The 142,642-nt window shown below is 45.5% G+C and overlaps 3 protein-coding genes across 5 annotated transcripts in view; all 3 read right to left on the bottom strand.

Moving 5' to 3' along the window:
• Positions 1-370: 370 nt before the first annotated feature.
• Positions 371-77,183, bottom strand: GAS7 (growth arrest specific 7). Of its 3 annotated transcripts, none has more exons than XM_058852110.1 (14): positions 76,847-77,183; positions 45,303-45,423; positions 32,516-32,587; positions 30,859-30,944; positions 27,585-27,638; positions 19,722-19,811; positions 17,110-17,225; positions 11,670-11,744; positions 9,002-9,080; positions 7,765-7,893; positions 5,805-5,928; positions 3,391-3,470; positions 2,032-2,130; positions 371-1,313 (listed from the first exon to the last, which is right to left on the bottom strand). In XM_058852110.1, the coding sequence occupies exons 1-14, from the start codon at positions 77,027-77,029 to the stop codon at positions 1,200-1,202; spliced, it is 1,422 nt and encodes a 473-aa protein (XP_058708093.1). In that variant the 5' UTR covers positions 77,030-77,183; the 3' UTR covers positions 371-1,199. The 3 variants fall into 3 exon arrangements, with proteins under 3 accessions (XP_058708093.1, XP_058708094.1, XP_058708092.1); XM_058852111.1 differs by having other exon boundaries at positions 371-1,309; positions 45,303-45,426; XM_058852109.1 differs by having other exon boundaries at positions 45,303-45,426.
• An 11,202-nt stretch (positions 77,184-88,385) lies between these two features.
• LOC131585978 (myosin-13) lies at positions 88,386-116,048 on the bottom strand. The gene is made up of 38 exons (XM_058852672.1): positions 115,845-116,048; positions 115,601-115,744; positions 115,353-115,509; positions 114,785-114,812; positions 114,590-114,701; positions 111,785-111,877; positions 111,625-111,688; positions 111,437-111,535; positions 111,237-111,340; positions 110,812-110,950; positions 110,279-110,397; positions 110,035-110,184; positions 109,785-109,955; positions 109,150-109,459; positions 108,086-108,165; positions 107,464-107,551; positions 106,668-106,785; positions 105,127-105,250; positions 104,176-104,312; positions 102,641-102,896; positions 101,794-102,036; positions 100,971-101,147; positions 100,207-100,352; positions 100,030-100,120; positions 98,874-99,263; positions 98,658-98,784; positions 98,124-98,242; positions 97,352-97,548; positions 96,661-96,844; positions 95,611-95,776; positions 94,706-94,830; positions 92,479-92,787; positions 92,183-92,386; positions 91,794-91,919; positions 90,503-90,673; positions 89,279-89,383; positions 89,104-89,199; positions 88,386-88,712 (listed from the first exon to the last, which is right to left on the bottom strand). Exons 1-38 carry the CDS (start codon positions 116,046-116,048, stop codon positions 88,386-88,388), a joined length of 6,000 nt encoding a protein of 1,999 aa, XP_058708655.1.
• Positions 116,049-127,775: 11,727 nt separating this feature from the next.
• Positions 127,776-142,642, bottom strand: part of LOC131585721 (myosin-1B) — a 17,076-nt gene continuing 2,209 nt past the window's right edge. The window contains exons 8-38 of the mRNA XM_058852122.1: positions 142,466-142,564; positions 142,262-142,365; positions 142,037-142,175; positions 140,678-140,796; positions 140,428-140,577; positions 139,650-139,820; positions 138,926-139,235; positions 138,209-138,285; positions 137,826-137,913; positions 137,622-137,739; positions 136,658-136,781; positions 136,442-136,578; positions 135,617-135,872; positions 134,564-134,806; positions 134,290-134,466; positions 134,059-134,204; positions 133,880-133,970; positions 133,402-133,791; positions 132,562-132,688; positions 132,274-132,392; positions 131,779-131,975; positions 131,206-131,389; positions 130,954-131,119; positions 130,656-130,780; positions 130,158-130,466; positions 129,853-130,056; positions 128,966-129,091; positions 128,701-128,871; positions 128,509-128,613; positions 128,153-128,248; positions 127,776-127,943 (exon numbers count right to left, since the gene is read on the bottom strand). Of these exons, the coding sequence (XP_058708105.1) occupies positions 127,791-127,943; positions 128,153-128,248; positions 128,509-128,613; positions 128,701-128,871; positions 128,966-129,091; positions 129,853-130,056; positions 130,158-130,466; positions 130,656-130,780; positions 130,954-131,119; positions 131,206-131,389; positions 131,779-131,975; positions 132,274-132,392; positions 132,562-132,688; positions 133,402-133,791; positions 133,880-133,970; positions 134,059-134,204; positions 134,290-134,466; positions 134,564-134,806; positions 135,617-135,872; positions 136,442-136,578; positions 136,658-136,781; positions 137,622-137,739; positions 137,826-137,913; positions 138,209-138,285; positions 138,926-139,235; positions 139,650-139,820; positions 140,428-140,577; positions 140,678-140,796; positions 142,037-142,175; positions 142,262-142,365; positions 142,466-142,564 (5,021 nt within the window). The 3' untranslated portion in view covers positions 127,776-127,790. The remainder of the gene's footprint in view (positions 127,944-128,152; positions 128,249-128,508; positions 128,614-128,700; positions 128,872-128,965; positions 129,092-129,852; positions 130,057-130,157; positions 130,467-130,655; positions 130,781-130,953; positions 131,120-131,205; positions 131,390-131,778; positions 131,976-132,273; positions 132,393-132,561; positions 132,689-133,401; positions 133,792-133,879; positions 133,971-134,058; positions 134,205-134,289; positions 134,467-134,563; positions 134,807-135,616; positions 135,873-136,441; positions 136,579-136,657; positions 136,782-137,621; positions 137,740-137,825; positions 137,914-138,208; positions 138,286-138,925; positions 139,236-139,649; positions 139,821-140,427; positions 140,578-140,677; positions 140,797-142,036; positions 142,176-142,261; positions 142,366-142,465; positions 142,565-142,642) is intronic.

Genomic DNA, 142,642 nt, shown 5'->3' on the forward strand with positions numbered 1-142,642 from the left:
CCTTTTCAAAACCAGCCTCCAAACTACATAACACTATTTTCTAAGAGCAGTGTTGAATTTTTGGTGGTTTGCAGTAAGGGTAACATAGAAAAAAACCTCAGGTTAAGACTCTGATGGTACAGAAGTGCTGGGCACCTACATCTACACTGAATGCAATCTAGCATCACATATTCATCACCTTTGAAAATCAGGCTCCAAAAAGATAAAAGCCAAAATTTAGCGGGACAAACCCGGTAATTAAAAATACCTAAAGTCTGTGATATTCACCTGAAGAAACCAACAAAGGAAATTTTAACCTGAATCCCAAGTAAACTATTAGAGGACTACTTTTAAGGAGATTCTGTGGAAAAACACCTTGCATGAGCAGGAGAGATTTTAAACATCTCATTTATTCCTTGGAATATGACCTCCTTCTGTCATTGAGGGCACTCTGACAGCTAATGAGGTAGGTATAGTACAACCAAGTCTTTCCTGATAAAAAATTGTGATGGTAACACTTTCAAACTTATCGACTGGCCGACAACAGAAATCATGAAAATGGGTTTATGTATCCCTGAGAGGGAGTATAAAACAGGAAGAACAGGAATCTTCTCCATGGATTTTGGGAGAAGGGCCATCACTTCACTGCCGTGGTGAAAGACAGTGTTATATGAAAAGCAATGTATTCACACAGCAGTGCTGCAAGATACACAGATTTTATAAATGGGGGAGCCAGGAAAGTTAATTGACTTGCCTATGGCCATGAGGGCAGTCAGTGATAGACCTGGGATTCATGATCAGGCCTTTCTTGCCTCCTGCATCATATTCAGTTATCTCCTTGCTGGCCAGAGGCTCTCTGCGTGGTTGTTCTAACATACCCTATAGAGATAGTCATGCAAGGGGTGGAGCACAAAGTCACTGAAGAACAGAGCACTTTCTGTGCCAGGAAGCAGATTTCTCCTGGAAGCTGCGTGCAATTGGGAACCTCTGGTGGGAAGCACACATCTGGTTTTTTCACCCTGGAATGTCTGGTGCTTAAGGCTTAGCACAACGAGGACCATTGTAATGACTAAATGGAACAGAGAGAGCCCATACAGGCATGAATTACAAGGTGTCTGTCTGGTAGTGAAACAACCTTTTCCCTATGCTCTTTTGACCCTTAAAGACAAACGTTTGCCTGCTTAATTCAGTGGACTCAGCACATCCAACTATAGATCAGTCTATATTTCCATGTCCACAGGTCGGATATCTCCAGTTTTGTGTTCTTTTACCCACAGTTCCCTGTCTTTGGCAGGATCCACTTTCCGAAGCAACTGATCCACAAGTTCTACTGTCTGAAACGAAGAAAACAAGAATTCAAATGTCAAGGGCACACTTCAAGCAGGGAGTCATTGCTCTGACATGCAGAGCAGCTGTGGGCATGCCTACACTGCATCTGCAGACAAACAAGAGCTGCCTGTGCATGAGACTGGATGGACAAGACAGGTCTGAACGTGCAGCCCTGTGTAAGCAGAGAGGAGGGAGACTTAACATGAAGAAGCAGGGACAGGTTTCCTGTGCCAGGCAGCAGCCAGGCAGCCTCTGACTCCTGTCCTGCAATCTGCACTTTACACCAAACACAACTGTACTGAGTCAGCATGCATCCCCCCATGTTTTAGTATTTGATAAATGGCCAGTTTTTAATAAGGAACAAATATATATATATTCCATTTTCCAACAGTCAAACAATTCAGCATCTTCCTTGCACAAACAGAAGACTTCAAGGAGTAGTGCATCATGCTGGGACAGCTAATAATGCTGGCCAAATGTCCTTCAGTTGGTTTGTCTCCCCCAGGAAAGAGCTGTGATCCAGCAGTATGAAATGTGATCAGAGAGTCCTGGAGGAGCAGGGCTGCAGGGAGGCACCACAGCACTGCTGCAGACTAACAAGCTGCCTGCAGACACTTCTCCCACATCCTTTGACAAAAGCCAGTCAGACCAGGTCAGGAGGGAGCATTCTGCTCAGCTGGAGGGCAGTGAAGACCACAGAGACCAAACAAAAAGCACACTTACACTTTGGTTGAACATGTCTGTCTCGTGCCGCAGCTGTGTGTACTGGCACAGATGCTGCCGAATCATCTCCACCCTTTCAACTTCTAGTCTCTCAAGCTCCTGGACATGAAGAAAAACAAGTCCATATTTTTACTGGAACCTGAGCTTGGAGGCCCAGAGAAAGGATGATACACAAAAGGCTGCCAGTAGGTGCGATACTGCCCCAGGGTCATGCTTTGGAGCTGGACTCTGTGGTTGCACATTCCTCTGCTCTGCAAAGAATAAGAAACAGCAAGCAACAGCAGTCATCTCAGCCTGAGCCTAGCAACAGTAAAAAAGGTCAAACCTTTCCAAAAGGTTCCAAAATGGAGACAACCATTGAGTGGCAAAGAGTGGAGCCACTGCCTTCAGAGATGCTGCAAGCAAGAGGGAATCTGTTTCCTGCAAGAAGTTTTGTGTACTTTATTGCTGTCTACAGAAATTACAGTGATTCCCTGGGGCAGCAAAAGTACATTGGGGTGGATGGCTCAGAGCACCCCCCATTCCAACCAGATCCCTGTCAGAGCACAGTTCACCAGATGATGAGCTGGGAAGAGCTTCCACCTTGCTCAGCTGGCAGTAAGCAGAACCCAGCAACACTTTAGTTGGAAAGGCAGGTGATTTCTATCTTTCCTCCTGATGTTTTCTGCCTCCCTCTTCTTCTGGTTTCTGGTATTATACCCCAAAATCTGCATTTAGTCCTTCTGGACTGAATACACTGAGAACTGTGTGCACTTTTGGACACCACAATATAAAAAAAGACATTAAGCTGTTAAGAGTGTCCAAAGTGGGGTCACAAAGATAGTGAAGGGTCTGGAGGAGAAGCCTTAGGGGAAGCTCTGGTGAGATCCTATGTGGAGCACTGCAGCCAGATCTGAGGTTGGCAGCACAACAAGGATGTGCAGCTTCTGGATTAAGTCCAGAGGAGGCCACAGCAGCTTGTAGCAAAGCAGGCTGAGACAACTGGGGCTGCTAAATCTGCAGGAGAGATGGCTCTGGGGAGACTTCAAAGAAAATTGTGAAATCGTGGAATAGAAAAATTCATTAATGTATAAATGGATTTGGTGATTTCTCATGTGTTTTTCTTGTGCATTACTTCATCCTTCCTAAGGACAATTCAAGTGTTCTCGCCCCTAGGCAGCCCTGAACTGGTTTAATGACTTCTGCAAACAATTATTTCTTCTTTCCCCTAACGATGAGTTTTCCTTGGGTCTGAGAATGGGCAACACAATGTGAGATTTATCACCCAATTTTCCCCACTGCTTTGCACTGAAGTAGCTGTGAATGATGAATACTGTAGGCTATTACAATTCTGCAAGGGTAGTTTTAGATGTCACATACCAGAGTGGTGGTCACCATCTCCTCAAACCACTTGGACTGGGCTTGATTGTAAAGATCCACACAGCGCATCAGGTCATCCCCTGAACGAGTCAAGAGAGCAACACATCAGTCTTTTCTAGCCAGAACTCACAAGGAAAGTGCAGGTCAGGTTTTGTAGACCCCAAGGATTTGAAGATGAACCCTGGTGGAGCTCAGAGGAGTTCTGCTACATGGTATTTGTTACATGGACCAACATTTCAACCAAATGCATACACTTGATGTATAGCAAAAAAAAAGCAGCTGATTGGGGTGAGTATGAATAGGGGCAAAGACAAGATTTTGAAAGAAAATTAAAAGCATTAAGAGCAGTATTTTACCAAATGCCCAGAAATATAAAAAGACAAGTTACTTCAGTTAAACAAAAAAAGGCATAGAGGGCAAAATATATATTTATATTTGAAAAATAAAGTAATTAAAATGGGAAATCAACAATGGTGAGTTATGGAACTGCACTCTGGAGGTGAGACTGCAGTCTAAGAGGTCTCTGTCTCTAAGGGGAGCGATGCATCAGGACCAGCTGTTGGATGAAGGGATGCTGACTTGCAGCTTCATGCCTTCTCCAGCCTCTGGAGATGTCAGATTCCAGCTGAGCTCCAGCTTCCTTCTGGGATCAGGGCAGCAACACAAGAAGCTGCAGTTCTTTCCATCTTTTTCTTTGTTGCAGTACTCTGCACTGACAGAGGGGGTGGAAAATTTGGAAAACAATTCTCAGAGATTGTTGCTTTCCAGCTGGGAAATTCTCTTTGTTCTTTAAATGATGCCAAATTTCTCTTTCCCTCTCTGATCTCCAGCTCTTCCTTGCTTGTTCAATAAAAATCGATTATAAACAATTTCTAAGAACCCAAGGAACAAAGACAGACTGTGAATTTTCAGGTCAATAAAGAACATCTCTCATTGAGCCTCCTGTTGGTAAATCAGAACTTTTCTTTCTCCTGAAATGATTGCCTGTACACATGCTCACACTGCCAGTGACTCTCCCAGTCTCCTTAAAACCCAGACACCTGTCCTGAAGTTTTAAAAACCTCAGAACTCTGAAGGAGCACTCTGACAAGGAGCAGCCCTTGTTGAAGGGATGAAACATGGAAGCCCTAGCTAAAACTTATTTTCAGCAAAGTTCAGCTGTATGTATCAGCTCTGTATCTCAAAGAAGCTCCTGATGGATCCTGCAGATGTGGCTAGAGCCTCTGCAAAACATGCACAGCTCACAGCAAGTGGCTGCATCCTCAGCACAGTACAGTACACACTACAATATTCCTAGAAGAGAAATGATTTTAGTCACTGAGTAGCAGTAGAAAAAAAAAGCAAAAAAATCACTTTCAAGGAAAAAGACAGTAATAGTAAGTGTAATAGGCACCCACAAAGTTGTGGGTGAGTGTGATTTAGGAAAGAACCAAGGAAGGAACTATGATTTATGGAAGAAACACCCTCAGCTAAGCTTTTCTGAATCTGACTTTGGAAGTTCCACAAACATTCAATAATCTAAGGACACTTTCATGAAACAGCAAGATAACTCACCCTACTTTTCTTGTTCTCACCTCAGCTATCAATAATTGGTGACATCTGAGCTGGAAAAACTAGGCTTGTTTCTTCTGAGGATTTAGCATCACACAGATTTGTAGCTACAATATTACAAACAAGAGCCACGTGGATAGATGGATGGATGGATGGATGGATGGATGGATGGAGGATGGATGATGGATGGATGGATGGATGGATGGATGGATGGATGGATGGATGATGGATGATGGATGGATGGATGGATGATGGATGGATGGATGATGGATGGATGGATGGATGATGGATGGATGATGGATGGATGATGGATGGATGGATGGATGATGGATGGATGGATGGATGGAAGAATGGATGGATGGATGATGGATGGATGATGGATGGATGATGGATGGATGGATGGATGATGGATGGATGGATGGATGGAAGAATGGATGGATGGATGGATGGATGGATGATGGATGGATGATGGATGATGGATGATGGATGATGGATGGATGATGGATGGATGGATGATGGATGATGGATGGATGATGGATGGATGGATGATGGATGGATGGATGATGGATGGATGGATGATGGATGGATGGATGATGGATGATGGATGGATGATGGATGGATGATGGATGGATGATGGATGGATGATGGATGATGGATGATGGATGGATGGATGGATGGATGGATGATGGATGATGGATGGATGATGGATGGACAGATGATGGATGGACGGATGGATGATGGATGGATGGATGGATGATGGATGGATGGATGATGGATGGATGATGGATGGATGGATGGATGGATGGATGGATGGATGGCAGGTGCATTCCACCTTGCTCTCGCCATGTGCTGAGGGTACTCACCTGCCTGGGTGGACTTCCGTCTGGCCTTCTTGATTTCCTCTTCTGTCTTGTTGCTGAGTTTCACCTCTAGCTGCTGTGTTTTCATTTCCAGATCCTTCTGCCTCTCTGTCAAGGCTTTCCGGGCCTTGGAGTAATTAAAGAAGATTCGGTAGTTACAGAGAAGAAGAAGGTAGTTACAGGCAGCTGCTTTCAGCCGTCTAGGACTCCTTCACACAAGCATTTCTCAGCAAGAAGTCAGCAGCTTTGCATGAAACTGGGTCCTAACAGGGATTCAGGTTCTTACAACATCATGTGCAGTTCACAAAAGTGTCTTATGATCACAGAGGAGTCACCACCACCAAATCACAAATGCATCTGAACTCTTCACAGAGTTAGAAAGGCAAAGGACTAATGGCATCACTGCTCCTTAACAGCTTTCTCATTATCTCTGGAAGAAAAAAGAGCAGCAGCCTCTTTCAAATGCCTTAAGCAGAATCATTACCAAGACACCTCTTCCATTCACTTTTCTTAGAATCTGAATCATTGAAGTAATTTCAAGGATCTTACAAAATTTGTCTTTAAGTATGTTCAATGTACACCTATCACAAACTAATAACAGGAACTTAATTCAGAAAAACTTATTCAGGTTCATGCCAACAGAAATCAAGAACCTGAGGTCTGGTTACAACTGATGACTTAAACTACTTTACACAGAAGTTCTTCAAGCTGCTAAAACCTGTTTTATCAGTACAAATATATATTATACAGCTAAATTAGTAAAGTACCTTAACAAATAAACATCATTACATGCAGGCTGATAAATACATAAAAATCACTTGTTGTGCATCCATTTGTTATAAAACCTGCCATGTATGTTCTTTATACTGTACTAGTGTTCCAAACTAAACTGCCATGACTGTATTTTCTTAGCACCTTGCAGTTTTCTACAGTCACACCAGCCTAAATGTTACAGCACTGTTGAAGCATTCCAGGATTTTTTTCCATGTTCTGAGGCCCTGGCTGGGTCCTGCAGGTTTGGAGAGGAAGCTGCAGGAGAGCAATCCATGAGAGGCCGAGTGTTCCACAGGCACTGCAGCCACAGCTCTTCCTGCTCTCACTCCTTCTTCCCAAGGTTATTCCTAATTCACCTTCCCAATATTGCTACTGAGCTGCTTTGCAGATAGGAGCGTGAAGAACTTTGTGCTTTGTGGAAAAATGCCTCCCTTGCCTACACTCAGCCTAACGACCTTGTGTATCCTGCAACAGTTCTGTCCCCCAGGGAACTCCTGCTGAGCTTTAATGAAAGCACAAACAGCTTTGGGGATGACTGGGAATGCTATTTTCCTTCACAATTTGCATCCAAAAGCAAATCTCATGAGGATACAGTTCAGCAGCTGAGGCACAAGCATCCCCATTTCTGCCAGCTGCTGGGGGATCATATTTTGTGGGTGTAACTCCCTGCACCACAACCTCAGCTACCTCCTGCTTCGTGTTTCATCAGCCCATTACTGGCTGCTGCTGCTGTTTGGATTTTTTCAGTGAGGATGCTTCTTGTGAAGGGTTTGTGATTTGGCAGACCAGGGTCCAGCTGCCCTCCTCAGCCATCTGCTCTTGGCCACAGAGCCAGGTGAGCCTTTGACCTGACCCTGCTGCAAGGTGTTTTAAATTTTGAGGACAATAGATGCACAAGAGTAAGAAGTATTTGCATCAAATGTATTAGAAATGTATTGCCCCAAGTTGGGAAGGGGAGGATGAAGCAAAAAGCCACCTCAGCAGTGAAGATGTTTGCCCCCCACTTCCCAGATCTCAGCTAAAGACCAAACTATGCCTGGGGCTGGGCAGAGCACAGCTAACAGTGAAAGCCCTCAGCAGGAACAGCTGTGGTCCTTTGGGACAGAACAGAAACTCTTCATGGGGCAGCTGCTCTTCTGCTCAAACCAGCAGCATCTCAGAAAGCCTCCAGGCTGTTCCCTGCTCCCACCTTTTCCACGGCTGTGTAGCGGCTGGCCAGGTGCTTCCGTAAGTCTGCGATGTGGTGGTCACACTTCTTCATGTCCTTCTTGAAGTTCTCTCTGAAGTTGAGCAGGGGTTTCTCCACCTCACTCTGAAGCTGCCAATGAAAACAAAGGAAGAAATGGCAGTAATGAGCAGCCAGGCTCCTCACTCCTCACACAACCACACAATTGTTAAGCTGGAAAAAACCTCCAAGATCATCAAGTCCCATCGTTAACGCAGGGCTGCCAGGTCCACCACTAAACCCTGCCCCTGCAGTGCCACAGCCACGTGTTTCCTGCACACAAACAGTGGGAACAATTTAGAGGATGCTACAAGAGTTCCTGTGCACTGTTTAAGGAGAAGTAAAACAATGGAAAAGCCCCTCTCTACCTGGCCTGCCTACACACACACATCACTCCAGGCTACACATTTTCCTTTTGGAAAACAATACAGGAGGACAAAGGGGAGCAAAAAGTATTTCACTAATTACAGCCCTGATGTCGAAGTTTAAGACAGAGCAGTGGGTTACCAAGGCAGCAGCTGGTTGCCTGAGTAACCTCTGCTGAATTACTTACAAATGGTGCAGAGCTATAATTTTCCTCCAGAACATGGCTGTTGTGCTATCTGCCACTGTATTGAACTTGAACACCCACAGAGGTTAAGAGAATGTAACAGGATTCAAGAGCATGTCACATGTGGTGGAAAAAACCCAGATAAATACCGTAATTTGTAAAGGAAATCTCCTTGGGCATCACTAGAGATAAAACCCAAATATAACATGATGTTCCCAGCACACTTTTGAGAAAGGCTAATGATACAAAAAAAAAGCGTTCTGGTTCTCTTCCTTCCAGACAGGTAGAGTAGATTCTTGCTGAGAAGCCAAATACTACCTTTCATTTCTTCCTTTGCAGAAGTAAAGTGTACAAGCACTAGTTAAATTTACTGGCTGGAACACAGAGCCCAGATGAACAACATCTAGAATCAGTTTTACTTCTTTTTTATGAAAAATTAAGGCTAGATGTGTTTCAATTTACTCATCAGGTAGACTAAATAAACTGATTTGGGGAGGAAGATTTGGACAGAGTTTCAGTATATTTGTTCACCAACTTACTAATTCTTCTAAATTTGTACCACATGCATGTGTATTTCCCCCAGTAACATGCACTGAAGGGAGAGGCCCAGAAATTCAGGGCAAAAATCTTTGGAAAGAAAGAACCATTTACCTTAGAAGAAAATTTGAGATGAACCTCTGCTTCATCAGCTAAACTCTTCTTGAGCTGAGCCCAAGCTTCTCCCAGTGTGCTGAAGGAAGAGAAGGACAATGATCAGTCTCTCCCCCACCCATCCTCTTGGGATCTGTCAGATAAATCTGGCACAACACTTCGTACCATATCCTGATCAGCAAAATCATGGAAAAGGGTAACAGAAATCTGAGAAAACAACCAACCTTTGTGACCAGGGCAGAATTCTGTTGGCACAGTTTGCAGCAGATCTTTGGATTGCGTTTGAAAACACAATTCATGACAATCTCCACTTACAGAGCATCCACAAGGAAGATCCTTCAGTATCTTACCCTTACCATAACAAAGTTTCCAGCAATGCAGTTTTGCCACTACCTCTTCTACTTTGCACCCTACCTCAGAGAAAGGACTTTCACTTCAGGTGAAAAGTCTTGGAGAAGCCTTTTAGCACTTGAAAATTTCTCCATTGTCTTTTTCTTTCAGATTATTTTCTTTCAGATTATTTCCAAGATAGTGGCAGCTGAGGCACACTCCTCCAGACCCTCTATGACAACCTAGACTCCTCTTGAAGCATCATAACCAAAACTACACTGCCCCTAGTACAGTAAACTCCAGTGGCTAAACTGGTAACAGTTTATTTTGTATCAGACACTCTTTTTTCTACGTATTTCAATATGATTGCCTTTTTAGATAACAGCATGAAGTTGTTGATGAATAAGCTTGTGATTCACTATAGCCAGATCCTTCTCCCACAAACTGTTATGTAACTGTATCTTTCACATCCTTTGAAAGTATAAAACCCGCTGCTTTGTCCTCATTAAAATGCATCTTTTTTTTCCCAGTTAATTTCTCCATTTTAACACAAGAATTCTGAATTGCAACCTTTTCTTCAAATTACACATACCAACCCTCCTAGCTCTGTCATATCTCTGATTACAGTAAATCCATCATTTCTTCGATCCTAGGTTGTTCATTACAAAATCATTTTAAAACCCTCAGAACTTAGGACAAACCCTTTGGGATCTCATTCCACAGCTACTTTCTGCAGCTTAGTTTCTGTAAGCAGTGGGTTTTTTTCCTACCTAGTTTTTTGCACTTTTATTTAGGCCACCATTTCTCTTGTCTGCCTACGAGAATCTCCCATCACAAAAAGCAATACTAAATTAAGAGCTGTGATGCTTGACCTACTCTCTTACTCCATCACTGAAGGAGTTTAGGTTGACTTGGCATTGTTCTCTATGCATACACAACAATTGCTCATCACCTTCGTTTTCCCCAAGTGAAACTTTGATGGTTTATTTTACCTCTTTGCAAAGGTTTAATAAAGCAGAACAATCTACAATTCCTGGCTCCTTCTATCCTTTCCCTTTTCAAGGATAATGGGATTTGACTGTTCCTGATAGCCTGAAAAATCACCTGTCATCTGCAATCTCAAACTAATGATCTGTCACCTCTCGTGCTGCTGCAAGGACTTGAGTCCTCAAATACAGTGTTCACCAGCTAAACAACTTAGATACACCTACAGAAGTGTTCCAAATATTTCTCCTTCCCCGAGGTCCTCTCCACTGGCCAGTTCTCACTGCCTCTAACCCTGGTATCTGATCCAGGAAGAGCACAGTGCCTTCAGCTCCACACACCCTGCACCAGGTCCTTTCCAGTTCCCTATTTCAATGTTTCTTAGGCTTGAGGGCTCATTCCCTCCCTTTTCACCTGCTCTGCCCTAGTTTCCTTCCCCTTCATTTTTCCAGTCATTCCCTCCCTCTCCCATTGGGGGTAGGAGAAAGTGGAAGGGAGATGTGGAAGAAAGTGGGTTTAGCTGTGCTAGGATCAGGTGAGCATCCACCCCTAAAGAGAAAGGAGGACAGAAACCATTGCCAGTGTAGGTGCTCAGGGCAGTAACAGCCCAGTTATCCCCTTGCAATTTCTGTCCCTGCCTCCTGGAAGCTGAACAGAACATCTCATGCAGCTCCAGTGCTGGCAGAAACACACTGTGTCAAAGTTGTGGTGAGGACAGTCATTTCCAACTTTGGCTTTCAGTGCCAGGGTGAAACACACAGAGCTACCAAGTTCTGATCCTTCAGGAGTGGTGTCTTTGCATTATTACTGGAGAACTGTAATTCAGTCTGAATTGCACTGCCTAATGCCTTCTTAACAACTTCCAAGTGTGAAAATGTTGGAAATAAGAAGCAGTCTGCTGCTTTTCTTGAAGGGCCATAACCCTGATGAGAAGACTTCTTTATCCTCCCTCTTGTCTGTGCTGCTCTGATTGTACCAGCATTGATCTTACACATCTACTCTCAGTAGTATATATTTATATATTCTATATATTCTTCCATTTTCTAAGTAATTTAGTACACATACATGCTAATCCTGGAAGGAACTAGTCCTGGCTACAACAAGGACAGCATATAAACCTGATTGGAAAGGCAACATTTTAGACACATATTCCTAAAAACTTCTCATTGACAACTTAAAAAAAACAAACCCAAACAACTCTGAAGTTGCATCTTCCCCAACATGCCCAGGGTGCTAATCTAAATAAACCTCTTCTCTATGGGAAAGAGCTGGAGAAAATTACATGTACCTGCGTGGGAGAAATGCCTTTTGTATTAAAATTCGTCTTCTGTGAAAGTCACAGAGACACACTTACCCTTCTTCCTGAGCAGCCAAGGAATTCTGAGACAGTTTGGACAGGTTCTTAGCATATTCCTCCTCAATCTTTATCCTACACTCACATACACACAAAGAGAAAATAAAAAGACAGCAGTAAGTAAGCTTTAAGGCAGAAACCCACACACGTAATTTGAAGAAAATTCTCTGCATTTTAACAGATTTTGCCACAGGAATTTTCCTTTCAGTCTCAGGGCTTGGCAGCACCAGTTTGATGAGCCGTCTTCTCCCCCCATATGCTAAAAATGCAGAGGCAAGAGCAGGGCTATATGCAGGACGGCATGTGAGACAAAATTAGCTGAAGAAGCTACAGTTCTGGAGAGCAAATAACAAGGACAGAGTGTTTCTGCTGTGCAACACGGGCTGTCTGCAAAACCAGAAGCACGTGGTTAAGTCTGCTGTGAAATGTGAGGCTGCACATCCTTGAGGCAAAAATGAAGGAATGCGGCGACCCAGGAAAAATCCAAATGAGATTTGAGGGGTTGGAGTGCACCTTTCTTAGGGACACCAAACACTCCCTGCTCTGTGTTAGGGGTGGCAAAGCATGGCAGAGAGCTTCTGGCAGCAGCACGAGGCCGGTGCATCCCATTCCTCTCATCCAGCCCACTCACTGTCCTTGTCTTCACTCACTGGGAGGCACCAGGAACAGGAGCTGAGCTCGCCAGTGGTGAGGGCACAGAGGAGGGGAGGTGTTGGCACACAACTGCTGTGGGAATGAGTGCAGGGAGGAGAAGGAATGCAGCTGTGGAGCGAGGGGACATGGGTATGTGCTGACAGCCCAGCAGGGAGGAATGAGCAGCTGCTGGAGCAGAGGTGATGGGCATCATGCCTGAAACCACCTTCCCTGAGTTCTGCTGCCACTGAAACAACTGCAAGGTGCACAGCAAACAGCTGTCAGCTCGTTCAATGGAACATTTCTGAGAGAGCTGTGTGGCTCCCAGGTAGAAAACCTCCTGATTCTGTGCAAAACCTGCTCTGAAGTGTCTGTCCACAAAGACTCAAGGTGGGGTATTTCTGGCATGCCCATTTGCAGGAGCTAGTTGAGCAAGTGCACTTCTGAGCTAAAAGGAGTCCCCTGAGCTAGCTGAGAGGGATCTGATGCTCTGGGCTGCTGAAAATATCCTGGTGGATGGTGTGGGAGGGGAAATGCCACACTGTTGTCACGCTCACAGTTCAGGGGAGGGAGCAGATCTGGGTGCCACAGCTGACAGCTCCACAGCAAAGCCATTGATTGGGATGTCCCTTCCAGCAATTGACAGGGATGAAGTTGGCTGAGACCCAAAATGACACCCAGCTTGGTGTGACACAATATTGCAGACCTTACCCAGGAGCTGGGGGTCCTCTTCTTCCCCCTCCCATGAGGACAAAACCAGCCAGCTCCCCACGCCTGCTCTAAAACAAGACCAACACAGGCATCAAAGGCTCAGCTGCGTTAGGAGCTCACTGTGAAAAGGGCCTTATCCAGGCACATTTCACCTAATGTACTTTAAAGACCTTCCTCAGGATGAGACTAATCTTGTCTGAGAAGTGACAATTTCTATGGACTGGAAAGACAGAACAGGTCAAAAGTAATAAAGGTGCAAATGTCTCTCCCCAGAGCCAAGGCTCACTGCTTTGGGCTCAATTCTCAGCCAAACTTCTAGTCTACAGCCTTCATCCTGCTGAAATTTGTCTTTAGGATGCCTTTGAGTGATTTTCTGTGGATGTTGGGTATCCAAAGGTGCAACAGTCTGCTGACTGTTCTGAGTTGCCCATGCAGACCCTCACAGAACCTGTGTCTCATGAACCGAGGAGTAGCTGACCATCTTCCATCAAAAGGTCTGCTGTGAAAACACTGAATTTAAAATCCTGTCAAGTTCTTCCCTGCTACTGCTGAAGCTGGGGAATTGTTGAATGTAGCAGGACAGAAGCAAGCCTGATGTCTTCAGAAGGGAAGAGAGCAGGTTTAGGTTAGATATTAGGAATAAACTCTTCCCTGGCAGGGTGGGGAGGCCCTGGCACAGGGTGCCCAGAGCAGCTGTGGCTGACCCTGGATCCCTGGCAGTGCCCAAGGCCAGGCTGGACACTGGGGCTTGGATCAATCTGGTCTAGTGGAAAGAGTCCCTGCCCATGGCACTGGGAAGGGTGAAACTGGATGAGCTTTAAGGTCCTTTCCAACCCAAACCACTCTGTGGTTCTCATGATTTCACAAGCACACACAAGGCACCCTATGCCTGGTGCCATCAGTGCCTGCCCTAAATGTGGCACCAGGAAAGCAAAGCCACTGGCTTTGATGGAAGAGCTCCTCACTGGTTCCAGCTCTGGCCTAGGCTCCAGGGTTGTTTCAGGCATTTGAAGTGTTACATGTACTGCAAATGGATGGCACTACTAAAAGAGCAGACTGCCTGGTAAGGAGGATCATCTATAAAAGATAAAAATAGAAAGGTAAAATGTCTATAGTCACAAACCCCAAATGTAAGAAATAAATTATTCTACCCCAGCCTGGTTTCCTGTCACCACCTGTAGCCAAAAGGGGCTAAAAACCAAGATAAACCTCAAAGAAGGGAAGAAAAATCTGCCTCTTGACCCTGCCTGATATAAACACACTGCAAACTCTGGATTGTGGTGACTGTGAAACACAAACACGCCAGAACTCCTGAGTCCATTGTCAGACATCCACGTGGCTGTTTGGCAGTAATTCCACCTTCCTAACAAAAAAAGCTACAAGTTCTTGTTTCCACTCATTTGTTTGAAAACTTTCAGGATTTCACTCCCTATATAGTCAGAAGCATTACAGATTTTAAGTGCATTTTGACTGTCCTAACTTTACTAGTTCTAGTTGATTTTTGATGTTTATTTCCTGTTCCCTTTTACATTTTTCTTTATTTTGAAAAAACGTACTTTGTGAGCCCACACTCAAATAATTTCAGTCATGACATATTATGGAGGATGAAGAAAACCCAGAGAGCTGCAAAAGGAGGCAAAGATGATCTGATGTGACTGGCACGCAAGAAGAAGCTAAATAGGTTAAGACAACAGGGGGAACAGGGAGAAAAGGTGGTAGAGGATATCTGACAGACAGCTCCACAGCTGCCACTGAGGAAGACTGTGACTGGGAGACTTTTTACACTGTTCCTCCAGATTAGGAGGGAACAATGAAATTATCAGACAACAGAAGCATAATTACTTTTCCTGTAGTGCAGAGGCTGCAGAAGTCTTCCACAAATGGCTGCAGACAAACAGTGAAAGGTGCACACCTGGATCTGCTCAACATGGCAGAAATAACCTGCTATTTAACTTAGATTTTCTAAACATAGCACTGCTTAATTAAAAAATGAATAAGACACTGTTCCTTTGCTAATGGAAACACTGCTTCTTATACCTGGTGCTTTACAGGGCAGCCTGCAGATTTTTTTGGCTGTTTTGGAGTCCTTCCCTGAATGCAAATCCTGGACCTTACTTCCACTTGATTGAAAGTAATTCCTTCGTGCCACCAACACTCTGGATTTTTCAGTTCAGTGTATTTATTAATTAATTTCCTCCTTTTCTTGAGGTCTGTCTTCCTAAAAGTCAAAATCTGTGGCTATTTGACTTTTATAACCCTACCTCTGTCAACAACAACTGAATGAACATTCAGTTGCTCAGTCAGAGCAATATACAAGAAGCTCCTGTAAAAGTATCTACTTGATAAACCAAATTTCAGTCAGCTTCCCTCTTGTTGGATATCTGATGAAGAAATCTGGTTATGTGGTTATACCAACTTCCTACTGAAGGGCTGTTTTTAACAGCTGCCTGAATCTCACCTCCAGCAGGCTGATCACACAAAGAGCATTTTACTGGACATGAAAATTCCCAGTTAAATGTGGTCTGGTGTTCCCCAAGGCACCTGATGGTCATCATGAAAATGTGATCAGTATTTCCTCTCAGCTGGGAACACAGAGGTTCCCCTGATGGCCTGAGCTGTTTCCATGAATAACTCCTCCTGCTCAACACCACCCTCCTCCTTTTCCACACAGAACAATCCTGTTCCTTTGTTACAAACAGATGAAAAATGTATTAATCTTCCTGGAACTCCCATCCAGACCCTCTTCACACTCAATTCCCAACCTTTTTTTGTTTCTAGCACACAGTGGATCTTTTCTTTCCTCTCCAGCATGCCAGCTTCTTCTGCTGCTGATAGACACACCTCCCCACAGTGTCAGAGCTGCTCTCCTTGCTCTCTCTTATTTCACACCAACTTTCCCTTCCTCTTGAATGCGTCCTGCTTTCATTTCTGTCAAATTTCATTATATATTGCTTCCTTTGAAGCAGCTTCCCCCTCTTCTCCCTGGCTATCATAATTCTGCTTGCCTTCCCATCCTCTCCCTTAGCAGACCTGTTTCTCAATTGTATTTTTAATGTGCCAGGTGGTCCTTTCTTCTACCTCTGGTCACATTAATTGTCTCTTGGACTGTCTTATGTCAAAGGCTACAGAAACCTCGTGTGAATGCTGGGCCCTGTATCTGATCACCATTATTGTCTGTGGCACTTTGCATTCTCCCACTGCTGCCACATCCCCAGAATAAACAGAAAAGGTGAGAGGGAGAAACAAAACAAACTATAAATGAAGCAACTATCTGCATGTTCTGCCCAACTGAACTGCACCCTGAGAACAGAAAGATCCAGGGAGATCTCAAAGCCCCTCCAGGGCCTAAAGGGGCTCCAGGAGAGCTGGAAAGGGACTTGGGATGTGGGATGGAGGGACAGAACACAGGGATTGCCTTCCCACTGCCAGAGGGCAGAGTTAGACAGGATAATGGGAAGAAATTCTTCCCTGGCAGGGTGGGCAGGCCCTGGCACAGGGTGCCAGAGAAGCTGTGGCTGCCCCTGGATCCCTGGAAGTGCCCAAGGCCAGGCTGGATGAGGGCTGGGAGCAGCCTGGGACAGGGGAAGGTGTCCTTAGACACATAGATGGCAAGGGGCTGGAATGAGATGATCTTTAATGTCCCTTCCATCCCAAACCATTCTGTGGTTCCATAGCCAAGCTCAAGTCCAAAGTGATGTCTTTTTACATCTTCCTCTAGGAAACTGTACCTATGCTCCATATGAACAAATTGCTTCTGTACTTCCCAGACAAAAATTTCAGACAAAATACTTCCCTTCTAAGTATCACCCCCACTCTCCTTCTCTCCTGTTTATGCTTTCTCCTTGAATCTGCAGCTTAAAACGTCCTGGGTTCCCTCTAAACAGCCTTTGTGCAATACAACTCAGAGCATGAGACACAAGTGAGAGCCAGAGAAGCCTGAAAAGTGTTTATGAACATTAAAGAGATATTAAATGTTCATTAAGAATTTGCAGCATACCTTTTATGCAGTTTAAGCCTTCACATATTTAATGAATATCTAAATTGGGAAAAAAACAATTGCAATAAATACTTAATTTAATAACCAAGTGCTAGTTACCTTTCTCGAACAAACTCTGCCATTTCTTTCTGCATTTGTTTCCCTTTAAGTTGCTTTTGAAGAAGAATTTCAAATCCCGACACTGTATTGTTCCCTTGTGAGTCCTTCTTATCTGCCTGAAAGAAATAAAAGGAAGTTCAACAGAAAGCTTTGGAGGCCAAACCCACAGAGATGTGGCTCCAGCAGCAGCTGCCCAGCAGTGGTGCCTGAGGAAGCCTCCCCTGAGAGCAGCTGATGGCCACAGCACCTCAGCCCCTCTCAAAGAAATAGCCCAACACTCTCCTGCTCCTCTTGCTCCTTTCTTTGGATTTAAAAAAGGAAGTTTTACAATTATCTTTAGCCAGCAAAGGATGTGGGGCCAAAAGCAACAGCCCTGCTCTCATTTCTGCCCATGACCCTTCACAGCTGGGTGTCAGCCCCAAGGGCTCAGCCTGCCAAAAGCAGGAATCCTGGAGGCAGCAAAGGGAACTCTCCTGGGGCAGGGGGGAGGACAGTGCTGCTCCTTCCAGCCCTGAAAGACCTTTAACAGACTGCAAAGTTCAGCTGTGGTTTGTACTAAGGAGAACAGAGCCAGTCTGCAGGGATCTGCTGTAAAACAAGGCAAACCAGCAACCTGTCCCACAATTTCCACCACACACCCCATTCCTCATTGTCTGCTTCCTCCACAGCCCCTTGCTCCACTGGCTTCAGTGCTGCTGCAAGAACCAACACAGTTTTCTCTCTGCTGCCTCTTTTCTCTCTGCTTCCCTATTTCATTTCCTACCCTCTTCCAACAAACAAATTCTCAGAGCACATTTCCCTCAGCGCTCTGCGTTTGCTCTGATCCCCCGCGTGCTGCACAACTAGCCAGAGGAAAATGCCAGATTAATCAAAGCAGGAGACTGGCAGGACGCCCTGCCAGGCACCAGCAGGATGAGACAGTGGGAGAAGTGCAGATGATGGAAGAAGGAGAGCGGGCTGTGGGCAGACCATGACAAGGCCAAAGAGGAAATTCCTGCCAGCAGAGTTATGGGAGGATAGAAGTCTGCAAGAAGTAAGGAGTTTAACTAGAATTTCGCTGAAATTGAGATGTGACCAACCCACGGAACCAAGCATTGGCTGAGCCTGAACAGGGAGGACCAAGCAGAGCAGGAACATTTGTAAGACACATGCAAAAAAATCAGTCTGTACACCATTAATGATTTAGGGTCCACTGGGATCAGAAGACTGGAAGAAATAGAAAAAAATTTGTGATAACGTGCCCATTGTCAGTGTAAGCCAGCAATGCCCTGTAATCAGCACTGAGCAAGCACAAGGGGAAATGCTGCTGGGTCTCCCAACACTTATTTTTAAAAAGGGAAACACTTGTAACTGAAAACACACATGAGATTCCTAAAAGCTTCACTGTTGATTCTTTTTGTAGTATTTGTTGATTCCATTGTGGTTTTCCTCTCACTGCCCAGAAAAATCTTCTGGTGGAAGAAAAGTTTCCCACTGGAAGACCATTTTCTATCAGCTTCACACTCCAAGGACTACTGCATCATTTTAATGTGATTCAGGAAGCTGAAAACAGACCTGAGCACAAGGGGGCACACACAGAACCAGCCACTGAAGACTTCGGATGCTCCTGGCTCAACATAAGCTACAAATGGGCCTGTCCTTCACAAACCTCACCCTACAAATAACCCTTTTATTATCTGACTTCTGGATTATCTTATGGGGGAGCTGAACAACTTTAAAAAGTTTTTAACTATCTGTTTGTTCTAGAAGGGGCAGCCCCTGCTTCCTTGTGTAGCCCTGGGTCTCGTGCTCTGGGAAACACTGAAATCATTCCCTGCCAGCCACCTCGCTATCCTTTGGACCTGTGCATCTTTGGAGTGAGTCCAGAGGCCACTAAGCTGGAACACATCTGCTCTGGAGGTAGGCTGAGAAAGTTGGGGCTGTCCAGCCTGGAGAAGAGAATGCTCTGGAGAGACCTCAGAGCCCCTTGCAGGGCCTAAAGGGGCTCCAGGAGAGCTGAAGAGGGATTTGGGACAAGGGACGGAGGGACAGGACACAAGGAATGGCTCCCAGTGCCAGAGGACAGGGATGGTTGGGATATTGGGAAGGAATTGTTCTCTGGGAGGGTGGGGAGGGCTGGCACAGGTGCCCAGAGCAGCTGGGGCTGCCCCTGGATCCCTGGAAGTGCCCAAGGCCAGGCTGGACAGGGCTGGGAGCAGCCTGGGCCAGGGGAAGGTGTCCCTGCCATGGCAGGGATGGGACAGGGAAGATCCCTTCCAACCCAAACCATCCTGGGATTCTGGGATTCTATCCCCTTCCCGCTGCACTGCCCTTTTGCCTGTGGTATTTTGAGATGTGTGGCTTGTCCTACATCCTCCCTATTTCCTGAGCAAATCCATCTCCTGAGAACTGTCCTTGCCTATCTGGACACTCCTCTGATGATCAGCCACATCTCAGACTGGTCAGATGTTTCCAGGAGATCTCCACTGGCATCCCAGTCTCCTTGGTACTCCCTGAACACATTGTATGTCAGCCCAAATTCTCCCTTACCTTGTAGCACAAATCAAGCTGTTTATTCCACATTCTTGGAAGCTCTGGAGCTGCATGTGGCATGTGGCTGGCTGCCTACTTACCCAGAAATAATCACAGTAGCTCCACTCTGAAGGTTTCAGCAACTGCTGCTCTGGCATTACGTCAGGGTGGGGGAAAGTCACACAGTTGATCTGTTCAAAAAAAAAAAAACAAAAAAAAAACAGAAAAAAAGAGTTAGACAGTAATGAAATTTAGCTTTTAATGAGAAATATGTAAATAAAAAGTTATATCCACATGCTTTCCATCAGAAAATCCGCAGTGAATGCATGCCAGTGAAGAAAAATTGGTTGTTGCATGGAAACAGCAGCTAAGTATTCCCAGAATGCTACTCTCTGCAAGCAGCAGTGTTGGCTCAGGGGGAAATAAACTACCCATCTCACATAAGGAAAACCTACTGGATTTGGAAAGCACCACGCAGGGAGTTCTCCCAGATCCCTGAAAACTGTGGTAGAAAGCCTGATGTGAAACACCCTGAGCACAGAAACACAGTGAGCACCAGAGAGCACTGCAGGCACTATCAGTGCAAAACACCCTTGGCTATGCCAGTCTCCTACAGGATGCCAAAAAAACTCATTATTTTTTCAGTGCACAGCCCTTCAATCTCTCTCTAAGCCCTTTTCAGATGGAAGTGATGTTCTGTGTAGAAAGGAGCAGGGGCTGTCTGGAGTCAGTGAACCTTCAGTGAGCAGCAGCCACAGCGGTCTGTCAGACAGGACTCATCACACGCTCATTAAACAACAGCAGAAAAAAGTCCAAGCACTCATTAAGTTCTCCCAGCCTGATAACAGCACAGTGAAGGCAATGAGCAGCACAGCTACTGCAGAACATGCTGCAGAACAACCCTGGACACAGCCAAGCCTTTCACAGGAAGCACCAGCAGGAGTCAGAGCTCACTGCCGGTTTGTAATGCTCACCCCAAATCCCTGCTGGGCAGGTACCCTAAAATCACTCCCTCTCAGGGTCATGGGAACACTGAGAGCACTTGAGAATTAATCAAGGGATCAAGAGATATGGGGATGGGAGACTCCCAGATGTAACCATCCGGGGGTGAGGGTTTGTTTTGGATCAGTTAACGCTCACAGGAATTCCACACACAAATCTGTGGCCCGGGCAGACCCAAAGGCAGGGCTTACACCCAGTGCATCTGCCTTAGGGCTATTCAGAGAGGATCAGAAAGGATGTGGGTGCTGACAGTGCAAACCCACCACGCCAGAGCAGACAAAACCTTTGGCTGATACAAGGCTGCTCCTACAAACCCACACTGGTTCTGCTGCCTCTGCCCAGGCTGGAGCTTCAGCAGCTGTCCTGTAACAGTGCAAGAGCTTGCTCCACATAAATCACACTGCCCCAGAGCCTGCCAAGTCCATCCCAAAGCAGGCTGAGGACCCTGTACCTGTGGTGTCTTCGGCTGTCACCACAGCTAGATCTAAACCATGTGTCCTCCTTTCCAGCTCCCATCAGGCTTCAAACTGAGCTGCAGGTCAGAGATCTGGGCTTTGCAGGCAGTGGCCATGCACTGGTGACCCTGCACCTCCAACCAGGAGCCAGCCTCCAGCCAGAGGCAGAATGTCCAGCCAGAGCCAGCACCTCCAGCCAGTGCCAGCACCTCCAGACAGTGCCAGCACCTCCAGCCAGTGCCAGAACCTCCAGCCAGTGCCAGCACCTCCAGACAGTGCCAGCCTCCACTGGCCACAGGGTCCCAACCACAGACAGCACTCCCTGTTCCCTTGTGTCCCCCATCAGGAGAGTCATGCACCAGGAGTTACAGAACATCAGCTCAGTTGAGAGCACCATGGCCATGCTCTAACCAACTGCACCTCCTGAGTGTATTCTGCAGCCTTGAACAGAAGTCTGGGCATCACAGAATCACAGAAAAATAGAATATCTTGAGTTGGATCATTGCATCGTGGCACTGCACACCAGGACAGGGAGGTGATCTGCAGTGGAGGGCACAGGAGCTGTATCAGCAGCTTAAAAATCTTCAGAGAGAAACAGCATGGGAAATTCCCATTCCTTGCTAAAGGCAATGCCTGTTCCACAAAAACTGAATCTGTGTCAGCTGGAAGCTGCTGATTAGAGACGCGACAGCGAGTCTCAGTGTCCTGAAGCAACAAGCACAGACTCACTGCAAATGCCAAGGCTGGACTGATGACAGTGTCCCACTGCAGTGGACAGAACTCCAGGAATGCAGCAAGAAGCGGAACAGTGAGCATGCACATCAGCAGGTGATAAAAGTAGGGTTAATTCAAGTGTTTCTCAAAGTTTCAGGAATAAATCAAAATATTCTTCAATTCTCCGAAGACTGAATTGTCTGGAAATGATGCTGAATTGTCTGGAAAGAGTCATGAGGTCATTTGGGTCTAGTATCACTTTTAGAAGGGAATTGGTGCCAGAATTAAAAAATCAAAAATGCATAAGCTTTTACAGTCTCAAAAAAAAAAAAAAAAAAAGTATTATGGTAAACTAAACTTTACAGAACTTACAGCTTTATTTTACACTAAGTCCCACCAGGGGGCACGGAAATTTTCAAAACTCTAGAAATATAACTAAAAATTACATTTGAATACATAGATAATCCTGTGATCTTTCTTTCCTTTCCTTACCCCAGATTTTTTATACTTAAACAAGAGCTCTTGGATTGCTATTCCCCAGTATTTCTAAAACCTCTCAGGATTTCCCAGCAGGAGGGAACACCAGGCTGGCACCGAGCAGCAGTGGCGTGACGGTGTGGCATTCCCCCCTCCCAATCCTCTCTCTGAAATGCTCCTTTTCTTTCCTCTAAAAGCAAAGAAAGCTGAAAAAAAGCACTCTGCTTCACCAGCTTAGTCCCACTGATGAGCTGAGTGATGCTAAGGGCAGCCAAAGCACCTCGTGATGATGTCCCCATGTGTGACAGCATTAAACAGCTCCATCAGTCCCATGGACAATGACACAAACACACTGCCCTCACTAATCTGGAGAGATCCCACTTTGCTCACGTCCCTGAGACCTGTCTAAGCTCCATGCAAGCTCCAAATCCAAACCTGTGGCGGTGTGGATATCTTAACAATGCTGACTTGCCAGCAAGGCCTAACAGAAGCTTGCAGAAGGTGACTATTACAGCTGTAATTGCCAGTAAGAAACAAAACAAATTAAAACACGTCTCTCAGATAATGATGGAATCACAGAACATGAAGAGAAAACAAGGTGTGATGATCTGCATTGCATTCCCACAAGCTCCACTGGGACAGCCGAGGTGATTATCAGCCTCACCATGATATTAAGCTCTTATGCAGCCTCTTTGTCAAAATAATGGCTGTTGTCAGCTTGCAACAAAGCAAAATTAATAACAGGACACAAGCAGGGCAAAACCCCAAGGAAGAGCTGAGCAAACCTGCCAGAGGACAGCAGCTTGTCTTTCCTGGGGCCACGAGTGGCACCAGAAAACCTGTCTGAGAGCCACTGGATCACACAGGACAGAAGGTACAGAGTCAGTGAAGGAAAAAAACATGGTGACAAACAAACCTGATGGAGGACACACACAGAGGGGATCCGAGAAGCAGCACAGATTGATGCATTTCTCCTGACAGGCTGTGTGCCAAAATCAGTGGATTAAAATACTTTTGCCTGTGTACTGATCAGAAGCAAATGTGATGATACTCTGAACAGCTGAAAATTCCAGCTCCTATTTCCCATGAGTACGTTGGCAGTCATGGTAAAATGAGCTGTTTATGTTGTAGGTGACTCTTAATTATGTCTGAGACACAAAAGGGTGAGAGAAGATGAACAGACACAGGGAGCCAGGTGAATGCACAGGATTTGCACAGGAACAACAAACTTTGTTGGCTTGGACGTGCACATTAATCTCCTGGATTTCAGAGTCTCTACAGGCTTTGAAGTCACTGCCACCACTTACCAGTAAAGGAGACATTGCCAAGCAACACGAATAAAACAAGAATAATTTGATCAAAGCTTAGATTATCAACTACATGTTTGTTACATCAGACACAGCATAAATAAATGAGCAGAGAGCAGGCGAATTTACTGTGCCAGGCTAAAGTGACTAAAGCAGGCCAACATTTTTGCTTATCTCTTCAACTAAAAAATGCACATTTATTTTTTTGCTTTCTACACATTCTCAGCACCTTAAACACAGAAGAGATGTGCCAGATTGCCTCACTTCAGTATCTTCTTTACAATTTCAGCTGAGGCGCAGAAAGTACAACATCCAACTCCACTAAGTGAGTTCATGTGGAAAATTGAACTATTTGGGTAAAAAAGCCAAATGCAAAGGCTGGAGGAGATCTCAGAAGAGCTTGGGCACAGCCACAGGCTTGGGCAGCTTCAACTCCATGAATTTGCCCTGGGTTTCAGATCTGGTAGAGCGATGCTGCAGCTATGGTACCACAGAAGGGAAGAACAGACAATTCAAGTCCTCACTATTAACAAATCCATTGATTCATTCCTATTTCAAAGGGAAAATTCTGCCAAAAGTGTGAAGGGGCACTCTTTACTTGGTCTACCTGTAGAAAGGTTCAGAGATTATTCAGGGCCCTGCCAAACCAGGGCTTTTCTGACAGTACCTACCATGGGGTCAGCCCCAGGGCAGAGGGGGGACTGTGCTGAACATGCAGCCTCATGCTGTGTTCATCACAACCCTGTGTGTGTCACACTGTGTCAGACAGAGCACAGCAGCAGGAAATCCCAAGTTCCTGTGACAGGCTGCCCATCTTCCCATCTGCAGCACGTGCTCATTGACGTGTCCAGCACAAGCAATCCAAACACCAGCATTTTCCAAGTCCTGCACTATCCTAATAAGGCACTAGAGAATATTTAAAAAGAAACCCACACTCAGAAATAGCTTATAATCAGGCAGCTTTCCTGCTCTTCCAAGTAAGACACAGCTCTGATCCTCAGGTGACATCCCCTGGTATATTCTCCATTTAACTCTCCCTCACCTATTGTAAATGATCTCCAGCTCCCACAGACAACTCATGGCCAGAGGCTTCAGGAATCAGCCAGCAAACCATCCAGCCTTAAACCTATGAGTGCACCTTAAAACTCATTATAAAACCAGCACAGACCACACACCTGAAGTTTCATAACAGCCTCTGTTATACCCAGCTGGAGTTTCTATTCCAAAGAAGATGGAAGACAATGTCAGTAACATTCACTGGCCAAAGAGAAAACACCAGATTATTCTTGTTGGTTGCACACAGATGGGAAATACTCCAGCTCCACCTGCCTTCAGGGTTTCCAGAAGCTGTGCTACTTAATGCCACTTGGATGCAGAGGAGGCAGATGCATCCTGAGGAAGATACTCCCACTCCTCTGCTGAAGGCGATGACGCAGCAACAGCTTGGCTGGACATCACCTGATGTCTGCAGCTTGTGTGCCACAGCATTTCAGTTTGAAGGGAGGTTTCCTGGACCAAAAGCCTCAAAGTAAATCACAAAATTCCCTTCTGCAAGATGTTCTGCCTGAGCACAGCTACAGACCAAAGAAAAGCATCTGACAGCAAACTAAGGACATGCCCTGCAGCTCTGCTAACCAGAACATCCCCACGTCAGCTTGAGTGGCACTGAGCAAACAGAACCTCCTAGGAGACACTGAAAACACTTACACTGTTTTACAGTTTACACTCCATATAAGATTTATTTTCACAATGCTGCCCTGATGGAAGCAATGGCTTGGAGCAAACAGCTGTTAAAATTAGCTTATTTTTGTCTATCTGATTCATCCTACTTGAAAGCTTTGGGTTTCTGCTGGAGAAACGCACACCCAGTGACCCTGACATAAAACACAGTTCCTTGCTTTGCAGATGTTACCTGATGGCACATGGGCCAGCAAATGTGGGAAACCACCCTCAGAGAACAGCCTGAGTCCTCAGCCCTGTAAGCAGCAGGGACTGCAAGAAAAAAAAGCTCATGTTTGTGCTCATGCAGCCCAGTGCAAGCCACCCTGTGTGACCATGTCTAGTCCCTCTGGACATGATGTGCAGCCCATGATTTACCCCAAACCCCCAATGTGAGCAGGCAGGGGCTGCATTCAAGGGCTGGGACATCTCTCCTGTCCCAGCCACAGCAGCCCTGGAACAGCTGATTCTCCTGAACATCTGCAAAAATGTCTGAATGTACAGAGTTATACTTGCTTCAAAGCACACCACACTCCCAATACACCAATTAACATTACTAACATTGGTAACAACCAATTTCAGTAACTAAAAACACTGATTTAAGTGGGTTTTTTTCAAAACTGCTGAAAATTTTCCTCTCCTGCCCCAGAACACTGTACCTGCATGGCAGTGGCTGACCCACATCTCAGTCAGGGACACCTCTATGTGCTTCTTTTGAACCCTGGTCTTTGTCACCAGCAACCCAGCCCACTAACAAATTAATCTGCAGGCTGCATGTGACAATGCAGACCACAATCTCCTCCTCACAGTAACATGAAGAATGTATAATATTAAATTATTCCTTTTGTTCTCATGGACTTGATACCCTGCCAATACTTGAAGCTGCAAGCATGGTTATTGCCTCTCCTTTATTGCTGAAAATTAATTTATCAGTTCATTTCTTCTGATTTCCATTTAAATAAAAGTTTCTATTACTAGCCACTTTCATTCATCTATTTTGATGTCCTTTCTGTTTTTAATCATCTGTCTTGCACTGAAGAGCCTGTAAGTGTTAATTGTGTTCCAGATGAGGTCACCAAGCACACAAAAGATATTAATGTCTGTAAGCGAAGACACATCATACAATTGAGAAGATTTCCATTCATAACACAGAATCATAGAATAGCTTAGGCTGGAAGGAACATTAAAGCCCATCTTGTTCCACCCCCCTGCCATGGCAGGGACACCTTCCACTGTCCCAGGCTGCTCTGAGCCCCATCCAGCCTGGCCTTGGACACTTCAGGGATCCAGAGGCTGCCACAGCTGCTCTGGACACCCTGTGCCAAGGCCTCACCAACCTCACAGAGAACAGTTTCTTCCTACTATCTAATCTAAATCTCCTTTCTTTCAATTTAAAACCACTGTTCCCTGTCCTGTCACTACATGTTCTTGTAAAAAGTCTCTTCATTGAGTCAGTTATACTTAATTATAAAGACTAAATGTAAGATTAACTTCACACTGAAATGTAAAACCTCTGCCTATACTTTCCACCAAAAACCTTACTTGGACACTCTGACACAAGAAACCTTCTTAACACCTCAAATACAGATCGGGAAAAAAGGATCCCGCTCTGTCTGTCTTCCTCTAACTCTTCAGCACCTCTCCCAGCACAGACGCTGCTGTGGAGGGGAGATATCAGATGATGAAGTTTTTTCAGGACACCTGGCTCCGAGGCACCCCTTAAAGCACCGCGTTCCCTCCTGCTCATCCTGGAACCACCATTATTCCACGGAAAACCGCGCCCGGACTCCAGCGCAGGGCAGAGATCCCAAACCCTCCGTGGGTTTACCGGCGTCTGAACAGCAAAACGCCGCGCGGGGCAGGATGCTCCGGGCACGGGGTGCCCAGCCCGGCATCCCCGCGTTCCCCGGTGCCCATCCCGGCATCCCCGCGTTCCCCGGTGCCCAGCCCGGCATCCCCGCGTTCCCCGGTGCCCAGCCCGGCATCCCCGCGTTCCTCAGTGCCCATCCCGGCATCCCCGCGTTCCCCGGTACCCAGCCCGGCATCCCCGCGTTCCCCGGTGCCCAGCCCGGCATCCCCGCGTTCCCCGGTGCCCAGCCCGGCATCCCCGCGTTCCCCGGTGCCCAGCCCGGCATCCCCGCGTTCCCCGGTGCCCAGCCCGGCATCCCCGCGTTCCCCGGTGCCCATCCCGGCATCCCCGCGTTCCTCGGTGCCCATCCCGGCATCCCCGCGTTCCCCGGTGCCCAGCCCGGCATCCCCGCGTTGCCCAGCCCCGGAGCCCCGCACTCACCGTCAGGCTGCTCTCCTTGCTCTGCCGCCGCGGCGCCGCCGGGGAGCCCGGGCTCTGCGGAGGGAAGCGGAGCGCATCATCGCGGCCGCTCTCGGAGCCCAGCATGGCTGCACGGGGCGGGGAGAGGCGGGTCCCATGGCACGGCTCGGCTCGGCTCGGCTCGGGAGGCAGGGATGGAGGGAGGGGGAGCTGCGGGAGGCCCCGGCTCGCTGCTCCGCCTCTCTCGCCTCCGCCGAGCTTCGCTGCGCCGCGGGACGGAGGCACCCGCTGGCGGGGCTGGGAACAGTGCCCTGCCATGGGATGGTGCCGGCACACCCCCCTGAGGATGGGGACAGGAGTCTTGGTGTCCCATGGGGTGGCACTTTGCTCTGCTGGGTACGAGAACGGGACGGCGATGGTGGCAGTGTCCTGCCGTCAGGCAGTTCCTACCTGTCTGTGGAATAGTGGCATGGCATCCCCCTGGGGACAGCGACACAAACGTGTCCCTGTCACAGCTGAATCGTTCCTGGCATCATCGCTGGGCTGTGCCAGGGACTCCCACCCCAAATCCCACTGCCCCGGCACCCGGTGCTCGTCCTGGGCCCCGGCACCCAGCAGCAGCATCATGCCTAGCACCACACACGTGCAGCTCCGTGGCTGTTGTGCTGTCCCCTTGGTGGCAGCTGTGACAACTCCAACGGGCAGCATTTAGCTGCTCTCTAGGAAGCCATAAACAAGGTCTGGCCCTGTGCCCAGCACAGCATAACTCCGCGTTGTTCTCAGATGTGGCTTTTCCCCCCACCCCCTGACCTGTTTCCAAGAAATGTGGCTGAGCTTGCTGGAGGGATCTTGCCAGCGTTTGTTTGTGTGGTGGCTGCTTCCCAGGTCTAAGAAAGCATCCTGGCCAAAGCCTAGGAGCTGCTCCACAGTGGGAGACAGCCCGTGCCAGGAACAGACAAGGAGGCAGTCAAAGCAGAGCAGCTTAGGATGGCCCAAGACACACAAGGAGAGAGAGAGAGACAGGCAAAAAAAAACTTTGAGGGTATGCAGAACAGCTTCTTGCAACCACAAGTTATGATCAGATGCTTTCCTTACTAAGGACTCTTCTGCAAAAGCTGCCACAGCTCCCAGGAAAAGCAGCTTCCCAAGCAGGCGTAGACACAAGCTGTTCTGAAAATTAATGCCACCAGCAGCCAGTTAGAGATTCAGAACTAATTCAAAGCAGGTTCAAAGCAGGGATGAAGCCAGGACTTCAATTTGGTAAAACCTGTAATAAAGGAGCAGTGGAAAGAGAGTATGGAGGCGATGAAGGGAATGAGAAAAGTCATGAAAGGGATTTCTGACAGGCTGATGGCTGAGTCAGCTGAGCAAAGCAGTGCCTAACACTGAAAGGCTGAGAGAGCCTGGACAAGAGAAGGCTCCAGGAAGGCTTAGTGGAAATTTTCAGTACCTGAAGTTGGCCTACAAAAAGCTGGGCAGAGATTTTGGACAAAGGTCTGGAGTGATAGAAAAAGGGGAAATGGCTTCCTATTGCCAGAGGGCAGGGTTAGGTGGCATAGGAGGAAGAAACTGTTCTCTGAGGTTGGTGAGGCCCTGGCACAGGGTGCCCAGAGAAGCTGTGGCTGCCCCTGGATCCCTGGCAGTGCCCAAGGCCAGGCTGGATGGGGCTTGGAGCAGCCTGGGACAGTGGAAGGTGTCCCTGCCCATGGCAGGGGTGGCACTGGATAGGCTTTAGTCTCTTTGAGCTGAAGCCATTCTGTGACTCTATGACTTCTCAGGTATCTCAGATGTGAATTTGAGTAAATAAGTATCTGTAAATTTGAGTAAGACTGAGCACTGGAAACAGAAGGTGGCAAATGTTGCTACAAAGGAAGTTCTGCAGAAGTTAGTTAATCTGACTGTGTTCCATGCTAATACAAAACACGGGAGTCAGATACCTTGAGAAATTATGTATTTTTTTGGCACAAGGACTCACAAGGGACTTTTTCAAGGAAGTCACAGCCTACAAGTTTATTTGGGTTCTCTGAGGGAGTCTCAGTAGATGTGTGGACACGGGTGTCTGGTACTGCACTACATAAGATTCTAAAATGCTTTTGACCCAGTTTAGGTGCTCACTGTCTCCAGCCTGGGCAAATTGCTCAGAGAGACAGCAGCACAGGGAGTTAGTACAAGATGTTTGATGTGCAAGAAACAGGGTATCTGAAGAGCTGGACTGAGAACTTTCATCATGAGAAATGCTGTGAATCTAAACCAGGACTAGTGACCTAGGTGAAAGGCTGAAGGGAACTACTTAAGAGGGCCAAGGCGAAGCGGGACAGTTGTCAGACAACACAAAACTTACACCAAGAAACTGAGAATGCCAGAGGGACACTGAGAGCATCAGACAGGCCAGGTCCACATGGCAGCAGCACACCAATCAAATACACATTTCCCCAGGGGTATTTAGCACTGCAAAAGGACTCACCACTTTCATAGAGAAATGAAAACATAAAACTCAGGTCTGAGACCACTGGGGGAAACTCCAGAGGGTGGGGAAGCACAGCCCAACTGGAGTGTGATCCACCAGCTGTGGCAGTCACATGGTCATATGGTGATAGTTTGGCAGGGAGCAAAGAGTTTCATGGGAGGAGCTGGAAGAGGGCCCTGTGCTGCATCTGCAGACCTGTGGGGAGGATTTTCCCAGGGATATGACGCGTTGCAAGCAAAAGTGAAGAGGTATTTATTGGAAATCTGGACAAAAGGCGGGGGAGGCCAACTGTCCACAGGTCAGCATGCTGTAGGTTAACTTGGGGTGATGTGTTGGGTGAGGCACTGAGGAGGGGCTGTGAAAGGACAGGCCAGAGTGGATGAAGTCATTGAGAAAAAAGCTTTGGATGAATTCTTTGTGAATACTGTATTTGGGAGGGAAAGCTGGAGCTGCAGGAAAATACAATGAGATACAGACATGGGCGGATGTGTGAGTGTAAAGAGAGGACTGTGCTGGACACAGGCCCAGGGTTCAGGCTGGAGTGGCAGGAAAATTCATAGGGTTGTTAATAGTGACTGAAGTGGCCTGGTGGATTTTTCAGAAAGGAGCGATAGGACAAAAAAATCCAAAGGACCTTGGCATTTTTTACTGTTTTACCAGCTGGACACAAAGACTAACTGTGCTACATGCAACAAATCTGTCTGATCTGAGAGTTTCTAAAAGAAAATGACCTCCTGACTTCCTGCTCTGGGTGGATTCCTGAACTACTTCAGTAAAAACCCATTTATTCTTGAATCCTGCTGTTTTTTCTTTCCCCCAAACACTTACCTGGGGGTCCCCACTGGCTTTTCGGAGGCTCATATGACCTGAGTCGAGCTGGTGTACTGGGGAGCCAGAGATGTAGTAGCCATTCACTGTAATAAGAGATGGAGAGTTAGCAGGCTTGCTGCTGATAGCAAATGAAAAACAGCACAAATTTAACAACCAATCCCGTAACTGAATATGCAGATACAGATCAGTGTTTTAAGACTTAGTTGTATTTCTCATTACCCTTCTGTGATTTGATTGGTAATAGATTAAACATCTTCCTGAGTGGAGTCTGTTTTGCCCATGACCATAATGAGTGATCTCTCCCTGCCCTTATCCCAACCCAAGAGCATTTTGTTGTAGTTTTCACCCCCATTCAGCTGAGGAGGAGAGTGGCAGCATGGCTTGTTGGGTACCTGTCATCCATTAAAAGTACTGGTCCAAGGGAGTTGAGTTTTAATGTCAAGAAATGTGCAAGCCTTGCAAGATGTTTATGGTTCCTGCATAGAACTATAAATTGCCTTTTTTTTTTCTTTTTTTTTTTTTTTAATATACTGAGCAAGGAATAATGCTCAAAGTAGTGTTAAAACAAGATACTCAACTACATTATAAATCCTTTGGTCACAATGAAATGCAAAATCTTTGCACAGACCACCCACCCAGTTCTGCCAATAAACTGCCAATAAAGATTTGTTTTCTAAGGAAAACATCCTCTAGCCTGCTTTATTTACAGTCAGCTGGCAGCAATGGCCTTCACATTTAACACTTTTTATTCTAGAGTAATTTTTGCTTTACTTTGTCACTCTGCAGTACCCAAGAGCTTTTCAGTACAGTTACACATCTGACTCTGTTACTTGCTTCCCTGCAACCTCAAGTCAAGACAGAGATTTTATATATATGATCACCCCTGTAGCCATCACATGCTAAAACTCTTTGCTGTGCTTATGCTCTGCATGGAAAAGCATCAGCCAGCCCATGTGTGTCTGCAGCTCTTTAATTTCCCTGCCCTGTCAGAAAGCAGAACTGAGGAAGTGCTTGTTGGGCCCCTCTTTGCCTCTGTGCTCCCAGGAGGAGCCACCCCAGCTCCTGAGTGGACGCTTTAGACACCCAGACAGAAGATGGATGGACTGGCAGGGAAGAAACAGTCCAGAAGATGTGTCAGGAGGGAAAGCCCCACCATGTTTGCTCTGCTACACTCTCATGACCGTGTAGCCTGGAGAAGAGAAGGGTCTGGGGTGACCTTAGAGCCCCTCCCAGTGTCTAACAGGGATACAGGAGAGATAGAAAGGGACATTAGGCAAGAGTCTGGAGTGACAGGACAAGGGGCAATGGGTTTAGGCTGTGGGAGGGTAGACTGAGATCAGAGGTTAAGAGAAAATCTGTGAGGGTGGTGAGCCCTGGCACAGGGTGCCCAGAGCAGCTGTGGCTGCCCCTGGATCCCTGGAAGTGTCCAAGGACAGGGCTTGGAGTATATTCCATAACCTGGGATAGTAGAAGTGTTCCCACCCATGGCAGGCAGGTGGAACGAGATGATCTTTAAGGTCCCCTCCAACCTGAACCATTCTGTGATTCTATGTGTACATCAAGTCTCTGTCATATGACAGCACATTCCTTTGCTTTGCTGAATGCTGGAGAAGCAGATTCAGGCAGTGCAGCCAGGCACAGCATCAAACAGTACCTGCAGAACTCTTCTGTGACACAGGGCTCTTTGGAGTGCCAGGCACGCTGCTCGGCCGCTCCCACGTCGTTTCTGTTGAAGGGAAACACCAGTGTGAGGGTGATGGAGGCTTTTGCACACATAGCAGAGTTATGGCTAGTACACATAAACCAGGCTCTGACCCTCACTGGCCTCTGAACCAGGCTCTCACCCTGTGAGGAAGATGCCTGCACCTGCTTGCACTTCCTCTCTCCCCTCACATCTTCCTGCTACAGCCGCCAGCTGGGATGGGTGGAGACAGCAGGCTGGAAGCTGCATCACTGGTTCTTCCAGATCAGTGCCTGGGAGCACTCAGCTGGCCTGCAGTGAGTGCCTTTCCAGGTGCACTGAAACCCTTGCCAGCCGTGCTCCTCAGCCTGGGGACAGGCACCAAGCAGTGGCAGTGCCTCTGTCCCTGCTCTGTCCACGAAAGGCAGCTGTGAGTGCCTCACAGATGTGGTTCCAGACACATATGCACAAGCTCTAGCACCTTTTTTCCCAAAAAAAATTATTTCCCTGGAAAATTTCCTTTTTTTCCACTCAGGTCACTTAGCAGCTGGAATCTGCAAATGTTTGTCACAGCAGTTGTGACACTCCAAAGACTGATTCTGCTTCCCTCGCTTCAGCTGCCTCTGTAGTTTAACCATTCTGCTCATTTTCTCAGCAAATGGAAAATTGTTTTTGACCACATGCTGAAGACAGAAGATTTAAGTGCAAAACTTTTAAAAAGTTGTAAACAGAAGACAGTGGAGTGAGAGCAGCAGCTTCCACAGAAGTCCAGCTAGAAAGCCCAAGGAACCATTCCTTTTGAATGCACATGTCAGTTCCAAATCAACTAAACAGCACCGATTGCCAGATGGTATCAAATAAGAAAATAAACAAATAAACTTTCATCAAATCTAAGGACTACTTGGCTGCTTCATTTGAAACTGCTGTTTCCCAAATCCCAACCAACAACCATCCAATTCTGCCAAAGCCTGAAATCCTGCATCTGTGTCAGTATTCTGGATGACCATGGTCAAATGGTGATGGAGGAGAGCCCTTGAGGATTAACAGTTTAGGTTTGGCAATGAACACCTCCCTCAGGGCACATAAGGCCTCCTGTCCTTGGTCAGTGCTTATTTAGGCATCAAACCCAAGAGATTAACATGCTTAAGAACCATAAAATGCCTATTTATATATATATATATATATATACACATGCACATATGTATATGCATACATGTGTCTAATGTCTATGTATATATTCATATATATGCACAGAGATGTCCTCAAGGGTTGTGTTAGGTTCCTTATTTCAGGAAAGGACTCAGGATTACAGATCCCAAATGGAAGCAGGTGCCACCTCCCACAGCTGTAATGTCCCAGAGATTACAGAATGTCCCTGCTCCTCCCAACCTTCCCCTCTCACCCCCTCCCTGAAACACAGCGTGCTTTTGCTTCCAAAGAAAAATACTTTGAGTTTTTTCTTCCTTTAAAAGTGCAAAACCTGATGAACTACAAGCTTTGCTGAGTCACAGGGGAATATTTAAATTTTAGCCTGTTTTTGTGAACTGGGCAGTAAGTAAATAAATTCCACGCTAGGTCAATAAAGAAGCACTGAGAAGTGTCTTGACTAAACAGAAGTCAAATCAAATGCAAAGAGTTGTCTTTTATGAGTCAGCTTGGCTTGGCTTACAGTCCACAAGTGCGTGGTTAAATAAAGACAAATTCTAATTTACATTTACTGTAAGGCAAAGATAAACAATACAGTACCCACGTGTCTTGTAGATTTTTTTTTTAATTTTTAAATTGTTGATTAATTAATAATGTGAGTTGAGATCTGCGAGAAGGGAATTTGATGCCCACTGATGCTGAGCCCCAGTGCAGTGATGTTTTTTTTTGCCAGCACTGACTTTAATGTTAGCAGTAAAGCAAATTACCTTCATGTTTGGCTTGGGGGTTTCACACAAGCCTATCTACCTCCAGCATTTTTGAGACCCTATAGAGGAATGCACCTAAAAACCTACCAAATATATGTATGAAATGTAATGAATTGGTTAAAGAGATGTAGCTCAGTTGGCCACAGCATGATGCTAACATGAGGGTTTGATCCCTCTATGGGCCATTCACTCAAGAGTTGGACTCAACCCTTGCAGGCCCCTTCCAGCTCAGAATTTTGTGTGATTCTGTGAAAATTACCAGCTGCTTCTTGTAACTGGTCTCTGCTTTGCCTCCTGGCTGTTGTGGAGCTGCTGTGCAGTGCCTCATTCTTCCCCTCTGCCACACAGAGCACCCAGACACATAACTTGAGGGCAGAAAATTCACACATGAAAGAGCAGTGCCCAGTGGTAAGCAGATTTGTGAATCCAATTCAAAACATTCAGTGTCTTGACAAATTTTCCAAAATAAAATGACTTTGGAGTTAAGCACATTGAAAAATAATAAAAAAAAAACAAACAAAAAACAATGCTATAAAATGCATTAAATAAAAAAAAATATTTAATTGGTTAGGAAATGAACAAGAATGTTTTAATTCCATTTATTTTGAGCATTAGGAGAAAAAAAAGTCCACTTCTGTGCAGGGATTATTCTGGCAGCTCAGTAGGGATAGGGACTAATCTGGATCAGAACTGCACTGCTGGAATGCCATCTACTGGAAGCAACTACATTTACAAAGGTAAAACTGTGACATAAATTTCTCTGCAGCTTAGTCATGATTAGAAATGAGAGTGGGGATTAGAAGTGAGTGGGGGGATGACTTTTTTTTACAGAGACACAGAGAAGGCTTGTTGAGAGATAATGCACTGTCTGATCCAGCAAAGGCAGAGTCTTGTCTGGGAGTACCACACAGAGCCTTCAATCCTGCTGCTTGGAAAATCAGAAGGCCACTTGTAACTCTGTGGTAAAAGAGTGATCATGGATTTTAGGAATAGATTCCATATTGGCCTGGATTTTATATCCCACACACTTTTCCCCAGAGGATGTTCCAGTCAAGTTAAAGCCTCGTACTCCGGGTGCAATTTAGCACTGGCAGACCAACACCAACAAGTTCTGTCCTCCCTTACCAGCCACACGTTAATTACACCAATTAGGCAGTGTGGGAAGGAATAAGCAGTAGTTTCTTTGAGAGAGATGACCCAGCAGACAATTGCAGACAATTTTTGACTGTGAAGGAGGATTGTGAACAAAAAGAAGTGCTGCAGCCTTGGGAGATACCCAAGGCCAAGGCTAGGAGCCATCTGGTCTGGTGGAACATGTCTGCCCCCAGCAGGAGCTGGAACAAGATCCCTTCCAATCCAAACCATTCCGTGGTTCTGTGGAATTTAGTTAGTGAACAGCAAGGCAGGAGAAAACCACTTGTTAAAACTGAAATGACGTAGTAAAAGGAAAAACAGTTCAAAGATCCGAGCTCTACTGGCCAACGGAACCAGAGAGGGTTTTCACAGAAGTGGTGAAACATTTCCTACCAGAGGAAAAGTGGAAACCTGTGGTGTTTGGGGGAAGCAAGTTCACTTCTGTTTGGCAGAATGAGAAATGACATGATGTGTCAGAGCCACACACTCTGGGATGTTGTGTTAGTCAAGAAACACAGCTTCTGAGAATATCCTGAAGTGGATGATTTTTGTGATCACGCTGTGGCAGCTGAAGAATTAATTGTTGGTCCCTCTTCCATGAATTCAGTAACACTCTAAGGTCAAAGGAGCTGCTCTCCAGCTTGAACATACATCAGCCTAAAGTCAGGGCTTTATGTACCAGCACAATCCCTCACAAATGTGCTCATATTCCTTTCAGGAATGCATTTAGTACCTCAGCATGGTGTCATGTGTAATTCTATTTTTGGAACTAAGTGCTCCAAAGTTTCATTCTCTCATCTACAAGAATGGGGCAGATCAAGCCAGTGGACTCTGGGTCTGCTTTCTGTGCAGAAACCTCTCCTGTTCTTAAAGATCTGTAGCACCTGCCCTTTGTCACCCAGCTACTGGTGCTAACTCACATCTTTATAAATAGGTTTGGAGTTTATTTTGGCTTTAACAGCAATAAGCCTGTGATGCTGAGCAGCTCCAAACCCAGTTTCTGCCCTGAATAACCTGAAGCTGTGCAGGCTGCACAGGCCAAGGATGAAGACGCACAGACAGGGAGGAAGAACAGCAACAGAACATGTCCCCCCTCAATGCCACAAGAAGAAACCCTGAAAACTTCTCCTAAACTGCTCATGAAAACAAGCAGGACTAGAATTCACATCTGCAAAAGGCTAGAACAGGCCCACACAGTTTTAACTCCTCCCTTGCAGACACTTTGCAAACCCTCCATAACCTTTCTGTGCTTCTCCACTGCATCTCCACAGGCTCTCAGCAAGGTTTGTGGCAGGTCCATGGCTCCCCAAAGGGTAAAGATTGGTTGGCCCTGTGACTCAGAGGGAGGGCAATCAGCCCTGCTTAGGAAACAGGTTTTCTTTAATAGCACAGCACTCCCAGCCAAAACCTCCTCTGCCTGGAGCCACCACGCTCTGAGCCTTGCCTCACCAGCCAGGAGCAGAGAACTGTCAGGGCTGTCACACCTCATGTCCCCTTTCTGGCTAAGATCTTCCCCCCATTTGTGATGAATTGGCAAAGTTTTCATAGCACTTCATTTCTTGATACTGTGTGGGGTAGAAAAAAGCCCAAAGGAATGGCCAAGGGACTGTGGGGGTTTGTGCATGCAAGGAGGGAACACCACTCACAATGCCCTGGGACTGGTGTGAACCATCAGAACTTTTGAAGAAGAAGGAGTGGATGAATAAGAGTGCAAGGAAAATATTTTTCCCTTCTGTTCCACAAAGGATGTGCAGCACAAGATTGTGTTTCATTGGAATGAGGAGGTCTCACCTCTGCATCAGTTCACAGAACTCAGACCAGCCCTGGCCTCCTGCAGACCAAAGGCTGTGGTCTCTCCTGAGCACTTTCTTCATCTTTGTGCTCCCACATTTTGGTCCACTGAGCCCTGCAGTACTGAATCCTGTATGGGTCACCTGTTCCAGTACCAGCTCAAAATGCCCAAACCACCAGCCCGTGCATGAGCCTCTGAACTGCAACACAGTGACCTCACACTCCTCCATGGGCCTCCCAGGACTGTGGCCTTTACCTCCCTCCTCATACCTAATAAAAAGAGACAAAAAAGCAGGCAGAACTGACCAATGCAAATCTCTGCATCAAACGTGAGAGTCAAGCACACAAGTGCTGAAAGCAGAATACCAGGCAGCACATGAACTTGTTCAGCAGGACTTGCGGTATCAGAACTGAAATCCACTTCCATCCCACAGGCAGCTCAATAAAAGAGAGACCGAGGCTGCCAAACAGCTTTTGACCTCAGTCTTGAAAGACACACCACGGAGTCAGGCAGCATCCAGGAGTTCCTGAATTGCTCTGTCCATGTGAGAGAGGTGCTTGCAGCCACCTCCACAGCACGGGAAAAGCTGCTGACAAGAGCTCTCACTTGATCTTTCAAAATGATTACTGCGACATCTACCATGCCCCTCCTTTTTGCAAACATGTGACAAAAGCAAGCCCTTCACTGCAGGCTTAGCAGTGATAATAATGCCATTTCCAGCACTTTCCTAGACAGGCTTTGTTGTTCTGGGTTTTAGGCCACTTTACCAAGGCAGGTTCCTACACCACCCTTTAGCTAGGGCATCCTGTATCAGAGGGAAATGCTCACTGAAACCATTTAAGTGTATGAGAAAATGTGTAATAAAAATGTTTGACACCTCTTTGGTGTCTCCATAAATGACTTACTCTTTGAGCTGCAGTTCACAAGTTTAGTTGGAGTAGGAATTGACTGTAGATGCTGAGGGATGAATAAAACCCCTCAACTCAGAGACCTTTCAAGGAAATGACCACTTTCAGCCACACATTTCAGGACTACCCCAGAACTCACTGGTGCAGGTGGCATTTTACTAATGATGTTTATGATGATAAGAATATATGGACCTTAATTAGCATCAAGATAACACAAAAGCAGAAGTCCTGCTTTCCAGGAGATAAAATGCTGTTTAGTAAATGGGAAGGAGCTTACATAAAAGACAAGAAAAGGCTGGAAATAAGAACACACCACATAAGGTTGGCCTCAGCTGTGAAAGCAAGGTGACTGTAAGCCACACAAACACTGGTGTCACAAGTACATAAGTCATCTTTAATGTGATGGGCAAGGTAGCTGGAGTGCTGTTGTTTGACTAATGCAAGAGGTATTGCAGCTGCAGCCCATCAGACAATTTCTTCAGCATAATGAAATATTTTCCTGCTGAATCTACCACCCACACACAATTGTAAACCCCTCCTACAGACACTGAGTAACTCTTTAACCACGTAGTGGCTGTGCATTCTGGGCACTCTTTCTTGTGTTTTGGCATGGCAAGCGTGGATGTCTCTAGATGTTGCACAAGGCAGATGCCAGGCACCCAGCTCTAATGTCACTGGACTCAACCTTCCTGTAGCAAGGCCATGCTCAGAAAACCTTGGGTACACTGAAATTGTCTTGGGCTTCATTGTGCAGATTGTGTACAACTCAGAGGCCTTTACAACGGTTTCAGGATTGAACCTGCTTCAAAGGATGATAAATGTGGAGTGTTTATCTGAGATATCAAGTGGAGACAGACAGAAACGTGCTGTTTGTCACCTCTGCACAGCTGTTTGTTCCAGGGTAACCCAAATTCCTTCATTACCGATTTTCCTAACATTTTTCTTCCACATAAGAACACTGTCTTATATATTCTATTTCTTTCTACTTAAGAACCAATTCCTTGTTTTTTCCTGTAAAGACAATGAAAATTAGACCACACAACAACACATGGTGGAAATACTGTTACAGTCAGATAAGATCACAAAATCACGAAATAGTCCGAGTTGGAACCCAGAAGGGTTGTGGAGTCAGACTCTTAGGTGAATGGCCCATATGGGGACCAAACCCACAATCCTGGCATTATTAGCACCCTGCTCTGACCAACTGAGCTCATCTCAGGGTCAAGATACATAACAAAGGCAAATATTCCCAGTGTGGAAGGACATTAACCACTGGAAACAATGGTGACAGTAATGACTCACAAGAAGGGAGGCATCTGCTGCATTTTGAAGGCTCAGAAGAGTCAAGATGTTACTTGCCCCTAAACTCCCATTTCTCCTCCCCAGGAATGTGAGTTACCACTTCTGAATTGTTCAAGCACTAAGAGCAATAAAACAATTTAACCCCCAAAAAAAAGGCTTCTGCACTGAGGCAGAGAAGATGCACCACCAGGCATGACGAGCTGTGGAACAGACAGGTCACCCAACACCTCTTCTCTTTAGAAGGAGGGCACAGAACTACACACAGAGCTCATCTGGGGAGCAGCACAGAGCTCCACCATATCAAATCTTGTACAGCTTTAGCTTGCTGACCTTCTTCAAAGGCTGTGTCCACCCCCTGCTCCCTGCCATGCACCCATCCCAGCACCTGGTGACACTCCTGGCTGATCCTGCCTTTCCCTGGAGAGCTCCAGGGCAGGACAGACAGTCCACAGAGGAGCAGGACCTGCCCCAAAACACAGTGCACAAAACACAAAGCACAGCTGCAAAAGAAAAGCACAAATGAAATGTTCCTCTAAACTCATATTAAGATTCTTTGACTCAGACAACCAGAAAAAGCAAGCCAGCAGATGAGTGACAAGAGCCAGGTTAGATGTGATGATTGTAAAAGCTGGGGAAATACAAAGACACCAAATAAAGAACAACTGTCATTGAGTCCCCAGGCATTTGTCACTTTCCACACTGATAAATATTTTTCATGTAGTTTAGGTTTTACAGACTGAAAAAACAGGCCTGACAGGGATTTCAGGAAGTTTTACTGTCCCTGCTCTACCCCAGAGTGAGGCCAAAGTGAATTTTCATGCTTTTACATAACCTGCTCTGGTGATACAGACTCCCAGGCTGTACTGTACTCCCACACTTCACTTCCAAGAGAGCTTGGAAGGGTTAGCTGTCCTGGTTGCAACTGAAATGTGTTCTAGTGATGAAAATTGAAATTGATATTGAAATCTTCTAGTGATGACAGGCATTGCAAACAGTCTTCTCCCTAATGGCATTTTATGCACTTTAAGCCTACTTTCATGACCCTGCCCATATCTTTGCTTTCTAAGGGCAGACACCCCCAATCTCCCAGCATTTACCCACAGGCTAGGTTTTCCACATCTTCCATCATTTTTCCTACTCTCTTCTGGGCTTTATCCAACTGACTCACATATTTCCTGAAGTGTAGCGTCCAAACAAGATAAAATATTCCAGCTGAGACTTTATAATTTCCTTGTAAAGTTGGACGCTTACTTCATGCCTCACAGACAACACTCCTATTTATACAATGGAAAATGCTGGCTGGTTTGTTCTAGCACAACACTGCTGGCTCTCACTCAACTTCAGATCCTCCAGAGCCCCAATGTCTTCATCTGTAAACTGTTCCATTGCCTGTCTTTTGCCATTTAATTATATCTGATGAGATCTCTGATCTTAAATGCATCTTTACTGAACAGAACAGCATCCTCCTATTCCAGGGTGATTGTGAATTCTGAGCCTGTTCTGTGCAGGAGGGAACACCGTGTTCTCTTCCAGCTCCAATTAAAAGTTATTGTTTGAATAAGTGCTCTCAATGTCAACATGCCATTCATCACTGGAAATACTGCCTAGAATGGATTCTTGGGCAGATCACTGCAGGATTCCCTTCAGTACAAACTTCCCTTTGACAAGGGACCATTGATTACCATGCTCTGAGGATGAGCTGGAAAACAGTTTTGCAGCAGCTTATTGTAATTTAATCATGGTCCCCGCCTTGTTTTCCCTGTAGTCAGCTTTCAAACTGCCTTTGTTGCTTTTAAGACCTGTTTTCCCATCAATGAACTGCCTTCCTTCACACAGGTCCCCTACCCACAGACCCTGCCTAGATGCTGGGTAAATGTTCAGCCACAGTCCCACACCTCCTCTCGATGGAGCTTTTCAGCTATGGAAGTGCTAAAAGTGCCACAGACTTGCCAAGAAAGGCTGCTGTTGATAGCATTCCCCCTCAGAAAGGCAGTGGGTGCCCCAGAGTGGGGCAGAAGGATGCTCTGTACCTGACCCAGGGCTCAGTCACAGCCCTGAGCTGGATGAATCCCCTCTCTCTGCCCTGGGATTGGCAAGGCAACTGGTGGACACCCAGCACAGCTGGAGTGCTGCAGTGAGGGACATGCCACTCTGAGACTGCCCAAATACAACATTTACACGAACAGACAGTGAACTCAATGCCTGGAGCTCCCACAGCATGCTCACCATGCTGCTGTGTGACTCTCTTCCACCTCATGCATGAGAGACCTGCGATGGGAAGGGCAACCAAAGAGAGGCTGCATGACAACAATGCTTCAGGGACATGTGCAAAAAGAAAGGAGCATAGATCTGTGTGCCCCAGGCTCCAAAAGAGCTCAGAGGGAGCTGTTCAACATAAAATGCAGTGCTACATTTGCTGCCTAACACCAGCCCTGAAGGAAAAGCCAGAGTGGAGCACTCCAACAATTAACTGCATTTAGTGGCAGGTCAAGACTGTATCCTCTGGCCCCTGGAAAAGTGGGATCAGAGGTGCCCTGCAGCAGGATGCTGTCATCAGGGACTCAGCAGCTGCATCCATGGATGGAGCACCCTTGGATGGAAACAGCTGGACATGATTCCCTGGGTGCACACAGCACATGGGCAAGGCAGAGCTGCAAGGAACTGCTGTGAGGGCTCCAGCTGAGGATCCTGCTGGATGCCATGGAGAGGAGTCCTCCCTCCTTCCCTCCCTCCCTCCCTCCCTCCCTCCTGCCTGCCTGCCTCCCAAAAAGAGATTCCTGGTGCCTGTGATATCTGAGAAGTGGCTGTGATGTTACACACCAAGAGTTCTGCATCAGCTGCTGTTGGTGGGTAACAATGATTAGCAGACCTTTAATCACATAGTTCACTGAAGGCTGGAGTGGTCTGTGAAGGCACTGAAGGTCAGCCAGCTGTCTTCCACTGACCTCTGAGCTCCCATGTGCATGCATTAAACACTGATACCTCTCTCCAATGCTTCAGGGTACTTTCATCATCTGGTGAATGGTAAATGAGAGCAGCCTAGAGGTACATGTGCACCTTGATGGAGAAGAGACCTGGCTCCTGCTGCTGAAACAATGGTGCTAAGGAGGCCAAGAGGGACAGAGGCCCACAAAGCCCTGTGACAGAGATGTGTGCCAGCACCATGTCCTCATGACAAACATTGCCAGTGTTTATCTTGGTACTACCAGCAGCAGCTGTAGCAGTGACAGGACAAATAAGCAGTTCAGACAAGTCAGCAGTGAGCTGTCCAGTCTGTGAGACTGGCCATAAACATCACCCATGCCAATGCAGCCCTGCCACAGGAAAGATGGGTGCTGCAGGTTTAAGGCTTCTAGCATATTGTCTTTGACTTATCCTATGGCTGAAACCCAGAGAATACATTCTAAGTGTCAAAATGCAGTCCCACTGTTAGGAGCAAGTCTCACATGCCAAATGTGACTTTATGGTGACTGCATGGCTCAGCAGGTCCAGCAGTCAAAGAAGAAAGTGTAGCAACACAAAATTTGACCATCATGAGCCTATGGATAGTCCTGAACCACAGGTTTTTGTGGGATCAGAGGTCAAAGCTAATTAGTCAGATTAAATCAAAACAGTGTCCAGACAGCTGCTCATGCCAGGACTGGGAAAGGCTTCACCACACACTTCAGCCAAAAGGCCTGGAGGTTGCATTCTGCATTGTCTGAAGCCGAGATGACACCACAGGTGACACTTTTGTGGCACATAATCCACTCTGAGGAAGCACAGGCATTTGAGGTCTGAGTCTGATCATGCAGTATAGCCCAACCAGAGCAAAAACACTCTCAAGCAGTATCACCCAGCTGCAGTCTCTATGCAGCTGGAACACTTTGAGGCAGCAGCATATTCTAACTGAGCAGGTTAGCTAAGCTGAGCTTGCCAGGAACACCAACTAAGCTGGAGGGTAGTCAGTGCCCCTGCACATGCTGCAGGAGATTCCTGCTGTCCCACAGCCTTTCTGGAACAATGGGAGGCTCAGAAATGCAGGGTTCTTGAGTCCAGCATAGGAAAAAGAGCAAGCCTGACTTCAAAGCCAACAGGGCTTAGGATGGTGAAAACATTCTTATCTAAACAGAACTTGAATAAGTGATCCCTAAAGCAAGGCTCAGAACACAGAAACCCCACTTCTATCCTCTCTTACATAAACACCATAGGTGGTTTGGACTAGACTGGTTGGAAGTGACCTCTGGAAGTCCTCAGCCCAGCTATTCTGAGCAGGATCATTGCTAACAACAGATCAGCCACAGCTCTGTCCAGCCAGTTTCTGACATTTTCCAAGGACGGAGATTCCCCCGCCTCCCTGGTCAGCCTGTGCCAAAGTTATCCTCCCTTCCTAGAGGAATCAGAAATCTCTGATTTCTGGCCTGAGCTCCCAAGCAGGATATGGCAATTGGCCCTTGTTATATTACTTGTAATTTTTGTGAGGGAAGTACAAAACTGCCTGACATTATGGAGAAATTTAGTCGCCGTCCCCCATGTTTCTGAGGCAGAGTCCCTCTGACAAGAGCTCTTATCACAAAAGAAACAGGCTCTGCCTTTTACCTGGCCTCAGCCCAGTGAGTAGGGGTCCATCACAGTGATGGCTCACAACTGAGCATAATCACCTCTTCCCCCACATCTGAGCAGCAGTGGGGATGGGGTATCTAACTCCTGCTGATCTCCCCAGCTGTGCAGGGGATGCTGCCCATCAGCCAGAGCAAACTGTGCTTGAAAATGGAGGCAGGCTTAAATGGAAATGCACCTTCTGGAGGGAACATCCTGTAAGATGTGAGTGCATCAAACTCCAGTAAATAATGACTTGGCAAAGCTGTGGGCCAAAAGCTTCTGAAATAAAACACATCAGCCCCTGAACAGACCATGAGGTGCCCATGGCTCTCCTTTGTGAGTGTAATAAAGGAATGCCAGGGGTCACTCCTGATGGCTGCAACTTCCCTGTGAACAAGGTTAGTTCCACTTGTCCTCTCCTTCAAGTCACTCTGGCATTCCTTTTTGCTACAGAAATGTGGATTTTCTGGTCACAAGACCCTGTTTTGCAATGCTGCTGTGAGCTCACGATGAGAAGAGCAGGCTGACACAGAGTCTCAGGTAAACTGGAGGTGGTACAAGTTTGACAGGTCTTGAGCAGGTGATAAGATCATGAGTTAAGTCTGCTTCTCAACATGACAGTGAATAGAGCACACAAATACAGACTGAAAGCTTTGTCTGTGTTGTCCCATTACATGTGTTTTTCTTTCCTTTTGTCTCCAAGGCAAGCTGAGTCTGACCAATTCACTGTTTGTTTTCCCCAAAGGTGTTTTACTGATATCTGATGTTCTATCAAACTATTTACAGGTATGTGTATATCTAGACATAAATATCTCCAGGTAAAGGAAATAAGGAATGTGATAAAAATTGTATCTTTAACAGTGTTTCAGATTCTAAAACATTAATGACAGGGACATTTCTGCTTTACATTCTCTGTCTTTTGTCAACATCTCAGATGTCTTCTGATGGTCAGAATTAAGATGACAGAGAATAATAATCTTCTTGTATTTTCTTTCATATGGTGTAAGGATCATGTTAATTACTTTGGCTCTGCAGACACTTTTGTTATCCAAATCAACTAGCAAGATGATTTCTCAAACAGATCTCTGCTGGTATGGTGAAACATTTATTGGAAAGCCACCCCCACTTACCATTTGTGAAGGTGTTCACGTAGTACCTGCGACCCTGGGGAGACATGTAGCTCTGCCAGCCGGGGGGAAGGTGGCCATTCATGGTGTCTTCTCCTGGCTGAGGAGTTGCCTTTCGGGGTTTCTGCTGAGAAAAGAAAAAAAAAAACAAAAAAAACCAACCTGTTAAGTCAATATCTAGATAATCTAAAGTCTAACCAGACACATAGCTGGAAAGAAATGATGTGGTTTAGCTTTCTAGAAATTCCAGTATAACCAAAAAATTTCACTCCATTTCTCCCTTCATATGTGCTAGTTTCATCCAGAGCATGAAGCAACATTGCCTTGAAGAAATCACCCTTTGGGACAAAAATCAACCCCTTTGTATTTAATGTCCCAAGAGCATGAGGAGCTGTCCAAGAAAATGACTCTGGCTGAGGAGTAAAATGGAAAGCATGAAATCATCAAGTGTCTGAGAAAGACAGGCAAGCATCTGGCCCTCCTTTACCTTCCCATGGATATACCAGTGGGTCAAAGCACTGATCATGGAGGTGCTGTCACAATTTATTTTACAGGGGCACCATCACCCAACCCACAAAACCAGCCTCTCTCCCTGTAAGCTCCAGATAGCACAGAGTACTGGAACAAATCCTGGGACAGCTCCTCCTCCATGGGATTAATGGTGCTCTGTTATTGTTTGCAAAAGGACGCTGAAGAAGAGTAAACTCTGCAGTGTGGGAGTGAACCAGCTCTCGAAGAATGCAGCAGCAAGTTGGTTCCCTCATATTCCCTTCACTGATATCTGGCCTTGAAAATAAGAAAAGATACACCAGACTTTCTCTGCTGTGCATAGGAACCTCCTAAAGAGGAATCTGGGGTAACCCAGCCCTGGCTTCTGTCTCAGAAGGTCCAGATTTCACACGTTTTTGCTGCACGCTCGCCGTTTCTGTACCTAACACCTTCTTTCCCTCCTGGAACTGAATTCCCTCCATTCCCACTACCCCTACTTCTTAATACAATCCTACAGTGATTCCACATGCCAAGCAGGTCGCTGTTAAGCTCAGATCACTTTAGGGGCCCATGGTATTCCTCCACTTTGCACAGTCAGCACCAGTGCCCTGCATGAACAGACGTTACCAGTTTCCTTAAGGGAAGCTCTGAATTGCCCCAACATTCTTTCAGTCACATTTTCAGTGTTGCTTCATGTCTCTTTGCTGGACTGCAGGTGAGTGGACTTTCACAGGTGAGTGCCATGGCTGCATTCTTAAACAAAGGTTATGCCCAGTGACAGACCTGGATGCTATACAGTAAACACCAGCAAATGTTGGATGGAAACAGTATAAAAAGCAAAATTAACCCAGTGTTTCATCTGTAGTCCGTGCCAAAATGTGTATCACTTCAAAAAGCATACAAGCATTATGATTTGCAGTTGCCAATTCTATTTTGTGGTCACTAATATTTCTAACTTTGCATCTGATTTTGCCAGTAAAGAAGTGCTTTGAGCACAGTGGTCTCTATCCATGACAGTCAAGAGGAAATATCAGCACTGCCAATGCAAATGGCAATGCAATGCAATGCCAAATGCTGAAGTTCTTGGAAACAATGGGGAAACAGTCTGCTTTTATGTGAGTGTACTGTGGGTTAACTCCATCCAGCAACTCAGCACCACACAGCCACCCACTCCCTGCCTCCCACCCCTGAGATAGGGAGGAGAATCAGAAAAAAAAAGTGAAATTCATGAGAGAAGAACAGTTTAATCACTGAAATAAAGTAAAAGATAATGATAATAATAATGATAATGATGATAATAACAAAGAAACAGGAGGAAACAAAAAGAGAGAGGAATAAAACCCAAGAAAGACAAGCACAGTACAATTGAACACCCATACCCAGCCCTTCCCTGAGCAGCATTTGGCCCCTCCTAGACAACTCCCCCAGTTTATACACCGGCATGAGAGGAATATCTGTGGTGTGGAATATCCTTTTGGACAGTGTGGGTCAGCTGCCCTGGCCTTGCTCCCTCCTGGCTCCTTCTGCAGCTCCTTGCTGGCACAGCACAGGACACAGGTGAGTCCTCCATTTAGAGTGAGCACTGCTGAGCACCAGCTAAGACATCAGGGTGTTCATCAATATCCAGTATTCTCATACTGAACCCAAACTTGGCACTGTACCAGCTACTAGGAAGAAAACTAACTGTATCTCAGCTGAAACCAAGACAGCATGGAGTATGTGTGGATCTCTTCCCTTTGTTTAAGACAGGAATGTGTCTCAGCTCACTGTTAGACAGGATATATCCCCCCATGGAGACTGCAGAGGAAGATCCACTGAATGCTGGCACCACTTCTGTGTTAGAGCCCCTAACCAGTCCCAGTGCAATCCCCTCCCAACAACACTTGGACTCCTACAGCAGCTTTAGGGGAAAAGAGGAATGAAAATGGCGTAGGGGAGGAACAGAAGAAGAAACAAAACTTGACTTCATACAGGTTTCCTCAGCATCTGCCCTCACAGAATCACAGAATCACCAACTGGTTTGGGTTGGAAGGGACCTCAAAGCTCATCTCATTCATTCCTCCTGCCACGGACAGGGACACCTCCCACTATCCCAGGTTGCTCCAAGCCCCATTCAGCCTGGCATCACTTCCAGGGATCCAGGGGCAGCCACAGCTCCTCTGGGAAGCCTGTGCCAGGGCCTCACCAGCCCCACATTAAGAAGAATTTCTTCTTAATGTCTTAATCTCAACCTACTCTCTCTCAGTTTGAAGCCATTCCTCCTTGCCATATCACTACTAGCCCTGTTCTCATCATGTAGAAGCCCAGGACACTCTGGCATAGATAGAGTGGGATGATGAGCTCTGGGATAGAGGCACATGGGCCTGGGCATTATAATGCACCACAGATGAAGTACCTCATAGCTTAGGCACATTCAGCAAGCCATCCTTTCAGAAATGAGAGTACCAGAGAGGCCATCGTGGGCAGCACATTGTCCCTTTTCTGCCAAAACAGGAGATCTGAGGAAAAGGAGAGATTTTCATCCTCAGTTTTCCTCAGCAGACACAACCCTGTCCCAGCCAGGCCATCTGCAGTCCCTTCTTCTTGCACCAGCACAGTTAAACCGGGACCATGTTTGCACACCTATGTGGGAGAGGTTTTGGTTACTGTGGTATGTGATGACAGGCAATCCTGCTGCTGGGACACAGCAAGGACAGGGCACAGGGAGCAGAAGCCACTGGCAGATAGGGTTCCAAGAGGGCACAGCTCCACATTTGGCACAGCACCCACAGACAGGCTTCAGAGCTCTCCCAAACCCACCTCCCAGCAGGGCACTTTCTCTGCTCCCAGACACATGGAACAAGGAAAGTGCTTGTAACCAGGAGAGGTATCCATGTGTAGATGCACCCTTTCCTTAGATCAGCAAGACTGGACTGTTACTTTGATTTCTTGTTCCTGTTTTAGGAGAATTATTGCCAGCATAATTTCTGAGAACAGTAAATCACAACAGAGGACATCTGCATGGAGAGGAGGTTTCCTATCAGCAGAGAGCATTGCAAACCAGCAAAGAGAGAGCACCAGACAGGGACTGGAAGTTGAAGAAAAGCTCAGCTTGAAAAGAACCTGCCAATCATGAGAATAAGTATCAAGGCTTACCAGGGAGCTGTGCACTTCTTGTGGTCCCTCCATCAAGATTAAATGCCTCTTTCTAGAAGTTCTTCTCTATTCCAATAAAGAGAAAAAGCCAGGACCCTGACACCCCTGCCCCAGCTCAGGCTGGGTGGGCTTGCAGTCCCTTCCACTTTCTAAACCTTCTGACTCCCACAGTGCCTTCAAGCTCAGAAATGTTCAGGCCACTCCCCTGACTGTCACTGCTGGAAGTGTCACCAGCTGCTGTCACCGTGGTGGTGGACAGGCAAATCTGGACCCAGAAAGGATGTGTGCAACACATGGTCGAGGAAACAGGAAACCTGAACAATGTGAGCAGCGAATGTGTGACCCCAGTGAAATCCTCCTCCATCTGTATTTGATGCCTGGAAAAGGGATCAAAGTGTCTCACAAAACATTAAAATCCAACAGCGCAAGAACTTCTCTCCCACGAGATTTCCTAGGATCAGAATTTAATGTAGCAGGGGAACATACAAAAGCCAGCCACCCAACAGGTCTTGTTCTATGTGACAAGTGATGGTTTTTGTCTGCTGCCTGCAGGAACACAGGGATGGAATTCTCCTGATAAATGCACAGAAGAGAGAAAACAGAAATGAGCAGCAAATGCAGAAAGGGCACTGGAGCTCTTCAGCACCAAACCACGTGATAGAGAGATGGCAAAAGCAAACATGTGGAATAAGAACAGATCTATGGGGTTAACTCCTCTAATCCAGGACAGCAGCACTACCAAGAGGCAGAGGGATTTGCTGTTTAGGTCAGAGCACACAAACCTGACCATTTTCTCTGCTTCTTCCCCTGCATTCAGGGGCAGTGGGACAGGAATATCAAGAAGAAGACAACCTGTGTGGGCCAGAGAGCCACCCCACAGCACCACAACCCTGACCAGGAAATACTGTTTCATCTGTGTGCTGCTATACACTGCTGGTCTGGAAGCTCGTCTGACGAGGACAACTGGGTCAGGCATCCTGGATGCTTCACATGAAGAGGAGCAGCAGCCAGGGCCTGCCTGTTGGAGCCCTGACACTTTCTGGCTGGCTGGGCCAGCTCAGAACAGGGCAGCACAGCCAGCACGGAGGTGGTGGGTGCCTCTCCCATTCCACCTCTTCTGACTTTCTGACTGTTTTTCGTTCCTTTCTTGGTCTTCTTCATCAAGTTAGCAGCAGCCCAACTCATTCTGTTCCTTTGGAATAGCCCTTGGCATTGTGATGCCCTCCCAGTGGTGGAAAAAAAGAGCCAAAAAGGGTTTTATGAAGCAAAGTGAGGCAACAGGGAATGACACACATCAGTTCAATCCATGATGACTTGACCCTGAGGCAAGTTCTGCCTTGCTCAATAGAGGAAAATGACTTCCCATTTTCAAACTGCAGGAAATCCCCATTCTCCTTCAAAGAGGGATCCTGGGGAGGAAACATCTGTGTGTTGACAAGCCTGAGCTCCCTGAAGATGTGTGGGCTTGCACAGTGTTCCAGCAGAGCTCAGACCAGGGGCAATTCCCAACACACAACCCCAGGGAAAAGAAAGCAAAACAATCGCAAACCCATAAGTTCAGGCCTTGAGCAACCTGATCTAACTCTGAACAAGGAGCTGGACCAGAGACCTTCAAAAATCCCTTCCAACTTAAATTCTTCTGTGATTTTATGACCCTATTTCAGCAGAGCATGCAGTCTTGGAGCAAATGAAGAGGAGTCTCTGGCTGTGGGAAAGGGCTGGAGGGCAGCTTCAGCACACTCACCTCCTGCTGCCACCTGTCCAGTCACACTTGCAGACCCAGCAGCACAAGGAAAGGCCATGGTGCCCAAACAAGCAACTGCCCTGCAGTGCTGGAGGATCACTGGTGACAGAAAGATGGGAAAATTATAGAGGGGAAACTCTCTGCAAGGAGCAATGCAAGGAAACAGCATTAATCTGCCCCAGAACAGCCTCTGTCCTGTGGGGAATGGCTTGTTCCGCACTGACAATACTGAGCTTATCTTTCTGTCCAGCTGCAGTGTGTGTGACCACTGAGCTTGGAAAAGGAGTGTGTCAGTCCTAGGGAATGGCACAGAAAAGGCAGAACTACAGAAGCATAGAATGGTTTGGGCTGGAAAGGACCCCAAAGCTCATCTCATTCCATCCCCCAGTGCCATGGGCAGAGACACCTTCCACTAGCCCAGGTTGCTCCAAGCCCTGTCCAACCTGGCCTTGGACTCTTCCAGGGATCCAGGGGCAGCCACAGCTGTTCTGGGCGCCCTGTGCCAGGTCTCAACATCCTCAGAGTGAAGAATTTCTCCCTAAAAACTTATCAAAACCTGCTCTCTGTCACTCCAGGCCCTTGTGCAAAGTCCCTCTCTTGCTGTCCTGGAGCCCCTTTAGGTACAGGAAGGTGCTGTATGGTGCAGTTAAAGAAGTGGGGTCTGTGTTTGACTTCAGCTGATGCCTGTACCAGCCTGTGCCCTGGCTCAGGAGGAGGCCTGGGGCACCCACAAACCCCTCAGCCCTACCCACAGCCTCTCTCTGCCTCGTACTTTGAGTCATTCTGCATTTTGTTCATTTTTATGCAATCTTTCTTGCTCAACATTTGGTTTCCATGGAGTCACATACACTGTGTGAAACAGATTTATATATAGAAAGTGGAACGGGTCATATGATCTGTCCTGGTTGTCATGGCAACCAGCACAGCTCCCCTCGGGCTGAATAGGATGGCACATTCTGCTGGGGACAAGTCACCCTCCCTGGGTGGCCCTGCCTGTGCCACTGCCCTGCAGCCCTGCTGTGCCATTCCTCTGCTCTGGGCACTGCCTGTGGCCCTGTGCCACCAGCCCTGGTCCCCTCCCGTGCTGAGTTAGAGCAGCTCAGAGCGCTGAGGTTGAAGCTGTGGGCTGAACTACACCCAGCACTTACCCACATTCCAGTTTAATGGGCAGCTCTCATTTTTCCCAGTTTTAAAAGTCTCCTTGTGCTAATAAGTTTCCTCTGTGCCATGCCACTGCTTCATTCCTTCTTCCTAAATAACTCCTGCATCTCCATGCAGCTGCTGTTTCCTTGGATGCCATCTCTGCCACCTTCCCACCAGCTGATGGTGGCTGTGAGCAGAAGGAATGGGTGGCCAGCTCTCCTGTATCTCTGCACTCCTCTCTGTCTTGTTTGGCTCTGGAACACAGTGTGCATGCTTCCCACCCAGCTCTGCCTGCTCTCCAGCCAGATCCACAGCTGCCAAAAGCCTCCCTCCTCGCCCACCCAGGTCCCTGGCTGTGGCACAGCCATGTGCCCAGGACTTGTCTTTAATGTAACATACACGAAAAGCACAGTGTTAGCAGAGAATGTGCCTTCTGGGACTAGTATATTTTTCTCCATCAGTACCATAAATGAGGAAAAAACAAACTGTTTCTGAAGGATACATGACCCAGGGAGACAGACTGGGTGATGTTTTCTGCCTCGGCGCTGTGTGAGAGACCAAAATGTGTGGGAAGAGAAATGCTCTGACCTGTGAATCCCATCCTGACCCCTTCAAATTAGGGGCTGTCAAACCAGAAGTGAAAAATCCAAGTAACTCCAGTGCAGCTCAGTCCTCTCCTTTCGTTCCCAACATGTGCCTGGTGCACAGAGCCATGTGCCAGACTGGGAGAAGTCACAGCACTGAGCTGCAGCTGAGCCTGGCCCCTGTGGTGGGTGATGTGGGACTCCTGGCACCACGTCTGGTCCAGATCCTACCACAGACGATGCTCACCCCCTGGCAAAGCAACAGCTCAGGGAATGCTTGGCAATAGCAATCAGTGGGTTTTGGCTGAGGAGGGAAGCTAGGCAGGTGTAAGAACTGGGAAGCATAAAAAAGATGGAAGGGTTGAGATTCAGTGTGGAGAAAGAGCATTGGGAGTGGGGCCCTGATTTGAAGAGGGTGGTTAGCAAAAAGACAATAAAAAGCCTTTGACAGCCAGGATTTGGGGAGTGGCAAGTGAGCAGGAGGGTGAGAGCATGCAAAGAACAGCCCAGCTGTCAGCCTTCTCCAGCCTTCTCACCACTTGCTCTGCCTGAGCTCTGCTCCCTTTCCTGTGCTCCTTTCTCTGGGTGCTCTCAGGGGGTGACAGCATTCAGCACGTTGTGACAAGGGTGCAGAGATCTGGCACTGAAAGAGCAACCAAGGGGGAAATGAAGGACCACTCTCTCACCAGGTGCCAAGGACCATGGACAGCCAGATGGGAGTAGTGTCTGTTCTGAGAAAGCCCACCTAAAACACAGTGACACCCACAGGGAGCTCAGGAATCACCCCCAGGAAAACACACGATTGTTTTTCCCTTCTGTGCTAACAGACAAGTCACTTAATGGACACATCTGTCCAATTCCCTTTGAGCAGCCCCTCTCCTGTACCCAACTGAGCCATGCACGGACAGGTGATGGCCAGACTGACACTGAGCAGGAAAAAAGCTGTGGGTGGTCACATCAGGCAGCCACAAGGAGTTGGCACTGCTGGATGCAGCTTCTACATCACACCCTTGGAAGGCCAATGAGGGGTCATGTAGACAGACTTCTGTGATATTAGAAAAAATTTCTTCACCAAAAGGGTGGTCAGGCATTAGGAGGCATTGTCAGGGCAAGTCATAGAATCACTGTGGCTGGAAGTGCTCAGACAATGTGCAGATGTGGTGTTTAGGGGTTCAGTGCTGGACTTGGCAGTGCTGGGTTAATGGCTGGACTTGATGATCTCAGAGGGCTTTTCCATCCTTAGGGAATCTGTGATTCTATGAAGGGCCCAACTCCACACACAACAGAGCAGAGAGGAACAGGAACAGAACACAGAGGGACAATGATAGGAGCAGAGATAACCTAATCCCACAAAGACAGCACTCTGTGCAGTCACCCTTGTGGTGAGAGCCATCAGGCCCTTGGTCTGGGGTGAAAACCAGCACAGTGAGACACGGGAAAGGCTCTCTACACCACACACTGATAGAGAGATGCAGGGAAAGAGGTATTATTCACCTCTTTCCTCATCTGACATGGGATGATTAGGGGAAGGGATGGTTAGAGGAAGAAACAAAGGTGGGGCAAGGGATGAAACCAGTGAAGGGTAAGAGGATTCAAGGAACCAGTTAAATAGGCAGCTGGTGATGACATTTATCTGTCCATGCCCTGACTGATGACTACATTCTGTCCTAATTCTGTCTAAAAAACAGGTACTGAAGAGAAAAAGGGCAGATCTTGGCATCAACACATGGCCTTGGATACCCCTGTGGGAAGTCAGCATATGAACCATCCAGAAGGTAAAAGTCCAGTGAATGAATGCCAGGAAGGACTGGGCTGATACCTCTTACCCATCCCCAAGCATATCTGTGACCAGCTGTCTCCCTGGAACATGGAGCAAACCCTCCCAGCAGCCAGTTTCCCTGTAGGAATCAAGGAGTTTTTCTGAATTAGCTGTAGTCTTTTTCCTTCTTCCTCAAAAGAAATACAGAAGTTAGCACTCTCCCGTTCCTCTGGTTTCCTCTCAGCACCAATGTTTCTTGCTGTTCAGAGAGTTAACATTTGGAATCCCATCTGAAACTAGCAGAGTGGCTATAGGCTCTGGAGGTCTAGGCATGGCTCACCTGCCAGGACACAGCCAGCACACTGAGTGCCCTGCTCTGCTACCTTTCTGTCATCAGAAGATCAAGCCATGCTGTCTCCCTATCACAATGTCTCAAAATAACAGGATGTGGCCGGTTGGGACAAAGCTGATTTCCCAAGAAATCCAGAGCTGCCATGAGACAATTTCATGTTTCTATGCAAAAGCTCTGCATGCTGCTGTGTAAACTCAGCCCACTCTGATGTGACAGGGTTTGACAAGAACTACTTGAGTTCCAGCCCCATCCCCTCAATGGGAATGGAGACCCAGAGCTCTGCCACAGGCTGTCATGTGCTGGCTCTCTTGGATACTAAGGCTTCCCCAAGCAGGAGTTATCACAGCATGGCTTGGTAGGGTAGGAATGGCCAGAAGGAGATGAAAGACTGGGGATGAGGCAAATGCCAGCCCTCCAAAACCCTGGGCTGGATGTGTCCTGTGCCAGGGCAGCCCAGGAGCAGGCAGGAGCTCTCCTCCCTTCACTGTGGAGCCCCCAATGCTCCAGGGGGAGCTGAGGTGGGAGCTGCAGGTTGTGCCAGGAGTGGGGGAATGGCCAGAGCCCCTGGCAAGCAGCTGGGAAAGGACATTGATCCTTTGCCTGACCAAGGGCTCAGGGCCCCGCAGGGCTGAGTAGGGGATGTTTGGTCACCTGGGGACTCTGTAGGAGCCAGAGAGCAGCAAGAGACCCCAAATCACCACTGCAATGGGTAAGTGGATTGTAGGGCAGCACAAGCCCAGAGATTCCTTTGTTGGAGGTCTCTCCCCAGGGCTGTTTCTAGCACTGTACCACTCAATTTTAAAGTTATTTTCTTCCCAAAATTGGATGCCTGAGACTGTTGTGTGAAACCTGGAGCAGAGAAGTTTTTTTACAAGCCCCACCCTTCTCAGGAGGCATGTGCCACTCTGTCTCTGACACCAGCATCTGGTACGAGGCAGAGCACCAGGGCCAAGTACTCTGAAAGGCCGTGTTGTTCTGGGCATCTGGGGACAACAGGGCCATTGTTGAGCAAACCTTGTACTGTCAGAGTCACCCCCAGAAGCACAGGGAGTCACAAGTCCAGAGCAAGCCAGCTGCAGCATTACTGCTTGTCTCCAGTTTGAAATGACCTGCCATGGGGACAAATCCCTCCCTGAGTGGCTGCAGAGCGTGGCACACCAGCTCAGATGGTCAGAGGCCCGAGAGGCAGCCAAAATCAGTGGGCACACAGATTGCTCCAGGTGCTCTGCCCTGGAAGGGTGGCTGGAAGCAGTTATAAAAAGAAACTTCCCACAGACTTAAATTCGCTGTCTGACCCCTCTCCCTGGGCTGTGGCATGAAAAAGGGGGTAGAAGAGTCACCCTCAGCAGGCTTGAGGGCAAACAAAGAGCTAGGCAGCATGGCTGCCTTCTGGAATTCTTGTGCCTGTGAGTGCAGCTGGGTTTGGAGGAATGGAACATCTGGGAAAAATGCCAAAGGTTTTAATGTGGGGCCTTCAGCCTGTGCACTGCAGGAAACTCAGAGCACTCTTCTCTCTACCTGTGCTGCTATCTTCCTGCAGCATCCTCTGCAATTCCAGCAGCTGGATGCAATTCCAAACAATGCAATTCCAACATCCTCTCTCCCATCTGTACTGGGGCATGCCTTCATGTGCTTCACTTCTCATACATCACTAAGGTTTTAACAAGCCCCATTCTACTGCTGGGTTCTGCAGTTTCCCAGACACAATAAAATCACTTGGTAACAACTAATAATTAGTGTCCTTTCAGAAAAGAAGGGATTCTCTCTTAAAATACACAGGCTCCCTCCCACATGCACACACAAGCATGCATAGCAGAGCTAAGGCACAGCAACCACAAACCATGCTGCAGTCATCTGCCAAAAACATGCATTTACAGAAACAGTTTGGAGCAATATCTGGAGCGTATCTGTAAGTTAGAAAAGCAAGTAACAGCATCGTAGATAAGTTTCTGGGGATCTTGTCAGGTAGTGTATTCTCCTAGCAGCTAGTGTATTCTCCTTTTCATGAGAAGTTAATAAAAGAACATTGTGAGAGTGTCCAAAAAACAATCCAAATTAGTTTGTAGTAATTAGTCTCTATTTATCATAGAATCACAGAATGCTTTGGGTTGGAAGGGACATTAAAGCTCATCCCATTCCAACTCACTGCCATGGGCAGGGAAACCTTCCACCAGACCAGACTGCTCCAAGCCCTGTCCAACCTGGCCTTGGACACTTCCAGGGATGGGGCATTAATTTATTTTTAACTACTTTTAAAAAGACTTTAACTAATCTTGTCTCTTTTAGGAAGAATGTTGGACAAGGTGACTGAGAACCTTACATTTAATGATCTGCATTTCTGATAATTTTATTACAAGTATTATCTCAAAACCCATGAAATTAAAACAAAATTGCAATACTTTGCTCAGATTCTGTTCCTGGCCCCAAGCCCTAAGCAATCTTTTGGCATATTATAACTACACTTTTCTCTACTTTAAAATGAAATGCGCTTCCTCCTGTTGCTGTGGTCGGGCAGATCCCCACATAATGCGCCTTACTACTTTTTCAACAGCAACCTTTTATTTACAAACACCCTCAATTTTTCTTGAATGGTGTTTTCCTGCAGATGAAATCTGTTCTTGGATTAAATGGCCTTCCACGACCAAAACTTTGGGAACCTCAGATGCAGAGCAAGCAGTGAAATGGCCAAGATACAAAGTGCTGCCAGATGCACATTCCTGCGCCCTCCCTTGTAATCTCTCTCAGGCGTGGGGAATGTGACTGTTGTGCCTGTAACCCCGCAGCACAATGCGCTCACACAGACACACCACCTCCATTTCTTTCTTTTTGTTGCTGCTACAAATCTTAACGAACGAGCAAACAAACAAACAACAAAATAAGGCACGGGAGGAAGGCATTCTGACTGCCTGGCACGCCTGAAGGAGGCTGCAGGAGCCCCACACAGAGCCGTAGCTCACCCTGCCTGCTGCTGTGGCCAGACAGACAGACAGACAGACAAACAGGCAGATGGACAGGCAGCCACTGCTGCTCTGAGAGCAGGGCTGTGTGCCCGTGCCTGCTGGCAGGACAGGGTGACACAGGAAGGCTCTGGGGGCAGTGTGGAATGCTTGGTGCCCCTCGCAGCTGGGACAGACTCCTGCCAGGCTCAGCAGGAAGGGAGAGCCCCACTGACACCAATTACCGCATCTGCAGCATTTTTCCAGGGGCTCCCTCTCTAAGTATCCCAATGTGGGTCTGCCTTTGTACCCTGACAGAAGACTGAGATGTGTCTCAGGAAAATCCTCCCTCCCCAGCAGGCTCAGGGACTCTGGAGGTTGCCTGGCCATGACCACACGTATCTCTGCCTGGCTGCCTCAATCCTCACCCACAGCCAGGTCTGCACAGCCACATCAAAGCTGTTTGCTGGGCTGACATCAAGGGCAGCCAGTGTGTGACATCCAGGTAAGGCTGCACCCTGAATCAGCCCTTGGTGGGCAGAGCAGCGTCTCCAGGGCTCTGCAGGAGCTGAGCTTCCCTGTTCCCCGTGCTCCTGGAAAGGCCAGAGCTGGTTCTCATCCATCCATCGGCACCAGTGGCTCTCTGCAGCTGCTGTCCCCTCTCCAGCATTCCTGCACAGTGGCTCTGCTCCTTCTTCTGGCCTTTCTGATTTGGAGGAGCACACAAGCAGAGGACACCTGTGTGTTTCCCCCATGTGCAACCTTCCCAGGGCTGTAATGTCAGCAGCCATTTCACCAGGCCAGGCAGTGAATTTCAGCCTCTTATCTCTGGCTGAAATTAAAGGGTTTTTCACGTTTACCTTCTAATTAGTGGCCTACCTCTAAGGTAAGAAACCTGTTCCTTGTCCTCACAGCTGCTGCTCCTGGCTCTCTACACGCTGAAGAGAGCTCAGATCTCATTTTCCTGGTTTAGCTCTTTTTAATGAAACTCCACCATACAAACATTTCATCTGAGAAGAATAATATCCAGGACACCACATTTGTGCAGTGAAATCCACTCAGTCCTGATCCATATGCAATAATAACATTTACAGCAGCAGACTGCCAGTGGTGGGGAGGACTGCAGAAATGAGGGATGGCAAAGTAAAGTGCTGGGAGACAGCAGTGGCAGCTGAGCAGGAGACCTGCTGGTGGGACATGACCATGACCATGACCATGACCCAACTGCATCTGGCTCAGACATCAGCAGAAAAAAATAGAGCAGCCAGAAACATCCAAGAAATATCAATTCAATATTCAACTTGGAAAAAGTGTAAGTAGGAGAAAACAGCCCCCCCAAAAAAGCCAGCACAGGGAAAATCTCTGGAAAGGGTTATTGATGAATTTGAATTTGCACTGTGCAGTAACTGAGCATTCTCAGAACACAATGAGTGCCACTGGGTCCCCTCCACCCTCTCTCTTTTCCCAGTCAGTCTCCAATCCCACTAACCCTGGTTGAAAGAAGATGATGAATAAATTGGCCATTTTAAAACTGCCTGGCACCTCAGTCCCTGTGATTTTCCTGCCAAGAGGATGCATTTCCAACGTGGTCCAGACACTGTGACCTCCTGCATACTCCAGATTCTTCAAACCACACTCTCAAAGCAGGTAAAGAAAATATATTGGTTTGATTGCTCTACACCCAGCAAGTTAATCTTGTTTATGGAATTGGGCATTTCAATATCTGTCTTCCTCCTATGTCCATTACAGCATATAATCACCAGTTACTGCATCAGTGAATTTGAATAATTGTAATATGGAAACATCAGAAGTCATTGGGACTGGGGAGCCTTTGTGCTTGGTACTAGGCATGTAAGAGAATGAACCTTTTAGACTGCTTTTAAATTAAAAAAAAGCTGCTAGTTATTCCTATGACAAGTATAGAAGTGTAGGCGCAAAAGTAGATAAAATCAGCAGAAAAGCATTAACAGTAACAGGAAATACTTTGTAAATGTATATTAAGAGGAAGGCTAAATAAAAGAACAAGTTGAAGCTCGGCAGAGGAGAGCTACCCATGAATGACCATGTTCAGGATATTTAACAAAATGTCATTTATTAATAAAGCCCTCTGTCATCAAGTGGCTCTCACAGTTAATACCAACAACAAATATTTCAGCCTCAACAGGGAAAGAATAAGTTGGAGAGCCCTGACATTGATAGAATTTTGAAGAACTGGCTCATAAATCTCAGAGCATTTGCTAATCTTCTCTGAGAATCCATGGAAAATCTGGTCCAAAAGAAAGTAAGAACCAAAGATCTATAAAAAAATGACCTGAACTGAAAGAGAAGAAAGTAGTTTAATGCAGCCAGAAATAATGAATGAAATGGGAGTGTCTTGGATATGCCATCTATCTGCGGAAAAGAAAAAAGGGTGGTTCATTCTCCCATCCCGCACAGGAGGGAGAAAAATGAATTTAACTTGTACAAGGGAAGGTTCAGGATGGAGGTGGTATTGAAGCCACAGTAAAAGTTGAACTTCTTTAAGGAAATATCAAATAACTATTTATAAGAAATGATGTAGGTATTATTCAGCCTTTCTGAAGCAAAGGAGTGAGCCTGTGACTCGAGTATGAGGTACAGATACGTGTCCTCAGCAGCTGTTTCCAAAGATTACACCATGCTGAAACTCCACTGGGAGATGGCTTGGAATGGACACATTTGATACGAAAATAGAAATATTATTTAAAGTATGACATCATGTATTAGAAAGAAAATAAAATCTAATAGAAATAATCTCATAATCTAAGAGGAAAATGCTACTTAGGAAAGATCAACACTTGGAGCTGGAAGTTAAGAATTGGGAGGGAGTATGATACAATCTTTCTGAAATGAAATGAAATAAAACCTTTAATAACACTATCACAGGGAAGGTGCTGTCTGCCCACCCTGTGCCACCTGGACATCATCACCTCAGAGAGGCATAAATAAATCACTCCTAGCCTATAAACCCTCTCCACATGAACCTCTGCAAGCTTTTGCATGTGAATTATGGTAGTATTTGTAGCTGAGGTGTTTTGAAGCCTGCAACTGCAAAAAAAAAAAAAAATATTACGCCTAGGGAAAACAAGAAAGTTCTGTTGAGTCTGCCGATTATATTCCACAACTTTAGATGGGATTTTTAAGCCCATGGGGTTTTAAAGTCATATGCTTTTGTGAAAAAGGTAGAATTCAATTTTTAATCTAGACTTAAAAATAAATGGTCATAAATTTCCAGATCACAAGCTGCTACCCTGTGAAGAGCAGGAAAAAACAAGTATTGCAGCACAGCTTTTGGCCCAGGTAATCCAGGAGTCATGGAAACACTCTGTTGATATTACCCAGAGCACCAAGCTCCTACAGGGTCCTTTATGTCAGGAGCTTGTCCTGCTCAGGGCACCTCACTGTGCTACTTCCCTTCTGAGATTTCCAGGGAAGTCCTGGGGAAGCTCTCTGTGATACCTCCAGTTCTGCACCCAGCTGCCTGAACACTTGTGCTGGCCTCAGACAGATGCAAGGTGGGGGAAAAAACAGTTCTGGGAAAATTTAATTCAAACTCAAGAGCTGCTTTCTGGGCTGTAAAAATGGTATTTGCACCTTCCTGCTCTGCCACAGCAGCTTTGTTTGTGGAGGAGGGAGTGGGGAGGTTGAGCACAGCCCTGCATTCACAGGCGGGTCCCACCTCCTGGACACCAAACCTTGGCCTCGTGCCCGGGAAAGAAGCAGGACGATGCAGAACAGATGCTGAATTCAAACTCCAGATTGATAACAACACCCTCAGGCTCCTGCTCTCTGACTTAGCAAGGGAAGAACAGCTTGGCAAGACACAAAAACTACATCTTAGTGCGGGTCCTTGTGGGGATTGCCATACAGCCTCTTTGAGCATTTCCACAGGCAGAGCTGCTCCATCCTCTTGCCTCAGGACTGCAGACCTCAGCTAAGCAGGTGCTCACAGCTCTGATCACCAGGGAGAAAAAGACAGCCTGAACATCTGAAAAAGCACTGTGAGAGACTGACCTCAGGAGTTTCTCTCCCTCAGTTGGCTGTAAAGAAATCAAAGTGTTTTGTGGTTTTGAAATAAGGATGAACTTGTTCTTCACTGTCTGCATGACTGAGAAGTTCCTGCCCCAAGGCTTCTCACCTGTCCACACCGGAACACCACAGCACAAAGAATCCTCAAAGCTTATGAGAAACCTGCCATCTCCCTGGACACCCTGTACTGGCACTTCTGATGGTGCCCTGGGGCAGCAGGATGGTCACAGCACAGCACATCAGTACCCTGAGGAAGTATGTGGTGCTTCACTTCATGCAGAGAAGAAACTGCAGCCATATCTATCAGTTTCTGCCCTTGAGCTGCTCACCTGGCACAGGAGGTTGGTTAATCCTCCTCTCCTGGAGGCTAGAAATGAGCCAGTGGACACCAAACACACACAGCTCCCACTGGGCATGGAGGCTGCCAGGAGGAGCCCTCCTGGCATCCAGAAGTTTTCTACTGGTGAGCTCTGGGCAGCTCCTGCCAGGTGTAAACCAACACTCATCCCCTCTGGAGAAATCAGCATCTCTTGCATCATCTGAGCAGAAGGGCTGGACAGCTCTGTCAGGAGGTGGAGATAACCTGCTTGAGTAGCACACCCACATGGCAGTGACCCAGCTGAGGTCTGGCTCTGGTGCCATCTCTAACACCTTCCCAGCTGTGTGCTCAAACTGCTCCAGCCCCATCCAGAGAAGCACGGGACACATTCAGCACTCCTGGAGACCAGGCTGCTGCAGCCACAGGGGAACAGGGCACTGAGGTGGCTGACAACAGGGTCTGGCCCCTCTGTTCTCTCCCAATGCCCACTCTGAACAGGTTCTGCTGCTTGGTGGCCTCGTGAGCTCACAGCACACAGAAGGTACCCCAGAAAAACACCAGCGCTGAGAGCTGGACCAGTGCAGCAGGGAGGTTCAAGAGGGCTTCTGCTGAGTGCAGATGGGGTTAAGGAGGCACCAGAGGGTTTCAGGGGAGCCCAGAACAGCTCAGGTGTCCAGTGTTGCCCTGTCTTCACCTGCACAGCCCAAACATCCTTCACACAACTCTAAATATTTCTGTGCCTGCTGCTGAATTGGAACAGTCAGAGCTTTCCAACAGCCTGGGATGTGCAGGATGGCTGTGCCTGTGGCTTCTGGACACACACTGCCCTCCTGTGCAGCCCCCCCACAGCAGTGCCTGCCTCCCCCAGCCTCACTGGCACTTCAGAGGGGTCAGCAGTGCAGTGCTGCTCTTGCTGCAGCAGCTCTGTGCTGCTCACTCCAAGTTCCTGTAATTGACTGGATTAAGGGGAAAAAGTTGGTGGGATTACAGGAGGAATTTTTTGGTGAATTTTGCACAGCTGCAGGATCTCACCGTGTGAAGAAAAATAAAACCTGTTTTATTTGAGGGAAATCTGAGAGGTTATCTTGGTTTTGACCTCACTCTAGTAGTTGTCTTGTACGCTTAAACATATTGAATCCAGTGCTTAATTAATCACACTCTGCTACACAATGGCAGCACACTTCAGTGTATTATTTTCTTAAGAATAATATTGTTTAACAATATAGAGAAGTGAAAGTACACTGAAACGTGTGGTTGTTGTTCCTAAGGCTGGGCTCCTGAGAGAGGGAACCTCTGGAGCTGAAAGATATTTTCTCAGCATGCTCTGAGAAAAAATAATATATGTAACATTTCATGATCTCCACTGAAAGAGAAAAGTCTTTAGACAGGAAACAGGGCTGAGATCAAAATTACTGTTACAAGAATAGCTTTCAGATCTGGCCTGCACTTTTCTGGGGTGGTATATTTAACTCCTTCAGCTGAAGACATTGCTTTACTACTGCTGGAGCTGCAGCCTAGCAGAGAGAGGGGAAAATGAACAACAGTAAAGAATTTATAAATTTATAAATGCATATATTTTATTTGGTTATAAATAAATTTCTCGCCTTGAGAAGAAAACGTTGAAGTTGTCAAGGAAGGCAACATCATAAATAAAAGAAAACGTTTACAAGAGAGGGAAAAATTGTGTCCTACATTGTGATGAACAGTAAATCAATTGTACTCCTTAGGAACATTCTGGTAAGGCAACTGAGGTAGTTACACATTATGTGATAAAGAGGGACAATTGTTGCTCTCCACAGAGCAGAATGAGACATCTTAGGTGTACAGGCTAGCAAAAGCCAAGCTGTAACCTTATTTATTAAAAGCAGTAAGTACAAGGAAGAAGCATTTTGAAGGATTTTAGCTGCACTGCATTTCAAACCGTACGAAGCTGGTGGGCATCTGCCCTTTGAGCTGTGTGTCACCCAAAGAGAGAGACAATGACAAACCATGACCTCAAAACAGAGTGGTGCCAGTCCTGGCAGGCAGAACCCTTTGTGGCATCTGCCTGATGGTGCTAATTCAGATTTCTGTGGGGGTTACAGGTGTGCACCCCAAGCAGGTACCACCCAGAGATGCTGAAAGGAACAGCCCCAAGACCTCCCTCACACAGAGCTCAGTACACAAAGCTCAGTAGCCACAATCATTGCTATCTGCAAGTAAAGACTGTATGAGGCTCTTTCTTGGTGGTGAGGAGCAAACATCCCACCTCAGCACAGGGAGGGGAAGGCCTGTGCAAGTCACATCAACCTCCCCAGAACACTTCTGCCATGGGGAAGGAGTAAAAGGTTTTCAAACTCACTTTCCTCTAACCACAAGCAAACATTGGATCCTCCAGCACTGAAAGCAAAAGCAAATTCCCTACCACCAAAGTGAATGTTGGGATTTGTTCATTCCAGGGCCTGACTCTGGGCTGGAAATAGGCTGTAGCTTCTGAGGGGCTCTTCACAGGCTGCCAGGACACAGCTCTGACCCCAGCCAGGGCACTGCAGGAAGCAGCAGAAGGGAGGAGGAGGTTCAGCCCTGCAGCTCTAACACCACTGCATACATACATCAGGGACACTTACACAGAGCACTAACCAGTGCTAACAAAGGGACTACAGCCATTCCTGCTCATGTATTTCTGATTCTAGAATCATAAAAGAGGCATTTCCAGAGATTCACATCTTGCCCAGCAAAAAGCTGCTTTGCTCAGTGTAGCCAGTTTCATTCCATGTGTCACCAAAATCACTGTGTGCAAGCTTCTAAGACTGTGATATAAAGACCTTGCTGAGCATCACTGGGTGGTGATCAAGTTCTCTGACCTGAGTAAAAAATGCAGCCAGAGTTGAAGCATTCAGCAGTTCTCAGCTCCTTTCCCCTTTCATGTGCTACTTGTGGTCTCCATCTGTGGGTTCCCTGTCTTCCATGTGGGGCTCCAGCAGACCTGCTCTCCTACTCCAGCAGTCCCACCCCTGAGATGTGGCAGTCCCACGCCCAAAGTGACAACATTCCCGAGGAGGGCATCAGGGGCATGCTGGAAGATGCCCTGCTCATGGCCACAGGGATCACAACACGCTGGGAACAGTGATTTGCACCACCAGAATCTCCTCCCCAGCACTGCCAGCAAGCTGCACAGCAGAATTTGCCATGGTCCCATCACAGAGATGAATTATGTTTCTGGCCCATGATTATGTTTCTGGCAAGCACTGAGGGAAAGCTTTGTCCCCCACCAAAGATTCATATTCAGCCTTAGTAAATCTGGTGAAGAGCAGAGGAGGGAGCTGGACTGAGGGAGTCCTCAAACCCTGGGGCAATGCTCAGAGGAACTGTGCACAGGGGTTCACTGACTCAGGTTCGTTGCAAAATTATTTTCCAAAAGAAGATTTAAACATGATTCCTTTTTGAAAATACCTGAAGTTCCGTTCTTCATTCCCTAACAGACTGAGGTTATTCCCAGTCTTCATTTGGTCTCAGTTATCGTGGTGATCATCAGCAGTCTGCAGTGCAATGAGACAAGTCATAGGCTCTCTTCTAAATCTTGCTATTGAGAGTGATTACTTGGCCTTGGGTAATGAATTAGTCCTATTATACAGCAGCTGGCACAGTAGAAGCTAATCTGCTGCTCAGGCAGCTCATTACATGGGCAGGGCTGGAACTGCTCAGCTCTGTGCTGCACACACAGCCTTCAGCAGCATTTTTTAACTGAATTCTGCACACAGTTCTTCAGGACTACAAAACAAACTACATCTATCAAATCAGTTTCTGTCTGTTCCTTTCTGAGTTAAGCGTTTGCTCACCCCTTGGAAATACAATTCCTCTTCTGTGCAATTTCTACATGGCACTTTGCCATATCTGTATCAAATCCAAACTCTGTTAATTCTTCATTCTCTGTCAACCCTTGCAAACTCTGTCACTCCTCATCTCCATTTTTCTTCTCCAAACTCCTCTGTACTAATTATTCCATCTACCCCAGTACCACAAGCTTGCCAGCTCTGCCTCTTCTATAACCAAATTTCACTTCTGCAGCAAGTGGAACTGCTCCTGTACTGCACTAGCTTGTCACTGTAGGTCTTGCTTTGTGGTTTTGTGGCAATGGCTCAAGGAGGAGCATTTCAACACACGGCAACTGCAGGGTTTCATTTTGGAAACATGAACAAAGGGCTAAATAAGTGAATTAGAAAGGATCAGGAAGACAAAGCAGATCCAGGCAGACAATTTAAAAGAATGTTCTCAAAGTGCTTATAGATGACCACAGTCAAACTAAGCAGAATGACAGAAAAAATTCAATAGCAATGTTGTAGCCATGGTGGTACTCTTGGGAGTGCTGGTATCTGCTGTTAGACCAACTATCACAGGTATGCTTGTGAAAGAATAAACTCCTTTCTATGAAAAGAAGCAGACAAGGAGTGAAAAAACTACTGTACAAAATAAGAAACAGATAAATCAGAAGGCAAAGAGCAGAAGCAAAAAGAGTCTTCCTCAAATCAAAGGTCTGAGGAGTGACGATGCCAGTCACTCAGACAATTCAGGAAAGTGAGAAATGTGTTGTAAATATGTTCAGGTTATACATGATTGTTTACATGAGCTTTGGTATGTCTTCAAAGAACAGGCAACAACACAGGAAACAAAACACACTAGGAATAAATGCAAAGTATTACATATGGAGGTAATAACAGAATTCCTGTTGTACTTTTCATGTCTCAAACAATGTCAAGCTCAAAGATCTTTGTTCCTTCCCTCAGACTTCCACAAAAGCTGGTCTTTTAGCAGCCCAGGGAGCTGCTTCACATTAACCCCTCCCATGCTCCCCATTCCACTGCTGAATTTTTCTCAAGCAGTATCAGAGCTGCTTGGCCTGTCCCTGGCACAAGGGCTGTGAGAGGGAGAACAGGAGCCACAAGCCACAAGTGCTGAACCACCAGGAAGGGCACTGCAGGTGCAGTAAACAATGACATTTAACTCTGAGCTAGCAGATTTCAAGGAAGTTTTTATCATGATTCCAAGTAAAACATAGGGGCAAGTTTGGGAAGATCAAATGAATGACTTGAGACCTCTAATTCTGTGCCTCTGCTCCCTCCCCACTCTCACACCTTTCTCCCTTTTACCCACTGCTGCACTTGCTGAGAGTGAGAGGGCATTTCAAAGATGAAAATTCAGTACTTCTGGGACAGCCTGGTTATTCCAGACTTCATTTCCAGCCCAGAGGAGCTCCTGCTTTCTCTCTGTGATGGGCTAGAGTCTTGCAGCTTGCCCCTGCTTTGGCAATGCTGGGCAGGGCAGATCCTCTGCAGCTTTCAAATCTGCTGTGTCCCTTCTTTGCTGAAGATCACAGAATATTCCATTGGAGCATTCCATAGAACATCACACACCTTCCTTATGGACCTTGGTCTGATCCATTTTACAATACAAAACCCCAGATCTTCCCAAGACTTATTACTTCTAATTACCTGTTATTGATGAGTTTTTCCACAGCACAAAGAGAGGCAAAGAACTGATGGACATGGGCACATGAGGTGATGGCCGGAAAAGGAGTTAAAATTGGAAAGATTTTGTTCCTGGAGACTGCAGCAGCAGAGGCCATTCCAAGTGCCACAGAGCTGGGAAAGCCCTGAGAGATCTGTGCAGTAAACAAACTCAGTGCTCAAACAAACACTGGAAGACCACGATGCTTTTGCTGCCAGCATCACAGTGGGAATATCTGTGGCTCAAGAACAGTCTGCACAGTCTACTCTTACCAACCACAAATGTAGGAAAAATGCCAGACAGGTCTCAAACAATGTCAAAGAAAGTTTTTCAACCTTTGCATCTGCACCTGTTGAGGAGCTGAAAGATTAGTGACCAAAGTAATCTGTCAGTCAGCCTAAATTAATCCTGAAGTGCCTCATGCTGATGACTGAGTACTGAGGGGACTGCTCACAAATGCTGACAAAAGTGGATGTTAAAAGACGCTGGCCTGTTCCGCTGCCAGATATACTCTACAAAATGCAGAGTGGCAGCTCCTGAGTAACCCATGGCACCCCTTTCTGGAATGTGCCAGCAAAAAAGCAAACCACAGATGTACTAGGCTAGTACAAAAGCTATTTTGATAGCATGATGTGGAAAACTGGATTACTAGTACAAGCAAAAAGCTTTCTCTGCTGTTCCATATGTCTGTAAAAGGATTGCTCCCCAGGGCAGTCACCACAGCAGGTACAGAGAAGGCACCAGGGCAGGGATGGTGCTGTCAGGGAGTTTGTATGCCAGGAAAATGTACAGCCTGCTCTCCCTCTCAATCACAAGTGCACTTCTGCAGCTATGGCAGGTATGCAAGGGGCTCTCCCATGCCTAACCCTGTGCTACAGAGATTCAGGCTGCTCACCTGCTCTGCAGGTACAGGGCAAACATCTCAACAGCCCTGCCACATACCAGCCCTGCACGGCAGCTCCTCTCAACAGGTAATGTTTTACACAGTGCTGTGACATAAAAAATTCCAATTACTCTAAAATACTTAAAATTTTCAAGACAAACAGTAGTTGAAGCACAAAGTTGAAAAACAGTGGCTGAGCAAGCTGTTGGCCCTGGCTTCACACTGTTCTGCACACTCAAGGGTTCATACAATAAAAGGGAGTGATAGGTAATTAAATATGGCAAATGACATTTTGAAATTACATGAACTGATGACATTGTGCAAAGCACAGCATGGGGACCACCAATTCCATTTTGCTGCTTTCAGGTTTGCCCAGGTCCTCTGTCCTGCCCACAGAAGAGGAGTTGTGCAGGTTCCTGGAAAGGAGCACACAGGGAGCAGCCACTGAAACCCAGCCCCAGCTTTTGGGAGGCTCCAGCAAACCTGCCTTGCACAGGGAACAAGGCATAGTCCGAGAGTGCTGGATGCTGAGAAAGCTGCCCAGAATGAGTGCTCCCTGGGAGTGTGAGGAATCAGAGACAGAAATATCAGTGCCTTATGTCAAACACTCCAGGACATAAGTTAGTAGTGGCTGGCTCCCTTTGCTCGATAGGGGGAACAGGATGAACACCTGCAAAGTGAGAAACTCCTGCTGCCCTGAGTTGCAGTGTGGCCACAATGAAAACAACTGTAACAGACCCAAATATTTTCAAAGAGAGATACTACCTGCTGCTGTTATTGTGGGGTTCTCCAAAACAGACAATGTTCTGTCTTTGGGACAGCACTTGGTGTCAGCAGCCAGCAAAATAACAAAACCAAGTCCTGAGAACACACTCAGACACTTCAGATTCTGATAATGAGCATTGGGGCACATTACTGACAATAATGTGCTTCATGGGCATAAGCAACCATGGAAGATAAGGAATCATGGAGCATAAAACAGGTTTAATCTGCTTAGTTAAATGACCAGTTAATTTTACCTGGTCATTTATTATCCCACAAGTGAAAGTGAAATAAGTAGAAAAAAACAAATCACATCAAAGCTGCCAGAATTTTCCAGTCTTGATTACAGAGACAAGTTTTCCATTTTGGACACCAAAGTAAAGATTTGTGTTTAGAAAATAAGTATTTGGCATCTTCTCATTATTCCTATTGTATGTTTTTAAACTACATTCAGTATAAAGTGTTGTGTGGTTCATTCAGCACCGGTGTTTGTGGCACAACACTCGAGGCACTGAAGGTGCATTTTGCACCCAGGCTGGAAAGTGAGACTTGAGTTCCCCATGTTTACTGGTGCAGAAACCACTCTTGTATTTTCCTACAGGACATGTGCCCCATTCAGAGCACAGAACGAGCCGGAAATTCTTTAGGGAACTAAGCAATCTTCAAGTGAGTCTTTAAATGATCCACATTTTTCATGGTTGCTCTATATCCACCCTTAAATTGCAGGTGCACAGCAACTCATTTGATCTTGCACATCTAGAAGACAGATGTCTGCAGGGAGACTGTTTTTAGACTCTTTTTGTAATCCACAGGCAGAGGTAGTGCAGTTTAAGCCTTCCATGGCACTTTTTCATCTTTTAGCTAAGGGTAAAGGAGAAATATCTTTAGAAATTCTGTCCCATGCAATTTTTCTAAGGTCAACAGTGTGACTGTTCTCACCTGCTCCAGAAGCAGCACCCATGAGCCCAGCTCCTGCAACACCCCAACTTGTGCAGGGGACAGAAGAGCTCACAAAAAATGCCACAACCATCTGTAAGACCCTTCCCTTCACAATTCTTGGCTATTTATGGTACTCTTCAGTTTTTATATTTTATCTGTAACTTCAAGCGCGAGACAATTATCGCTAGATGGATAACAGGGATTGTGAACTGCAGCATCACATCCCCTTCATATTCTCCTGGGGCTTTAAATTCCATCAGAACCTTGATTAAAGAGTGATTTTCTGGCAGCAAAACATAATTTCCTCACTCTTTTATATTTGATTTCATTCACATTTGCCAGAAATATCAGTGGTCAGATGATCACAAGTTTCAACTCTAAAAAATACAGTTACAAAAAGTCAGAGAGAGAAAAAAGACCGTGTGAAACTAAACTTCAAGGCAATACCACAGGATTCTCATTGTCAGTCCTCTCATGAACACCTCACTTTGGACAACAGTTTGCTGTTGAATCACACAGAGCAGACCAGCCTCAGCACCCGTGAGCACTGAACTTTGGAAACTTCTCCTTTTCCCTGAGACAACATCCACATCTACATCCAAGTTCTGTCCATGTTCCATCTACAGCCGAGCAAATCTCTGCCTTCATTAGGGATCCATCCCTGCTTCAAGAGAATGAAAACCAACCTTTTACAACCTTCTACACCAGGGGAAATGCCATCCCCACTTCAGCTGTGGCTGCTGCCCCAGCCCCACCTCCCAGGGGCAGCAGAATGGCCAGAACACTCAGGATGGTGTCACAAGCACCCCTGGGCAGGAGATAGGAATACTAATCCCAGCTTGGCAGTGATGGCATCCACTCTTTGGGTTCAGCACCCACAGCCTTATCACACCAGATTAAAGGGCAGATTCCTTCCCCAGCACCCAGGACTACAGATTGGAGCATTATTTGCTCCACAGATTATCCTCAGAAAAAAGCAGTCTCAGCAATCACATCTATACCTGAGATCATCACACATCCCCTCAGTTCTTGTGGCTCTTCATGAATTTTATGTTAAGCTGATTTTTGAGTGGGGAGGTGGCAGAACAAGAGAGAGCGAGACAACCAACTCCAAGGATGTAGAAGAAGCTTGTGAGAAAGCAAAGCACCATTGCTGCATGCAGGTGATAAGGACACCATGTACAAATAGCTCAGGGCTCAAGTACCCACAGCCATCCAGGAGCACACCCAACTTTATTCTCTTTTGTGCACCAGGAAAAGCTCTGTTGCAACAGATACCAACACACCCTCCCTTTTAATATATATCAGACACATCATACAGCCCCCATGACGGCAGAGAGCACAGAAATCCTCCACACATTCTCTTGTTATTACAAAATAAATAAAAACCATTTTAATTTCTGTGTATTCCTTTCATCCTTTGTCTCTATGACTCCCCAGGCATCACGAAGGAAGCAGTCTGTGCCATGCCATGCTTCCTGCAGCTGGATGTGCAACAACCTCCAGGCTCAGCTGTTTGCACATCTCCAGCTGCCCCAGGTTGGTTTAGGTGAGGTGAGTTACCCGCTGAGTATTACACAGCAGCGGGAGAACTGAACCATCAGTCTGACAGCTTCAGGTGAAGCCTGCACCAGGGAGAAGCATTCCTTCCCTCCTAAGTGCCTCACAGTTCTGGTAAATCAAGCTGTGGAGAGTGCAGATAAGATCAGTGGCAGCTCCAAGTCCTACTCAGTCCAGCCCGCTCAGTCAGATTCCAGAGCCACCTCCATCCATTCTGGAAGCACACGCTGTGCTTCATACAGAGACTTACATCTGTGGGATGACTGAAGCTATAAAAAGTGCTGACAATTTCCAGCAAATTTGCATATGTTGCTGCTGCTGCTGCTGCTTATATAAGTGATTTCTAGTTAACTACAAATACAAAAATCAAGGCCCAAAAATAGGTTTGCAAAGAAGCCACTTGCAAATGTGACTGAATGATACATCTCTCCAACACTCCAAAAATCACTTGTCTAGAAAAAGCAGACGCAACAGAGGTTTCTCCAGAGGGTCCCATACAAAGCACCTCCTGGAATATAGATTACCCCACTTTCTCAACATCTTTGCTGCCCTGCACCGTAAAGTTTGTCACAAACTGGAGCACCTGAGCCTTGTGCCAGGTTGCTCTTATGTCTGGAGCTGTATAGATCTTTCTACACGCATCATCATTCCAAGCTCCCTGATGCAGCTGTGATGAGGAGGCAGCCAGCCTCAGGATAAGAAACATGAGCTGTTGAGAAATCCCTCAGTGTATCACACACCACACTCCACTGGCTCTGTCTATACCATATACCACCTCCTCACCTGCATCTGCACATCCTGCTCCAGCCTGGGAAGGACAATTGCTTAACCTGGGGCTGCAACAGTCTGGTACCGAGGGGACCTGTAGGGCTCTGCTCAATGGCCAAAAGGTCAGGCAAAAATATAAAGCACACAGGAGGGAGGAAAGTCAGAAAATCCCTGACTTTCAGGTCTCACAGCTGCCATAGCTATTAATCACCAAAGGAGGAGTGAGGGTTAAAGCTGATGGTATCTACTCAATAGGATATGGATACCAAGCAACAACATCCTCCTTCCCCAAGCCCTTCAGCTTGCACAAGGGTGCTGCTTGCTCATAGACCAAGCTCAGCCAAAGCAAAACCAAATGAATCTGACAGCAAGTCTTCAGGATTCCTCTAGTGTCCATGGATTCTCATGCTCAGGAAATACTGCTTAGGGACCATTTTTCCATTAACCTACTATCTACAGCAGTGTAAGAAACTGTACTTGGTTTTCCAACATAAGGAAGACAAGGACACACTGGAGAGAGTCCAGCAATGGGCCACGAGGATGATTAAGGGACTGGAGCATCTGTCATACAAAGAAGGGCTGAAAGAACTGGGACTGTTTAGCATCAAGACAAGAAGGTTTGAAAGGGATGTTATCAGTGTGAATAAAAATCTGTGCAGGGGACAGTAAAAAACCATATAGACTGTTCTCAGTGGTATCCAGTGAAAGGATGAGGTGCAATAGGCACAAAAAATCCCTTCAAAGGGACACAAATCCCTTTAAAGGACACAACAAAAAACCGTGAGGGTGGCTAAACACCGGAATACATTGTCCAGAACAGTTGTTGTGTCCGCCCTTGCACACATTAGAAACCTGACAGACATAGCCAGGCAAGCCAGACTAGCTGATCTCCAAAGGTCCTTTCCAACCCAGTGATTCTGTGATTAAAACCACAGCAGCCTCCTCAACTGCTCCCAACCAGCCCAGCCTCAGGGAATCCATCTGGAACCCCATCACGAAGCCGATACCCTCCCTTTCTCCCCTTGCTGTCTGCTTTTGATAGTTTTTTGGTTTGTGCTATCACTTTTGCTCTCTGGCAGCAGTATCCTCTCCAGAGCTCACAGAGACATGCCATTTCTGCCTGTCCCTACCATGAGCCCCTCCAGTCCTCCTCCAGCTCTCACTGTTTCCATCACTGCTTTGAGCAGGATCCTCCAGCCATCACCATTCTCCTCTAACCCTCCACTCCAGGCTTGATGCAGCCACAGGAACCGTAAACAAAAGGATGCAAAATGTCTTTATCTCTTTACCTCTCTGTGTCTCTTGCCCTGCATTTACCATATTTTTGGTCTTTCCCTTGATCTTCTGTGATGAATGAACTGAAAACACAGTTTTGCTAGCAAAAGAACACAGAATGTAGCAAAAGCACAGGGCTGGCTGCCTGTGAGGAGACCCAGGTGCTGTTGGTAGAGCAGGTTCTTCACAAGTCAACGACAGCATCAGGAACAGACACTTCTCCTCCTCCTCCATCCCTCAGGAACCAGCACAGACTGGCTGCTCAACCAGCCAAGGGTGGGAGAGCTTCCCTTCTCCGCTGCTCTTCAGACCTTTCTCACTTCCCTCTTTCAGCTCAGGACCAAAACTCAGCACAGACTTTTGAACCAGTGCTGTCAGAGGACATCCCAAGGCTGGTAAATGTGAAGCCCTGTGAATGAGAAAATGCAGCCTTCCTATCTAAACACAGTGCAGGCTTCAAGTCACAAAGGCTTCAGAAGAAGGCCACCTCGTTCTGGCAGCTCCCAGCCACCGATGGACCTTGCTGAGAGAAGAAAGGGTGTGTGCTGTGGAGGCAGGCAATGCCATGAGGGACATTCAGTCACTGTCGTGACAGAAAATGCAGCCAGCTCTCCTTCAGGCTCCAGAGAAAGCACAAGTAGTTGTTGGGGAAACTGGGCACAGGGAAATGGGGGCAGGACAGAGGGAAACAGTAACATCTTCCTCTTCAAACAACAGTGTGTGATCAAGTTCAGCTGAGGACAGAGCACTGAACCACACTGAGAGCTGCAGGGCCAGGGCCACCCAAAGCCCATGGAAGGGCTGGCTGGTACAGAAAGGAGACTGATGTCCATGGCCCCATCTGGACATGCACTGTGACCACCTCCCTGACGTCAGCTCCGATGTCAATGTGGCTGGGCAGGGACTCGGATCAGAGAACAGAGGAGAGTGTTTTTGTTGTGGTGTCTTTCAGTTCAATCAGGTCTCTGAGCAAGCTGCTTACCTGCACTCAAGGGATGAGCTACCTAGAGATAAGGGAAAGGCTACCTGAACAGAGCCATGAGAAACAGACACACACAGAGCTTCCTTCTCACACACCTACTGTGATGTGTGCCAAGTACCTGTGATCCCATGGATTTGGTTAATTAGCTCTCATTTGATGCATTTTTAAATTCTGGCTCATAGTCTTTATTAGGTACCATCTCTGGAGAAAAGGAAAACATGCCAGAGTGAACACACTCAGCCCTTGCCATTTTTCTTGCCTTCTTTCTGAAGGTTTGCCCAAGAGAAAGGAGGCCAGGCTGTGTGGACAAGTGGTCTCCATCAAAGCTGTCAGTGGTACAGGAGCCAAGGGTCAGAAAGACACATTTGTGGGGCTGTGGGCACTGATCTGAGCATGCTGGAACTTGCTCGGGGAAAGTTCTTAAAGACTTAAGTGGGGAAATCAGAGTTTCTGAGAAGGAGATGACAGAAAAGCAAAGTTATGGTATTTGGAAGCAATAACCCACTGCCTCTGCTGAGCAGTCTTTCACATCTCATGATACATTTTTCCTCAAACAATTCCTAAATTCCTAGGTGTGTAAACATTTAGCAGTTTGTGAAACTACAAACACTCATCTCAATAAATGATCTTGTAGGTGGCAAAACTGACAAACAGCAGGACTCCCACATTCTGAAACTAGCGAGAGAAATCCCAAGTGCGTCAGTTGCACAGGAAAGTCTGTGGCCTCACTCTTGTAGCACTGCATGGGCAACTCCTTCTACTCTCCTGGCTTTCCAGGAAAAATAGTAAGAAACAGGAAGTCAATGGAAACATCATAGATTTTTTTAATTTATTTGGAAAAGAGAAATGAAAAGGCAGTGCCAGATCTGTGGGCAAAATGTCCTTTTGCACAGAATCCTTTGCTCACAGAACACTGCTCTACTTGCAGCTGGTGGGCAGGTTTTGGTCAAGGCTCTGCCTCCTGCCTCTCTGGCTTCCCTGGAAAGTGTGGATGGAAAACCTGGGATGGGTATTGCCCATAGGCCTTACACATTAGCAAAGCAAGCTGGCTGATTCCCCTTGAGAACCTGGAGGACAAACAAAGGCTGACCTAAGAAATGTGCTGTAAATGGCTTCAGCCCAGTCACCACAGGGAGATGCTCCCAGACACCACTGCCATGTCCACAGCCCTCGTGTAAGATCCAAATGACAACAGGACACAGCCAGCAAGGAGAGGACTCATGGGATCGTGGTGAGTTCTTGCTTTAGTACACGAGATGTTTCAGAATTCACATGCAGAGACTGTGAAGGCAGTCTTCATGGACATATTTTTTACCCTCACATTGTGTCTCGTTTGCGTGGACAGAAAGCCATAAACACATTCAGGCACAAGCAGTCCCGAGGTGGGAATCCAACTGTCACCCCAGCTGTCAGGGCCCTGAAAATGACTGAAGCTGACAGAAATTCTCCGTATCCTGACAGAAAGTCCATGGCCTTTGGGTCTCACAAACAACCTTAACCCTGCTGGGGCTGCCTGAGCCATGCCACAGGTGTGGCAGCGAGGTGTCTGCAGCTGGCTGGAGAACTGCTGCAACACAGGCAGAGAAGAGACAGCTCCAGGCAGAACTTAGACAATCTTCCAGTACCTACAGATACAGGGAGGGGACTTTGGACAGGGGCATGGAGTGAAGGGGGAATGGCTTCAAGCTGAAGAAGGGCAGATTTAGATTAGACATTAGGAAGAAATTCTCCTTTGCAAGGGTGGTGAGGCCCTAGCACAGGATGCTCAGAAAACCTGTGGCTTCTCCAACCTTGGAAATGTCCAAAGCCAGGTTGGATGGGACTTGGATCAATGTGATGTAGTGGAAGGTGTCCCTGCTCATGGCAGAGTGGGTGTAACGGGATGATCTTCAAGGTCCCTTCCAACCCAACCCATTCTGTGATTTCATGATTCTATACTGAATTCCCTCTTCCACAACATAAAGCCACATGTTCAGTGAAAGGAAATGAGAAGGAGTGGAAGCAGGTGAGGGAGAGAGGAGGGAGTGGAACTTGCCCAACATCTGACCCTCATGAGCGACGGACAGGGGCTGCACCACCGCAGCCTCTGACTTCTGTTCAGCGACCGTGAAACCCAAGCGTCCGGAGCAAGCCCGCAGCTCGTCACGCACCTGAGCTCTGCCTCTCCATGGCTACAGCTACAAGCACCAAACGCTCTGGCTGCCGGAGCGAGGCCGGGCAAGTGGATTCTTACAGCAGCCGGCAGCCTCAGCCCGGGGTGCCGGAACACCTGCCCGGGGCAGGGGCACAGCGATGCCGAGGGCGTTCCGACAGCAGCCCCGCGATGGTCCCGTGTGCCCCCGCGGGACATTCCCGGCCCCGGCCCCCGTCCCGGTCCCGGTCCTACCTCCAGCAGCTGGACGTAGCTGGCCGGGAACCAGCCTCGCAGCCCGTCTTCCTTCTGCCCTTCCCACCAGCCGCCGTCTGGCACCTGCAGCACCGTGATCAGCTCACCCGCCGCGAAGCGCAGCCCCTGCCGGTGCCGCTCCCCGGAGAAGGGGTACAGCGCCTGGCAGCGGGTCCCCGACATCCCTCCCTTGACCCGGCCCGCAGCCGCCGCCGCCGCTCCGCGCCCGCCCCGCTCGGCTGAGGGGGCCCCGCTCCGGCCCGGCCCAGCGGGCGCCTGGCGCGGGCAGCGCGGGCAGCGGCAGCCGAGCAGCCCCGGCGCCGGGCGCCCACGGGCACCGCCGGCTCGGGGTGGGGCGGGAGAGGCGGGACGGGCAGGGCGAGGGGAGGAGGGCGAGAGAGGGAGGAGGGGTGGTGGGAGGAGGGGGAGAGCGGAGAGGGGGAGGAAGCGGCGGCAGGAGAGGCCGTGATGGTGCGAGGGGCGGGCGGTGCGTGTGGCGCTGGTGGCGGCGGGACAGCGAGAGGGAGCGAGTGTGAGTGACCCTGGGGGGGACAGCGTGTGGGAGAGAGCACGGGGAGCACCGCGCGTGTGGCTGTGTGACTGTGTGACTGTTCCGAGGAACTGTGTGTGTGTGTGTGTGTGTCTGTGACAGACACTGCTCTGAGGGACTCTGTGTGCTCCACACCCCTCTGTGTGTGTGTGTGTGTGTGTGTGTGTGTGTGTGTGTGTGACAGGCACTGTTCTGAGGGACTCGGTGTTCTCCACATCCCTCTGTGTGTGTTTGTGACAGGCACTGTTCCGAGGGACTCTGTGTGTGTGTGTGACAGACACTGTTCTGAGGGATTGTGTGCTCCACACCTCCGTGTGTGTGTGTGACTGTGTGTGACAGGCACTGTTCGTGGGATTCTGTGTGCTCCACACCCCTCTGTGTGTGTGTGACAGGCAGTGTTCCGAGGGACTCTGTGTGTGTGTGTGACAGACACTGTTCTGTGAGATTCTGTGTGCTCCACACCCCTCTGTGTGTGTTTGTGTGTGACAGACACTGTTCTGAGGGACTGTGTGTGCTCCACACCCCTCTGTGTGTGTGACAGACACTGTTCTGAGGGACTCTGCTCCACACCCCCTCTGTGTGTTTGTGTGTGACAGGCAGTGTTCCGAGGGACTCTGTGTGTGCGTTTGTGTGTGACAGGCACTGTTCTGTGTGATTCTATGTGCCCCACATCCCTCTGTGTGTGTTTGTGTGTGACAGACACTGTTCTGAGGGACTCTGTGTGTGTGTTTGTGTGTGACAGGCACTGTTCCGAGGCTCTCTGTGTGGACACTCTATGTGTGGACACCCACTGTGTGTATACGTTTGTTACACACAACCAAGAGCGTGAGATCCATTATCACTGAATGCCTGAAAGACATTATGAGACACACCTAAGCCCATATGAAGTGCGTGTGTGACACATCCTCAGGTGTATGTGTCTCTGCAGCGCTTGTCTGGGTGCACACCTTGCTTCATGCGTGTGTGTGTAGCTCCTGTGTGAATTGTAGGTGTGTGAGGCAGCTCTGTGTGGCACTCAGGTTTGTAGCCTTTCTCCTAGACCTTTCAGAAGGTGACTTTGAGTGTAGCTGTCGTTCACTGAGACAGCACCGATCGGAGCTGAGCTCTTCAGGGTTTTTTATTAGGATTCTTTTAACAAATTTTCAGCCTTTTTTCACAGTTCTATTTTTGATCCTCTGAATTGTGATAAATTGCTTAAAATCACCCCCTTTTGATAAGTATTTAAGCTGATAACTACTGATCTATGATCCATTATGTGCTATTATCACACCAGCTGTGCCTTGCTTGGCAAAACCCCACAGACCTGATATCATGGCACACATCCAGGTACATCTATCAGCAGTATTCTCTAACAATGCCATTTATAGATGGCAAGAACTGAAATTAAAACAAAATCCTATATTTTACTTCAGCATATACAAACCCAGCTTTGCTATTTCGTAACTCAGATCTACATAGTTTAGAGTGCTCACATAAATAATTTTGGTTTAAATATTGCTTTCCTTATGTTTGATGTTGACAGAATGCTTTGATATTTTCTTTGGCTCATTCTCTAATATTTTTTTCCTCTACTTCCAACTTGTTTTTTCTCACTATCTCCCTTTCTAATATTTTTTCAGGCTCCTGTTCTTCTTTGCATGAGCTCTCTTGATGGGAAAACCTCTAGCAGGGTTTCAGTCCTAGGGTTATCTCCTCCCTGAAGTAATTACAAACTTCAGCTTTTTAGCAGGCAAGCCCAAATGTAAGCACTTGCCTAATTTTTATTTTAAATTTTCTTTCTAAACCTGTTACTATGACTTGCCTTTGGCTTGTGTACAAATGTCCAGTCTGTAAGCAGAAGGGCTCTGTTCCAGCCAGAGGATGCCTTTTAGTCACTGGAGGTAAAATATCTCTTGAACAGTTCCATAAATAATCCTCATTTCATTTTGCAGGTAATGACCAGGTTGGTTTCTCAGCTATGTCTAGTCCTGCCCCTCAGCTTGCAGGATGGCTTTGCTTCCTGAACAGTTCAGAGAGCAGCTCTTGCCAAAGGCTTGGTTGGACCTGTGCTTGCTGCTGCATCATGTAATGTCTGTATTGTGAAGGGTGTTAAAGGGGGACAAGCTTGGCGTGTGAGGAAAATTATTTCTGAGCATAGGCATCTTTTTTATCTAGTATATCAGAGCCAGAGTTATGATGAAGTACAGAAGCCATCCCAGTAACATGCAGATTTGCCACTTCAGGGGTACCAGGCACTGGGATGAACTGGTCAGCTTTCAGTCTCAGCCTTTGTTCCTACCATCTGTTCCAGCATCTGAAGCATCTCAGCTGCATGCAGGTGTTCCCTGGGCAGTACACAGCAGGTCTGACTGAATGTTCAAAACAACCCCTCTGGCTGTAAGATCTGCCTGAATTTATTTCCTGAGCCATCACAACTGTCATACTCACTCTACCATCTGTTCTAGCAGGGTATTCCACTTAGCAGTAAGAAACCAATTCTAAATCAGCATCACATGCACATATTCTGTATTAGTGTGAGATCTTGAAAGGACCTTTTTCTTCCTGAATACCTAAGCCTTGGCCAAATAACTGTTTAACACATCTTAGTGTCAAGAAATGCTGTCTGTGAATGAGAAAGAGCCAACTTCATAGAACACTGCAGAAAGCCTCTGTGTGGTCATCCAGTCAGAGAGAGAGCTCATTCCATGATTTCACAGCCTGTTCTTGGGCCTTAAAATGGCACCACTACAAGTCCTGTACAGGTGGGCAGATTCCCTGAGGAGGGACCTAAGAACATCTTGGGAGTACCAGAAGAAGGTTCACATCTGACAGCTGTGGGAGCAGCATAGTCAATAATTTTTTTGTTCAAAGCAGTATTTGACAATCTGTCTGGCCCATAAAAAAGATCTAAGTGACTGCAGCTGTCTTCTCTGAACAGATCCTGCAGAGGTCCAGATGAGAATGGGTTAGCACAGGTGTATGGGAGAGCTTTATAACTGTGATGGATTGGAGATTCAGATGAATAATTGATTGGCCATACCTGTTTTCAAGAGACAGCATCACCACATCTCCTGAGGCCAGGAACCAGGAAAGAAAGAGACTAAAAAGAAACCACATGTAGCACTGGGTCCTTAAATTACCTTTGATATCTAAGTGACAAGTGGAAATTAGGTCCATTTTTGGAGAGTAAATGTTCTGTGTGTGTACACAGAAGATACTTTCAGCTGTTAAAATGCTTAAAAGTTTTTGGTGGAAAGGGCCATTCTCAGTGCTTTAAACAGACAAAATGCCAGAACAGATCCAGGAGCTCAGAACAAAATTTCATCTGGTCTACAGTCTCTTTTTGGTCAGCAACTCACAGAGAATGAATTTCCTAGACCAGATATTCTTCAGCATCACACTTGGATATTTAGGCATCCAGGACTTCAAACATTCCAGGCAGAGGACTCGGATTTATGAGTCATGTTCATCTGATCAAATATGTGATTCGAACATGAATTAAAAAAATAACACCAAAGGATCCAGCTTGGCTTTACCTTTGATTTCTGCTTTTAGAAGTTTTTCAGATGGCTCTGCTGACCTTGGAACTCCCCTTGTACATGATCAACCCCAAAAATGAAGTCAGATGTGCAGTGCCCTGCCTGGCTGTGGTTGTAGTAAAACTTTGTGATGTTCCAGGGCAGGTTTAGTCATCCTTGTCTTAGCAGTGCCCAGAGCTGTATCTACTATTTTAGAGTCAGACATAAACAAACATATTCTCTGTCTATAAATGGACAGTGATATTACATGAACAAACAGCTTGTGGTGATTCACATGAGAATAAACTGGGGTTTTCTGCCAGGATAATTCACCTGGAGAGGTGACTGCTTCCATTCACTTCCATTCTTGGAAGCAGCTGAGAATAACAAACTGTTCCGATAACATCAGCCTGTTTCCAGCCAATATATTTCCTACTGAGAGGCAGGGCAGGCCCCACCCTGTTACATGACAGCAGTAATTGGGCCTAGAAATGTGACTCATAACTCTGACACTTTGCCTCAGAGTTAGGTGTCAGCAGCAGCCAGTTGTCACAAACCCCTGTTTGAAAGAGTGATGCCAAGTCTTCTCTCCAGCAGTTCAGTGTTCATCTCTCACTTCTTGGAGCTCTGAAAAGCCTCAGTCTCAGCCCTGTGCTCCTATTAGATGGCTTCAGAATTTCAAATGAGTTTCCTTCTCTTTGTCTTGCTGCTCTTTCTCTTGCTGCAAACTAAACATTCAGGGCTTCCAGGGCACTTCATGGTGGTCAGTGTGCTCACAAAGGGAGTATAAGTCTCATTTTAGACCACCTCAGTGATTCCTAAGCATTTATATTTGTTGAAGCAGACATTGTTGTAGCCTTATCCTCTCTTCTTCCAGCTCTATAAACACTAGGTCGTTCAATGTTTAATGGTTTTGGGTTTATTGAATGTTTAACTATTTCATGCTAAATGGAAAAGTCATTGAAAGGAAGAAAGGCATTGTCTATAAATCGTATAATTACAGTATTAATAACAATAAACCATGACTACATGGATCTCAGCTTCTAAGTGTTAGAAAATAACATAAGACAAATAGCTGTGAATCTGACTGGCTGGCTTATTATGTTGTCTCCAGCAATATCTTACAGCAGAAGTCTAAGGAAAAGGAGAGGTAGAGAGAGACATTTCTGAAAACACCTTCTTTATTTCCAATGAATGATAGCTCATGTCTTCCCCAGTTAGAGGTGGTATCACAACTTTCCACTTTGATGTCCATTATTGAGGCTAGTTATTTTTTTGAGGCCATGCAAACTCTTGGCATGCCTAGCATTCTGTAGGAAGGGTTTCCAGTGCAGGCATGGCATTTTGGAACCTGTCCCTTGCCTGGTTCATCTGAGGATTGTGCTGGCCCACAGTCATAGGCTGAACCCACCCACAGGGACCTTTATCCCCAAAGAGCTGCACTGGAGTCCAAACCTGAACCATTACTCAGAAATTTACCTGAACATGGAGATATTGGCATGAGCTTACTTTAAGGGTCCTAGGGGACTTGTCCAAGATTACGAGGAGAGGCACTGGAAAAACAGAAAAAAATCACAAGAGGACTCTGATGAAAGCACCCAAACTTTCCTTCAAATGTCCTTCTCTCTGGCTTAGTATCAATCTTAGTGGAATGATTTGGGCTTGCCAGATAATCTACAACAGCTTGCTGGATCCCAGAGTGTCTGATCTTCTCTTTTGAGCCCAAGGAGAACTAGGCTTCTGGCCAGCTAAGGAGAAGAATCCAGCTAGGCAGCCCTCTGGCCAAACTCCCTTTGGGTGTGCAAGCTTGGACATTGATATTTCCCTGACACTAAGCTTTCCTCTTCAGCATGAATTGCCCATTACTTGAATTCCATCAGGGATTTCTTGTGTCATGGAAGAGTGGAGATTCTGCCTGAACACACTGAGCAGGACTGACTGCTTTCTGTGGATGAAGCTGTTGATCTGTGTGTGTGTGTGCCTGTATCTGCAGGACATAGATGTCTCAGTGTTTGCCTCTCAATGGTGCCTCTGTTCTACAACCATCTGTGTATAAAGCTGCTATTCTGCCATGAACAATGACTCATACAGGAAAGTCTCGAAGAATTAGGCAAGAACTATGTTCATCCTGAGGAGTATTGAAGATAAGGATCCAATCCCATAAATTCTTGGAAAAACTCCGCATTAGTTTTCCCTTGACAGCTTTAATCTTTAAAATCTGCTGTTGCTGACACACGTTTACAAACAGCAGGTTGGCAGCAAACTGTCTCTGTCAGTGGGCATATCACACATCCACCACTTGCCTCTGACAGCCCTGCTCACTGTGACCAACTTTTCCTCACTCCATTTTCCACAAGGATTCTAGGAGTTCTCTTCCATCTCTTATATTCTCCTGAGACCTCACAGATTGCTCTCTCCAGTCCCTTTTCTTATATCTCCAGGCTACTCCACTCCTCTGCCAAGAGCAGTGGGTGAGTGGGAGAAAGTAGGGTCACTATTCCTGATGCCCTGCAAGCTTCACCTGCACCTGGAGCTGCCCAAAACTCTGTGCAGGCTGTAGGAGCAGGGATCTATATTGGTATCAAAAAATCACAACAATCTTGTCTTCAAATATCTTTCAGGGTCTGGGTACTCAGGAAAGAGCTGAAAGGAAGGAAATATCCTGAGGATTTTATCAGTCTCCTAGAGCCAGAATGAATGCAGAAGGAAGAGTTTCTGAAGATCAAGTGAGCTTCTCTGACTAGTGGGGAAGGTTCTACTTTGTGGCACCTTGTCTAACACTGTAGAAAGAAAAGATTGCAGGGTTCTTATATTCCAGTGACCCAGAAAGGAAACTGTTGAGGAATGAAGATTAAGATGATCAAGAAAGTTTAAAACATAATATAATCATAAGAAAATTCCAGATATGTAAACCATACATTAAAAAAATACACACCAAAACAAATCAAATTTTTCAATTGGACTAGAATTTAATTAGAAATTTTATTCTCAGATTTTGAAATTTCTATAGGTATCAGGTCTGTGCTTCTTGACCTTTCCAGTGAATATCAGTCTTCAAACTGCAGAATGCAACTTCCTTCCTGCTAGATTAGTGAGTTCAGGTGAGTCAGTGAAAAATGTGCATTGAAATCCCATCTCCTACTCCAAGCAGGGCTAACTTCAAAGCTGGATAAAGTCACTCCAGGATCTTGGTTGCCTGTATCCTGGAAACCCCAAGGATGGAAATTCCACAAGCTCCTTGAGCAGCCTGTCCCAGGCTGCAGCACTCTCGTGGTAAATGAGGTGCTCCCTTTGTTGAGAAAGGATTTTGCTGGTTGGCTACACGAGACCATTGCCTCTTGTCCTTTCACTGTGCACTTGCAGGAAAAGCTTGGGTGTGTTGGAATTCTTATCCCCCCCTTGCAGCAGCATCTCTGCAATGAGATCCCCCAGCCTTCCCTCCTGCAGGCCAAACCAACCTAATTCCCATCTCACCTCCTCACACAGCACACACTCCCACTGATCCTGGGGCTGTGCTGGAGCCCCTCCAGCATGTCAGCATCTCCCATACAATGGGGGGTGTGTGTTTAAAAGCTGCATAGAGGACTGCAGATGCAGCCTCACCAGAGCCAGGCAGAAGGGAATGGCCACATTCCTGCACTTGCTGACCACTTGCTAACGCAATCCCGTGACTGGTGGGTGCTGCTGCTGCAGGGGAGCGCTGCTGACACAGGTCCAGCTTGTTTTCCATGAGAATCCCAAGGCCTTTGCTGCAGGGCTGCACTCTACAGTCAGTCCCCAGTCTGCCCTAATACATGGAGTTGTTTTGTCCCAGGTTGAAAAAAATAAAGTTATATTTTTCATAGAACAAATACATGAGGTGAATTAGACCAAATTTATCATGTGATTGAAAAGGGTCAAACCCTGGGTCCTCTTGTGCTGAGTGTGATGCTAATACAAGTCAAGATATTTGTATTGTATGTACTTGTGCTAATGCAAGTACAGATCAACAGTGGCACATGGGAGCAGCATTTCAACCTGAGAAACCTGAGTTTTCTGCAGAAAGTTCTGATGTCAGTCACAGACTTAAGCAAAGGGGTTGTTAACTCTCAGCACAAATGATCCTTTTCCTACAGGCTTGAAAGAGAATCTTGTAGGCCGCTGGAATGAATCCCACTTCTCTCCATTCCCCCAGGACCTCAAAGGAGGTGCAGGCACCATGCCTAGAGGGGATGAGCTCCGTGTGTGCATGGTGTGGTTTTAAATCAGCATTTTATCCTCCTTTGCAGATAGGCAAACTAGCAAGAATTACCCTTCGGATACCCTGAGATAGGACACAGCTCCATCTCTCTTAATCAGCTACTTTGTTACTGTTCTAAAACAGAGTCTTTTCCTTTTTTTAATTTCCTAATAGATTTATATTTCATGTTACTTCTGGTTTGACTAAATGAAAAACAGAACATTACTTGTTCTTAAAGAAATAAAGTTCATTTTATAAACCTAGCAGTTATCTCATTTCAGCTTCCTTTCAGCTTTCCACACTTTTTTTGAGGGACAAGCAAAGGACTCATAGGGCTCTGTAGATCTCATGACAACTACAAAGCACATCAGGAAGCTTCTGAGAATGCAAAGCATTATTCAGACAAAGGCTTTTCTTTCAGCTTTATAAATATGTTCTCAGCCATCATCATAACAGAGCAAAAAATAGCCCCAAGAACACTCCTGCAGAACTAAACTCCCATGCAAGAGCTGTTTTCTCTTTCTTTCAGTTTTTTCTTCCTTTATGTACAAATAGGTTTGTGTTTAACAAAAGGATAAACCCTGCTAATCTACTGATCTGTCAGCTAGGCCTGTGCTTATCACAGCACTGTTTGTTGGCTGGGGCAGACCCAGTGTGCACAGCTGTGCAATGAGAACTGCACCGTGTCCTGGGAGAGCGTGGGCAGGAGCTGCCACCTCGGGGGCTGGACACAGCCACTGCTGCAGTCACACACTGCTGTGTTTGTCAGCAGGCTGGCCACATCCATCTCTGACAGCACACCGTGCCATCCTGCAGCACAGGACAGCCAGAGCCAGGGATGGCAGGTAGCCATGGAGCTGGGGACTGAAACAGTGAGATGATTTTTGTCAGCTTGACAGACAGACCATTGCTTGATGGCAGAGCACTGTCCAGTGGGGCGTCAGCAAACTACATGCCAGGGAGTTTTGACTGGCACAAAGGACCCTAAATGTGAACAGGAGGATGAATGGCCAGTCAGGAGCATGGGTAAGAGCCAGCTGTGATGACAGGGTGTAAAACACAGGATGAAGATGACAGAAACCTAAATGGAAAACAACGTATGGGAGCAATTTAAGCAGGTAAGAACACAGAAGAGGAGAAAGGAATGACATGGGAGGAAGGGACACAGCGTGCTGGATGTGCATGGGAGGAGGCAGGAGCCTTGGCTGGGGTGACCAGCACGTGTGGGGCGATGGCACTGGTGCCTGGAGACAAAACCAGGAGTGAGGAGAGCAGCCAGAGCCACTGGCTGTCACTTGGGCCAGCAGGTTGAGCACAGCCACGCAGCACAGCCCAGCAGGAGCACGGCCGGGAGCCAGCACTACCTGTGCCTTGCCCTCGGCACAGCAGCGGGGAGGATCCAGTGTGGGATCAATGTCCAGGTGCAGGAGCGCGTCCAGAGACACCACAGTGAGCCCCTGGCGCTGGCAGGGTGATCCCAACACGGCTCCGGGACAACGAGGAGCAGCTCAACAACGGCGTGTCTGGGGCACACCGCACCCCGCACAAACTTTATCCCACATAAACCTTATCCCGTATAAACCATATCTCGCATAAACCTTATCCTGCACATCCCACATCCCACACCCCGCACAAACCTTATCCCGCACAAACCTTATCCCGCACAAACCTTATCCGACATAAACCTTATCCCGCACAAACCTTATCCTGCGTCCCACCCCTCACCCCTCGCACCCCCCGTACCCTCCCGGTACCCCCGGTACCCCCTGCACACCCCCCGTATCCCCGCGGGCCCGCGCTGCCACAGCGCCCCCTCGCGCCGCTCTGCTGCAGCTGCGCCTGGCAGCGCTCCCGCCGCCTCCGCCCGGAGCACGGAGCGGACAGCGGGACACGGACAGACCGACACATGGACACACGGACAGACCGACACACCGACACACGGACAGACCGACACACCGACACACGGACAGACCGACACACGGACAGACCGACACACGGACAGACCGACACACCGACACACGGACAGACCGACACACGGACAGACCGACACACGGACAGAGCGACACACGGACACACCGACACACGGACACACCGACACACGGACACACGGACACACGGACAGACCGACACACGGACAGACCGACACACGGACAGACCGACACACGGACACACGGACAGACCGACACACGGACAGACCGACACACCGACAGACCGACACATGGACACACGGACAGACCGACACACGGACAGACCGACACACCAACACACGGACAGACCGACACACGGAGAGACCGACACACGGACACACCGACACACGGACACACCGACACACGGACAGACGGACAGACCGACACACGGACAGACAGACAGACAGACAGACCGACACACGGACAGACCGACACACGGACACACCGACACACGGACACACCGACACACGGACAGACGGACAGACCGACACACGGACAGAGCGACACACGGACAGACCGACACACGGACAGACCGACACACGGACACACGGACAGACCGACACACGGACAGACCGACACACGGACACACCAACACACGGACAGACGGACACATGGACAGACTGACACACGGACAGACTGACACACGGACACACGGACACACCTACACACGGACACACCGACACAGAGAAACAGGGACACACAGACACACCGACACCGACATATCGACACACGGACAGAGCGACATGGACACAGACACAGGCACGGACAGAAGGACACTTGGACAGAGGGACACGGACAGACAGAGAGACTGAAAGACTGAGACAGACACGGACGGACAGAGACTGAGAGACAGGCATGGACACACAGACAGGAGCAGACACGGACAGACAGACAGACACACACTTGTCAATCTCATAGTGAATCAACAGCCCATATAGTCACTAAAGCATCACCCAGGTTTATTTTTTATATATATATATATATATATAAAAATACATATATATATATTTTCTCAGCTTCACCTCAAGGTTGGCTAAATATATCAGTTGCACACATGCACACTAGAAAAAAGTAATGGATATCTGCTGGATGCACAGAAGTCTTTATCAGGAGGGAGCCTGCTGCAGCTTGGGTCAGGAACCTCATTTCTCTGATTTCTAAATACAGAAAAAGGAAGATAATGTAGAGGGTATTGGAACAAAAGAGTTATTTGTGGTTTTGTTTCAGGTCTGTGGCTATTGCAATTGTTCTGCCATTTTATAATGAAGAAGTAATATCTCCCAATTGTGCTGAAAGACCTGGATTGTTAGAGTTGATTGTATTTGGTCTGACTCCTGTGGGGCACCAGAAGGACGGGTTTTGAGTAAGTGACAATTCCTGGCCTTTCTCTATAAGGACACTCCAGTGGGAGTGGGAGGAATGCAGCTGTGGCTGTTTGGGCAGGGACCTTTGTGACACCACCTGCACAGGAAGGGTCCCTCTGCAGCCCCCGACTCACCTGGCCCTCCATGTCGCGGCTTTTGGCTCTCAGCTTGTTAACCTGTCCTTCGGCAATATCCGCTCGTTCTTTCGCCTCTTCCAGCTCGTGCTGGGCCTTGCGGCACCGCGAGAGATTGATGTTTGCCTGTTCTTCCTGAAATCCGACAGCAGTGGCACAAATGGCATGGCCCTGTCACCTCTGACAGCTGCGGCCGTGCCACAGTGACCTGTGCTGGCCTCGCAGGTACAGCCCTGCATTGCCAGTACTCTGTGAGTTTGTGTTTAGTGCCAGCCACAGCCCTCGGGGGACAGAACGTCACCCCACTCTGCTCCAGGTGGGAAAACTGCCTTGTGTGGCTCCAAAAGTGCACCAGGTCCAGGATAACTACAGCCACGCCCGCTCTGTTGCGAGCCATAATAAAGAATATTCAAAGGCAGTGGTCTTAGCTGCCCTGTCAAACTCAGTATTCAATTATTTTAATGATCTAGGGAGCCCACCTTTCAGAAATCTCCACCCAGGCCCCACTGAAAAGTCCTCCACTCACAGCTTCCTCAGCCTGTTTCTTGTACGCTTTCACTTTTAACTGCAGCTTGTCCACCAGGTCCTGGAGCCGAAGAATATTTTTCTTATCTTCTTCAGACTGTAGGAAGTGAAAATGGAGTCAGCCTTGGCAGATGAGCAGAGGTGATCCACGTGGGAGGGCAGAGGATTTGCAATACCTGGTAAGTGAGCTCCTTCAGCCTCCGTTCGTATTTGCGAGCTCCTTTCAGGGATTCTATTCCCCGTTTCTGCTCAGAATGAAGCTCATTTTCTAACTCATTAATCTGAAACACAGAATCAAGAATGGCTGCTGATCCTGCTGCAGAGAAAGGGCCAGAGCAGGGCAGTGTCCTGAAGCTGCTTCTTGGGTCTAGACCAGCTAAAATATGCTCACCATGTTCTGCTGGTGATAACAGTGTGTGAATCCATAGCTGTTTATAAAAGGAACTCAGCTGTGCATACCTAGAGCATTTGTAGTCAAAATTAGGCTTAAATATGTCAGAGAAGAAGAAACTGAAACAGGGAAGGGAAGGTACTATGAATGCTCACCAGGTAAATGGGAAAAATCAGTTTCATTTTTTTATCTATCATTTTATATCTTTGGGAGTTGGCAGTGGCAAATACTGTTTAGGGACAGCATGGAAACCTGGCTGCTGTCTGTTCCTTTTCCACTTGTCAGCTTCCACAGGCATTGAATTAGAGATGTAAGGTGGCATGTCTATGCCTGTGCTCCTCTGCTCATTTCTGCTCATTTCTGCTCATTTCTGCTCCCTTTTTGAGCCTTTTACCAGCTGCCCCTACAGCCTTCCATGGCAGCATGTTTCCAAATTTCACTGCCCACTCTGTAAAGCATTTATTTTTATTTATTTTAAAGATGAAGATGGGCTGGTCTCTCCAAATGGCAGAGTCCTAGTCTTGTTCAGATAAAGCTTTATCTTGCAGATCCTTCCTGAGTTGCAGAGACCAGAACTGCACTCTAATATAGTGGCAACAATGTGTTGCCATACAACTCTGTCTTGTTCTCAGTGCCTTTCCTAATGAAGCCCAAAATTTTTTCTGTTTTAGGTTTTCACTTCTATTGCACATTCAACAGCTTCTGAAGTCTGTCCATTACCAGTTCAAATTTCCTCCCCAAGTAAATATGACTTAAATTATTCTTCCCTAGACAAAATTACCATCTAGGTCTCCCTGATTTCCATCTGCCCCCATTTTTGCTCACTCAGTTTTTTTGAGGTCACTCTCAAGTTCATCACCACAGTGCAATGTTTGGCTACTCAGCACAGCTCTCATCAAACCTGCTGGGAATACCTGGGGCTCTCCCTGTTTTCACCCTCCCAAGAGGTTCCAGAAACCAAGGGCCCTGTCAGAAACTTCACCTCGGTCTACCCAAGCCTTCATCATACCCTGGCCTCCAGCTTCTGGAGTTGCTTCTTCCCTCCCTTCAGTGCCAGCTGCTCGGCCTCTTCCAGACGGTGCTGCAGGTCCTTCACTGTCTGTTCCAGGTTCTTCTTCATCCTCTCCAGGTGGGCACTGGTGTCCTGCTCCTTCTTCAGCTCTTCTGCCATCATGGCTGCCTGTTTTGGTGCACAGTGATGTTAAAATATCCCCACCCCAGCAGTTCTGGGTGCCTGGGGGCAATGCCCAGCTGCACACTGGTGACTGACTCTGCACACTCCCAGTGCCCAGGGCTGTGCTAAGGCTCTGTCATACAAACACAATCACTCTCTCAAAGTCTGTGTTTCTAAAACTGCTTCACCTCAGAGAACAGAGTTGATATAAAGAAAAAAAAAAAAGGCGTGCAAATGGCTTGCTACCAAACTTTTATTTTTTAAGTCTGTCAAAATTGAAGTATCTTGAAGTATTACCAGCTAGCACTCTGCCTCTCTGGGCTTCCTCATGAATGAGTATCTGGCAATTTAATGCTGCAATTTGCCAAAGTCAGACTTCTAAGCAGTTTTTGCCAGTGAGATGACCTCAAACTGCACTGAAAAGCTTATGTCTGCTGAGGTCCTCAGAAGCTGGGATAGATAGCTGTCACCAATGTGGCAGAGCAGAGATCAGGGATCCTGCAGTGCTGCTGCTGCTGGGCAGTCAGGACCAAACACTGGTGCACCAGGATTTAATGGAATTGTGTCACCATTTTCTGTTTAATTTTTCACCCTTCTTAGATGGTCCCAGGTATTGTTACTTCTGATAATGTGGAACCTGTAGCCTCATTTAAATGAAACCTTTTTATCCTCTTTTTCTTTCTTACATGCTTAGCATTTGCATAGAATTGTGTACGATTTTAGCCTTAATTTTGGCTTTTCTGTGCTTTGTCTAGACACGCCTTTGTTTGAAACTACTCTTTTTCTATTACAGTTTTGCCACCATCTGTTCTTTCCTGCCTATTACATTTACTCTGGAAGCAAAAGTGAATAGGTGTAGAGAAGGGGAGAGAGAATGCCTTTTCAATATAGACACCTAGCAGGACACGAGGACCCTTTCTGAAGGAGTCTTCTGTAACAAGTAGCAGGGCAATGGCTGCATGAGGCCCATGTGGGAGGGATTGTGTGTCTCAGATATTTTCTGTTGAAGAATTGCTTCTCCTCCATCTGATTGCTGCCTTTCTAAACTGTGAAAGTGACTGTGCAAAATGGCACACAAAAAAAGTGACTAGTACAAAATGGAAAGGATGCAAGCAAGAGGACTCACATCTGTGATTGCTTTCTTTGCTTTCTCCTCTGCATTTCTGGCTTCCTGAATACTGTCTTCAACTTCAGTCTGTAAATGAGTTATGTCCACTTCCAGTCTCTTCTTGGTGTTGAGGAGACTTGTGTTCTGTTGGGGACAGACAGGTCGTTCCCACCTCATTTGTACCATTTTCACCTTGTTTGTGCCATTCCCACCCCGTTTGTGCCATTCCCACCTCATTTGTGCCATTCCCACCTCGTTTGTGCCATTCCCACTTCGTTTGTGCCATTCCCACCTCATTTGTGCCATTCCCACCCCGTTTGTGCCATTCCCACCTCGTTTGTGCCACTCCCACCCCATTTGTGCCACTCCCACCTCATTTCTAGTGATCTCCAGGAGATGCCGAGTACCTGTGAGTGCAGCAGCTGCACTCTCTCACTGGCATCCGTCAGCTCCTGCTCGGAAACCCTGCGGGCTCGCTCGGTCTGCTCCATGGCAGCTCGCATCTCCTCCATTTCTGTTGTCATCAGACTGTTCCTGCGCTCTGCTATAGCAAGCTGCTCTTTCAGGTCATCGTTCTCTCTCAAGGCATCATCTAAATGGAGCTGGGAATCCTTAAAAGGTGAAAGCACTTGTTGTGAGACCCAGAAGCAAGGAGAGGGAATGGCAAAGACCCACAGGACCACAAGAGCCTTGTGGTCTCTACCTTGAGCTGCCCCTGCACAGCTTTAAGGTGCTTCTGTGTCTCTGCTGCCTGACAGTTGGCATGGCTCAGCTGTATTTCCATGTCGTTCAGATCTCCTTCCATCTTCTTTTTCAGCCTCAAAGCATCATTTCTGCTTCTGACCTCGGCATCCAGCATGGTTTGCATAGACTCTAACACCCTCTGGTGATTCCTCTTCAGCTGTTGAATTTCCTCATCTTTCTCTGCAGTCCTTCTGTCAACATCTGACTTCACCTGGTTCAGCTCCAGCTGGACACGTAAGATTTTCCCCTCTTCATGCTCTAAAGAGCCCTGTCAGGGTTGAAACATCATAATTTGTCTCTGTAGTGTCCATTGCTGGGAAGCACCCATGCAGAAATGTGACCCTTTGCAGCTGGGAGGGCAGGTGTATTTGCCTCAGGGATTATTAAAAATAATCCTTATTTACTGTGGACCTTTAGAGAAGACCAAGCACTGAAAAAGCTGACTGTTATTCCATACTCATTGTACCCCAGCTAGATATTAAGTTTAGGAATAATATTCCTTGGGAAAATGCCTCAGATACCACAGGGTCTGGGCACTGAAAGCTGTGGTGACACTGGGGACACAACAGATCACGTGGAAATATAAAACAGGACAGCCAAGCCTCCTGCTCAGAAGCAGCCTGCCTTCTCTTGCATCTCCCTGCTGATTTCTGCTTTGTGCCACCCCAGTGACTGTGGGGGAAAGTTGCCCTTTCACACAGCTTTCCTCTGTGGTACTCATTTTGTTCCCTCTGGTGTCATCCAGCTTCAGATGTAGTACCAATGAAAAGCCTGAAGCTGGGTCTTTGCACCCAGTGGACAGAAATAAACACATGCAGAGAATAAAATAGTTGATATACCCCTGGCATCCCTTTTAAAAACATATTTTCCAGAGATGTCTGATTCTGCTTTTGGACTCAAGAATGAGCCTGTGAGACTAATTCAGGATCAGACTGACCATAGAGTAAATGGATTATATGATTACAATAACTCTTGCTCCTACTGCCCACCAATTTAGTGAGATCTAGAGATGTGCCAGTTGTTTTACAATTCTTTTTCAACCTAAGAGGAGTTAAAAAGAAAATAAAGTGAGGCTTTTCTTGGTGGTGGACAACAAAAGACAAAAGGTCTGTCAAAAGTCAATACAGGGAAAATCCTGCATATAAGGATAAAATGTTTTACCCTGAGAACGATGTTGCACTGGAAAAGGTTGTCCAGCAATACTCTGAAATCCCCATCCTTGAAAATTTTAAAAACCAGTTAGACAAGGCTTTGAGCAACCTAATGTAAGTTCAAAATTTGCCCTTCTTTGACTAGGAAGTTGACTAAAGACTTCTAGGGATCCTGTACAAGCTAAGTTAATTATGTGTCTCTGTGTTTGAGAGTATACCATGGGCAGCTCATGAAGTGCTCACAAAGATATTTTGTGGAGAATCATATGTGGTTATACAGAAGTAATAAAATCTTTCCAAGAGGCAGTCAGGGAAGATATAGAACAGAAGGCAGAGCCCAGACAAGAGGGAACTGAAGGAGCTACAGTCTGGCATGGATTGACAAAAAAAGTAAGGTTTAAAGTAATGGAGAGCTGAGGGGTAGCCAAAGAGAGTAAGGAAGACAGGAATCATGGAATTGTGAGACCCAGTATGCAGCCTGTGCCAGCAGTGTGTGACAGTGCACCAGTGTAGTGTGAGATTCAGCAGATCCCCAGCAACCTCTCAATGTTCATCAGAACCTGTGTCCTGTGAACTGGCTCCCCTTTCAACGTGTTACTGACTCCTGTTCATGGAAAGTGGTGGAACTGAAGAAATGTTGCCCCAATTCTCTTCAGCATTCATCTTGCTTTGAGCAGATTGAGAAAACTTTTAAGTTTGGATTTGACCTTCTCTGGAAACATCCTTTCTTAATTTGACTAGAAAACAGAACTGCCTGAGTTGTGAAATGCTGGTGACTTTTTTCAGCCTTCCATGGGAGCAAATTCAAACAGATAGTGCCAAATGAGCTCAATTTTAGACTGGGGCTGAGGGGTTTTTGTGATGATGGCACAGTAAGGTATGGCAGGGGAGCAGTCCCTGTGCTTTTTGGTCTGTCTGTGCTGTCTTTCTGCACTTTTGGGACAGTTTCAGGATAAGCAGGAATATAAAATATATACCCAAATTTTCTCCATTTGTGATTTCTCTGAAAGCAAGCCCCTGACTGAGGACACTTACCTCTGCTTCTTCTAATGCTGCTTGTAGGTCACACTTTTCTTGCTCAATTTGCTTCTTTGCTTTTTCCAGCCCATGATTTGCTTTTCCAGACTCAGCAATCTGTTCAGTCAGATCAGAAATTTCCTCTGCAACCAGAAAACACATACTCAGCTCCTCTCAGACAGTGTGATCAGTGGCACCTGCAATTGCTCTTTGGCAATGGGAGTGACAAAAGAGACTCTGGTGTCATGGGATGTAGCAGTGAGAAGAAATAATACATCTTGTCTTGTGTGCAATCTTTATTTCTGATAACCTGCACATTCCAGTTCAGTGTGCAATTTGAAAATGAGAGGGACCAACTGAAGTGAGCTCAGAAAAAAATGTCAACTTCCTCTGGGTAGTGAAATTACATCTCCAGAGACAGTCATGTTTGATTGATTTCTTTATGCTTAGATAATCCCCAGTGATCATTCAGTTCACAAAAAGGATCTGAATTGTATTTCCTTTCTATAATTAGTTTGCTTATTAAATGCTAATCCATTGTGCCACAGCTGCACAATCCTCCAATAATCAGGAGACAGACAACAGCCCTCCAGATTTTTTCCAGTGGCAGTGACTGAAGCAGTCTGAAAACACTGAGTATCATCATAATTTCTGCCTATTCAGTTAACTTGGTCCTTATCCATGCATAGGATTATGATGGTTTGAAGAAGGGGGAACATCCTGAGGAAGCAGGATGCTGCAGGGATGAAAGTGTGTGCTTGCAGGTGACTTTATAATCAGCTGAACAGGAAAGAAAGTCACCACCTTTGTGGGAAAATCATAAAGAACGAAACCCTGGGAAGAGGCAGAGCTCTGGTAGTCCAGAAATGTGGAAACATCTAAGGGCTGACAGTGAACCTGAGCTGACAGACACGTGAACTTACGCTGGAGGTTCTTGTTCTCCCGTCTGACAGTCTCAGCCTGGTCAAGCATTTCCTCGTAGGCGTTCTTCATCCGGAAGATCTCGGTGCTGAGAGCACGAGACTCCTTCTGGGCAGCCTCCAGCTCAGTCTGACTCTCCTGGTACTTCTGCTTCCATTCAGCCAGGATCTGGAGTGACAGGAGAAGAATGACCCGTTCTGAAACACTCCATCTCTGCACCTTTATGTGACAAGAACCCAAGAGGCCTGGCCTAGCCTAACAGCCTTTTGCTGCTGTACTCTGCCTGTGACAATAACTCCCTGTGATGCGTACTCTGGTTGTTTTGGTGGGATCTACTTAAATTTGCCTCTTCAATCAACACTAGTGCATGCCCCAGGCTGTCAGGAAGGAGCTTGGTTTGACACCAGCCCAAACATAATGTAGTTGGTCTGAATGATATGTCTGGATATAAATGATATGAATGACAGGTCTGGATATGTGAGACTTGATAGTGTTACAGGAGCCAGTGGTCCTGGACTAAGCCCACCAAGAAGGGTCATTCTCTACCAATTCTCTCCTCAGTTTGGTACCACAGACCTGTAAGATCCCTTTTTAGCACAGCCTTTTCACTCACACAAGAGCGGGCCAGAACACAGGGCTGTGCAGCATCACTTGATCCAACAGTGCAGATCCTTCAGTAAGGGCATTGAAGGCTGAAATGACATGAGTCTGAGGCTCTGCCTAACCCCAAGGTTAGACTGGCAGACTAGCACCAGGGCTTGTTAGCTTGCATGTGAGTACTCAGGCTGTTTGAGCAGTCTCCATTGTGAAAACTTCATGCTTTTTAAAATTATCAGAAGGCTGCTTTATTATTTGCTGTGGTCAGCTGGGGTTACTCACACAGTGGCTTTATCATTACCATATTTCCCTCTATGGCATCCTTATCATAACTTTGCTTTGGGTAAGATGCAATTTCTTTTACTGTGAGTGCAGAACTTTGGTCATTTCAGAATTTGTCTTGTCCTATTAAATAGCTAATGATGTTTAGATCTGGCATGGTCCTTTGAACAAACCTTGTCAAAGTTCCTCTGCTTTTTATCGAATGCTGCACAGACTGCATGTGACCTCTCCACATCAATCATGAGGTCGTCCACTTCCCCCTGCAGTTTCTGCTTTGTCTTCTCCAGTGAAGCACACTTTGCATTGACAGCCTCAATCTGCTCCTCTGACTCCTGCAGGCGCTGGGCCAGCTTCTTCCTGCAGGATGGGACATTCAGCACTGAGAAATAGAAAATTTTGACCTTCTCAGGAAATGAACATGAAAGGAGTTTAGAATGGGGAAGATGGGCAGAGAGAGCAATATATAGTGCTGTGGTGCTTGGAGCCTGGGGTGGCACAGCAGTCTGAAGTGATGTGCACAGACTGGGAGAATATGCACCAAGTATGAGCTGTACCAATGTGGAGAGGGACCAAAAATATGCTTTCAATACTGACAGTGTAAAGAATGTGCTCTTTCAACTACTATGATGAACTTAATGTACTGGAATTCTCCTTTATGTAGGAGAATAAGCCTCAACCTGAGCCCCTAAGCTTCCACCTGTACTTCTCTTTTAAATATCTACTCACTCCCCTTTCCACTTCTAATACATTAAAAAGCACACTGCTCTGCATATTACCACTACAAACATATTCTGGTTTCCTTCAGTTCTTCACTCATTACACTTAAATATCCTTCTACTTTCTCCAAGCCATCCCTCCACGTACTTGGCCTCCTCGAGCTCCTCCGTGCGCTGAATGGCGTCTGTCTCGTATTTGGTTCTCCACTGAGCCACCTCGCTGTTGGCCTTGGACAGGGCTCTCTGCAGCTCCCCCTTGGCCTCCTGCTCCTCCTCATATTGTTCCCGGAGCAAGTCACAGTCGTGGCGAGCGGACTGCAGGGCGTGGGCCAGGGCATTCTTGGCCTTGGTAGTTAAAATTAAACAAGTTGTCAGAACACGAATAATTTGTGACTGGTTATTTTTCCTGTAGTCTGATAAAATATTCATATCTGCCTGTCCATGTGCTACAGTTGCTAGAGGAACAGAAGGAACAAAATAAATAACATGAGGGATTCTGGGTTTCAGGCTTGAAGTTGTTAAGCAGGGTCAGGTGCTTGCCCATTTCGTCTGGGATAACAATTCTCAAACACATCTGCACCAGGTGTTTCAGGCAGAGGCAAAATAAATCCACCAACAGACAAAGTGCAAGCACTCCTGCTTTATTTCCTTTTTCTGGCTGCTGCTGTTTGCTTCGCCTATGGGCATAGAGCTGCTTTCCTTCATTTCTCTCATGTTTTTGATCTTTAGAATGCATGATGAGAAGGGCATAAACTGTCTTGCTTATTTAATTTTTAATGCCTCCCCTCTGTCTAGTATTCCTAGGCAAAGTTCAAAATTTTCACTATTCTGATGTCTCTTCTCTGAGGAGAAATCCCATTTATTCTTTTTATCACATTGATTTATTTTAAAATTTGTTGTTCCAAATGAAACCAAGTCACCTTATTTTCTTCCTCCAGTTGTCTCTTCAGCTCTTCAGTCTGCTGAGTGAAAGTATGTTTGCCTCGAGTTAGCTGAGAAATCAAGGACTCCTTCTCCTCCAGTTGCCGAGTAAGTTCACCTAACGAGAAAAAGCTGATTTTCTTAGACAGAGATACAAGACATAAAATAAATGAATGAGAGCAGCTAGCCACGTGGAAAGTGATTACAAGACATAAAGTGGTAAATTGAAGGGAGAGCAGTAATTGCATTCCCACCGATGGGAAAAGCTGTTGAAGAGAAATGCCGTGCTGGCATCAAAGAAAAGAAGACGAACCGACCACAAACTCACATGTTCATTTTGACTGACAGTACTCCTTCTGGTTTGGTTTTGTGTTTCCTTGGGTAGGTTTCTATGATTGCCACCAGGAGGAGATCCTACATTCTGAATTTTGTTCATATCACCGAGTGATGAATATGTTACAAAACACACGGGCATTCAGGCAGCATATTTAAGTACTTGACACTGGAGTAATACATTTCATCAAGGGACATACCATTCTCAGTCTGTAGGCGTGATTTCTGTGTGTTCAGATCATTAATTAGCCTCACATGTTCATCATCTTTGGCTCTGACTTCACTGAACTGGTCTTCAAGAGCTCGGCACATTTTTTCCAGATTGCTCTGTGAAGAGATAGAAAACATCCCTGTGTTCATCGCGTTGTTCAGAAGTGCAATGCTAACATGAGAAATCCTTCTTCCTGTGCAGCAACCTTTGCTTTGGAGACAGACTCCATGTTGCTGGCCAAGTCATCAATCTCCATCTTCAGCTCACTCTTCTCCTTCTCCAGCTTCTGCTTCACACGTTGCAGGTTGTCGATCTGCTCCCCCAGCTCAGCGGTGCTGTCCGCGTGCTTCTTGCGCAGGGCGGCAGCCGTGGCTTCGTGCTGCAGCGTGGCCTCTTCCAGGTCCCGCCGCATCTTCTGGAATTCTGCCTCACGCTTCTTGTTCATCTCCACCTGAGCTGCTGTGGCCCCTCCTGCTTCCTCCAGGCGCTCGCTGATCTCCTCCAGCTCCCTGGACAGGTCGACTCTCTGCTTTTCAGACTTGGCACGGATAGCACGTTCAGCCTCAATTTCCTCCTCCAGTTCCTCTATCCGAGCCTATGAGAGTTAATTGGTTAAAAGAAGACTTTTGAAAGGACAGATTTAAAATTATCACTAAGGAATAAGGAGCAAACTTTCACATCCGTTAATACAAGCATAAAAACAGAAGTACCACCAGAAATTTCACTGTATTGTGCCCTAGGACAGGTAATATTCAGTTTTGGAACAATAGTGAGTGTAAAATCTGATCCTGTATGTTATAGCTCAGAATGGATTTATTATTGTGTGAAAGCTTTAGAATAGCACTTTCCTGAAGAAATAGAGGGGGTGTCACTGGAAAATGTAAAGGAATGTGAATTTCTTAGAAATTTCCTAGAAGTCAGGCCAGAACAAAGCACTGTCCTTTCTCCATCAGCAAACAGGATGGAAAGAACTTCAAAAGGAACAATCATGGCATAATAGCACTGAGGAGAGCTGTCTTCCTGGTTCTGCATTTAGAAGGTGATCTTTGTCCTCATCATGACATATTAAGTCACGTTCTATTGTTTTCTTAGAAAAGTGATTCTCAGTGGCTGCACATCTGTAGCAATTTCAAAGCCTGCCACAATGTTCACATAAGAAATTTCCTACATAGTCATGTAAGATTAGAGGCCAGAGTTTCTGTAAAAGTGCCCTGACATGGGAACAGCACCCAGAGTCCCCTATTAATAATTTTATTTATGTGAGGGAAAATATTTTTGTTGAATGGTCTAAGGATAAATACCAGTTAATTCTAAGAAATTTGTGCTTGCAACTAAAATTATTAATAACTCCTAGATTTTACCTGTATCTCCTTAATTTTCTTTTGATGCTGAGAACTTTGAGCCTGCTCATCCTCAATTTTACTTTGCAACTGGCTAATTTCAAAATCCTTTCTGTTAAAGAAGAAGAAGGCAAATTCAATATGGTTAAGATAAAATATGAATTTCAGAATTTGGAGTATAACAAGTCGGTGTAATACTTTTTTAGCCTTTCATCCATTTGTTGCTTATCATTTTCCAGATCCATGATGGAATCCTGAGACATTTTCAGATCACCCTCTAGTTTTCTCTTTGCTCTCTCAAGGTCCATTCTCAGCTTCTTCTCTTGTTCCAGAGATCCTTCAAGCTAAAACAGATAAAACATACTTTGAAATACATAAATTATACTTTGAAAGTAACTATTCTTGATTTAAAAATCTAACAAAGTTGGAAATTGATTAATAGAGAAAATAATCAGGGCATCTCCACATGTTCTGCACTCTCACTGTGAGACCAGAGCTGCCACGGTGATTTTGTTTCAGACACTGAACTGGCCACAGCTTGGCTGTGCAAAGTTGAAATACCAGTTTTTGGGAAAACAGAAATTAAATTTTTGCAGTATCTGCAGTTCCTAGCATATAGACTGCTAAATATACACAAATTTGCAGTATTTATAACTTCCTGGAGTATATGCACACACAAATAACTCTGCAGCAACCTTCAAATAGTCACAGGTCTCCTGCTTCAGCTAATGGGTTAAATTAGATCACAAAAGTCAATAGTGCTGAAATGTCCCATGACAAACATGAAAGATGTGCTGGATTCCACAATTTCCTGTCAATTAGCAGAGATTTTTTGGCTAAAATTATCAGAGCCAAAAAAAAAAGCTTGTCTGCTTTAGGTGTTGCTTATACTCTGAACTGCAGATTTCCAGTCCACTGCAATCTGTCACAGCCTAGGTATACACAACCCAAAAACTTCTTACATCATCCACTTGCTGCTCCAGCTTGGTCTTGGCTTTGGAGAGGGTGCTGACTTTGTCTTCCTCAACTTGCAAGTCATCCAGTGTCTGCTGGTGGGCTTCCTGTAGGGCCTTTTTCTCCTTTGTGAGTTTAGAAATGTTTTCATCCAGGGCTGCCATCTCTTCGGTGAGATTCTTTACCTGTCAGACAGCCAGCATCCATCCCATGAGGGTGAGAAGTGGCAGACTGAGAACACAGTGGCTGCATCCTTGCAAAACCTTGCATGGATGAAGTCAAAATGCTCTCTGCAGAATATTTGTATTGATTGCAATGAGGGCAGCAGCATATATCATGCCTGAGAGTCTCATCTCTCTGGTCCTGCAATGCTAGGAATTCTTTAGTTGTTTTTGATCCCCACCCCTATCCTACTAAACTTTATAGTGAAACGTGCTAGATCTTCACTTGCCTCTGAAAATTTTTCCCATTGGGATTTACAAAAGCCCTCTGAGTTGCTCTTGCTCAAGGAATGTCTTTCCTGCATATATTTGCTATGAAAACTACTGTAATTTCTCAGCAAGTCAGTTTCTTTAAAAAGAGATGATCAAACGTTAAACATAGCCAAAAATATGCTAAATTTTCCCTAAAAGTGAAACAAACCATGATGGCATGACAAAGAACCTTAACAGAAAAAATTCTATCAGCTGATTGATTAAGTGAAAATACCTCTCTCCTATGCATAGGACACATTTCACTTCTATTTATAGAAGTCATAAGTGGCTACATTATTTTGACAGGTTGTATGGGAGCACTGTCTGGGGAAGAATAATTCCCTGATTCCTCTGTCACCTTATTCTCTGTTGCATGCTTCTCCTTTTCCACTTTGGCCAGAGTCATTTCAAGATCATCAATATCCTTCTTCAGTTCCGAGCACTCATCTTCGAGTTTCCTCTTCTTTGCTGTCAGTTCAGCATTTGTCTCCTCTTCATCCTCCAGTCTTTCATTTAATTCTTTAATTTTAGCTTCTAGCTGGATTTTACTTTTAATGAGTCCTTCACATCTCTCTTCAGCATCAGCTAGATTTTCACTCTCCTATCAGAATACGTTGAAGGCACATTATATTTATCATAAAAATGACAAAAGGCAGTTAAGACCCTTGGTGAGTCAAACAATACAATTTTTTTTTTAAACTAAACTGATTTGAAAGCACATGGCAACAAGTGACAAGTCCACTTGCACTAGACTGCTCTTGGCCATGTAATATTTTATTACCTTTTAGAACCTGGCAGGTGCAATTTCAGTCTCTGGCTGTATTCCAGAGAAAAACAGTTCCCACAGTCTCAGTCCTGCCTCTGACAGAAAAGCACCCCTGCCCTGGCTCTGTATTATAATGACAGCAGATGTGGAAACAGCCTACATTTCATCCAGAATCAGACACCACAGTGAGGAGCACATTATAGACACTGTGAAATGTCTGATTCTTGCACTGGTGACAGCGCTGGAGCTTCCTGCATTCTTACTGGGGTTAATGTTTGGTGTAGGCTTTGCACCTTGCTTAGGTGTAAGGGACAAGACCAGACACAAAGCAGTGGAGGCTTTGTCCCCATTCCATGTTTATAGAGGACATGGAAAAGAGGAGAAAAAGAGCAGCAAAGTAAGAGGAGGCAGGGTGAATCTGAAAATGGAGCTTACTCACAGACTGAACTTGGAGTTGCAGGTCATTTTTCTCCTGCACCAAGGCCACCATTTTCTCCTCCAGCTCCTTCCGCTTTGCCTCAGACTTTGCAAGCTCCTCCTTGGTTTTCTCAAACTCTTCCTTCATGTTGGCCATCTCCTTCTCAGACTCTGCACTCTTCAGCAAGGGCTTGATCTTGAAGTACAGCTTCATCCATGGCCAGTGTTTGACATTCATGAATGCACGAATGTTGTACTGGATGATATAAATAGATTCTCTGAAAAAACAGGAAACCAATTTATGAGAGTGGTAAGAGCTGGAAACATGCTCTGATTATTTGCCACACAGCATCGGCATTTACCCCAAGAACTTTTGCAAGAGACTTCTTTCCCCTCTCCTCCCTCGCTTTTATTAAAGAGTCATTTTGAGGGCCTTACTACAGAAGGGCTGGTTCAGTAGCTTGAATAATATCCATTGTCTGAATATACAAGGGAGAAATATTACAAAACACCAGACTTCTCTGGTGTGTTGACTGGGAATCTCTAAGACTTCCCTCAGTCTCAAGGAAAATGCAAGTGCTCAGGTAAATACCAGAGTGAAAACTGATATTGTTGAAGTACTGCTGCTAAGACTACAAATCTGGCAGTTAATGTCAATTGTGGTAATAGACAAAACCATCTTGATGCTTTTTGAGTCACTCAAATAGCAAATACTATATTAGAAATTATTAAGACAGAAACTGAAAAAATAAGGAAACATTTTTATGGAATTGGATGCAGAAGGATATTGTTAATGCCCATAGTTCAAAGGGACGTTAGACAATTCCTTGCAGAGAAATCCAGGGAGAGTTATTAATTCTTAGAAACTATGTCTGGCTCAGGAAACACCTGAGCTAAATATGTGCTGCAGAGTATTAGAAATAAAACAATTGTTTGGCAGAGTGTCCTGAACATTTATGCAAGTCTTGCTCCCCCTAAAACTTTCACTTGTCAACAACATGCAAGGAAGTTTGCTTGTCTTGTCCAGTGTTGTCACTCCTGAACTCTGAATTTTGAATAATTCATCCCATCTCAAAGGGGATGAATGAAAAGCTGAAGGGGATGTGGAATAGTTGAAAGTATGGAGTACAAGCTAGGATTGTTCATCTTAGATGATGGAGCCAGGGAAGGGAATTAAAGACAGGGAGAGCAGAGAGTGATTATATGTCATTCCTTACAAAATCAATGTGATCCATTTGATGATAACAAAACCTTAGCCCTTGTTCAGCTGGCTGTGTCTGTCACAAGATTCTTTAAAGGCTGAAAACAATGAGTGTATTCTTGGAGAAAAGGTTCCTTGTTAAATACCAATTATCACATTCTGTGTGGTCCCATTGCTATACAGCTGCTGCTAGAATTTGTGAGACTGTCAGGAGGAAGCTGATTGTTTGTACTTGCTCTGCTCCCCAGTAATTTCTAAGGCTCTTTCCCAAGGACAGCTTTTTGTCTGGGACAATATATTACATTGATGCACCTCTGGTCTGACACAGTGCAGTTGCTGGTGTTTTCTTACATTACCTTCTTTCATTCATCTTCTTAAACTCAGTTCTCATGAGGTACCCTCTGCACATAGCTTGTGTACAAGTGATGAGGCTCACAAGCTTCTCATCTCTCATCTCTTCAAGGAGTCCCAGGAGACCTGCCTTGAAGAAGACCTAGAGCATAAAAAAGGTTCAAACAGCTTGAGGCTTAGGCAGAAACATGGCCATTGACAGCTGATGCAGGGTAGTACAAGGTAGTTTAAGAAAAATGCCTGCAGGGGAAAGGTTTAAGATCTAGAAAAAAATTCTGTCAGTATTCAAATCCTCAGTGTTCCTGTGATTCATGACAAGTCTGTGTATGATCTAATCATATTATTGCAGTGTTATTTGATGTCTGCTCCAGTGTAGTTTATGGAAATTTTAGCTCATTTCTAGAAGTGTCCAAGGCCAGGTTGGACAGGGCTTGGAGCAACCTGGGATAGTGGAAGGTGTCCCTGCCATGGCAGGGGGTTGGAACCAGATTATCTTTAAGGTCCCTTCCAACCCAAAGCATTCTGTGTCTGTTCAGTAATGTAGGCAATGGTTTTGTGTGCAGTGATAGCACTCACTGGGTTGTGCTGACCACAGAACAGTCTCTCACCTAACACTGCTTTGGGTATTCCAGACAGACATTGTGTGCTTAAATCCCCTGAATATCAGGACTATCCAAACTTGTCTGAGCCCATCTAACCTGCACTGGTACAAATATGTTCAACTGGCCATGAGAAAGAAGCAGCAGAAAATCTAGTTGCAGTGAGGCTGGGTCATTCAGATACTACGGTGTTCCCAGGGCTGCCCCTCACACAAGAACCACACAAATTGTCTGTACTCCTCCTTTCTAGTGGTGTACTCTGTTTATAATCATCATGAAGGCTGATTTATGCAAGAAATACTTTCAACAAACAAAATATTTTGCTTAATTATACCTACTCTTCCACAAGGACTTTACCTTGGTGTGCCCAAATTTATACTGGTTGTGGTCAACATCAATGGAGGAGAGAAGCTTTTCTGAAGCCTTTTTGCTGTCAATGAATTGGCCTTCTGGAATGGCTGAGGCATTAAGGATCTTGTACCTGTGGTGAGACAGGTGGCAAAAACTGGTTGCAAAGAGGGTGAGGAAAATAGGATCCGTTGTATATCATGAAATACAGGAACACTGAGCTGTTAGAAAGCAGCTGAATATGTCATCTGAACATAGACAGTGTTGTTTGGTTGAACAAAACATGATGAAAAGGGGACACATCCACTCTTTAGAGGAATCTGTTGGTTGTGTAACAACACTGTGCTGTCACATACAAAACTACAGCACATTCTGGAGTCTCTGCAGGTCCAGGAAATAGGAAGAACATAAAACTTGTCAGCCTCTTCTCAGCTTGTTTCATTGATCAGAGGAATGCCACTCAAATTAGAGTTGAAGATTAATTAAAACTTCAATTAAAAAGACAAAGATCAGCTATATTCCAAAGGGAATGCAGATCTTGCACAGCTCAGTCTCTACAAGTTGTACCACTGGATGCTTGAGTGGAGTGAAAATGACCTGGTATTAATGTGGAAGTGCTAACAGCAGTCTTAGCATTTTGCAAGGTAGCTAAATAATTAAGGTAATCCTATGTCATTGGACCATCTAATCCTTCTAAAGGGGTTTCTTCGGATACATCAGTGGGGATGTGTGACTGTACACTGGATCACTTCTTATTCTCAAGTCTACCGTGAAAAAGAATATGTAAAATCACGACAGTGATAATAGTGCAGTGAATTTATTCTCTGTTTTCGGCTTCCATTATCATTCCTAAAGCACTTTGTGGTTCTGGGCCATGGCCATCATGGATGGATTCCTTCAACTGTCACTTCAGATTAAAATTTGACAATTAAGACCAGCTAATCCCTTACTGAACACCAGGTTGCAGGACATTTTCAGAGACATCTTGGGTCTTTTTCACACCAATGCAGCATGGAGGAGGCTACATTTAACTATAACAACTATAACATTTAGCTATAACTATACATTTAACTAGAACAGCAGACAGTTCTGATTTAGCACTCTGTGGCAACTGAGCCCACATGAACCATTTGAGTTGTCTCCATTTGAAAGATGAATAAGAAAAGGCACAGGACACAGGCCAGAGACAGAGTGCTGTGAGGAGGCTCATGTGGATTAACTTTGTATCTGTACACTGGAAGACTTCAAAGAATATTCCTTAATGGCACCTTAGTCATTACACTGCAAGTGTTCTGAATCTCTGAATCATCAGGCATTGGCTTCAGTTTAGAAATTACGCTGGTTCTGATGTATCGAGAAATCTCTGTTCTGGTCAGAGGGGGAAACACTGGAGTGACCTCAGAACAGTATTAATGACTTGGTTCCCTCCACTGCCACTAATCTGGTCTGACTGGGAAAGTGTCTCTCTGTGGTGTCACCAGAATGTCACCTGAGCTCTGTGCTACTGAGACCCTTTCCTAACAGGCAGTGAGTAATAACTGAGGACCTACCGTTGTTTAAAGTCTGCATAAAGGATCCTGCTTGGAAAGCCCTTCCTGCAAATCCGGATGCCTTCTAGAACCCCATTGCACCGCAGCTGATGCATCACCAGGTAATGGTCCATTGCACCTTGAACAAAATACATCCATCATGATTCCATTTTTATCCCAAGGAACCTTCATATGGATTAGCATTTCAGAATTATCTCTTTTTATTCTATTTTTTTTTATTTTTTTATTCAAGCAGCTCTTGATTAAAGATGCAGGAAGTGCTGACAGACCATGCCTTCAGTTCATATAAGTTGTGGAGAGTTTGGAGAGTTGCATCAGTGAGCTTTACTAAGAATGCAGGGGCTAGCAGTGCTTGTGAGAAGGCATTAGGCCACATTTCCCAAAAAATGGCAGGGTGGTACTTTAAGATATCAACTGAAAAATCTTCAACAGCATCAGCCTCCTCACTGGATGTAGGCATAGGTGGCACAGTGTAGTGTAGTGCCATCCAGACAAGGGATTTTCTAATGCTGTTACCCACAATAGACAATTTTATCAGCTGTAATCAAACCCATCTTTATCACCTTCAGTTCTGTACACACATTAAGCAAAGATGGGTAACTGTTGTGGACCATGTAATACTCAAATTTTTTTGGTCACAGTAGACAACACAAAAAAGTTCCCCTTGTTACTGTCTTGCAGGCCAACCCCCAAAAGGACTTCACATGCAGAGGGAGCTATTTGGGAAGTTGATGTGGAAGCTTAACAGGCCAATTCCTGTCAGTCCCATGTCTTCAGAATATAAGGGTGGACTTACCAGGTGTCTTGGTCTCGTTAGGAATCAGGCAACGCACAAAGTGAGGATGGGTGCTTCTCAGGTTAGTCATCAACTTGTTCAGGTTTTCCTGTGGCAGAATGAAACAAGGGTTTCAGCTTCAGGCTACAAAGCTTTTGCATTCTTATTTAAATTCAGGGAAATACAGAATCACAGAATGGTTTGATTTGAAGGAGCCTTTTGAAGGTCATCAAGCCCAGCATCCCTGTCCCACTCCCACTGTCCCAGGCTGCTCCAAGCCCTGTCCAACCTGGCCATGAACACTTCCCAGGAATTGGGCAACCACAGCCAGGCAACCTGTGCCAGGGCCTCCCCACCCTCAGAGTGAAAAATTATTTTTCTTATTTCCAATTTAAATCTACCCTCTTCCAGTTTAAAATCATTGCCTTTTGTTCTGTCACTACAGGCCCTGGTAAAAAGTATTTTTCTGGCTTTCTGATAAGCCCCCTTTTATAGATTGAAAAACCAGAATAAGGCGTGCCTGGAATCTTCTCTTCCTCAGGGTGAGCAACCCTAACTCTCTCAGCTGTTTTTATAGGGTAGGTGTTCCAGCCCTCAGATCATTTCATGGCAGCATGGCTCATGTAAAAAGAAATTCACATACCCTGAACACAGCAGACACTGTCTGGAAAGAGCCCCCCTTCTTCTTAGCACCCTTCTTGCCACCACCACCAGCACTATCACCTTGGGAGAAGTAAATGGGAGGTGAACAGTTAGAATATGCAATACATTTTGTAGGCCTCCTCTTCCTTTGGCCATGGACAAATAAGAGACTTCATTTCAAATACTGACACACTGCCCTCTGAGAGTTAAGTGAACTGCTGCTAGGTAGCTGTTGATCAGTGTGTGGGACATTTGATCTCAAATGCAAGATTTAGGTTGCTGGAATGGAACAGTGTGGTCTGACCTAAGTTTCCTTGCAGTGCACTCTGTGCTACTGGTCACATACTGCTTTCACTATTACACAAAACCCCATTTACATGTTTTTTTTAATCAGGTGAATGACCTCAAAAATGTGACTCAGCACCATGCATCCATTTATCAGTGCAGGGAAGTCTTCTATAGAAAAAGCTCCTAATCCAGTACTCCAGGCGAAGAATACAGTTCTATTCTGAGTTATGGCAGGAAGCAAATTTTAGTCTCAGGAATACAGGTCCAAGCTCAGTGTCTTTCCATAGTTGCTATACCGTGAAGCCAATTAAATCAAGACTTATAGGGGACTTCTAAATTTATTCTCTGTCTCTTTTTCCATCACAACACCAGGACTGCTCAGCTGGATATGAAATTGTTCCATGGTCTCCTTTTAGTTCTTCCAGTTCCCCATAAGAAACAAAACTCTGTCTACAAAGACTAAAATCCTTGCACTTTGCACATTTATTTGGCCCCTGTCTAGTGGCTGAGTAAGCATGCAGATGATTCACAACAGTCAGGAAGTGTGCATCTCCTGTCACTTTGGTTTGGACTTGCTGTGCTTTACTTCTCTGCAGCACATAAATGTGGTGTTTCCAACAGTTCTGCGTGTTGGTGTCTTAGTTTTGGCATATCTGGATGTGCACAAGAGTGAGGTCACCTTAGGGGCTGGTAGCCTTGACTCTACCCTGAGAGGAGAAGCAGAAGGAGGCTTCAGTTGATTTTTGCCCTATTGGCCATCACTGAAAAAGCACTTACCTGCTTCTGCACCAGAATAGTTAGAAAAAAGGAAGGACAGCAGCTTCAAGGATGATTTCTGGTACAACCCCACAACAGTTTCATTCAGAGGGTCCTTGTTCTTGTCAAGCCAGCCAGAGATGTTGTAGTCCACTGTTCCAGCGTAGTGCACCAGGGAGAAGTGGGCTTCAGCCTTGCCTTTGCCGGGCTTGGGCTTCTGGAAGCTGCTGCACTTGCCCAGGTGCTGGTCATAGAGCTTGTTCTTGAAAGAGGTGTCAGTTGCCTTGGGGAACATGCACTCCTCTTCCAGGATGGAGAAGATGCCCATGGGCTGGGAGGAATAAGAATACACAAAGTGAGTGGTGGGGAGGGGAGCCATTACTGCTCCTCACTGTTCACCTCACTGTTTAAAGGCAGTTGTTAAAATCATCAATTTAACATTGTATAGGCATTCTCCCTTCCACCCCAGCCACATTGTTCAGGAAACCATTTGTGCAGAGATAGACTGTTGTTCCAAAAGCTTTGGTTTTATAAGCTGCCTATTTTTATGTGAGAAGGTAATTCAATAGTAATGCATCATTTTATCAAGAATGACTGAACTAAAATAAATGATCATAAAAGAAATGTACTCTCTACAATGTAAAGATTTTTTCCACCTTCTCAATGAGCTCAATGCAGGCAGCCAGGTCCATGCCAAAGTCAATGAACTCCCATTCAATCCCCTCCTTCTTGTACTCCTCCTGCTCCAGCACGAACATGTGGTGGTTGAAGAACTGTTGCAGTTTCTCATTGGTGAAGTTGATGCACAGCTGCTCCAGGCTGTTGAACTGCAAATTCAAAATACGAGAAAAATGCCAGTTAATTTCAGCCAGCCCTCAGTGAGCAAGCATACCTACAATAACTCACATCAAAGATCTCGAAGCCAGCAATGTCCAGGACACCGATGAAATGCTGCCTGGGCTGCTTGGTGTCCAGCTGTTGGTTGATGCGAACAACCATCCACAGGAACATCTTCTCATACACTGATTTAGCCAATGCACCCACAGAATTGTATACCTGTAAGGAGCACAGCCATGGCAGTAACAAATTTTGAGTTAAAGCTGAAAGAACACTCTGAAGAAATTGAAAAGCTGATGAGCTGTTTATGTACCTGTTGGACATTTTGCCCTTTAGTTACATATTCATTCCCAACTTTCACCCTGGGATAGCATAAAGCCTTGAGCAAATCAGCAGAATTCAGACCCATCAGGTAGCCAGCCTTGTCGGCCACTAGGATCAGAAACAGCAAATGAGCACAGTAGAGACAAAGAAAATTGTCCTGGTCCTCTGGGAAGTTTCTGTTACAAGGAGCCTACTTTTAGCACAACTCAAATGCATTTATTATCAAGAGAAGCTCCTCTCCAGTCTCATGGAGAATATTCCCTTGCTCCAAAGGCAATGTCTCAGCTGCTACAGAATCCTGTGTCCGTGTCTGAAGGGCTGCAGCAATGCTTAAGTTTTATATCTTTCTGTTTCCTTGTAGAGCATAAATTAAATCCCTGGCTTTGTGAAATTTGAAACAATCTTTAAAAAAAATAGTTTCTGCAAAGGAAAATAATTCTCAAAGTGTTGGGCACTCTGTGGGGTGTGGTTGCTGACTCTCTGCTGGTGCAGTTCACAAGCAAACTCTGCAAGCAGCCCTACCTTCAGTGCCATCAGGCTCTGCCTGCTCCTCCCGTTGCTTCTGCTTGAATTTCATGTTCCCGTAGTGCATGACAGCTCCTGTCAGCTTGTATATCCCCACCTTCTCATCAGGGCTGAAGCCCAGGATGTCCACAGCATTCTGCAGAGGCAACAGGCAAGTTGGGAGAGCACAAAGGCTGAAGCACAAGAGGCAGGTGGGGTTTCTATCCCTGCCTGTGCTGAGGGTGTCCAGCAGCATCCCAGTTGTGTGGCACCGAGCAGCAGAGCCCAGAGCTGGGCCTGGCTGGCCAGGACCCCTGGCTGCAGCTGGGCTGGCTGCAGGGCTGGCTGCAGGGCTGGCTGCAGGGCTGGCTGCAGGGCTGCTGCAGGGCTGCTGCAGGGCTGCTGCAGGGCTGTTCTGCTCTGCTCTGCTCTGCTCTACTTACATCTGTCGCCAGCAGCTCCTCGCTGTCATCGATGCTGGCAACCGTGACTTCTCCTTGGCTCACATAGAGGAAGTCATAGGGGTTGGTGGAGATAAGGAGCAGATCTGCAGGTATGTGGGTGACCTTTAGTGGCACTGGGGCAGGTCACAGTGGGAGCAGAAAGCACTCACTGAGCCAAGCCCAGCCCTGCAGGCACTCACCAATGAGCTCTGGCTTCTTGTTGGACATTATCTGGTAAAAAATGTGATAGCTCCTTTCACTGGACAGCTGAAAAGTGACTCTGGATTTCTCCAGGAGATCTAACCAAAAGTGAGGTGCTGTTAGTCTCCTGATAAATTTGAGATTGCAAACACATAAATTCTGCTTGCACTGACTTGTTCCAACTCACAGGTTTCGATGTCTGCAGAGGCCAGCTTGCCAGTTGGTCCAAAGTGGATCCGGATGAATTTTCCCTATCAAGCAGTGCAGACCAAACCATTGGTTATGACAATCAATGGATGAGACTTGCATTAAATGTCTTCATCCCAACAAATCTGAAATGAACTCACAAAGCGTGAGGAGTTGTCGTTCCTCACGGTCTTAGCATTGCCAAAGGCCTCCAGCAGTGGGTTGGCCTGGATGATTTGATCCTCCAGAGTTCCCTAGTCACAGGAGAAAATGCTCCTTAATCACTTTGCTTCTTAGTAAATAACAAATACTGCAAAAGGGATATTACAAAGAATTTTTACATATCACACGTGATTGAAACCTAAAAATTAACAGTTCTTAATCACTCATCAGCCAACACTCATGGATATTGCCACTGGATTCAAAGGGAAGAGAGCTGAAAGACACATCTGTGTTTTGCTCGCTTCTTGTTCTTGTTCTTGTTGGGTATCACATACAAAGTCACTGCAGTGGAGTTCAGGGCTTTTGAAACCTCTGTGAGAGGTGTTTCTGCAATCCTGTTCACAAAAGCCTTGACAGCTAAAGAAAATAGGAGAATTCTGGAAACTGTTTTGAAGGTTGCTCAAGCCCACAACAGGTACAGACTTCGGTAGGAAACACCTACCAAGGGAGAATGTAACATTTTGCAGTTGCATTCAAACAATGAATATTCCTGCAGCCTTTCATGATTTTTTTTTCTTTTGGTTTGGTTGTTTGTTTTTTTTTTCTTTTGTTCCTGCTGCATTACTGCAGAAGGAATGTTCAACATATAAAGTTTTGATACTGTGTTATATCTGTCGGTAACTGCAAACATAGGGAAGGAAAAAAGCTTCTGTGACATTATGTCTCTCCTTTTCAGTGCAATACAGTCCAGGAAGCAGAGCCACTGATGTGACTCTAGTAAAGTCATGACTGATCCTACAGAATCAGGGTATGAGAATGTTGCCTGAGATAATTTCCAAGACAGATGGAAAACCGATATTAAGAAAAAGAGAAAGAGAACTTGGTTTATATCAGATGAAAGGCGAGCAGCGCTGTTTTGGTTACTGCATCTCAGTGCGTGCAGTGCTCAGGGCAGCCTTGAGGGGAGAGGCACTGCCGTTCCCAGCGCTGGCTGCAGATGGCACAGCAGGTTTAAATTAGATTTTGTTAGTCCACTGTGAAGAGGGACCTTGAAAATTAAAGCAACGCAGTAGCGTAGGAAGTTCTATATCTTTCTTAAGAATAAAATATCCTAAATCCATAGAATAATGCGAGAGGAGAGGAGAGGAGAGGAGAGGAGAGGAGAGGAGAGGAGAGGAGAGGAGAGGAGAGGAGAGGAGAGGAGAGGAGAGGAGAGGAGAGGAGAGGAGAGGAGAGGAGAGGAGAGGAGAGGAGAGGAGAGGAGAGGAGAGGAGAGGAGAGGAGAGGAGAGGAGAGGAGAGGAGAGGAGAGAGGATTTGTGTCTCAGTGCAGCCAACTACACCAACACCAAACCTCCTTTGAGTGCACAGCTGGAATCAAGGAACTAAAACAGGAGCACTGTACATGGGTAACAGTGTGGAAGAACAGGGGAATTCTTTACACAAGTTCATTCTGGAATCCTATCTACAGGCTGGGTGACAAAGTGCTGGAGGCCAAAACCATATTTGTGGGAAATGCTGTTACACACTTCCCTTATTCCCTTATTCCCGTACCTGCCTGGCATCTGATTTCAGCTTGTATCTGCCACTGGCTACACAGAACCATAACCTACTTTATTTAATGTTCTTATAAAGAGTAACATGCAATTGTCATACAGATAGGAATGCTTAAAAAATAGAGTATTCTGTGAATACTCAGAAGAGGGCAGAACAGATTACTGTCAGTCTGAGAGCCAGGTGATTTTCTTTCTATCACACATGGTCTGTACATGTCTCAGCTGTCTTGAAGCTTTTCTGAGATCAGTCCTGGCATAGTGAGCAGCTGATGAAAGCTGAGCCCAGGAGATTCTAACATGGTGCTGATGAACAGAGTGCCTGTGATGAACTTGCCTTGGCCATGATCACCCATCAATCACAGACACCTGCCTCTGAGGGAAAGAACATTCAGCCTTGGAATCTCCTTAAGCTCCACTATGCCCTTGGGTACTCAAATAACATGCTGACACATGTCACACGCTTTGATGAGCATCTCACGGGCTGTGGTGGCACACACTTGTGCCATCAGGGTGTTTGTTGCTTGCTCTGTGCTGGGGAATGAAGCCTGTGCCTTGCAAATGCACCAGTGGGCTCAGATTGCAACAGCTGTGCTGCTCAGCAAAGGGACATCGGGGAATGCATTTTCTTTTCTGCAAGGATCCTTTCTGAGGTTACTTTCTGGCTGTCAGGCAAGTGGTCCCAGCTGTCCCAAATCCAGCCCTTTTCCTATGCTGTCCCTTTGGGCTGTTCTGTTGACCACAGACAGAAAAACCAGCCAGTGGAAACTACTGTCTGATGCAATTGCAATGATGCTTCAGCACAGCCATTATGCAGTCCAGAGCTCCTGCACTTCCCTGTCAGCAGGAATGAGCCAAGGGCCAGGGATGGCACAGCCTGTGGAGCTGACTGCTCGCTTTTCCCATGCAGCACTCAGGTGCTGTGGATCTCAAAGGACACTGAGGAATAGGTACATAGATGGACAGCCAGCACAGAAAAAGCTGCTAACTTTATCTTCCCCTCCCGCATAAAAATACTCCTGTGTAAATAGAGGCTTTCCAACATTGATAAAATGATTTTGTAAGTAAGAGTTCAGCAGATTTGAGGCTGGGCATCAGGGGTAGATGAGCATAGATGTGCTTGGGTTGTGCATCCTGACTGTCTTAGCTGCACAACGCTTTCTGCCTTTAGATAGTCCTGCAACCCCAAAATACACATTGGTACTTTCCCCTCAGCAGGCACAGCGTGGAGAAGGGGCAGCTGATGTCATACCTGCATTTTGCCGGGCTGTGGATCTTTCTTCTTCTCACCAGTGACTGCAATTGTTGCAAAGTACTGGATGACACGCTTTGTGTTCACAGTCTTCCCTGCACCGGATTCTCCACTGTTGAAACAAAAATATGAATTATTACAGGAAACGTCATCACTTTTCTGTCAGCTTTGTCACTCGTACCAAAACATACTCACGTGATAAGGATTGACTGGTTGTGACGATCTGAAAACAAAATCACAGAAAGAGATGTTCAAATGAGATGTGGAGGGCATCAGACACAACTAACTGACTTCAAGAGAAAGAACTGTATTATATCAGTATTTATCACTTTCTTACAAGAAGAAATAAATTATGTATTAATACATATTAGCGTGCATCTGGACTTTTTTTTTCTGTACAGACAGAGATGAAGTAGCCCAAAATTTAACTTCAAGCAGTGACTCTTTACAAGGTTTCCCACTTACTGTTTTTTTTCTTTTATGTATAGACCTTGGCTTAAATACTGTTTAATTATAATCAGTTATAATAGGCTGTGTTTCTCCTTTACCAATCCTTTAAATTCCTTTCAAAGAAAGGGGGCACAAAGCCTTAGAGCCAGCGACTGCTTTTCCTTCATTATCTGACAACTCAGAGATCATTAAGATGTTCACGGTCTGATCTTGCGTTGTGCTGTATGGGACCACTGAGTAGAACCTAAAATTCCTTGACCAAATAGCCAGCCCTACATATATCAGTGTTTTCCACTCCTGCCAAGTAACTCACCAGTCAGCATGAACTGATAGGCGTTGTCAGAGATGGAGAAGATGTGTGGAGGGGCCTCCTGGCGCTTCTTGCCGCGGTAGCCAGTCACCACCTCGGGGTTGTACACCGGCAGCCACTTGTAGGGGTTGACAGTGACGCAGAAGAGACCCGAGTAGGTCTGTGAGGAAGGGACACAGCACGTTGGCTTCCCCTGAGCCTGGCCCAGCAGTTGCTGAGGCTGCCCAAAGGAAGCTGCTGCTGCCACTTACGTAGATCATCCAGGCTGCGTAACGCTCTTTGAGGTTGTACAGCACGGCGGGTTCGTGGAGGTGGGTCATCATGGCCATGTCCTCGATTTTATCAAATTTGGGAGGGTTCATGGGAAACACTTCATCATCCTTTACAGTCACAGTCTAGCAAAAAAAAAAAAGAGAAGGGAACAACAGGAGAAATCTGAAACAGGGAACTGCCTGAACTGGATGATCACATAGGAGTAACAATGGTATCACTTACTGTGTCATCGTATTTTTTAACGGTGACTTTGCCACCGTCTTTGCTCTGTATGGTACCTTTCACATACATTTGCTTGTCATCTACTACAAAACAGGCTGACTTAGCATCAAATGGGCGATTCTGGGCTTCAATCCTCTCCTTCTCTGGCTTCCGTAAATAGGGAGCAGCTTCTCCAAAGATTGCCATCTCTGCATCTGAACTCATGTCTGCAGTTGCTCTGGAGGAATGCAGAAAAGTTGCAGAAAGTCTTTGCATTTGTAATTTACATTTATCCCAATGTTCAGTCATGTTAAGTGACTAATAGGAAGAGAAGGATTAGTACGGCACTTAACTTCTGCCTCAATTTTAATTATCCACTGAAGAAGTGCTAATAAAGAAAGTTCCTTTTGTAGACAGATTGTCTTTGAAGACATCCCCCTTAAACAGTGCCCAAGTGAGGGCAAAGAGGATATCAAACTAGAAGTCTTCAAAACCTGGTCCTGCTCTATCTTCATCTACTGTTCACAGAGTTGCACATCCTTCTCAAAGCCACATACGCATTGAGATGATGTAATTGGACATCTAAAAATTCAGGCAAAAGTGAGCTCTGTGAGTCATGTAGAGCGGCTCTTATGTGATTTTCAGGTGTAGGTAGGTTTAATACCCTCTGGTTTTGATGTTTTAATAACAAGCAGGGGAATTTCAGCTAATTTCTGTCTATACCAAGCACTGGAACAAATTGTGAATGTTAATCATCACCTATCTTAAGCCAAACCTGTTTGTTGTGTGAAGCAAATTGAAAACATCTTTTCCAATTATGTTGCAAAATTGGCCAATAAAGGAATATCATGTACATTACAGGTAATAATTAAGAACATATTATTAGCTAAATAACATACTATTTAGGTAAATAAGTATGTGACATAACATTTCAAAGAATCTCAATTATAGCTTGAACCTATTATATCTTGAACACATTATATAGACTAATAATAGTTATGAATCATTAAAAGACAATTCATATGTACCAGATATTTTTAAGGATTTAGCTAGTAGAAATATTTCAGAAAACTGATTTATGGTCAGTTTTATTTTGCATTTTTTGAAATATCTAGTAAAAAATCTTCAACACAAATAAATGCTTGCTATGGTTGAAGGAACTGTCATGGGTAATTCATGAGCATCTGGAAATAGCACAAGTAGAAATAATGTAGGCAGGAGTGAGCATAAACAGAATGTTCTTACCCAGGCAGGCTAATATACAGGCTAGAAAAAAAAAATTAAATTTCTAAATTCCTGTTCCTTCATGTGTTGTCTGGATGCACTGTGAAGAGTAAAGAATAGAAAAGGACAGAACTGAAAAACTAAGATTTGTGCATCCAAGGCATCAGAGTACTGAAACAGTCAAAATAGAATGGTTTTATGTGCAAGAAAATGGTGAAAGGAATAAGAAGGCATTTGTAATGCTTCTCTGAACATGTTGTAGAAGTGCTGATCTTTCTCAGCAAAAGCCATCTCCTGTGGGATCTGCACCCTTGCAGGACTTTGAGGGGCTGCCTCACACAAGAGCTTTTAGCAGCCAGGAGTTTCAAAAGCACAAAACCCAGAACCTTTAGCTTACTTTGAAAGTAGTATTCTGCCTATACAGAGCCCAGAGTTTGTGCCTGTGTGATCTCGTGTCTGAGGGGCTCAAGAGAAGCAAAAGGAAAGAAAGGGAGAAGGTGTTTCAGAGTGTCCATGAAAAAGTGAAGCGGAACATCAGAAATGGCATATCAGAAAATTCCTCAAGGGGCACAGTCTGTTAAACTGCTGAGTGTCTTTGATAGGAAATAGTGTAAATTTTAGATCTTTACACATTCCTGAGCAGAGAAGATGGCATCCTCTAGGAGAATAATCTGTTCTTCCATCCCTTTCAGCTCCAGTTTCAGTGAACACTTTTTGGTTTTAGGATCAAAGGCACATGTGTGGAAGGTTCCTTCTGCGCCCTGCTGCACACTAAGTCACTAACCTTCCCCAGGAAACCTAGAAGGGACTGGAGCACACAAGTTCTCTGAAAAGGTTACTCTTTGGGCATGAACAAACCTATCAGGCAGGAGACAAGATCATTCTGAACTTTTTTGAGTTTCAGTGCCTGTGTGATAAACCAAAGTCAGTAAATAATTTTCTAGACTTTGCCCCAGAGGAAACTAATGCTTGAATATTACTTTAAGTCTCCTCTCTGAACACAACCTCAGGCTTCCAGAAGCTGTGCAGATGGCAGGGCATGAATTTTAATAATCTATAAATCCCGGAATTCAAGGTTACACCACAAAAAGCTTTTGCTGTCTCTATCGTGCCCTCTTGACTAAGTTTGAGCATCTGTAACTTTTCTTTCCGCATACATGGAGTATTCCTGCCAAGAGCTGTGACTATTGCTCATGTCAATTAAAATACCATATATCCTTCCCAGTGATCCAGGTTCTACTGTCTTTTGTACCTGCCTTTTCCATTGTCTGTGTGAGGTTTACTTACTGCTCAGGATCAAGTAGCAAAGGTGTTATTTGTTAAACCCCTACCTTCAGAGAGCCCACGAGGAAATCTGTTTTCAGAACCTGTGTGGAATAGTTAAAGAAAGGACAGAGAGGGTTACATCAAAACCAGTCCATTGTCCTGAGCATATGCCATATCAAACATTCCTACACCTTTGTAGCCTCTCCAGATAGCTGAACTGCACACAGTGCCCTAAAACTCCTGATCTAGAGCAAAATTCCACAGAGAACTGCGTTTCTTCCCACATTACTGTGAGCTGCTTGAAACAAATCTAATGTCCAGGAAAAAATTAGCTACTTTACATATATAATCCCAGCCAATTTCAACTCCCTTCAGGGTTAGTCCTCCTGTGCCTTTCACAGGACTTGGAGGTAGCAAAGTTGGTAGAAGGCCCTTCCAAGGACTGTCATGCTGTGACTCTCCTGCTTCTTCTCCACATTGGAGTGGTTTAGGTGGCACAACCTTGACTTTGCATGTAAAGCATGACCTGGAATGTTTGAGGTGGGCAATGAGAAGAAGATGCCCCTTCATATTCCACCTTTTTGGGGAGCTCTGGAGATGCTGTGGTCAGAGCATGAAGCGAGTGGATGGCACTTACCGTGAGATGCTGAGGTAACAAATCACAAAGTTGCCTTCAGCTGCAGCTCTTTATACGTTACCTCCTGCCCACACAGCACTCCAGCGCTCTATTTTTGGTCAATAATAATTTACTCTTTAGTTGTAAACGTGTTGTAGCTCTGATCTCTCTGCTAATTACTCAGAGACAGGATTGGTTTAAGGCTGTATGAAGTCAGCTGCACTGACCTCTCCTTCTCACACTGATATGTGCCAGGATGGAGGAACCCAAAGACAGCTCTGATAAGGCCAAATAAGGCAACACTTGGTTCTGTACTGCAAGGGTTTGCCTTAAGTCAGCAGGATGGGGTTTTTCTAATTGTGCACAATTACTTCTTGAAGGATGTAATATCAATGGATGCCCTCCTATCCTCCCTGTTTGTCTACACATGCTGCTAGATAAGAAGAAATTTTTATTGAGGCGAATTTTTTATACCATTGTGTGGAGTGCTGACAAGCCTGAAGCCAGCCTCAGTCTTTGGACAGAGTGAGACAACTGCCAGCTAATGGACCACAAGAGAGACTTGCATTCCTGGCCTGTGGGTTTGCAAGGCATCCTCGAGGTCTCAGCCTGCAGGAAGGTGCCTGTGCCACTCCACTGTCCTGCAGAGGCTGTCATGGAGCAGGCTGGATGTCAAACCAGAATGAATGTAAGTTGCTGTGTAAAGGAAGGTGGAAGGAGAGCATCTGCTCCTTTAAGATTTGCTGTTTAAGGACTGGTTTTGTCACTGCAAGGGACAGGAAGAAAGGGAGGAATAATTGAGAACATACTGGGACACAAACCTGCCTGACAAATGGTAAGGGAGGAGGTGGTGTGCAGCAAACCTGGTCAGCCAGACTGCTTGGTGAAGGCATTTGAAAGTGTAAAAAGTAACAGTCTTGAGGGTCTCTCACATCTTTGGAAAATACTCTTATCACAAGATAATTTTGTACAGGAGATGCGGTGACAAAGTAGATTTGTCATCGTTACCGCATTTTTCTTTATTTTCAGGCAGAAGAAACTTTCAACAGAAAATTATTCAAACTTCAGAGGTCGTGAAATCTAAACCACCTTTTTGTGGAATGACCCAGCTCCTTCTGTGGGCAGGGATGGATTGTCAGGTGCATTGTCATTGCTTCACATTGGCTCGGTCTGGGGAACATCCTTGGTGCATTTACACAGTTCTCCTTGGCTGTTTGTTTTGGATTACCTTCAGGGTGCCCATGATTTAGTTACTCTAGGAAGCAAAGGCATCTGTACTGGATTCTTCAATAGAAAATGGATTCCTGCAGTGTTGAGAGGAATCCTGTTTAGGCCTTTCCTCTTGTTTTTTTGAGTCCTTTCTAGAATGTTTTTCAATGCTTTTATTTATTTTTTTTAAATCAGAGTCACTGACATCTTTTCCAGTCTGACCTCAAGTGTGAGCACAGGCATTCTCAACAATGACACCATTCAGATGTGGAGATAATATTATTATTGTATTTTTATTCTGTCAATTTCTGCGTATCAAACATTTAAATTTACTTTTAAATTTGGTTGCAACAGCAGAATTGCAGACACTTCTACATTTTAACAGCCTCAAGATCTGGTTTGGGTCCCCCACATCTGTATTAGACTATATTCTTCATTATTTACTATATGCACTTATATTTTCATTTTAATTATCTGCATCTTTAGCCTAAGCTTAACTATAATGCAACCATCATTACTCTTTGTCAGAGACTACCTGGTTTTTCATATTTGACTCACCTAATTCTTTTGTAGGTAAAGGGATTTTACATTTTCCCCTGGGTAAAAACCAGTAAAACAGTATATATTGAAGAACTAATCCTTTACAATGGCACATCCCCTGCATATTCAGAATCATTTTGACATCTGTCAATTCAGAAAATTGTCCTTTTGAGGGATTATGTGGTTTGCAGAGTGTAAGCCGGGTGTTCCAGCATTTCTCAGCATCTCTTGTGGCCCAGGGTCACAGCCATTTGGGTCCTGCAGAAACTCTAATCTGGTGATCCTGAGAGGACGTGGGAAGGGAACTCGTGCTTTGGGGTACCCTCCTTACACAGGATGCCATGGAGCAATGGACAGATTCAGGAGCAATCTGAGGAGGAACATTTTCTAGGTAAGACAGACCCATATTTGCTTCTTCTCTTTGGTTTCTAGAGCATAAATGTCTTTTAAGATGGTTCCCAAGTTCCTGGATGAGTGGACATCAGTGTTGCTCCCAAAGGAGAGTTACCCTCTTTGTAACCATCCAACTGGTCCTTATCTTGTAAGAAAAAGTCCAAAGACAGGGAAAGGCTGCAGGTATGTCCTTGAGCATCCTCTTTTGGGAGCATCTCAGTGAGGCACTGAGAAGCTAAAAAGCTCAGGGGTCTCAATATCTGCCTTGCTTCACATTGTATGAGTGGGGGAATAATGTCTCCTTGGGGAAAGTAAAATACAGAAAACTTCTCTTGTAACCAAGTAAAAATTTTCTCTTTTAGTTAGACGAGCTGAATCTGTAAAGTTTATTTAAGGTGGAAAAATCAATTAACCAAATGTGTTGCTTGTAAAGGCTCAGAAAACATTATGTAACAGGAAGATTTGTGGAAAGCAGATTTTAAGTCAATTCAGGCAAACACACCAGGCAGGTGCCAGGTAAGTTTTAGAGGTAGTGCATATGCAGATACAGATAATATATTGATGTGATTGGTCTATTGTCTATCTTGATTATTATTTTATTGCTCACAATACTTAATGCATATATATATATATATATATATATATACACACACATAGATATGAATTTATCAAAAGCATAAGCATGGAGTTTTTTACAGCAATTTATCTGTCAAGGAAAGGACCACACATTTATTGTGTCAGTCTCTAAACATGTGTTGTACCAGCAGATTCATCTGCATGGTTTCTGTAAATTGATATTCCTGGAATTCTATAAATTCTCCTATTTGCTAATGTTGGTCAATCACAAACACCTTCAGGATTTCTCATAATTCTGGCATTGTCATACTGTAGGATACATAAATGTCAGCCTGTCTTGGGAGCTGAAAGGCTAGATAGCATGCCAAGCACAACCTGACAGATTTGTTCATTTGGTTATCTAACAAATTCTTTGCTCTTTTTGCATGGCAGAGTGTTTGTTTTCTTTATGCTGTGCTTCTGTCAAGACTCAGGGCACACACCACACCTGTTCCAGCACTAAATAGATTTGATCCTATGACAGTTACCCAGCAGCTTTTCCAGTGGATGCTCATGAGGAGATAATTTCCCCAGTACAAGTGGTCAGGGAAGCAAGGCTTCCATACTAGGTGCCCAAACCACTGACAGGCAAGCTGCTGTATCTGCAACTATCTGACACTTTGGGGACAGATGGACATTTTGGTCTAAATTAATATAGCTATTCTCATATTTCATACCCAACCCCCTTTCCCAGGGCTTCAGGGACATACGTGTTTGTTCCTGATACTGTCACCTTTCAGACCTTTTATCACTCCACCTTAACAGGTTATTGTTGTTACCAGATAGACTGAAAGGGGAAGAGGGGTAACTATCTTCTTGTTGTCCCCCATCAATTCAAAAAGCTTCTGAAAATGTAATTCTTTTGTGGATTTAGCCTCCATGTAGGAGCCTTCCATCATATCTGATTCAAAGTTGCCTGGCCTTTAAGATCATTAATCTGCATTAGCAGTTCTGTAAATCTGGATTTTATCCTTTGCTGCTCTGAAAACCACAGAGATACTCTATATTAAGCATTATTAGTACTCATTTACAGGATAAATCCTCTTCCCTGGGATGTAAATGATGTGTTTGCAAAGCTGAAGGGGACTGGTTTTGGAGAAAAGGTGGAGAAGAGATGCCATTCCTAAGGTGCATAACTGTCACATGAGTCACTGAGATTTATTGCCATGGAAACCCCACAGTCTAATTTGGTGGTGTCCTGCTTTATTGAAAGCTTTCTGGTGTTCAGTCTCCTATTCCATGGACAAAGAGCAAGAATTTCTCCTCAGCTCTTCTCAGGTTATGATGGCATGATGAATTTTAGGTTCAAATGATCAGTGTTGCCAGAAAAGCTGGAGAGATGTATACCTTCAAACAAATTTTTGTCCTCAGCAAATGCTCCTGCATTTTATAAAAAAAAAAAAATGTATTGAGGTTTGAAAATATGTACTTTGATCTTTTGAGCCTGTCTTTAAATGATACTCTTTTCTAATGAAAGTACAAATATTAATTTATGTAAAGGGAACAGAAAGCCTAAACTTGTCAAAGTGTATGGTATTTCATGCTGATTTCTGCATCACTGAACATGAGTTTGACACTGTACCAAGGCCAAATAGAATTAATGACAATCTTTGAGAGATTCCTTTCTAAAAATATATTTGCAAGCTTTTTTTTTCACAGCTGTCACTTACCCCCAGCCTAGAAAAGCTTCTGTTATAATACTGAAAAGTGGACATTGAAGATATCTTTCAGCTAACTGTTGAACACTGCAAAATAGTTAATGATATATTCTGTATATTTTAGGGGAAAGGAGATATCTACCCTATATTTATCCTTTTTCCTTCCCCCAGTATAAACCAGTGGCATGATCACATCTTCAGGTTGTTTCAGCAGTTGCAAAGTTGGCAGCAATCCATATTCTGTACAAGCTACTGACAAGAACTATTTATTACCCTTGGGACTACAGGGCTATTTCACTTTAAATGTCAGATCTTCTTCTTTCTTACGCCCTTTTTGAGGCAACCAAACTGAAAACAATTCATTAGCAGGCTATTATTTGTACCTTGCCATTGTGAAGCCAACAAAACCCTTTTTTATTTTTCAATCCAAGCTGTTTTGGTAGCAGAAACAGAAGTAGAGGCAGAAGCAATTGAAATAATACCTATTATTTGCTCCCACTTACAGCTGATCTCATGTCTGTACTGTTGCCTTGCACAAAAGCAAATGATACTGCTTATTTGGGATTTTATCTAGTAGCAGCAGAAAAAAACCTGTGTTGAGATAAAAATGGCTTGCCTTCCATGGCAGATATTTTCAGCTAATTAAATGATGAGGATTATACATCCTGCCCAAATAGCACAAATAGTCAGTTACAAGTGGCCAAGACCAGAGGGTACTTACCAAGGTTTCCCTAAAAGCATGGAGATGTAACATCTGGAATATTTGCTCTGGTGTGTGAGCTCTTACTAAAGCTGCCTTGCTTCTGGAGATCTGGAAGTTGTCTAGTAAAATGCTAATTTTTGAAAAGTATTTCAGTGAATGGTGGCCCAGTAGACCTAGTGCCACTACTAAGAATAAGGAGAAGCTAATAATGATTAGAATTCAAGGACACAGTGATAAATAAACATATTGAGCAAAACAGCATTTGTAAAGGGAAATAGTATTCCACGAACCTAGTGGAGAATCAAAGATATGTGGATAGGTGGATGGTGCTTTCTTAATGAATATCTATAAGCCATGTGAGAAGGTATATCACCTTTCTTAAAGAAGCTAAGTCTGTGTCTGTGATGTTATTTAAAATAGTTTTGAGAAGTGATCCTGGGCAAGGACAGGCTGATAATCCTGCTGCAGACGTATAAGTGTCCCTGGGGGTGGTATCTGAGTGCCCAAAGTGGCTTGATCTGAAGCAAATCCCAGGAGCAACTTGGGGGAAAGCTCAGTCCAGCAGCTCTATTTATGTATATATTGCATTAGGACCCTCCTGGGATTCTCTTTGTCCTTGATGAACCTCACAGCCCTACTCAGTAATGTCCTCTATACCCTTGCTGTCCTTCTGCATCGAGCCTGCTAGCAGGTTATGAAACAGCCCTCGTGTACTCAGCAGGGATTACCAGGGCATCAGGAGTGCCTTGCCTGCTGCTAAGGACTCCTCTGCTTTTTGTGGAATATATTCTGTATCTGGGACATCACCACTGTGCTTTGCTTGAGTTGTTTCAAAGCAGGCAGTAAATGCCGTGTGGAGGAACTTCTGTCACAGCAAGGTTGCTTCTCTCTGTTGTCTTCTGACTGCCCACATCAGCCTCAGCCTTCACCTGCAGTGCTGCCAGCAGCCAGGTGCAGAGCTGGGTCACTGGGCTCTCTCGGGGCTCTGCTCTTGTCATGGCCACTTCCCACTGCCTGAACAATCATCCAGAGCTGCTCTCCAAGGCTGCTCTGTGGAGCCAAGCTAAAGCCAGCTGCTGCAAGGACTGCTATGAAAATACCTGGGAGGATGGGTACAGGAGAGAGTGACGTTTGTGAGATGTGCTGTGCTTCTCTAGTTTTCAAAACAAGCAGGAAACTCTATACTGTCCTTTCCTTCCACATTTAACAGGCAAGACTGCACGTACTCTTTTTAGCTACCTTCCCTGTCTTCCCAACTAAAGTATTTTGAAGGAACTCCTGGATAATTTTGTAACAGCAATTCAGCAAGCTCAGGATTTGGGGGGACAATATAACATGGTGGATCAGTTAACCTGAGGGTGACATGACTGCTGCAGCTCCACACCCTCAGACCCAGCCAGTGCCAGGACAGCAGATGTGTTCCCAGCCAGACATTGACACAGAACATGGGTGTACATCCTCTGGGGGAATTGCACAGCTGTGCTCTGGTTAGAAGTCCACACACTCCCAGAAAGAGAAAGATTATATGCTTGACTCAGAGGCAGGAAAAACCATCATAAAAAGTAGGAAGTGGGACCCCCAAAACCTGAACAGTTCCTTGGCAGATAAGAGGATGTCTGAGCAAGTAGTGATACATTAAAACAGGATCTGTGTGGTAAAAAAGTTGCATGCTGATTTGTCAACTTCTTCTTTCTCCAAAAGAGACTCAGTAGGAATCTTTTTCACAGGTGGCAATCATTCCCACAGACATCTTTTCTCAGGTGTCTGACATGCGACTCTGGGAACATTTTTGGAGATGTCACGACACTCAGCTAGGAATTCAGTCAAGGGAAGCTGTCCTGTAAGGCTGCAAAGTATTTATCAAGGCCTTGAAATCGAATGATAAAAAGAGTGACTACTTTTGACCTTGATTATGTATCAATGATGAAAGAATAATGCAAATTTTCATGTAACTGGATCTCTGCTCAAAAAAAGTAGCTTTGGAAATTATATGAGTGTATGTATGCATATATACATATACAGATATATATAGGTATATATGCATGTATGTATGTGTGTATATGCATATATAAGTATGTATAATATGTATATATGTTTGTGTATGTGTATATACACACATATATCTATATGTATGCTTAAACTGCCTTCCCAGGCACATCTACAGCTACAACAGCAGCCCTGAGGAGAAGTTGCTGGGAGTGTTGGTTGACAAGAAGCCCAAAATGCCCTGGTCGTGTGTATTGGGAGCCAGAGACCCCCTGTGTGTTGGGCTGAGCCCCCAGCAGTGTCCAGCAGGACAAAGGGGGGGACTCTGCCCCTCTGTCCCTGTGCTCAGGTCAGACCCCACCTGCAGAGCTGCCCCAGCCTGGGCCCAGCACAGGCAGGAGCTGGAGCTGCTGGGGAGAGCCCAGGGGAGCCACAGAGATGCTCCAAGGGCTGGAGCCCCTCTGCTCTGGAGCCAGGCTGGGAGAGCTGGGGGTGCTCACCTGGAGAAGGATCCAGGGAGAGCTCAGAGCCCCTTGCAGGGCCTGAAGGGGCTCCAGAAGAGCTGGAGAGGGACTGGGGACAAGGGATGGAGGGACAGGACACAGGGGATGGCTCCCACTGAAAGAGAGTAGGGTTAGATGGGATATTAGGAAGCGCCTGTAAGGGTGGGGAGGCCCTGACACAGGTTGCCCAAAGAAGCTGTGGCTGTCCCATCCCTGGAAGTGTTCAAGGCCAGGTTGGATGAGTCTTGGAGCAACCTGGTCTAGTGGAAGGTGTTCCTGATGGTCTAACCCATCCCAGGAGATGAAAGCAGCCCAGGTTCTTGTTAACAGATCATTTGGGTGCATTAGCATGAAACAGCACTGAATGACCAATGTGATTTTTAAGAGGTGTCCATGGATTTCTCTGATGTTTGCTGATATCCACAAAGAATGATAACCCACATTTTGAGTGAGGCCACGTTGTGCAAAGTTATCAGGATTACACTGGAGATATCATAGGAGGTAGGTGTCTGCCAGACCAGTATAGAAAATTCAGGGTAGTTTTGGAAAAAAAGTGTAGACAATGACCAACTGACTATATGAGGTTACTGGCTATGCTGCCCTGGGAATGTTGGTTTCACATCACTTTCATGAACAAAAGTTGAAAATAGATCTCATTTTAGGTTTAAATGCCCTCTAAATTATGTTCTGAAGTGGCTTGAAGGATTGAAGGAATTTAACTTGAAGTAAGATCTTGCAAAGAAGACACAAGATTTAAAAGAATAATCAAAGATTAAGTGGGAGTAGGAAGGAAGGTGTAATAAGTTCTTATTGTTTGGACAGAACACTTAAGGTAATATCTATTACATTCCAAGCAACAGTTATAAGGGATAATTACATTTTGTTTCAGAGAAAAAAATATTTTCTCAGCAAAGGAAGTATTAGTTTAAATTTCCTGGTGAGAACAAAGCAGGATGTCTGATCAGACCACTTTAAAAGTGGCTGAAAAACTTTGAAAACACCTGAAGCAAGATTTTTAATTGAATAAATAAATTTAAAATAAGCACGAAAAAATGTAATCCTTAAAAGAATTCAGGGTAATGATTAAAATGCAACACTCAACTTCTCATTATTTACATGGCATAAGCTCTACAATTTTATTATGTAGGCATTACTCATCTACAGATTAATGAAGGACAAAGCAGTGATTACAAAATAAAAGTGATAGAATGTCACATTTTGTGCAATTCTCTCACTTTACAGCACTGGAGGGGTTTACTCTTCACTTTCTGCCTTCTTGCTGATTTCCCGGCTCTTGGCTCGGAGCTTGTTGACCTGTGACTCTGCAATGTCAGCCCGCTCCTCGGCTTCCTCCAGCTCGTGCTGGATCTTGCGGAACTTGGAGAGGTTCACATTGGACAGCTCCTCCTGGAGATAGGAAGAAATATAAAATAGGTTTTAAAACAGTTCCACTGTAACACTGCTAGGTGAAAATATGAAAGAAAGAAAGTGAAATGAAGTAGAGACCTACTGCCACAATGTTGACCTGGGCTCAAACAGAGCTACACAGGTGAAAATATCAACACAGAGTCCCACTTCCACCTGGTTAAAGACTGACTGAACACAGTGATACTCACAGCCTCCTCAGCTTGTCTCTTGTAAGCTTTCACCTTAGTTTGCAGTTTGTCCACTAGATCCTGAAGCCTGAGAACATTTTTCCTGTCTTCCTCAGACTAAAGAAAATGACAAGAAAGAGAAGCATCTCTTTTACCCTCCTCTACATAAAACAGAGACTATCATTTTTATTTGACATTGCTGCCCAGTAAGACAGAAGTGATAAACTGGATATTGTAAACATGACTAGAAAGATAGTAAACTCCTGGTGTTTTCATTATTCTCCTTTTTGTGTGTGTGACTCAGGACAGAGGCTCGGGGCTACATTTTGGGTTCCAGGAATAAGAGTGTATCAACACAAACAAGATTCCTGCCTTACCTGGTAGGTCAGTTCCTTCACCCTCCGCTCGTACTTGCGCACGCCCTTCACGGCTTCAGCGCTGCGCTTCTGCTCAGCATCAACCTCCCCTTCCAGCTCCCGCACCTGCAAGGACAAACCCATCCCTGCAGCTTCCCTGCCAATGTCTCTGCAAGGACACGCTCACTCAGGCACAACCCCAGCCCTACACACCCTGGCCTCCAGCTTCTGGATCTGCTTCTTCCCTCCCTTCAGTGCCAGCTGCTCAGCCTCATCCAGACGAAGCTGCAGGTCCTTCACTGTCTGGTCCAGGTTCTTCTTCATCCTCTCCAGGTGGGCACTGGTGTCCTGCTCCTTCTTCAGCTCTTCTGCCATCATGGCCGCCTGATCAGAGCAAAGGGTCAAAGCCATTTAAGGACTGGAGATATTTTGGGGAGACTACATTCATCATCAGCAATGCCAGGAGTGCCCAACTCACATCTGTGATGGCCTTCTTGGCCTTCTCCTCAGCATTGCGGGCTTCCTGGATGGTATCCTCCATTTCACTCTGGATCTGGGCAATGTCCGTTTCCAGCTTCTTCTTGGTGTTGATCAAGCTGGTGTTCTGTTGAAGAGCATGAACATGATTTTTTTTTTTTTTTTTTTTTTTTTTTTTTGTTAGCTTGCCATATCATATGAAGTACAGCATAAGTGTTCTTTTAATATAGATTGTGCCACATGTCATCCACCAAGGCAGGCACAGGAAAGTAACAAAAATAGAGTAAGAGAAAAGTCAATGAAATGCCTCCTCTTCAGCATTGGGGAAGAGTAATCCACTCTCAACAACTGAAAAGAGGAAAAATTTTGAATGTAGATGGGATGAATCCCTTCCCAAAACATTCCATTACTTGAAATTGGGCGCTTTCTGTAGATTTCAGTATTTGATTGCTCAGTGGCTCTTATGACACACAGCTCATGTCAAATTCTGCTTCATAAATGCTAAAACGAGCCAGTGGAGTTCATCCCCAGTTCCCTGCTAGTAAAAAAGTAGATGAGGATTCCTCAGTGCTACATTTCAGCCAGCAAGGAACGAATGTGGCTGTGGTCTCAGGGTTCCATTCCCTGACTGCACAGAGAACTTGCAATGTCACTGTGAATAAAGTGTCTGAGAAGGTAAATGAGGTGGAAGCATGTGTGTCATTGTCAGCCTGGGAGAACCAACAGTGCACACACTTATTTCAGCAAAGATCTCTTTACGTAACATGATGAATACTCCAGACAGGTAGACTGTCTTCCTCCAAGTTGAGTATCCAGTGGTGACTGGAATAAAGCATTAAAGTGTTCTCCCAGTCTCCAGGAGTATTATTCCTCACTAAATGACCTCACCTGGCTATGGAGGAGTTGCACACGCTCACTGGCATCCATTAGTTCCTGCTCAGCCACTTTCCTTGAGCGCTCCGTCTGCTCCAGGGCTGCCCGGAGCTCCTCAACTTCAGCCTGCAGCAGGTTTGCTCTGCGCTCCACCATGGCCACCTGCTCCTTCAGGTCCTCCTGTGACCGGAGAGCATCATCCAAATGGATCTGGGTGTCCTGTAGAGCCATAGAAAGAAATTATAAGAAGATTTAGAGCTCCTGTGGACTGAAAGTATTAACCAAGATATTTCTCTGTAGGCAATTTCTGTTCAAGAGACCTTGAGCACTCCCTGTGTATTTCTCAGGTTCTTCTGTGCCTCTGCAGCCTGGCGGTTGGCATGGCTCAGCTGGATTTCTATTTCATTCAGGTCTCCCTCCATCTTCTTCTTCAGCCTCAGGGCTTCATTCCTGCTCCTGATCTCAGCATCCAAAGTGCTCTGCATGGAGTCCACAACTCGCTGGTGATTTCTCTTCATCTGTTCGATTTCCTCATCTTTCTCTGCTACCTTCCTGTCGATCTCAGACTTCACTTGGTTGAGCTCAAGCTGCAGGCGCAGGATCTTCCCCTCCTCATGTTCCAGGGAGGCCTGCACAAGAAAAAATAAGAACACCTTTCATGTGACAGATATTGAACCTGAAGCACTGAGTGAAAAAGAATGCTATGTTTAGATAATATCTCTACTTCTTTAAGACCTCTTCTCCTCTTCTGTCTGGGAATGGGATAAACAAGAGAGAGATCCAAGAGGCGTAAGAGAGATAGAAATAATGCTGTGTACCTCAGCTTCCTCCAGAGCAGCCTGGATTTCAGATTTCTCCTGCTCAATCTGCTTCTTCACTTTTTCCAGCTCATGAATTGCCTTCCCTCCCTCTGCAATCTGCTCCGTGAGGTCGGAAATCTCCTCTGTGGGAACAAAGATCAATGGCATGGTCAGGCACAGAGCAGAATGGGAAGGATCCTGTCCCACCAGGGTGACAGGCACCTCTGCAGATCTGCAGGCACAGACCCATGAACAATGGTGGTCATGGCTGATGGTGAGAAAGGCCAGTGAGGGGAGCAGAGGGCCAGGGACTTACGCTGCAAGTTCTTGTTCTCCCGCTTCATTGTTTCCAGGTGGTCCAAGGACTCCTCATAGGCATTCTTCATCTTGAACAGCTCCGTGCTCAGAGAGCGCGACTCCTTCTGCGAGGCCTCCAGCTCAGCCTGCGTTTCCTCATACTTCTGCTTCCATTCTGCCAGGATCTGAAGAGAAACGGGGTGTGAGTCGGGCTGTGGCCATCACAGGGGCATGCTGTGGCCAGGAGTGCTGGTGCTGGAGGCCAAAAGACCTTGTCAAAGTTCTTCTGCTTCTTATCCAGAGCAGCACAGGCAGCATTGGATCTCTCCACATCAATCATCAGGTCCTCCACTTCATTCTGCAGCCTCTGCTTTGTCTTTTCCAGGGAGGCACATTTGGCATTGACAGCCTCAACATGTTCCTCTGCATCCTGCAGACGCTGGGCCAGCTTCTTCCTGGGAGGAGAGAAGCACAGTGCCACCTTAGAGCTTGGAAGGACATTACTTCTTTTACTGTCATGGGTTTGTCACTTTGGAGGTTTTGATCCAAATGCTTTCCACAATAATTTTTATTGTCCATGAGTGCATGCAGCCAACAAGATCTATCACTTCTGTGTCTTATCACTTATGGAGGATCAGGCCTGTCTTAGCCCTTCTAGCCCTGAAGCCTATGTTTCCCCCTCCAATCTCTTTTTCTCTCCCTCCATCTCTCCCCATTTTTTACAAAGACAGTATAACCTGGATGCCTCATCTCATTCTTGTCTGAACCCACTCTCAGAGACTCCAATTTCCCTTGACCAGTTTCCATCTTCTCCCATCATTTGCCATCCTGCTTCCCCACGTACTTGGCCTCCTCGAGCTCCTCCGTGCGCTGAATGGCGTCTGTCTCGTATTTGGTTCTCCACTGAGCCACCTCGCTGTTGGCCTTGGACAGGGCTCTCTGCAGCTCCCCCTTGGCCTCCTGCTCCTCCTCATATTGTTCCCGGAGCAAGTCACAGTCGTGGCGAGCGGACTGCAGGGCGTGGGCCAGGGCATTCTTGGCCTTGGGGAAAAAAAAAGCAGTGTAAAAATGAATGGAAATATCCTGGGAAATCTGCCTGAAATGCTGATGGGCGAGCTACTGAATGGCAAGGGAAGGTCTGGGGATTTGCAAAACAATTAACACATAGACTGTGGGGATGGAGGAACAAAACTAGTATGGGAAGGTTTACACTCTATTACCTAAGTGGTTTTTTTTCCTGCCTTTTGTCTTGTTGATTCTGTTATTTCATATGTGTCTAAAGCTTCTCCCAGATAGAAGGAATCCAATGGACAACAAAGAATTTGGAGAACCTTCTTACCTTTATCTCTTCCTCTAGATGCCTTTTGAGTTCCTCAATCTGTTGGGTGAAAGCCTGTTTGCCTCTTGACAGCTGAGAAATCAGAGCATCTTTCTCATCTACCTGGCGTGAATATTCACCTGGGAGTGTTCAGATGTGTAAAAAAACTTATGTAAAAGTGTTCATCTTGATAATAAATGCCCACATGAAAATATTTTGAGTTAGACAAAAGACTCCAGGTGCTTTTTACGTTTTTTTTAAAGGACCCAGGTAATATCCAATATTCTCTTAAGAACACAAATGCCTTACCGGCTTCTGTTTGTAGCCGAGCTCTTTGAGCACTAATGTCATTAATTATGCGCTGCTGTTCCTCCTCCTTTGTCTTAATTTCACTGAGTTGATCTTCAAGGGAACGACACATCTTCTCTAGATTTGCCTGTTTGCATGAGGAATGGAAGGAAAGATGTTTAATGGTTCAGCTCATAATCTGTGAGAATCGGAAGTCTTGTGAAGGAAGAAAGAATGAATGAAAAGCCAGAATTTCTCAGTTAACAGATATATATTTCTATGAAGTTTGTGTCCCCAATTCCAACAGCTGTATATTCCCTGCCCATTGCAGGGCAGATGAAACGAGATGACCTCTAAACTGCCTTCAAACCCAAACCATTCTATGATCTGATAATTTCTAATTTTCACTAATCTATTTTCAATAGATAAAAAGAATGATGGGACACTGTAAAATTAAGAATTCATTTTAAATTCTGTTTGTCTCTCAGAGATTATATCACTGAAGTATTAAAGGAAAGAAAAGAAAATAGGAATAAAAAGGAAATAGCAATTTCTATTGTAGGAATAATTCTTATTTTAGAAGAAACTATAAAGCAATATGGCCAGTGCCTCTCATTTGTAATATTCTGAACCAAGCAATGAGACCCCAGAGTTCCTTAGGTTAGGTGTTACAGGTGAAGTTATTAGCTCTCAACCAAAGCATATAAAAATTATTTAAATAATATTAAAATTTTTAAACACATTTGTGTTTAAATTTGCAAAATGCAATAATTTATTCTAAAACATGACTAACTAAAATTTCTATGTTAAAATATAAATACCTGATTATGTTTCAATTAATGAGAAGAAATATTTGTGTACCTTGGCTTTGGAGACAGATTCCATGTTGCTGGCCAAGTCATCAATCTCCATCTTCAGCTCACTCTTCTCCTTCTCCAGCTTCTGCTTCACACGTTGCAGGTTGTCGATCTGCTCCCCCAGCTCAGCGGTGCTGTCCGCGTGCTTCTTGCGCAGGGCGGCAGCCGTGGCTTCGTGCTGCAGCGTGGCCTCTTCCAGGTCCCGCCGCATCTTCTGGAATTCTGCCTCACGCTTCTTGTTCATCTCCACCTGAGCTGCTGTGGCCCCTCCTGCTTCCTCCAGGCGCTCGCTGATCTCCTCCAGCTCCCTGGACAGGTCAGCCCGATGCTTCTCTGCTTTAGCGCGAGAGGTTCGCTCTGCCTCAATTTCCTCCTCCAGCTCCTCAATGCGCGCCTGCAGAACAGGAGGGACCCTTCACACCCGTGCCCTCCTCCTGCCTGAGCTGAGCCTGAGCAAGGGAGGGGAAGGAACAGAAACTTGCCTGCAGCTCCTTGATTTTCTTCTGAAGTTGCATGCCCAGGGCTTGTTCATCCTCAGTTTTGCTCTGGATCTGGCTGATTTCAAAGTCTTTCCTTTGGGCCAAAATGAACCATGTTAGAGCTCAAAGAAAGAAGACAAGTGGTCCAGCCCAGCACTCAGGAGCCCCAGAGCCACACTTACTTCTTCAGTTTCTCATCCAGCTGCTGCTTATCATTCTCCAAATCCATGATGCTGTCCTGGGCCATCTTCAGGTCTCCTTCCAGTTTCCTCTTTGCTCTCTCCAGGTCCATGCGCAGTTTCTTCTCTTGCTCCAGGGACCCTTCCAGCTAAACACAACAAGACCTTCAGTGCTCTACCAGCCAGCTCAGGCTCCATCCCTGTCCTGTTCCTGCTCTGTGTCTGTGTGCTTACATCATCCACTTGCTGTTCCAGCTTGGTCTTGGCTTTGGTCAGAGTATTGACTTTGTCCTCCTCTGCCTGCAGGTCATCCAGGGTCTGCTGATGGGCCTCTTGGAGGGCTTTCTTCTCTTTTGTCAGCTTGGCGATGGTCTCATCCAGTGCTGCCATCTCCTCAGTCAGGTTTTTCACCTGTAGGAAGAAGGAAACAAGCACAGACCAAAAATTGTGATTAAAATTTTATAACAACTCTTTCCCTTGAGTGTGATTGACAGGTTCTACCTGATACCTTGTTTTCGGTGGCGTGTTTTTCCTTCTCCACCTTGGCCAGTGTTAGCTCAAGGTCATCAATATCTTTCTTCAGCTCTGAACATTCATCCTCCAGTTTCCTCTTCTTGGCTGTCAGCTCAGCATTCATCTCTTCTTCTTCTTCTGCTCTCTCTGTCAGCTCCTTAATTTTAGCTTCCAGCTGTATTTTGGTTTTGATGAGCTGGTCGCACCTTTCCTCAGCATCGGCCAAACCATCAGCTTCCTACATGATTCATTTAAATAAAGAGTTTTCAACCTGAGTCTAGTGGCTCAGATGTAATTTTAGGCTGTAGACATCTAAATGGCAACCAGTTAATCCAAATGCTTGCTGGTAAATACAGTTTTAAGGACATTATTGTTACTACATTGTTATTTCCAGGGAAAAAAGGAAGAGTGAACATTTTTACCCTTTTTCTTGAAGAGGCAGGGACCATAAATGCCAGAGAAATACCTGACACTCTCAGCCCTTCCTGAACTTCACCTGAACAAAATGTGTTAAGAGGACCTCCAAACAACCTTATTTGGTCAGTTGATAACATATCAGAATTATAAAATATATGAAGTTCTATAAAGATGCAATAGTGACTCTAAGATCAGCTCTGTTGGTCACAGCATGGTGCTACGAACATCAAAGTCATGGGTTCAATCCTGATATGGGCCATTCACTTAAGAGCTCGATATCATGATCCTTCTGAGACCCTTCCAGCTCAGACTATTCTGTGTTTCTAATTGCTTCTGTGAGTTATTGCATAGGATTAAAATGACATAGTGTAAACTGTACTATTTGCTGGCTGAAAATTGATTATTTCTCTCCTGATTTAAAAGTATAAGCAACCATCTGCAATAGTTAATTGTAGATGCATTAATGTTTGCAGGTTTCAACTTAGCTATTCTATATGGTTTTTCTTCCTATTTTATAAAATATGTGTATGTTTTAAAAGTAATTGCTATTTTGGGATAATATGTCTTTACTGAGACATTTGGGATGATTTTATATAGGATGTTACAAGCCAAGGACTTTAGCAATACTCACTGCCTGCACTTGGAGTTGCAGGTCGTTTTTCTCCTGCACCAAGGCCACCATTTTCTCTTCCAGCTCCTTCCGCTTTGCCTCAGACTTTGCAAGTTCTTCCTTGGTTTTCTCAAACTCTTCTTTCATGCTGGCCATCTCCTTCTCAGACTCTGCACTCTTCAGCAAGGGCTTGATCTTGAAGAACAGCTTCATCCATGGCCAGTGTTTGACATTCATGAATGAACGAACGTTGTACTGGATGCAGAAGATGGACTCCCTGAAAGGTAATACCAAAATATGTTTTGGTCCATAATTTAAAATCTATAAAACATATTTAATAGTATGTATGTATAATATATATATTTCTACAGAAAACCTTCTAGTGTTATGTAGAGTATCAACCTGTATGGACAGTTTTGGAGTCCAGGTGTTTGGCTCACTTTTCATGGCCAATGAAAAGGAACACTTTTGTAAGCTGATTTGGCTGCTTTTATGGAAGTTATCAAAGGGAAGAGGATGCTTCTCTTGTGATAGAAATATGTCTTTCTTTTTATTTAGCAGTGAACTAAAATAATTAGCTTAGGCTATATATCGAGTTTCTGGACATACATATAATATAGCAACTTAATGAATGCAACAATTATTAGGACAAAGTATTAAAAAATTCTGTGTTTCCCTAAGTTGGGAGTTTACACTACTTCATCTATTTTCAGGATATACTTCCATATTGATGAACTGAATTAATGAAAAATAGATGAGATCTTTTGTGAAGCAGCTTATTTTCAGTTTTGTTCATGCCATTAGTATATGATAAGGATTGGCCCAGCAAGCCAACTCAAAACCTACCTTCTCTCCATCATTTTCTTGAACTCCACCCTCATCAGGTAACCCCTACACATGGCCTGGGTGCGGGTGATGAGCTGTGCCAGCTTCTCATCCCTCATCTCCTCCAGCAGTCCCAGCAGCCCAGCTTTGAAGAACACCTTGAGAGAGGGAATGTTGCAGCACATCACTGTCAGGTAGAGCAAAGCCCAGGGATGCAGTGAATGGGGGGGTTTGTACCTTGGTGTGTCCAAATTTGTACTGGGTGTGGTCCACATCGATTGAGCCAAGGAGCTTCTCAGAAGCCTTCTTGCTGTCAATGAACTGTCCCTCGGGGATGGCACTGGCATTAAGCACCTTGTATCTGTGGAATTAGGAAATGGAATATGGAGAAGATTTCAGATTCTCGAAAGCTCAACCAAACCTGTGCCAACCAATGCCATTGATAAGATTTTCAGAAGGGGGATCGAGACTTGAAGGCAGGTGAATAAATCTGAACTCTTACATTGTATAGGAATTGCACTCTCGTGGGTAAATATGTTTTTAGGGAAAATTGTGCATTTCTCTTAATCCAAAGATTTTTGACACAGAATGGATGCTGATTTCTGTGGGTAACCACTGACGTATTTCACATGCCATGTTATCTAAATACCCAATTTCTAAGGGAGAACTTTATGTGGAAAAACAAAATATGTGGCAGGGAAAAAATCAAATCTCAGTCCTAAACAGTGACAATATGTACCATCTGAGTATGTACTATATGAGTATTTTCCAGCTGATGCAGAACAAGAAGCAAGATACTTTCACTGTATTTGGTTTCTGAACAAGTTAGTCTAGAATGTCTTTTATTGTCCTTATTTATATATCTGTATTGACAGGTGAAAGTCATCTTGCTTTTTTCTCCAGGTGCCTAAGTCTAAGGTAGTCAACTTCACTTTTGGATACTTAGTTAAAAAATGCTTTTTCTCATACCAGGATATGTATAAAGAACGGGAATAAATAATAGCCCTTTGAAAATGTCTTTTTTTTCCCTCAACAGATATAGAAAGGACCTGGATGACTCACTTGGACAATTGACTTTTGTATACCTAAAGGTAGGTGCAGTGAACCTCTCTTAAAACTTCCACAGTACTTAAAACAATTAGAAAATGCAAATTATTCAGTATTTGTGAATATGATGAAGGGTAATGACAGGTAATCTGACCTCTGTTTGAAGTCAGCATAGAGGATTCTGCTGGGGAACCCTTTCCTGCAAATCCTGATCCCTTCCAGCACGCCGTTACAGCGCAGCTGGTGCAGCACCAGCTCGTGCTCCATGGCACCTAGTAAATCACAGAACAAAATTGTGTATCATTTTACAGCACAGCAAAGATCAGATATATCACACCTCTGAACTTTAACAACTTACCAGGTGTTTTTGTTTCATTGGGAATAAGGCACCGCACAAAATGGGGATGTGTGCTTCTCAAGTTGCTCATCAGCTTGTTTAAATTTTCCTTAGGAGCAAGAACAAAGCCTTGGGTTTAAAAGTGTCACTTACACAATCTCAATACTAGGTGGAGATAAAAACACTACAATAAAACCATGATCAGTAATTTTTTTTACAGAACTTTTGGCCAGTTCTGAAAGAATATTTCCCAATATTCAGTAAGAATTCCTCTTTTCTAGAAGCAAATTATTTTATACTTTCTGAACAAAAAGATATATTAGATCAACAAGTTATTTTCTGAACAGAATTTTCTGTTTTTCTTTTCATAATGTGGTAAGTTTAGAATGATTATTCTACAGTACCCGGAAGAGAGCTGAGACTGTCTGGAAAGAAGAACCCTTCTTCTTGGCACCCTTCTTGCCACCACCGCCACTGCTCTCTAAAAAATAATAAATTTTTAATAAAGAAGTGAACAAAAAAAGCACACAGAATCTGAAAAACCCTATATGTTTATCTTAAAAAAATCTAGCAAAAATATATGATGATCAGAATTTGCAAATGCAGACAGTGGTTAAAGTTACAAAAAAGAGACTTGAATTTTTCAGATGACAGTAAAATGAAATGTAATGACTTCAAGATGAAATTTAGAAAATGCGGTTGGGAAATGAAATGTAATACTTTGCATAGAAAAATATTAGAGGAAGTAAACTAATAGCTAGTAAATAAATCAAATGCAGTATTTATGCATCCTCACATCTAAGGGTATGCATAAATTTAACACCATGTTGATACATTTGATTGTATTCCCTGAAGTAATTTAGAATGGCCCATATTGCAGAAATCTGGTTTCTCATCTAGACTGGGTTAGTGTTCTAGTACAGCAGTCTTGTTCTAAAACCTACAGATCTATTAAGGTCTCTAGGGAGTTATAATATCCTTTATTAGACTGAGATCGAAAAAGTAGATGACGTTTTGGGTTTTCAATTTTAGAAATATAAATCTCATTGCAAAATACTATTACAAGATTTATTATTTTATGTTTCTGTAAGTAATAGTAGAACTGATTTCAGAGAAATCACCTGCTTCAGCCCCTCCAGCATTTGCAAAGAGTAAGGCCAGGGTCTTCAAGGATGACTTCTGATAGAGCCCCACAACAGTTTCATTCAGAGGGTCCTTGTTCTTCTCCAGCCAGCCAGTGATGTTGTAGTCCACTGTTCCAGCATAGTGCACCAGGGAGAAGTGGGCCTCAGCCTTGCCTTTGCCAGGCTTGGGCTTCTGGAAGTTGTTGGACTTGCCCAGGTGCTGGTCATAGAGCTTGTTCTTGAAAGAGGTGTCAGTTGCCTTGGGGAACATGCACTCCTCTTCCAGGATGGAGAAGATGCCCATGGGCTGGGAAAAATAGCAACATGTGAAAAAAGTGTGGAAGGAAGAAACAGAAGCAATGTATGTAAGAAAGAGGAATGGAAGATAAAGGTTATACCAAAAAATCCTCCTCAGTATGTGTAATCTTATGTTTCTCCAAAAAGGGCATTTTGTTAATTGGTATGCCATCAGTTATAAAAAAAGAAGCTCCCCCATATGACTCAAGGTTGTGATGTAATAAAGATCTAGCATACAGAAATTAATTTTGTCCTTGTTTCATGAAAGTGGAAAGCAAAATTAATAAAGTAGTAACATTTAGATATATGGAAGAGTTTAATCTTCCTATATGCTCTTTCTTTGAAACGAGAAAAAAAATCTTGAGAAATGTTAAAATAGAGGTTCTATAACTGAAAAGCTATTAAGTATGTGGGGACCAATAACCTTCTCAATGAGCTCAATGCAGGCAGCCAGGTCCATGCCAAAGTCAATGAACTCCCATTCAATCCCCTCCTTCTTGTACTCCTCCTGCTCCAGCACGAACATGTGGTGGTTGAAGAACTGTTGCAGTTTCTCATTGGTGAAGTTGATGCACAGCTGCTCCAGGCTGTTGAACTGAAGAAGGCAAAATTTATTTACTTGTGAATTTCAGTTCCAGGAACACCTTCCATCTTCCAATAGGCTTTATTCTTATCCCACTAAGGTCTGCATGATTGGAATCTTGAATTTCTTGTGCTGGAACTGGACAGGTGACTGGCATATTCCATCCTCTAGTATACCTAACCTTTTAGGCCCTGGCACTGTCTCAGCATATTTCTGAGCTTTGAATAGATCTGCAGAGCTTAGTTCAAGTCCATCTTTATTTGAATCTGTGTACATTACCTGTCTATTCCCAAGCATTCAGAGGAAATCTGGCTTCAGCATTAACAAAACCTTCCATTCAAAAGGCATATTTTAACTTCCTTAAAGTCTCTCTCTGCTATTATTTATCAGTTGTTCAACTTTCACTTCTGCATGCAACAATAAACATCTACAAATAAATACAGTCCTGTGGGATACTACATGTAATGAGAACCAGAAGGGTACCATTCCTAGAGGAAAAGCAGGATTATCCAATGAATAGAAATAACCCGTAAGTGAAATAAAGCACACCCCAACCCCCAAATTATTCCAATTTCCTAATGCCTCTTCCAGGAAAGCTTTATGGAGAGTCTCCTCTTACATCAAAGATCTCGAAGCCAGCAATGTCCAGGACACCAATGAAGTACTGCCTGGGCTGCTTGGTGTCCAGCTGTTGGTTGATGCGAACAACCATCCACAGGAACATCTTCTCAAACACAGACTTAGCCAGGGCACCCACTGAATTGTACACCTAAGAAAAGGTTAAAGGAAAGCTACCATCTGCAGCAAAAGAGGAAGTAAAAAATTTGTAATTCAAGTAATTTTGTTTTCTATTATCACTTGTCTCTTACCTGCTGCACAGTTTGGCCCTTGGTCACGTATTCATTCCCCACCTTGACGCGGGGGTAGCAGAGGGCCTTGAGCAGATCTGCTGAGTTCAGACCCATCAGGTAGGCAGCCTTGTCAGCAACTAAAGGAACAAGCATGAGCAGGAACAGATGTTAGCTCTCCAGTGAAAGGATCTTGCAGTAATTTAGATTTCTACAGGAGCCACACATACATTACCATGGCCTTTAAAATACTGTAGTTTCTCCCAAAATTTTATTTTTTTTCTGATTTAATCTATACTATTAATAAAGATAAATATTATTACAATACTTTTACAGTTAACATGCAGGAGACTGGACAGACAAAAGGACCAATGGCCATGAAAATGGCAGATCAAAGTGTCACAATTTCTGAATAAACAGAATAGGAAAGTGGCTGGTATTCAAGTATACTGCACTGAAAACTGTAGTCAGTGAAACTCTCCTGTCATTGGAGAGAGAGAGAGGTAGATTAGTGAGGGATAATGCCAAAGGTATGAACAGGATATTTTGTACAACTTTCATAGCTGGACTATATTGTCCCTAAGGACAAATATCAAACACATTAAGTGTTTCACAACTCTCATTTTATCTGCAGCTAGGTTAACAAATACAAGCACCACAGCACTGCATATACTCTGTCATCACTTTCCAATTTGCTGCCTGTCTTGTCTCACAGTGAAGCTGATAGCAGGCACCAGTGCTATTTACAGGGTTCTTCAAAGTGAGAAGGCCAAACCTCATTATATAAGATTTATACACAGATGCTAATTTTGAGATGCTTTTATTTTATGTGTTAAATGTGTTGTTGTTATTTCCAACAAGACATTTAAGGCACATTTATAACAAGAAAGATGAAACAAGAAGAAAATTTCAGTCTTGTAGATATATATATGTACATACACACACACACACATATATATATATAAAATATATATACATATATATGTATATGCACATGTAATTGTATATAGGCTACTCTAATTATATCATTATTTATTAGTACTTGAGAATTGCTCCTGGTTTCATGTCAAGTCTGGGAAGCTTCCAGTCAAAACAGCAGCCAAACTTTCATTACTTTTCACTGACTCCTACTCTGACAGGAAGCAGAAGCATGCCTTAGGAGTCACTGGACTTGATTTTTTGCATTGTTCAAAATAATCTACAGGTTCCATTGAGTTATGTTCCTCCAGAGAAATCCTCTGGCTAGCACCCACTGCTTTTCCACAATACTGGCACTGGGGAGATGCACAGGCCGAGTCACTCATTCTGACCCTGACATGCTGCCTTTAACTGAGTGAGTGTTCTCTGTCTTCCATGCTCTGGGATGGGTTGTGCTGGTACCTTCAGTGCCATCAGGCTCTGCCTGCTCCTCTCGTTGTTTCTGCTTGAACTTCAGGTTCCCGTAGTGCATGACAGCCCCTGTCAGCTTGTAGATGGCTGTTTTCTCATCAGCACTGAAACCCAGGATGTCAATGGCGCTCTAATGAAAGAGTTGTTGGGTTGAGTACCCCAGCTGTTAAAGGTCAGAGAAATGAAACTTCACCTAAGAAAACTTCTGCTACTTACGTCGGTGGCCATCAGCTCCTCCTGGTCATTAATGCTGGGAACTGTGATTTCACCTTGACTCACGTACAGATAGTCATAGGGGTTGGTGGTGATCAGTAACATCTCTGGAGAGAAGGACAAAACCCAGCCAGGTCAAATTGGCACAGAAAGGAATTGAGTGTTGTTCCATGACCTTTGCCTGGAGGAGTTAGTGATCTTTCCTACCAATTAGCTCTGGCTTCTTGTTGGACATGATCTGATAAAAGATGTGGTAGCTCCTTTCTGCCTTGAGCTGGAAAGTGACTCTGGACTTCTCCAGCAGATCTGGCAAGGATGGTAGGAGAGATTCAAGCACAAGAAGTGGAGAAGGCTGGAAGGAAGGGGATCAGGCCAGAAGGGTGT

The sequence above is a fragment of the Poecile atricapillus genome, chromosome 17 (assembly GCF_030490865.1).
Source record: "Poecile atricapillus isolate bPoeAtr1 chromosome 17, bPoeAtr1.hap1, whole genome shotgun sequence".
NCBI classification, from domain to species: domain Eukaryota; kingdom Metazoa; phylum Chordata; class Aves; order Passeriformes; family Paridae; genus Poecile; species Poecile atricapillus.

What these genes read in the sequence shown, in the direction of transcription:
- GAS7 (XM_058852109.1), bottom strand. Translation starts at nt 77,029, where the DNA reads ATGTCGGGGACCCGCTGCCAGGCGCTGTACCCCTTCTCCGGGGAGCGG. An exon ending in GTCACAGAAGAGTTCTGCAG is followed by an intron (nt 30,945 to 32,515) that starts GTACTGTTTGAT and finishes CTCTTATTACAG; the next exon opens with TGAATGGCTACTACATCTCT. An exon ending in GCAGAGTTTGTTCGAGAAAG is followed by an intron (nt 11,745 to 17,109) that starts GTAACTAGCACT and finishes ATGTGAGTGTAG; the next exon opens with GATAAAGATTGAGGAGGAAT.
- LOC131585978 (XM_058852672.1), bottom strand. Translation starts at nt 116,048, where the DNA reads ATGAGTTCAGATGCAGAGATGGCAATCTTTGGAGAAGCTGCTCCCTAT. An exon ending in CAGTGTCTGCTGTGTTCAGG is followed by an intron (nt 107,552 to 108,085) that starts GTATGTGAATTT and finishes ATTCTGCCACAG; the next exon opens with GAAAACCTGAACAAGTTGAT. An exon ending in GGAGAACAAGAACCTCCAGC is followed by an intron (nt 94,831 to 95,610) that starts GTAAGTTCACGT and finishes TTCTGGTTGCAG; the next exon opens with AGGAAATTTCTGATCTGACT.